Source organism: Neoarius graeffei, chromosome 7, assembly GCF_027579695.1.
Source record: "Neoarius graeffei isolate fNeoGra1 chromosome 7, fNeoGra1.pri, whole genome shotgun sequence".
NCBI lineage: Eukaryota > Metazoa > Chordata > Actinopteri > Siluriformes > Ariidae > Neoarius > Neoarius graeffei.
Genome location: NC_083575.1, coordinates 61,183,985 through 61,328,163, shown reverse-complemented (window position 1 = coordinate 61,328,163; position 144,179 = coordinate 61,183,985). Strand labels below are relative to the sequence as shown.

General features: G+C 40.9%; 7 protein-coding genes across 16 annotated transcripts in view; 4 read left to right on the top strand and 3 right to left on the bottom strand.

The window, feature by feature from the left end:
• Nucleotides 1–2,257, top strand: part of LOC132889556 (zinc finger protein 585A-like) — a 23,237-nt gene extending 20,980 nt beyond the window's left edge. Inside the window, exon 2 of one of the 2 annotated variants that reach the window (XM_060926192.1) lies at nucleotides 1–2,257. This exon is cut by the window's left edge and continues 1,801 nt beyond it. In XM_060926192.1, coding sequence (XP_060782175.1) covers nucleotides 1–705 — 705 coding nt within the window. In that variant the 3' untranslated portion in view covers nucleotides 706–2,257. The other variant, XM_060926193.1, reaches the window with a different exon arrangement.
• Nucleotides 2,258–11,444: 9,187 nt separating this feature from the next.
• Nucleotides 11,445–17,935, top strand: LOC132889555 (zinc finger protein ZFP2-like). Of its 2 annotated transcripts, XR_009655072.1 has the most exons (3): nucleotides 11,445–11,700; nucleotides 11,853–14,472; nucleotides 14,632–17,935. XR_009655072.1 is itself a non-coding variant. In XM_060926191.1 (2 exons), the coding sequence occupies exon 2, from the start codon at nucleotides 12,001–12,003 to the stop codon at nucleotides 14,383–14,385; it is 2,385 nt and encodes a 794-aa protein (XP_060782174.1). In that variant the 5' UTR covers nucleotides 11,445–11,700; nucleotides 11,853–12,000; the 3' UTR covers nucleotides 14,386–17,935. The 2 variants fall into 2 exon arrangements, 1 of the variants encoding a protein (XP_060782174.1); XM_060926191.1 differs by having other exon boundaries at nucleotides 11,853–17,935.
• Nucleotides 17,936–40,595: 22,660 nt separating this feature from the next.
• On the bottom strand, nucleotides 40,596–51,345 carry LOC132888889 (uncharacterized). The gene is made up of 3 exons (XM_060924984.1): nucleotides 51,069–51,345; nucleotides 48,042–50,916; nucleotides 40,596–43,407 (listed from the first exon to the last, which is right to left on the bottom strand). The coding sequence occupies exons 2-3, from the start codon at nucleotides 50,649–50,651 to the stop codon at nucleotides 40,684–40,686; spliced, it is 5,334 nt and encodes a 1,777-aa protein (XP_060780967.1). The 5' UTR covers nucleotides 50,652–50,916; nucleotides 51,069–51,345; the 3' UTR covers nucleotides 40,596–40,683.
• Nucleotides 51,346–53,183: 1,838 nt separating this feature from the next.
• LOC132889560 (histone-lysine N-methyltransferase PRDM9-like) lies at nucleotides 53,184–57,355 on the top strand. Its single transcript, XM_060926196.1, has 2 exons — nucleotides 53,184–53,491; nucleotides 53,633–57,355. The coding sequence occupies exon 2, from the start codon at nucleotides 53,883–53,885 to the stop codon at nucleotides 55,902–55,904; it is 2,022 nt and encodes a 673-aa protein (XP_060782179.1). The 5' UTR covers nucleotides 53,184–53,491; nucleotides 53,633–53,882; the 3' UTR covers nucleotides 55,905–57,355.
• Nucleotides 57,356–68,702: 11,347 nt separating this feature from the next.
• LOC132889558 (oocyte zinc finger protein XlCOF6-like) lies at nucleotides 68,703–72,665 on the top strand. The gene is made up of 2 exons (XM_060926194.1): nucleotides 68,703–69,025; nucleotides 69,175–72,665. Exon 2 carries the CDS (start codon nucleotides 69,323–69,325, stop codon nucleotides 71,618–71,620), a length of 2,298 nt encoding a protein of 765 aa, XP_060782177.1. The 5' UTR covers nucleotides 68,703–69,025; nucleotides 69,175–69,322; the 3' UTR covers nucleotides 71,621–72,665.
• Nucleotides 72,666–73,659: 994 nt separating this feature from the next.
• Nucleotides 73,660–108,582, bottom strand: LOC132889554 (glycogen phosphorylase, liver form-like). The gene is made up of 20 exons (XM_060926190.1): nucleotides 108,340–108,582; nucleotides 105,619–105,720; nucleotides 105,412–105,490; nucleotides 102,916–103,019; nucleotides 98,978–99,109; nucleotides 98,737–98,848; nucleotides 98,573–98,655; nucleotides 98,264–98,401; nucleotides 97,681–97,773; nucleotides 96,050–96,196; nucleotides 95,796–95,959; nucleotides 95,552–95,666; nucleotides 83,863–83,964; nucleotides 83,553–83,700; nucleotides 83,287–83,345; nucleotides 75,437–75,578; nucleotides 74,787–74,994; nucleotides 74,562–74,696; nucleotides 74,377–74,443; nucleotides 73,660–74,264 (listed from the first exon to the last, which is right to left on the bottom strand). Exons 1-20 carry the CDS (start codon nucleotides 108,580–108,582, stop codon nucleotides 74,076–74,078), a joined length of 2,562 nt encoding a protein of 853 aa, XP_060782173.1. The 3' UTR covers nucleotides 73,660–74,075.
• Nucleotides 108,583–111,537: 2,955 nt separating this feature from the next.
• Nucleotides 111,538–137,206, bottom strand: trim9 (tripartite motif containing 9). 8 transcript variants are annotated; one of them, XM_060924796.1, is made up of 11 exons: nucleotides 136,367–137,206; nucleotides 122,020–122,115; nucleotides 121,665–121,787; nucleotides 119,111–119,221; nucleotides 118,087–118,240; nucleotides 117,776–117,921; nucleotides 117,201–117,339; nucleotides 113,572–113,610; nucleotides 112,992–113,295; nucleotides 111,814–111,976; nucleotides 111,538–111,624 (listed from the first exon to the last, which is right to left on the bottom strand). In XM_060924796.1, exons 1-11 carry the CDS (start codon nucleotides 137,204–137,206, stop codon nucleotides 111,547–111,549), a joined length of 2,193 nt encoding a protein of 730 aa, XP_060780779.1. In that variant the 3' UTR covers nucleotides 111,538–111,546. The 8 variants fall into 8 exon arrangements, with proteins under 8 accessions (XP_060780779.1, XP_060780778.1, XP_060780781.1 ...); XM_060924795.1 differs by lacking the exon at nucleotides 113,572–113,610; XM_060924798.1 differs by lacking the exon at nucleotides 113,572–113,610 and having other exon boundaries at nucleotides 113,046–113,295.
• Between the last annotated feature and the right edge of the window lie 6,973 nt (nucleotides 137,207–144,179).

The window sequence follows — 144,179 nt, the reverse complement described above, 5'->3', positions numbered from 1 at the left end:
TCACAGTGTGGGAGGAGTTTTACTGAAAAGGGTTATCTCCGAATGCATCAGCGCATTCACACAGGAGAGAAGCCGTATCACTGTTCACAATGTGGAGAGAGTTTTACTCATCGAAGTACCTTCAAACTACACCAATGCATTCATACAGGAATGAAGCCGTATCACTGCTCACAGTGTGGAAAGAGTTTTTCTCAACAGAGTTCCCTCCGAACACACCAGCTCGTTCACACAGGAGAGAAACCGTATCACTGTTCACAATGTGGAAAGAGTTTTACTCGTAAGACTCAAGTCAAACTACACTATCGCATTCACACAGGAGAGAAGCTGTATCACTGCTCACAGTGTGGGAGGAGTTTTACCGAAAAGCGTAATCTCCAAACACACGAACGCGTTCACACAGGAGAGAAGCCGTATCAGTGCTCCCATTGTGGAAAGAGTTTTTATCAACAGCGCTACCTCCAAATGCACCAGCGGGTTCACACAGGAGAGAAACCGTATCTCTGCTTGGACTGTGGGAGGAAGTTTACTTACCATCACAGTTTCAAACGACACCAGCGCACTCACACAGGAGAGAAGCGGTATCACTGCTCACAGTGTGGGAAGAGTTTTACTGACGAGTCTAATCTCAAAACACACCAGTGCACTCACGCAGAAAAGAAACTGTATCAGTGCCAACACTGGAGAAGATTTGACTCATCCAAGTGATATCAAACTACATGAATGTGTTCACCAGTGGCGGCTTGCCAATGCGGGGCACTGGGGCACCACCCATTCTCCAAATATCTAGAGAAGGTCTACTTCACCACGTTTTAATTATAAATTCATTGTATAATGCAAAGTAATTGTGAAATATAAATTTACTCATACAATGGACCTGGTAGTCTGTCAGCATTCATTATAAATTGATTCCAAACTATATTTGCTTAACTTCTGTGTGAATACATATGTTTCCAGGTTACGGGCGCTGCACAAATGAGTGTCTATGAAAGGCCTTTTGCAAGCTGGTGACCTGAGACTGGATTCAGGTCTCTGTGCTCCAGAAACTTTTTTTTTTAATAAAATCATTTTATTGAAAATGTACAACACCAATATGGCAGCAACATCATGTTATCCTAGTAGATACTGGGAATAACAGAGAAATTTATCAAAGGGAACAATTTGATAAAAATAAACAACTTGCAGACCTGCCAACCTTTACGCATTTTGCATAGCAGATACGCATTTAGACATCAAACTACGCTGCTACAATTTAATACTTCAAAATACGCAAAAAGCCATTGATAGCTTTGAGTTCAAAGATTTTTAATATTCCGGTTCAACTGTCTGTGCATTCGCGCACTAGGCAACTCGTCTATGGGTGTAACCACATTGACCAGCAACCTGTAGAGAAAAGAAGACTTCGATCAATCACAGCGCTAGTTTTAAACTCTTCAAATAGGCTTAGGCTATGAGGCTAAGCGGAGAGCCGAGGACCCGTCAAAACGAAAGTAACGAAATAGATTTTCATCCCTCTCGGTCGATCTTCATACTGTGACTGGTTTTACAAGGGAGGACGGTGCTAAACACCGTTTCGAAGGTAAATTGGCAGGGCAAGGGTATTGTGAATAAAGTAAGGACAACTGTCCTAACGTCATAATTTAAAGCACAGTGTTCTGCCTTATCTGAAGGAAATATTTGTTCCAGCTTGTTTTGATATTTGACCCAGGCTTCTCAATCCAAAAAATATTGCATAGCCTAAAGTGAAAATATAGTAGCCTACTGACATTTCCATCCAGTCAACCGATAGATGTGTTTAAAATCTTCTGAACTAGGCTACTAATGCATGTGAGATTCAATGAGCAGCGCACGAAGTGTTTTCATGTAAGTGCGTGTGGTGGATGATGTGTTTGTGTATGTGCGTGCCTTGCAGTTAATAATACACATGACGTCAGATGAGGATACTGACAGAAAGAGAGAGGGAAGAAAATCTAAAAAGAAGCGAGTCTATGTCCCTCAGAAGTTCCTAACGAAGTATCAATGGCCATGCCTCCACCCCTCTAAACTGCCTAATCATGTGTTTTGCACAGTGTGCAATTATGATTTTGACATTAGCTATCAAGGAAATGCAGGTAATAACATTGCTAACATAGAAATGCTTGCATTTATATACATGGGCAATTATTTTTTCCAAATTAGGCCAGGTCAGTGAATATGAATATTATAAAGGCTATGCTATTGGATAGGCCAGAGTAGCCTATAATTTATTTTCAGTAAAATTTTCTGTAAGTGTGGTTATCAGTTTGCATTTACTAAATATTAATCTTGAAAAATATATATTTATATAGGTACTCTGAAATATTCACTTTCGATGTTTAGTGTAGCCTAGTTCAAAGTGGAGAGAGGAGCAACAGAATCTCTTTTACGGTCAAAACTAAATTTATGAAAAAAGGATTTAGTGTGTGTGTATTTTGCAGACTGCCGGCGTCTGTTTTAAAAGACATAGGCTATAGCCCTTTGGTTTTTCTGTTATCTATACAATATAATGCTAAATATCAAAAGGGACATAGCATGCTATTTGGGATTCTTAGTTGTTTATAATTCCCAATGTATTTAAGACACAATATGCCAAAAGCAGTACATTTATCCCTTATCTTTAAGTTTAAGGTCTGTCTCCTCTCATCTCATTATCTGTAGCCGCTTTATCCTGTTCTACAGGGTCGCAGGCAAGCTGGAGCCTATCCCAGCTGACTACGGGCGAAAGGCGGGGTACGCCCTGGACAAGTCACCAGGTCATCACAGGGCTGACACATAGACACAGACAACCATTCACACTCACATTCACACCTACGGTCAATTTAGAGTCACCAGTTAGCCTAACCTGCATGTCTTTGGACTGTGGGGGGAAACTGGAGCACCCAGAGGAAACCCACGCGGACACGGGGAGAACATGCAAACTCCACGCAGAAAGGCCCTCGCCGGCCACGGGGCTCGAACCCAGGACCTTCTTGCTGTGAGGCGACAGCGCTAACCACTACACCACCGTACCGCCCTCATTGGAAATATATTCATGCCTTTTCATTAAAAGAGTTCTTGTTTTCTTCATAGTCTACTTGTATGTTGAATAACTAGATATGGTGGTGAGTGGGAACTCTGTGCTTAGTAATACATTGTTCACATGCTCACTCATTACAATCAATACTGATCAGCAAATGTGCCTGACCTCACGCCGTACTGCGCTGCACCGCCGGGATAAGTTGCTACTCAAAATTTTTTTCCAAGGTTGGCAGTTATGAACTTGTAATACAAAATTGAAAATGTTATGCAGGAAATGCTGTCATTAAAGATGTCCATGGACAGAAAGGAAAACAAGTAAACAAGAAAACTAATCATTAAAAAAAAAACCTGCAAGGGGAAACATTGTATCTAATTCAGTGTGAAAATGTTTTAAAATATCATACAATCTTGCTTTTGCTCCTTTTACAAATTTTAAGGATCTTAAGTATAATTTAAATTTGGTCAAGAAAGAAACAAATTGCGGGGGTGAGTTTTAGAATTCTATTCTTGTGTATTAAAAAACCTTAGCCAGACGTAGAGTTTACATTACTAGAGAGTTCATCATTTTTGTTTTGCAAGATCATACCAAATGTTTATTTTGTCTCCTGAAATAGAATCTGGACTTAATGAGACTTTTTGTTTTATCCATTTGTAAATGTCAAACCAAAATGTTTTGTATTACACCACATGAGAGAAATATCTGGTCTGTAGTTTCAATATCATTTTCACAACATGAACATAAATGATCAATGTTAAAACGTAGTCCAAGTCATTCTTTAGAAGGATAAATACCATTTCATAATTTTGAAAGAATTTCAAGTGTGTCCAGTTGCCTTTTTTAGCACCTACAGTTTACAATGACCTGGATGACAGACATAATTTTAAAGCGTTTCCTTCATTCTGGGGGAAATTGCGAATGTTAGATACATAGTTCTTAATCTGTCGATTGAATTTTTATCAAACGTATGTAGGATACAATTTTTGTCCTGTCTTCCAGTGAATGGTTTCTCAGTTAGACAGTTTCTAATAAAATAATCATTACATTTCTTGTCCAGGATTAAAATCCCCTGAATTGATAGTGGGGCCAGTTGTAGCTGGTGGATGTACCGTTATATTTTTCATTAGGAACACAAATTCTTGGGGTATCTCTTGAGAAAATTCTGGAAGTTGGTCAAATCATCAGCAGGAGATCTGATGCCCCCTACTCTTCCTGAATTTCTAAAAATAAATCAAAGTGAAATCAAGGGTAAACAAAATATAGTAGATGCGTTTAATAAGCATTTAATCACTGCAGGAATATGCACTCAGTCTGGTCTCCCAGTAAATATTAGGGATAGTGCGGTTACCGCCTCAAGTTGTTCTGTTTCAACTTTTCCACTATTTCCACCTCCCAAGTTCACAAGGCCTTGCTAAACCTGGACTGCAAAAAGTCTGCTGGCCCAGACCAGACTTCCAAGAGCTGGGAATTGACCCACTGCATAGACTAAGATTAAAAATGGAGGCAACGGGCTCAGCAATCAAATCTCCCGTTATCTTAAAGAAATAAGGTTCATTTCTAGCATCTACTAGAAATGAGGCCTTATTTCTTTAAGATAACGGGAGATTTGATTGCTGAGCCCGTTGCCTCCATTTTTAATCTTAGTCTATGCAGTGGGTCAATTCCCAGCTCTTGGAAGTCAACGTTTGTCCTCCCATTATTAAATGGAGGTGATCTCTCTATTTTGGGTAACTATCACCCCATTTCTAGCTTGTCTGTTACAGCTAAACTGTTTGAATCCTTTGTAAATGAACAACACTTTTTATCTGAAAATAATATTTTAAGTCATACACAATCAGGCTTTAGACAAGACCACAGCAATGTAACTGCTATAAATTCAGTTACAAATGCTATTATTACTGCGTTGGATAACAAAAAACTATGCATTGTGCTTTTCATTGATCTGTCTAAAGCATTTGAGACTGTAGCTCATGGTCTTCTTTTGCAAAGACTGCAAAGCATACAGTAGGTTTCAGTGTCACTGTTTTGAACTGGTTTTCCAAATATTTGACGGTGAACTCAGTGTGTATCTATAATTAATTGTAATTCTGCCTCTCTAATCGTGAAAACTGGTGTTCCTCAACGATCAATCTTGGGACCTATTTTATTTTTGATTTATATAAATCTTGATATGGGTTTAGATCCAGCAAAAGTACACCTTTTATGCAGATAACATAATTACCTGCGCCAAGGAGGTTATGTTTTCGGTAGCGGTGGATTGTTTGTTGGTTTGTCTTTTACCAACATTACAGAAAAAGTTATGAACGGATTGCTCTGAAATTTTTTCCAGAGGTGTGACTGGGCACAAGTAACAATCCATTAAATTTTGGCGGTGATCCGGATCACCTTCTGGATCCCGGAATTTTTTAAAGGATTCTTGGTGGAGGTCTGTGCTCTCCGAGTGCTTTTCTAGTTCTTTATACTACTGCATCATCACTACAAGAGGCAATGGATTCTTTACAGTCTGCTTTTAATCAATTACAGATGTCTCTAGTCAAGTTAAAACTGGTATTAAATGCCCAAAAGACCAAATTCATGGTATTTATACATTCACACTCATCCTTTGATTATACAGTTTTGAAACTAGATGGCGCTCATCTAGATAGGGTAACCTCTTATAAATACTTTGGCATCTGGCTTAACCAGAGGTTACCCTTTGGAGTCCATATAGATAGCCTTTAAAAAAAAACTTTGACAGAAGCTAGGCTTTTATTTTAATTTAAAGAAATGTTTTCCTTTTACTGCTCGAACAAGATTAGTTCAGCATACCTTCCTATAGATTATGGTGATGAAATATACATGCATGCATCTTTATCCTATTTGAAGAAACTTGATGTTTTTCATTCTGCTTTGAGGTTTGTAACTGGTACCACCGCAAGAATACATCGATGTAAAGTATATGAAATGGTTTAATGGACATCATTATATCTGAGAAGGAAATTTCATAGCCTAGTTTTTTCTTGCAAAAGCTTTAATGGGCAAGTTACCTCAGTACATATGCAGTCTACTGACACTTTGTGCTAATACATACAGTACTTGCTCATCAGTCAAACTTATCCTTCAGTCTCCAATCACACGGACAGAACTGGGGAAATCTGCCTTTTGTTCATATGCGCCACATGACTGGAATGAGCTGCAAAACATTCTGAATTTGGATTCCTTGTCTTCTCTGAATGTGTTTAAAAATCTCCTAAACTCAGTTCTCATAGAATAGTGTCATTGTTTCAAATAAGTGTCCTTTTTTATATTTTCCATGGTTCATTTTAGTCATTGATTCCCTTATGTCTCTGTGTCTGTTTTGAGATTTAGTATGTGTCTGTGGTAATGTTACCGGTGTCTGTATATGCAACTTTTTATCTTATTTGCTGCTATCTTGGCTCAGACTCTCTGGAAGAAGAGCTCTTGTATCTCAATGGGACCTTCCTGTTAAAATAAAGGATGGATGGATTAAAAATCACTATGTAATTTAACAGTCTGAATTTGAAGGGTTGAAACTGTTTTGTGCAGAATTGTTCATAGTATAATAAATTACCATTTGCATCCATTAAGTGAGCTAGAAACCATATATTCTTCTCAAACCAATCTACATAAAATAAAGATTTATTCTGGGACAATAAATACCTATTATTCCATAGAGTGGTCGTGTGGTGTGAAAAGTTATGTATGTACATTTTCCAATATCACAAAATTTGTTTATGGAACTCTGACAATGATACAGGAAGTTTATTAATGTCAAAGTCTGAGATAAGAAGAAATTTCAATCCTCCAATTTTATTAAATAAGTGATTTGGAATACGATACCAAAAGGAATTGCCATGTTTGATCCAAAATTTTTGCCAATTTAATTTCAAGGTTCCAATAAGGCAATCAAAATCAATAACTTTTAGGCCTCCATCTTTTATTTCTATAACTATATTACTTTTTTTCATATAATGTGGTTTGCTTCTCCAGATGAAATTCACATTCATTTGATTGATAGAATTTATTAATTGGTTTGGAATAGAATTAGAGTAAGCTGGGTAAATACAGCCTAATATTGATAAATCTCTTTGGAGCCAAGAATTTAACTTTGCTTTAAATTTTTTTAGTTTGCTTTTAATGTTCAGTGATGGACTTGGTTAATGGTCCTTTTTGAGGTGTATTCCCATTTGATTTCTGATTTAATAGGGATATTACATACACCTTTCATTGGCATTTCATGTATAGTAAACAATTCACGTTTTTTTGAAATTTAAATTTTAATCCAAAAGCTTTAGATTATTAAAAAATTCAATAGTTATTGGAATTTGATGTCTATCTTTTAAAAATGTTGTCGTCTACTAATTGTCTAATAATAATATCTCGACCTAATACGTTTAAATTTTTTTGTCATTACAATTTTGAATGTAGATTGCTAGCATTTCAGTCACTAAGATAAACAAATATGGTGAGATGGGACATCCTTGAGAGATTCCCACATTAATCTTGAAGCTGGGAGTGGAGCCATGAGGTAATAAATACAACTATTAATATTTTGATAAAGTCCACTCACCAAATTTTGAAAATTGACTCCAAAACCAAAATGTTCAAGTGCCAACAAGATGAATGGATGCTCCACCGGTCAAAAGCTTTATAGAAATCTAAAAAAAAAGAAGAAATCCATCACTAACAAGGTTTCTGTATTCAGGAATGTCCATCACCAGCCTTATTATTATAAATTGATCTTCCTTAAAAAACAAAACACACAGATTATGTTTCTGCGATAAGATTTGAAATCCCTATTTGAAGACGAGTAGTAAAAATGTAGGATAGCAGTTTGTAATCCGAGTTTCTAAGACTGATAGGACTTCTGTTTTCTATAAATCTGATGTTGTTGTTAGGCTTTGGAATTAAGATGATAAGCCCATGTCTCATTGTGGGTGAGAGCATAAAGGTCTTTAAAAAAAAATCCCCAAAACTTGATATAGCAGTTCTCTTATATCTTCCCAGGAATGTCTGTTGTATGACTGCCTGTATTGCAAATCACATAGATCCCCACACTCGTATCCACTTTTGACAACCTTTGAGATAAAATCTCATCTCATTATCTGTATCCGCTTTATCGTTCTACAGGGTCGCAGGCAAGCTGGAGCCTATCCCAGCTGACTATGGGTGAGAGGCAGGGTACACCCTGGACAAGTCGCCAGGTCATTACAGGGCTGACACATAGACACAGACAACCATTCACACTCACATTCACACCTACAGTCAATTTAGAAGAAGAAGAAACCTTTTTATTCGTCACATGCACACTTCAAGCACAGTGAAATTCATCCTCTGCATTTAACCCACCTGAAGCAGTGAACACACGCACACACACCCAGAGCAGTGGGCAGCCCAGAGCGCCCGGGGAGCAGTTAACCTAACCTGCATGTCTTTGGACTGTGGGGGAAACCGGAGCACAGATTTGAGATAAAATGTTTCTTTAAATAGGAAGAGGGCAATTTTATTTTGTAACCAATGATCTTGAAATTTTATTACATTTGTGATCCAAAAAAATTTGTGATTGCTTATAAACAGCACAGCAGATGTAGGTATCACAGACGGGTGATTCCTTTCTCCATCCAATCTTTATAAAATAATGTTTCCCTCTTCTGTAGGATATACCTGTTAATTCAAATTGTAGCTTTGTGTAGAGTGAAATGATGCTTAAATACCTTTTTCCAATACAGCTCAGATGGAACAATGGCTAAATCTGCAACAGCACTGGACATTCTAGGCAAGGGACCACATGGAAGACCCAAAAAGAGATGGACTGACTCAATAAAGGAGGACCTAAAGTCCATAAAAGCAAAACCAGAGGATGTCTTTGACAGGAGTAAGTGGAGACAGCTGAGCCGAGCTGCGGACCCTGCACCCATGTAGGACTAACGCAAGGAAAAAGAAGGAGTAGAAGAAGAAGAAGACCTTTTTCCAATACAGTAATACCTGCATTATGATAATTGGACAACTGAAAGGGTAATTTTTAGGTGTCAAAATCGCACCTTAAAAGAAAATGAATGCTCCTACTGTTTAAAAAAAAGATAAGATGGTAACCTAAAACATAAACATTGTTCATGCTTCATAGAGGGCGGCACGGTGGTGACAAGACATTGTTTTAGAAATTGTACAGATGATACGTAGACTATTAAACTCTGATACAAATGTCAGTTTTTTATGGGTCCCAGCTCATTTAGGAGTACGAGGTAATGAACTAGCTGATAAGAATGCTAAGAAGGCATGCGAATCTCCTGAGATCACTATGGATATTCATTATAGTAAATCTGAAATTAAAACGATAAGTCAAAGTCTAAGGAAAAATGGCAAAGTGACTGGAATAATGTTAACACTGGTAGGAAATATTACAGTATTAAAGGTTGGTGGGCGGTGCAAGACCAACTGCTAGATCCACTCATGAGGAAGATATTATCTCTAGGATGAGGTTTGGGCACACTGGTTTGAACAGTACTCTATTTCTTTTAAAAAAGCATGCTGATGGAAAGTGTAGTGTATGTGATGCTGTTTGGACCGTAGAGTATGTTATAGAATACTGTACGATGTTTGACCAGGAGAGGCAGCAACTTATCCAAGAGCTAGAGGCAGAAAGTGTGCCTTTAAGAATGAATACAATTCTTCAGAAAAATTCAAGCGAAGTTTGCTTTAGGTTTTTGTTTCACTTCTTGGAAGAATCTGATCTGATTAGAAGAATTTAGGGTTTATTTATTTATTTTTATTTATTTATTTTTTTAGTATTACTTAGATCAGGGATTCCCAAACTTTTCCATGCCAAGGCCCCCCAAACAGCATTAGCTTCTGGCTAGGGACCCCCTTTGCAAACCCACAGACAATGCTACAAAATATGTAAAGAAACATCAACTTTTACAATGTTTTCTCTTACTTTTATTCAATAGTCAATAATTGTTACATTTGTTTAGCATAAGAATATTATTAACTAACATGTTTTCAACACAAATATTTTCGTACTGAACAATAAACTGTATAACCTCCTGTAGTACCTGATTCAACTCGTTATCCATCCTTTTTGCGACCAGTGCCTCGCGATGGAGCATGCAGTGTGTGTCCACTACATGCAGGGCCTTCTGCTTAATGAGAGCGGTCACTCCACTGATCTTCCTGGTCATTGCTGCGGCTCCGTCCGAACACACCCCCACACAACCGGTCCAGTCCAATCCATTAGACTTGATGTAATTGTCCAAAACTTGAAAAATGTCTTTCCCAGTAGTTCTTCTTTCAAGTGCTTTACAAAATAGCATTTCCTCCACAAATCTTTCCTGTGAAATAAATCTGATGTACACAAGTAGTTGGGCCTCACTGGATAAACCTGTGCTCTTATCCAGCTGAAGTGTGAAGTATTCGCTGGCTCTCACCTGCTCCAACAGCTGAGCAGATACGTCTTAAGCCATGTCACCAATCCGTCGGCTCACGGTGTTATCCGAGAGTGGGACAGCATCAATTTTTTTGGCAGCATCCTCACCAAGCAATTCTCGGACAATGTCTTTGGTGGCTGGTAAAATCAAATCCTCTCCAATTGAGTGAGGTTTTTTAGCACGAGCAATGTGGTACGAGACTAAAAACGATGCCTTCAGGGACAGTACGGTAGCTTGCTGGGTGAATGTAGCAGATTGCCTGACCAAATGCTCTTCTTTGCATCTGAAGAAATCTACTGTTTTTTCGGCATCTGTCGGATGTTTTTGTACCAAGTGACGCTGAAGTTTCGAAGGTTTTAAGCACTCGTTTTACAGGGTCTCCAGACAGAGGACGCATTTCGGGCAATCATGGCCATTTTTCTGTATGGCTGTAAAGCCATACTTCATGTATGCTGCCTCATATTTTCGGATTTTAGTTGGCCAGGACTTCTTAGTATTTTTCGCAGCACTGTCCTCCACAGCAGGGCTGTTGGTTTGTTCCTTCGGTCTCTTCTTCAAAAACCTGTCCATTTTGTGCTAGCAATACGCTAGTTGAGGAGCAAAGCAGCTTGATAAATGGCGCAAACCGCATCGTCACAGGCAATCGGAGAGATGATAATACATAATGATAATATGAGAGATGATAATACATAATATCGAAATGTTGTAAACAACGTTTCGATATTATGTATTATTATTAATAATTATATCTTATAATAATGATTAAAAAACTAATTACAATATATTTAATAATAATAATTTTAAAAAAGTATATATATTTTCGCAATTTTTTTGTTATCGTCCCTCCAACTTTCTGAGGCCCCCTAGCGCCCCCTGGCGGCACCCACTTTGAAAACCACTGACTTAGATATCCAGACTCACACTCCATTTCGGTAGGTGGCGGTAATGCTTCCAAAAGTTGTTTGCCAACCACCATTAAAAAGGAAGAAGAAGAATTGTTTTTATTATTCAACTTGAAAGCATGTTGGAGTAGTGAAGGCTTGCTGTAGTTTATTAAGCGCTATAACCGTTCTCAGGACCAAAGTGCGATTTTTCAGCTTTCCAGCAAAACACTGAAGCTCTGGTCACTGAGTTAATTAACAAAGAGGCGTCGCATGGCATGAGGAGCAGCTGCAAGACGAGTAAACATCACCTTCAGCATCATTTCCTGACACGTGTTCGTATGTTCACAGCGTTTTCACACAGGTAAGCTATAATTAAACACGTTTCTCTGTTCTATGGTTACCTGTAGCTGCTCAGACATGCCATAGGGTTGTTTTATTGTTGCTACACAACTAACTGGCTGCATAACTCCATAACTAATCAAAGAAATTCTGTCTGTTTTTATTATTTTTCAGGCAAACCAGCCTAAGAAATTTTAATATCCTCACTGGTGAAGTTTTTTATTTTTTTTTTAAAGCTCAGAACTGATTTCAATATCCTTATTTTTGAGGTGGCTTACCTCCATTTAAAGTCCCAGCATCAGCATTGTTTAAATTTCTTTAAATGAGCTCTGCAGCAGATAGTTCATGCTCTTGGACACATGCTCCTGATCCTGCTGTCTCACAGCATTGTGAGGATGAGCGCATAGATACTGATGTGGGAAACTCGAGCTCCATGGAGCATGTCTCCTTTGTGGATGAGCAGAATGCAGGATTCAAGATGAGGCCTCTAAAAGAAGAGCCTGAAGATGAAGATTATCTCTGTGGAGGAACATCGAGCTCTGTTGGACACTCCATCCAGAACACTGAATTTCTGAAGAATCCTATAAAGGTGGAAGATTTGGAAAATAAACTTGAAGAGGAAGATTCTCACTGTGAAGGAACATCGAGCTCTGTTGGACACATGGTCCAGAATGCCAACTTTCTGAAGAATCCTATAAAAGAGGAAGACTTGGAAGATGAAGAATACTTGTACTGTGAGTATTGCAAAGTCTTCTTTGTAAACAAATGTGAAGTTCATGGTCCGGCTCTCTTCATCCCTGATACTCCTGTTCCCCTGGGCGTCGCTGACAGAGCCAGACAAACACTCCCACCTGGACTAGAGATACGGGAGTCCAGTATTCCTCACGCGGGTCTGGGAGTGTTTAATGAAGGGGAGACTGTTCCAGTTGGTGCACATTTTGGACCCTACCAGGGAGATCTGGTAGATGGAGAGGAAGCTAAGAACAGTGGGTATTCCTGGGTGATATTTAAGAACAGACTGCATGAGGAATACATAGATGCTAAGAGAGAGGTGCATGCTAACTGGATGAGATATGTGAATTGTGCTCGTATTGATAAGGAGCAGAACTTGGTAGCTTTTCAGTATCGAGGGGGGATTCTATATCGTTGCTGTCGACCCATTAATCCAGGACAGGAGCTGTTGGTGTGGTATGATGAGGAGTATGCCAAAGACCTTAGTGTTGTCTTTGACTACCTCTGGAACAAAAAGCGTTCTCCAAATGAAATCAATGACAGCCTGTTGCATGTCTCTTCGTGCTCCTTGTGCCCACTTTCCTATATGTCAGAGAAGTCCATCCACAGACACATGAGAAGATGCCACCCTGAACAGCATGTGAAACCGACTGAACCAATTATGCATGATCGGACACCCACAGTAAGCTTCAGTGTTGAACAAGTATCCTCTGGTACTCTCCTCACAAGCAGCTCTCAACAACAAATGCAGAAGGAACTGCACAACTGCTTAGATTGTGGAAAGAGTTTTCTTCAGAGTGGTCTACGACAAGACCAGTGTGTTCACAAAAGACAGAAGTCGTATCACTGCTCACAGTGTGGGAAGAGTTTTCATCTTGAAACCGCTTTCAAACGACACCAGCGCATTCACACAGGAAAGAAACCGTATCAGTGTTCGCAGTGTGGAAAGAGTTTTACTTATCGAAGTACCTTCAAACTACACCAACGCGTTCACACAGGAGAGAAGCCGTATCACTGCTCACAGTGTGGAAAGGGTTTTGCTCGTAAGAGTCAAGTAAAACTACACTATCGCATTCACACAGGAGAGAAGCCATATCACTGCTCACAGTGTGGGAGGAGTTTTTCTCAACAGAGTTCTCTCCGAACACACCAGCTCGTTCACACAGGAGAGAAACCGTATCACTGTTCACAATGTGGAAAGAGTTTTACTCGTAAGACTCACTTCAGACAACACTATCGCATTCACACAGGAGAGAAGCCGTATCACTGCTCACAGTGTGGGAGGAGTTTTACTGAAAAGGGTTATCTCCAAATGCATCAGCGCATTCACACAGGAGAGAAGCCGTATCACTGTTCACAATGTGGAAAGAGTTTTACTCATCGAAGTACCTTCAAACTACACCAACGCGTTCACACAGGAGAGAAGCCGTATCACTGCTCACAGTGTGGAAAGAGTTTTTCTCAACAGAGTTCCCTCCGAACACACCAGCTCGTTCACACAGGAGAGAAACCGTATCACTGTTCACAATGTGAAAAGAGTTTTACTCGTAAGACTCAAGTCAAACTACACTATCGCATTCACACAGGAGAGAAGCTGTATCACTGCTCACAGTGTGGGAGGAGTTTTACCGAAAAGCGTAATCTCCGAACACACGAACGCATTCACACAGGAGAGAAGCCGTATCAGTGCTCCCATTGTGGAAAGAGTTTTTATCAACAGCGTTACCTCCAAATGCACCAGCGGGTTCACACAGGAGAGAAACCGTATCTCTGCTTGGACTGTGGGAGGAAGTTTACTTACCATCACAGTTTCAAACGACACCAGCGCACCCACACAGGAGAGAAGCGGTATCACTGCTCACAGTGTGGGAAGAGTTTTACTGACGAGTCTAATCTCAAAACACACCAGTGCACTCACACAGAAAAGAAACTGTATCAGTGCCAACACTGGAGAAGATTTGACTCATCCAAGTGATGTCAAACTACATGAATGTGTTCACCAGTGGTGGCTCGCCAAAGCGGGGCACTGGGGCACCACCCATTCTCCAAATATCTAGAGAAGGTCTACTTCACCACGTTTTAGTTATAAATTCATTGTTTAATGCAAAGTAATTGTGAAATATAAACTTACTCATACAATGGACCTGGTAGTCTGTCAGCATTCATTATAAATTGACTCCAAACTATATTTGCTTAACTTCTATGTGAAATATGTTTCCAGGTTACGGGCACCGCACAAATGAGTGTCTGTGAAAGGCCTTTTGCAAGCTGGTGACCTGAGACTGGATTCAGCTCTCTTCGCTCCAGAAACTTTTTTTTTTTTAAATAAAATCATTTTATTGAAAATGTACAAAACCAATATGGCAGCAACATCATGTTATCCTAGTAGATATCGGGAATAACAGAAATTTATCAAAGGGAACAGTTTCAGAAAAATAAACAACTTGTAATACAAAATTCAAAATGTTATGTAGGAAATGCTGTCATTAAAGACGTCCATGGACAGAAAGGAAAACAAGTAAACAAGCAAGAAAACTAATCATTAAAAATAATCTGCAATGGGAAACATTTTATCTAATTCAGTGGGAAAATGTTTTAAAATATCATACAATCTTGCTTTTGCTCCTTTTACAAGTTTTAAGGATCTTAAGTATCATTTAAATTTGCTCAAGAACCAAATTGCGAGGATGAGTTTTAGAATTCTATTCTTGTGTATAAAAAAAACCTTAGCCAGATGTAGAGTTTACATTACTAGAGAGTTCATCATTTTTGTTTTGCAAGATCATACCAAATGTTATTTTGTCTCCTGAAATAGAATCTGGACTTAATGAGACTTTTTGTTTTATCCATTTGTAAATGTCAAACCAAAATGTTTTGTATTACACCACATGAGAGAAATATCTGGTCTGTAGTATCAATATCATTTTCACAACATGAACATAAATGATCAATGTTAAAAAGTAGTCCAAGTCATTCTTTAGAAGGATAAATGCCATTTCATAATTTTGAAAGAATTTCAAGCGTGTCCAGTTGCCTTTTTTAGCACCTACCGTTTACAATGACCCGGATGACAGACATCATTTTAAAGCGTTTCCTTCATTTTGGGGGAAATTGCGAATGTTAGATACATAGTTCTTAATCTGTCGATTGAATTTTTATCAAACGTATGTAGGATACCATTTTTGTTCTGTCTTCCGGTGAATGGTTTCTCAGTTAGACAGTTTCTAATAAAATAATCATTACATTTCTTGTCCAGGATTAAAATCCCCTGAATTGATAATGGGGCCAGTTGTAGCTGGTGGATGTACTGTTATATTTTTCATTAGGAACACAAATTCTTGGGGTATCTCTTGAGAAAATTCTGGAAGTTGGTCAACTTATCAGCAGGAGATCTGATGCCCCTACTCTTCCTGAATTTCTAAAAATAAATCAAAGTGAAATCAAGGGTAAACAAAATATAGTAGATGCCTTTTACTAAGCATTTAATCACCACAGGAATATGCACTCAGTCTGTTCTCCCAGTAAATATTAGGGATAGTGCGGTTACTGCCTCAGGTTGTTCTGTTTCAACTTTTCCACTATTTCCACCTCCCAAGTTCAAAAGGCCTTGCTAAACCTGGACTGCAAAAAGTTTGCTGGCCTAGACCAGATTGAGCCTTATTTCTTTAAGATAACGGGAGATTTGATTGCTGAGCCCGTTGCCTCCATTTTTAATCTTAGTCTATGCAGTGGGTCAATTCCCAGCTCTTGGAAGTCAACATTTGTCCTCCCATTATTAAATGGAGGTGATCTCTCTATTTTAGGTAACTATCACCCCATTTCTAGCTTGTCTGTTACAGCTAAACTGTTTGAATCCTTTGTAAATGAACAACACTTTCTATCTGAAAATAATATTTTAAGTCATACACAATCAGGCTTTAGACAAGACCACAGTAATGTAACTGCTATAAATTCAATTACAAATGCTATTATTACTGCGTTGGATAACAAATTATGCATTGTGCTTTTCATTGATCTGTCTAAAGCATTTGATACTGTAGCTCATGGTCTTCTTTTGCAAAGACTGCAAAGCATACAGTAGGTTTCAGTGACACTGTTTTGAACTGGTTTTCCAAATATTTGACTGGTGAACTCAGTATGTATCTATAGATAATTGTAATTCTGCCTCTCTAATCATGAAAACTGGTGTTCCTCAACGATCAATCTTGGGACCCATTTTATTTTCTATTTATATAAATCTTGATATGGGTTTAGATCCAGCAAAAGTACACCTTTTATGCAGATAACATAATTACCTCCGCCAAGGAGGTTATGTTTTCGGTAGCGTTGGTTTGTTTGTTGGTTTGCCTGTTAGCAACATTACAGAAAAAGTTATGAACGGATTGCTCTGAAATTTTTTCCAGAGGTGTGACTGGGCACAAGTAACAATCCATTAAATTTTGGCGGTGATCCGGATCACCTTCTGGATCCCGGAATTTTTTAAAGGATTCTTGGCAGAGGTCTGTGCTCTCCGAGTGCTTTTCTAGTTCTTTATACTACTGCATCATCACTACAAGAGGCAATGGATTCTTTACAGTCTGCTTTTAATCTATTACAGAATTCTCTAGTCAAGTTAAAACTGGTATTAAATGCCCAAAAGACCAAATTCATGGTATTTATACATTCACACTCATCCTTTGACTATACAGTTTTGAAACTAGATGGCGCTCATCTAGATAGGGTAACCTCCTACAAATACTTTGACATCTGGCTTAACCAGAGGTTACCCTTTGGAGTCCATATAGATAGCCTTTAAAAAAAAACTTCGACAGAAGCTAGGCTTTTATTTTAATTTAAAGAAATGTTTTCCTTTTACTGCTCGAACAAGATTAGTTCAGCATACCTTCCTATCAGTATTAGATTATGGTGATGTAATATACATGCATGCATCTTTATCCTATTTGAAGAAACTTGATGTTTATCATTCTGCTTTGAGGTTTGTAACTGGTACGACCGGAAGAATACATCGATGTAAAGTATATGAAATGGTTTAATGGGCATTGAGAAGGAAAATTCATAGCCTAGTTTTTTCTTGCAAAAGCTTTAATGGGCAAGTTACCTCAGTACATATGCAGTCTACTGACACTTTGTGCTAATACATACAGTACTTGCTCATCAGTCAAACTTATCCTTCAGTCTCCAATCACACGGACAGAACTGGGGAAATCTGCCTTTTGTTCATATGCGCCACATGACTGGAATGAGCTGCAAAACATTCTGAATTTGGATTCCTTGTCTTCTCTGAATGTGTTTAAAAATCTCCTAAACTCAGTTCTCATAGAATAGTGTCATTGTTTCAAATAAGTGTCCTTTTTTATATTTTCCATGGTTCATTTTAGTCATTGATTCCCTTATGTCTCTGTGTCTGTTTTGAGATTTAGTATGTGTCTGTGGTAATGTTACCGGTGTCTGTATATGAAACTTTTTATCATATTTGCTGCTATCTTGGCTCAGACTCTTTGGAAGAAGAGCTCTTGTATCTCAATGGGACCTTCCTGTTAAAATAAAGGATGGATGGATTAAAAATCACTATGTAATTTCTCATCTCATCTCATTATCTCTAGCCGCTTTATCCTTCTACAGGGTCGCAGGCAAGCTGGAGCCTATCCCAGCTGACTACGGGCGAAAGGCGGGGTACACCCTGGACAAGTCGCCAGGTCATCACAGGGCTGACACATAGACACAGACAACCATTCACACTCACATTCACACCTACGGTCAATTTAGAGTCACCAGTTAGCCTAACCTGCATGTCTTTGGACTGTGGGGGAAACCGGAGCACCCGGAGGAAACCCACGCGGACACGGGGAGAACATGCAAACTCCACACAGAAAGGCCCTCGCCGGCCCCGGGGCTCGAACCCAGGACCTTCTTGCTGTGAGGCGACAGCGCTAACCACTACACCACCGTGCCGCCCACTGTAATTTAACAGTCTGAATTTGAAGGGTTGAAACTGTTTTGTGCAGAATTGTTCATCGTATAATAAATTACCATTTGCATCCATTAAGTGAGCTAGAAACCATATATTCTTCTCAAACCAATCTACATAAAATAAAGATTTATTCTGGGACAATAAATACCTATTATTCCATAGAGTGGTTGTGTGGTGTGAAAAGTTATGTATGTACATTTTCCGATATCACAAAATTTGTTTATGGAACTCTGATAATGATACAGGAAGTTTATTAATGGCAATGTCTGAGATAAGAGGAAATTTCAATCCTCCAATTTTATTAAATAAGTGATTTGGAATACAATACCAAAAGGAATTGCCATGTTTGATCCAAAATTTTTGCCAATTTAATTTCAAGGTTCCAATAAGGCGATCAAAATCAATAACTTTTAGGCCTCCATCTTTCATTTCTATAACCATATTACTTTTTTCATATAATGTGGTTTGCTTCTCCAGATGAAATTCACATTCATTTGATTGATAGAATTTATTAATTTGTTTGGAATAGAATTAGAGTAAGCTGGGTAAATACAGCCCAATATTGATAAATCTCTTTGGAGCCAAGATTTTAACTTTGCTTTAAATTTTTTTAGTTTGCTTCTGATGTTCAGTGATTGACTTGGTTAATGGTCTTTTTTGAGGTGTATTACCATTTGATTTCTGATTTAATAGGGATATTACATACACCTCTCATTGGCGTTGCATGTATAGTAAACAATTCACATTTTTTTAAATTTAATTTTAATCCAGAAGCTTTAGATTATTAAAAAAAATTCAATAGTGCCCTGTGATGACCTGGCGACTTGTCCAGGGTGTACCCCGCCTTTCGCCCGTAGTCAGCTGGGATAGGCTCCAGCTTGCCAGCGACCCTGTAGAAGGATAAAGCGGCTAGAGATGATGAGATGAGATGAGATGAGAATTCAATAGTTATTGGAAATTGATGTCTGTCTTTTAAAAATGTTGTCATCTGCTAATTGTCTAATAATAATAATGGCGGCACGGTGGTGTAGTGGTTAGCGCTGTCGCCTCACAGCAAGAAGGTCCTGGGTTCGAGCCCCGGGGCCGGCGAGGGCCTTTCTGTGTGGAGTTTGCATGTTCTCCCCGTGTCCACGTGGGTTTCCTCCGGGTGCTCCGGTTTCCCCCACAGTCCAAAGACATGCAGGTTAGGTTAACTGGTGACTCTAAATTGACCGTAGGTGTGAGTGTGAATGGTTGTCTGTGTCTATGTGTCAGCCCTGTGATGACCTGGCGACTTGTCCAGGGTGTACCCCGCCTTTCGCCCGTAGTCAGCTGGGATAGGCTCCAGCTTGCCTGCGACCCTGTAGAAGGATAAAGCGGCTAGAGATAATGAATGAATGAATGAATTTTGAATGTACTGTAGATTGCTAGCATTTCAATCACGCAGATAAACAAATATGGTGAGATGGGACATCCTTGAGAGATTCCTACATTAATCTTGAAGCTGGGAGTGGAGCCATGAGGTAGTAAATACAACTATTAATATTTTGATAAAGTCCACTCACCAAATTTTGAAAATTGACTCCAAAACCAAAATGTTCAAGTGCCAACAAGATGAATGGATGCTCCACCGAGTCAAAAGCTTTATAGAAGTCTAAAAAAAAGAAGAAATGCATCATTAACAAGGTTTCTGTATTCAGGAATGTCCATCACCAGCCTTATATTATTGTGACTTGATATTCCTTAAAAAAACACAACACAGATAGTGTTTCTGCAATAAGATTTGAAATCCCTATTTGAAGACGAGTGGTGAAAATGTAGGCTAGCAGTTTGTAATCCAAGTTTCTAAGACTGATAGGACTTCTGTTTTCTATAAATCTGTTGTTGTTAGGCTTTGGAATTAAGATGATAAGCCCATGTCTCATTGTGGGTGGGAGCATAAAGGTCTTTAAAAAAAAAAATCCCCAAAACTTGATATAGCAGTTCTCTTATATCTTCCCAGAAATGTCTGTTGTGTGACTGCCTGTATTGCAAATCACATAGATCCCCACACTTGTATCCACTTTTGACAACCTTTGAGATAAAATCTCATCTCATTATCTCTAGCCGCTTTATCCTGTTCTACAGGGTCGCAGGCAAGCTGGAGCCTATCCCAGCTGACTACAGGCAAAAGGCGGGGTCAGGGGCGCAGATAGGATTTTTGAACTGGGGGGGACTGAGCTGTCAGCAAATGATTCCCTTTTGTGTGTAATGTGTGTGTGTGTGTGTGTGTGTGTGTGTGTGTGTATATATATATATATATATATATATATATATATATATATACATACACAGTGGTGCTTGAAAGTTTGTGAACCCTTTAGAATTTTCTATATTTCTGCATAAATATGACCTAAAACATCATCAGATTGTCACACAAGTCCTAAAAGTAGGTAAAGAGAACCCAGTTAAACAAATAAGACAAAAATATTATACTTGGTCATTTATTTATTGAGGAAAATGATCCAATATTACATATCTGTGAGTGGCAAAAGTATGTGAACCTCTAGGATTAATAGTTAATTTGAAGGTGAAAATAGAGTCAGGAGTTTTCAATCAATGGGATGACAATCAGGTGTGAGTGGGCACCCTGTTTTATTTAAAGAACAGGGATCTATCAAAGTCTGATCTTCACAACACGTTTGTGGAAGTGTATAATAGTACGAACAAAGGAGATTTCTGAGGACCTCAGAAACAGCATTGTTGATGCTCATCAGGCTGGAAAAGGTTACAAAACCATCTCTAAAGAGTTTGGACTCCACCCATCCACAGTCAGACAGATTGTGTACAAATGCAGGAAATTTAAGACCATTGTTACCCTCCCCAGGAGTGGTCAACCAACAAAGATCACTCCTAGAGCAAGGCGTGTAATAGTCGGTGAGGTCACAAAGGACCCCAGGGTAACTTCTAAGCAACTGAAGGCCTCTCTCACATTGGTTAATATTAATGTTCATGAGTCCACCATCAGGAGAACACTGAACAACAATGGTGTGCATGGCAGGGTTGCAAGGAGAAAGCCACTGCTCTCCAAAAAGAACATTGCTGCTCATCTGCAGTTTGCTAAATATCACGTGGACAAGCCAGACAGCTATTGGAAAAATGTTTTGTGAAGGATGAGACGAAAATAGAACATTTTGGTTGAAATGAGAAGCCTCATGTTTGGAGAAAGGAAAACACTGCATTCCAGCATAAGAACCATATCCCATCTGTGAAACATGGTGGTGGTAGTTTCATGGTTTGGGCCTGTTTTGTTGCATCTGGGCCAGGACGACTTGCCATCATTGATGGAACAATGAATTCTGAATTATACCAGTGAATTCTAAAGGAAAATGTCAGGACATCTGTCCATGAACTGAATCTCAAGAGAAGGTGGGTCATGCAGCAAGACAACGACCTTAAGCACACAAGTCATTCTACCAAAGAATGGTTAAACAAGAATACAGTTAATGTTTTGGAATGGCCAGGTCAAAGTCCTGACCTTAATCCAATCGAAATGTTGTGGAAGGACCTGAAGCGAGCAGTTCATGTGAGGAAACCCACCAACATCCCAGATTTGAAGCTGTTCTGTATTGAGGAATGGGCTAAAATTCCTCCAAGCCAGTGTGCAGGACTGATCAACAGTTACCGGAAACGTTTAGTTGCAGTTATTGCTGCACAAGGGGGTCACACCAGATACTGAAAGCAAAGGTTCACATACTTTTGCCACTCACAGATATGTAATATTGGATCATTTTCCTCAATAAATAAATGACCAAGTATAATATTTTTGTCTCATTTGTTTAACTGGGTTCTCTTTATCTACTTTTAGGACTTGTGTGAAAATCTGATCATGTTTTAGGTCATTTTTATGCAGAAATATAGAAAATTCTAAAGGGTTCACAAACTTTCAAGCACCACTGTGTATATATATATATATATATATATATATATATATATATATATATATATATATATATATATATATATTATCATTCAAAAGTTTGGGGGCACTTTGAAATGTCCTTATTTTTGAAAGAAAAGCACTGTTCTTATCAATGAAGATCACTTTAAACTAATCAGAAATCCACTCTATACATTGCTAATGTGGTAAATGACTATTCTAGCTGCAAATGTCTGGTTTTTGGTGCAATATCTCCATAGGTGTTTCGAGGCCCATTTCCAGCAACTCTCACTCCAGTGTTCTAATGGTACAATGTGTTTGCTCATTGCCTCAGAAGGCTAATGGATGATTAGAAAACCCTTGTACAATCATGTTAGCACAGCTGAAAACAGTTGAGCTCTTTAGAGAAGCTATAAAACTGACCTTCCTTTGAGCAGATTGAGTTTCTGGAGCTTCACATTTGTGGGGTCGATTAAATGCTCAAAATGGCCAGAAAAATGTCTTAACTATATTTTCTATTCATTTTACAACTTATGGTGGTAAATAAAAGTGTGACTTTTCATGGAAAACACAAAATTGTGTGGGTGACCCCAAACTTTTGAACGGTAGTGTGTATACATGTTATTTCACCTCCCTCACTGCCATTACCAGGAACTACCTGCAGGCCAGGACAATGATAACATTTTAACATAGCCTATGGAAATCCAAAGTTTACACATTATTATCACGCACAGAAATTGCAAAACTAGTTTTAAAACCGCTAAGTTCCAACTGTTAAACATAGCGAGAGGCTGGGCTACGTGTGTGTGTGTAAAGTGTAAACCAGTGCATCCTGACTTTCTAACTATGCCTGTGTGTTGCGTGAGCGGCAGTCAGTCAACAACTCTTTGCAAAGTTTCCTTATGAAACAATATGCTCGCTGAAATTATGGCAGGGAACGCCAGATTAAACATTAAAACTGCCTTCTGAGCACTGTATCTACAGGCTGCCACCGAGAGAAGGAGGCTACCAGAAAGGCATCTCTACTCCGTACGATTTTACTTTCACTACGACATTACTTTGAACAGACTATCAAAAAATTGCAAGGTGATATGATAAAGTAAGGCACAGTTTACTTACAGTCGTTGTTTTTTTAAAAAACGATGCAATCTTTTTCTGCCTTTTGGCACCCTTCATCATGCCGTGTTGGGGTCCTGAACTAGGAGGAGCTATCCCCGATATACCTGTCAAACTTGTTGTGGGTAACCATAGCAACTAAGCTCGAGCTCGCAACCTGTGCAGTCTGTGCAGTTGCAACTATGTATGTATTTCAAGGACCACAATGGAAATAAGTATTTTTACTTTTTGTGTTATCCTCCAATATTTATACTTATGTTCACATGTTATGTATATGTTTCTATTGCGAAATCAATCAATCAATCAATCAAAAAAAAAATGTACTGCTGTGCACCTCAATAAACCGAATGGTAATTCGTCTTTTGATTTTTCCGTGAGGTTTGCCTTATGCAAAGAAAGACAGCATAGACGTTTTTTCCTCCCTATAAGTGGGGGGGACCGAACAAGGTGAATTTAAATCTGGGTGGGACGAATCCCCCCCGTCCCCCCCTCTATCTGCGCCCGTGGGTGGGGTACACCCTGGACAAGTCGCCAGGTCATCATAGGGCTGACACATAGACACAGACAACCATTCACACTCTCATTCACACCTACGGTCAATTTAGAGTCACCAGTTAACCTAACCTGCATGTCTTTGGACTGTGGGGGAAACCGGAGCACCCGGAGGAAACCCACGCAGACACCGGGAGAACATGCAAACTCCGCACAGAAAGGCCCTCGCCGGCCACGAGGCTCGAACCCGGACCTTCTTGCTGTGAGGCGACAGTGCTAACCACTACACCACCGTGCCACCCCCTTTGAGATAAAATGTTTCTTTAAATAGGAAGAGGACAATTTTATTTTGTAACCAATGATCTTGAAATTTTATTACATTTGTGATCCAAAAAAATTTGTGATTGCTTATAAACAGCAGAGCAGATGTAGGTATCACAGAAGGGTGATTCCTTTCTCCATCCAATCTTTATAAAATAATGTTTCCCTCTTCTGTAGGATATACCTGTTATTCCAAATTGTAGCATTGTGTAGAGTGAAATGATGCTTTTATACCTTTTTCCAATACAGCTCAGATGGAACAATGGCTAAATCTGCAACAGCACTGGACATTCCAAGCAAGGGACCACATGGAAGACCCAAAAAGAGATGGACTGACTCAATAAAGGAGGACCTAAAGTCCATAAAAGTAAAACCAGAGGATGTCTTTGATAGGAGTAAGTGGAGACAGTTGAACCGAGCTGCGGACCCTGCACCCATGTAGGACTAACGCAAGGAAAAAGAAGAAGTAGAAGAAGAAGACCTTTTTCCAATACACTAATACCTGCATTATTGTAACCAGGTGGTAATAGATAAATTTATAAATATGTATGTGTATGGTTACAGTGTGATGAATGCCAAATTCAAAGTGTATCAATGTCCAGAGAGAATTGTGGGAGGGTATCCTGTAGGTGGCAGTATTTGACCATTTTATTTGATGAGGTTGAAATGTACATGGAGTTTGGAATGAAGTTTGAGCGGTTTTGCTTGCCGTACTTAGTTTTTGACCAGAATGCGCTGTACTGAAATGTGTTTCAACGAAATTGCACTATAAGTATGTTTTTCTTATTTTATAAGTTGCTTGTTACACAAGTCCTCATCAGAACTGAAGATGTGTAACATGATGTTTGGGATATGAGATAAACAAGTTATTAGAGACTGTATAAACTGCGATGTTTCAAGATTGTTCGTGATGTGTGAAGATTCCTCCAGCAACGTGGGCTGTACCTGTTAGGATAATGAAACCTGTAAGTAAAGAAAATATCAGTTGTTAATTTGTAAATGCTAGCAAAATGGGTTGTGGTTGTTTATGATCTTTTCTGTTCTTTTATTTTGTTTTGTTAGGCAAGCCTACTGCCGTATTGTTTGTATATAAGTTTGAACTTTTTAGCTACAGTCTACAGCCGTGAGTGAAGAATGGATGCGGCCCAAGACGTGTTGTAGTCTAGTTATTTTGCACCTATGCTTGAAAATAAAACTTACTGAAAACCCCAGAACTGTGTCCTGTGTGGTACTAATTCCACAGGCTACACAATTTGGTACCAGGAGTGGGGTTATCAGTTTTCCATTAGGTGCATAGCGTAGCTAAACCAGTTGAACAATACGGCAGTGGTGACGATTGTGCAGGAGAGACATGGCGACGGTGCTGCAGAGGCATTGAATGCGCTGGTGTGTGGAACACGACGCGAGTCCAAGAGAGAGGTCGACCACTTCACTTTGGAAACCTAAGAGACTGCTACACTTCCAAGAACACAAGGGAAGAAGGCTTCCACATTAGGACAGCCCGTCCTGGGTTAAGACTGTTGATAAGTTGAAGTAATTTTTTCTCTTTTTTTTGCTGAATGACTAAAACTTAATTGCGTGTTAATCTTTCTATTGTTGAACACCTAAAATGTCTGTGTCACAGAGTAGTGGTTCTGATACAGAGCAGAATGCAGCTGGCGGGGATAGTGGTGGGACAGAGGACACTTTGAATAGACTACAGGATCAAGTTTCAGAGCTCAGTAGGTTGCAAGCTGAAGCAATGGCCAATAGGGCACCACGATCCTATGTGTACCTACCAAGAGAACGCCAGATTCAGAATTTCAGTGGTGATTACAGTAAAGATGGGAGAAATGTGGAGGAGTTCGTAGAGGAAGTTGAGAGGGCCTTAAGAACCCGAGAGCAAACACTAGAGGAAAGATTTGACTTTGTCATATCCCTTTTAAGAGGTCCTGCACTCGAAGAGGTGCGAATGTGTGTAGGGAATGAGGCTAGGCACACACATGATGTGTTTAAGTGTCTTTGTGAAGCTTTTGGTGAGAAACGTAGTGCCACTCAACTTTTACAGTCCTTCTATCACCGCAAACAAGCAGAGGGTGAAAAACTAAGTGATTACTCACACGCTCTGTCCCATTTACTGACTGCGGCAGTCAAACAGTCCCCAGGGCTCGTTCCCAATGAGAAAATCTTGTTACGGGACCAGTTCGTTGAAGGTTTACAAGATGCATTGCTCAAGCGAGAACTTAGAAAATTAGTGAGAGAGAAACCTACCTGGGGCATTAAAGACGTTCGTAAGGAAGCAGAGTTGTGGGCAGTGGAAGAAAGTACAACTACCACAAAAATAGTGAAGTCAAGAGTGTCTGAGGTGACGAGCCACACCCAGTGTTCCGCTGTTAGCATTGGGAAGAACAAATCCACCACACTTGATGAGGTATTAGAAGTAGTCTTTAGGCAAGAACAGCGGCTGGTGGAACAGGACACGGCTATAGCTGAACTCACTAAAGCAGTTAAGGAGTTGACCATGTCTAAAACGACACAAACATATAGGACACCTGGTCGTAGGCCTAGGATGCAGCCACGTTTTACTGATGATGGACAGCCCATCTGTTTCAAGTGCAATGGAGTAGGGCATCTAGCAAAAACATGCACCCAGAGGTTTGCTGGGCAGCCCCAAGTTCCGCACCAGGAAAACTGACTCCCTCGGTTGCTGAGAGCCATGCAATGCGAGGGGAGGTTATTGGCTCATCTGACAGGACAAGTCGAGAAAGATTACTTCATCGGGCGGTGGGGAAATGTCCTGTAGTTGAAATAAGGATAAAGGGGGTTAACACCTCATGTCTACTGGATACTGGCAGCCAGGTTAGTACTATATCCGAGAGTTTCTTCCGGGACAGTTTGTCAGGACACAACCAACACATGCTTTCAACATCTGGGTGGTTAAAGCTAACGGCTGCAAACGGGCTTGACATCCCCTATCTAGGGTACCTTGAATTAGATGTTGAAACTATGGGCATGGTGTTACCAGATTGTGGATTTTTGATCGTTAAAGATTCGCCCAACTCCTCCACGGTACCTGGATTAATTGGAATGAACATTATCAGCAGGTGCAGGCAGATCGTTCATGCAGAGTTTGACACCACACTCAATGGCCATCTAGACTCTGACTGGAGAGAAGCTTTTCAGAAAGTACAGTCAGTGGATGTTGTGCATCAGTCTTCCTTTGCTTGTGTTTCTGGAAAGGATCTTGCTCATGTCCCAGCATTATCAGTTGCTACCATAATGGCCAGAGGAAGAAAAAACGGGGGTGAAGGGAAAGCCCTCTTGCTGGAGCCTGTTAGTACCCCCTTACCAGGAGGACTCTTAGTAGTGCCAACTCTTGTCCCTATGGGGAAGCAGGAATTTCCAGTGCAAGTAATAAACACATCACCAGAGGACATTTGGCTCCGTCCTAGAACTAGGGTAGGTCTACTGACACCTGCAGATGTAGTAAATGCAGACAAGTCCTGTGAAGTCAGATTTCACCGCATCTCAGCAGATCTTGAGCAAGTTAGCATTGACAGCAATGTTCAGCCTACCAGTAAGGTGCCCATTGTAGATCGGCTTAACATTGGGGGTACACCAGAACAGAAAGCCAGGCTGAGCAGTCTTCTAGAGAAATACTCCGCTGTCTTTGCATCCGATGAGGATGACCTAGGTTATACTGATAAAGTCCAACATGAGATCCACTTGACTGACTCGGTTCCTGTGGCACAACCCTATCGTAGGATTCCGCCAACCCAGTACAAAGAGGTTAGGGAGCACATAGCCCAACTGTTAAAGAAGGGAGTAATCCAGGAAAGCACAAGTGCATATGCATCACCCATTGTGGTAGTTCGCAAGTCTGATGGTAGCTTAAGGTTATGTGTTGATTACAGGAAACTAAACGCAAAGACTAGGCGAGATGCATTTCCACTACCACGGATAGATGAGAGCTTTGATGCTTTAAGGGGGGCGAAATTCTTCTCGACCATCGATTTGGCAAGTGGGTACCATCAAGTGGCCATGAGTGAAAGGGACAGACCCAAGACCGCATTCACTACACCTTTCGGGCTTTTTGAATACCTTAGAATGCCATTTGGGGTTTGTAACGGGCCTGCCACCTTTCAACGCCTAATGCAAGCTACCATGAGTGATCTCATCTTTCAGGTCATGCTAGTGTATCTGGACGACATTTTATTGTTTTCAGGGAACTTTGAGGATCATATCAGCAGGTTGGAGACTGTTTTGTCCCGCTTAACAGAAACGGGGTTGAAAGTGAAGCTTGAGAAATGTAACTTCCTGCAAGAGAAAGTTCAGTTCCTAGGACATCAGGTGTCGGCTAATGGCGTAGGCCCTGACCCTAATAAAGTAGCTGCTGTGACAGAGTGGCCAATCCCCACATCAGTAAAGCAATTGAGGTCTTTCCTAGGATTCTGTAGTTATTACAGGAAGTTTATACAAGGATTTTCTAAACTGGCTGGACCCCTACACGATCTTGTAAATAGCTGCTTATATGAGGGAAAGCCTAAACGGTCACTTAAGTTTAACTCACTCTGGACTACGGAGTGCCAGAGTGCATTTGAAAGCCTTAAAGAAAAACTGACCATTGCTCCCATTCTAGGCTTTGCCGATTTCACACTCCCTTTCATCGTCGAGACAGATGCCAGCCAGCAGGGGTTGGGTGCTGTTTTGTACCAGCAACAAGAGGGCCACAAGCGTGTAATAGCCTATGCAAGTAGGAGACTGCGTAGTGCAGAAAAGAATGACCGTAACTACAGTAGCCTGAAGTTAGAATTACTGGCATTAAAGTGGGCGGTAACTGAAAAATTCAGAAGTTACTTATTGGGATCCAAATTTGTAGTTCTGACTGACAATAACCCATTGTGTTATCTGAAATCTGCGAAATTAGGTGCAGTCGAACAGAGGTGGGTTGGGCAGTTATCTGTATTTGATTTCGAAGTGAAGTATCGCCCTGGTTCTAGTAATGCTGCTGCTGATGCTTTGTCTAGGCAGGAGTTTGCAGGGGAGCCTGAGCCGAATGGTGATTCTGAGTTTGATGACTGTCTTGCTGTCTGTAACCTAATGAATAGGGGGACTGCATTGAGCCCTGACCTGGTGAAGGCTGGTGTACATTGTTGCAGGGTTCGACAAATCCGTGCACTTGAGTCTGGGATGGTGGAAGGTAATGACCCACAAGGCAATACACCTACACTACCAGGGTACACCAAGCACCAACTAGTGGAGTTTCAGAGCAATGACGCAATATTGAAGGAGTTTAAGCAGTTCTGGGATAGGCAAAAGAAACCCAGCTACAGAGAAAGGTTGAGCTTAACAAGCCCTGTTAAGCGTCTCCTTAAGCAGTGGAATCTGATTAAGGTTAAAGATGGGTTGTTGTATCGGGTAGTACATGACCCCAGACATGGTGAGTGTTGGCAACTACTCCTACCTGTATGCCTCAGAGAACAGGTCCTAGGCAGTGTTCATGACAGTATGGGTCATCAAGGGATTGAACGTACGGTTAGCCTTCTGAAACAGAGGTGTTTTTGGATTGGAATGTATGAAGATGTAGACAGCTGGGTGAAAAAGTGTGAACGCTGTATACTTACCAAGATGCCTCAGCCAAAAATTCGGGCGCCCGTTAAAGCCTTTTTGGCATCTAGACCTCTTGAAGTAATAGCAGTGGACTTTACACTGTTAGAAAAAGCATCTGATGGCTGTGAGAATGTCTTAGTTGTCACGGATGTTTTCACCAAATTTACACAGGCCTATCCTACTAGGGACCAGAAAGCTGACACTACTGCTAAGATTTTATTGAAGGAATGGTTCATGAAATATGGAGTGCCTGAGAGGTTACACTCAGATCAAGGCAGAAATTTTGAGAGCGAAGTCATTGCTGAATTGTGCAAGCTCTATGGTGTGAAAAAGACCCGTACCACCCCATATAGACCTCAGGGTAATGCACAATGTGAGAGGTACAATAGAACATTGCATGACCTTTTACGTACTCTGCCCCCTGAGAAAAAAAGACGATGGACTGAACATCTCCCTGAATTGATTTATGCATATAATGTGACCCCTCATTCCACTACGGGGTACTCACCACATTTTCTACTGTTTGGTGTACAACCCAGATTACCTGTGGATGCCTTACTGGGTCAGGACACGGCCTCGGAAGACAGGAAAGTAGACTGGTTGTCTGTGCATCAGGAGAGACTAAGACAGGCCCATGAAAGAGCGAGAGAGTATTCAGAGCAGAAAGCCAATGAAAGAATATCCTTGCTGAATGAGAGAGTCTTTTGCCCCAAGGTGATTTTAGGTCAAACTGTCTACCTCCGTCATCATCCTTTAGGGAGGAACAAAATCCAGGATGCCTGGAGTCCTGTTGTGTATAAGGTAGTGGGTATTCAGGGTACTACGCATACTGTCGAGCCTGTAGAGGGAGGTCCCACAAAAAGGGTACATAGAACAGAGTTGAGACCATGTGATTTGCCCGTGTCCAGACAAAACACAGAGGAAGTGCTTGATTCTAATGGGGATATGCCTGTGATTATGGAGGAATGTATGTCTGATGACTGTCATGAACCTGATTTTGTGGTGCTTGAAGAAGTAGCTAGCCCACTTACCTCTGATGAGTACAGTGCATCAGTAGAGATTGAAAGCAATGAAAATGCTGTAGCCTCTGGATTAGAACAAGATCACGACTCTTCACCAATCACTGGTGAGGTGGAGGGTGAACCCTCTGAAGCGGGGGTAGAAGTGCCAAATGCCTCGGATCTGAGATCTAACTTACCTCCTCTTAAGCGGAGTTCAAGAACCACAGCTGGGATACATAGCAATCCTTTTCATCTTCCCAGGTCAGCTTGTAATGCAGTAACAGTGAGCAAAAAGATGGTTTCACAGGCTGTGTGAACTGTAAGTGAAGTTTGTCAGAAATATGACTGGGGGTAATGAGTTCTTAATAGACCAATTAAGTCATCGAGGACGCTGACATATGCAGGGGAGAATGTAACCAGGTGGTAATAGATAAATTTATAAATATGTATGTGTATGGTTACAGTGTGATGAATGCCAAATTCAAAGTGTATCAATGTCCAGAGAGAATTGTGGGAGGGTATCCTGTAGGTGGCAGTATTTGACCATTTTATTTGATGAGGTTGAAATGTACATGGAGTTTGGAATGAAGTTTGAGCGGTTTTGCTTGCCGTACTTAGTTTTTGACCAGAATGCGCTGTACTGAAATGTGTTTCAACGAAATTGCACTATAAGTATGTTTTTCTTATTTTATAAGTTGCTTGTTACACAAGTCCTCATCAGAACTGAAGATGTGTAACATGATGTTTGGGATATGAGATAAACAAGTTATTAGAGACTGTATAAACTGCGATGTTTCAAGATTGTTCGTGATGTGTGAAGATTCCTCCAGCAACGTGGGCTGTACCTGTTAGGATAATGAAACCTGTAAGTAAAGAAAATATCAGTTGTTAATTTGTAAATGCTAGCAAAATGGGTTGTGGTTGTTTATGATCTTTTCTGTTCTTTTATTTTGTTTTGTTAGGCAAGCCTACTGCCGTATTGTTTGTATATAAGTTTGAACTTTTTAGCTACAGTCTACAGCCGTGAGTGAAGAATGGATGCGGCCCAAGACGTGTTGTAGTCTAGTTATTTTGCACCTATGCTTGAAAATAAAACTTACTGAAAACCCCAGAACTGTGTCCTGTGTGGTACTAATTCCACAGGCTACATTATGATAATTGGACAACTGAAAGGGTAATTTTTAGGTGCCAAAATCGCACCTTAAAAGAAAATGAATGCTCCTACTGTTTAAAAAAAGATAAGATGGTAACCTAAAACAAACATTGTTCATGTTTCATAGAAGTCTGCAGCCATCTTCACTTGTTAACTGAATAATTCCATTCATGACTTCAAAATTGGTGACTGTACATTCATACCTCCCTTCCGGGTGTGCAGGGGGCGCTCGTGAGATAGTCCAGAATGAATGGCAGCCTATGGAGCTGGAGCCCCAAAAAGTAGCGTTCATGGGGTTTAAAAAAAAAAAAATCTGCCAATTACATCTATTGTCACGATCCTTTATATCGATAACATAATGAAAATTGGCAGAATTTTTTTTAAACCCCATGAACGCTACTTTTTTGGGCTCCAGCTCCATAGGCTCCCATTCATTCTGGACTATCTCACGAGCGCCCCCTGCACACCCGGAAGGGAGGTATGAATGTACAGTCACCAATTTTGAAGTCATGAATGGAGTTATTCAGTTAACAAGTGAAGATGGCTGCAGACTTCTATGAAACATGAACAATGTTTGTTTTAGGTTACCATCTTATCTTTTTTTAAACAGTAGGAGCATTCATTTTCTTTTAAGGTGCGATTTTGGCACCTAAAAATTACCCCTTCAGTTGTCCAATTATCATAATGCAGGCAATATTGTATTGGAAAATGTTGTGTGCATAATTTCACGCCACACAATGCTACAATTTGGAATGACAGGTATATCCTACAGAAGAGGATAACATTTTTATAAAGATTGGATGGAGAAAAGAAGTGAGAAAGAGAAAATAACTTTTTGGAGACTGCAGAGGGCTGGGGTAAAGTTATTTTCTCTGTTGAAGCCCCCTTCAGCCTGTTTGGGACTGGACATCTGGAAAAATGACTGTCTAGAGAAGAAAAGGTGAGTGTCATGCTAACAGTAAAGCATCCTGAGACTATTCATGTATGGGGTTGCTTCTCATCCAAGGGAGTGGGTTCACTCACAATTTTGCCTAAGAACACTGCCATGAATAAAGAATGGTGTCAAAACATCCTCCAAAAGCAACTTCTCCCAACGATCCAGGAGCAATTTGGTGATGAACAATGCTTTTTCCAGCATGATGGAGCACCATGTCACAAGGCAAAAGTGATAACTAAGTGGCTTGGGGAACAAAACATTGAAATTTTGGGTCCATGGCCAGGAAACTCCTCAGATCTTAATCCCATCGAGAACCTGTGGTCAATCCTCAAAAAGCAGGTGGACAAAAAAAAATTGTGATAAACTCCAAGCACTGATTGTGCAAGAATGAGTTGCCATCAGTCAGGATCTGACCCAGAAGCTGATATCCATCATGCCAGGACAAATTGCAGGAGTCTTGAAAAAGAAGGGTCAACACTGTAAATATTGACCCTTTGGATAAACTTGATGTATTTGTCAATAAAAGCCTTTGAAACTTATGAAATGCTTATAATTGAACTTCAGTATACCATAGAAACATCTGACAAAAAGATCTAAAAAACACTGAAGCAGCAAATTTTGTGAAAACCAAAATTTGTCAGTCTCAAAAATTAATAAAAATCTATCAACCAAATGAATGTGAATTTCATTTGGAAAAACAAGCCATATTATATGAAAAAAAGGAATATGGTTAAAGAAATAAAAGATGGAGGCCTAAAATTAATGGATTTTGATTGCCTCCTTCTGCTCCTCCTACTCAAGCGAGTAGGATGCTTCTTTGCTTTGCTCCTGCTTTCTTAATCTTTATTTCTATACTTTACTTTCTCATTGAATTTCCACTATTTTTTTCTTTTTTTTCTCATTTTATTTTTCATCTTTATAAGCTTTTAATTTAATTTTAATTTAGTTTCCAATATATATATATATATATATATATATATATATATATATATATATATATTTTTTTTTTAAAAATGCCAGGGAGCAAAAAATCCTGCAGAAAATGCATGGAATTAGAACAGAGGATTTCTATTCTGGAATCAAAGATTAATGCTCTGCCAAAGACGGACGAATTAAAAGCGATATCTCAGGAAAGGAGTACAGAAACAGTGGCTGAGAATGCAGAGACTGCACTCCGACAGACTGAGGACATTGCAGATCAAGTGGAAGAATCCATAACTCAAGCTTTGCAAAATGTGAGTACTGAAAACTGGCAAATGATGGGTGCTAAGCCCAAAAACAAAAACAGAAGAGTAATTACTTCAACACCAGCTCGTTCTACAAATTACAATAGGATCTACAATCCTATGGAAAATCCACAGCCCATAAGGCTTCAGAACAAATTTGAATGCCTCAGGGATGTGGAAGAGGATTTGTCAAGCGGACAAACACATAGTAAAAAGAGATCTCACCAAGATCGAAGAGCTGTGAGAAGAGGCAAAAAGCAGCTCATAACACCACCTGATCCCACAACCCTTGTTCTTGGTGATTCCACTGTAAGACAATTAAAAGGTTATGAGATGATTATTTGTTGTCTTCCAAATGCATCCATCTCTGACACCAAAGACAGCATTTTGAAACTCATGTCCGAGCATAAAACTATTAAACGTATTGTTGTGCATGTGGGAGCAAATTATGTTTTCAGAGAACAGCTGTTTGTCCAAGATGATTTCAGAAAACTATTTTCTGAGCTCTATAAGACTGGAATTCAATCTTTTATCAGTGGCCCACTCCCAGCGAGAGGAAGTTTTGCTTTTTCTCGACTCTTCAGTCTTAACACCTGGCTTGGAAAAACTTGTTCTTCATTTGGTATGAACTTCATAGACAATTTTAATCTTTTTTGGAATCGTAGAGAATTTTACAAGCCAAATAGCACTGAACTCAGCTGGATTGGAGCCAAAGTCTTAACAGACCACTACAAACTTGCAATCTTTTCTCAGCCAGCACCGAGGAAAACAGTTGATAAGATGTCGCAGACTGACATAGTTACAAAGCCTAAACAATCATCTTTGCAAGTCGTCATCAAGGACACACAAACATCTGACTTGCAGGCCTCCCAACATTCAAGGACAGACGACTCCACTTCTCCTCAGATGGATTTCCCAAATAGCATGAAAAAATTGCTCCCAATGGCTACACTCTCTTTTTCCAGCCCAAATCTGTCGCGACAAGCAGTGTACCCAGTTCATCAAAATTGTGTTCGTCCAGGACTTTCAGCTGGCTACAAATCTTTTTCACCATCCAAAAGATACATGTCATCTCCAATCCTTTCACCCTCAAACCAAATGGAACATTTAGAAAGTCTTGTTTGATGTACTCTGGGTCCCTGCAAATGGGTGTAGTGTTGAAAACAAGCTAGGACCCGATGTTGACATTATTCCTGTGTTGATAAGAAACAGAAAACATAGAGCACATTTAACCCTGGGGGTGAACCAATCTAATCTCCTTCCTGTTTTAAAACAATATCAGAATGCACAACCAGATATTACTTCTAGAATTTCTGTAAAGCTAGCTCTTCTGAACATTAGATCACTTTTAAACAAGTCATTTTTAATTAATGATCTTATTTGCAAACACAATCTTGATTTTTTGCTTCTAACTGAAACCTGGCTGGATCAAGCAAATAGTGCTACCACCCTTATTGAAGCAGCTCCCCCAAATTTTAATTTTTTGAATGTTACCCGACAAGGGAAAGGTGGAGGGATCGCAAATATATTCAAAGTCTCTTTTCAATGTAAACAATCCTCACTTGGTGATTTTATGTCCTTTGAACACTTATGTGCACTTGTTACATGCTCTCCTAACATATTATTATTAACTATTTATAGGCCTCCGAGACATTCAGCCAAAGTCTTTCTTGAAGAGTTTGGTGAACTGTTATCAGTCATTTGCTTAGAGTTTGATTGTCTTATTACAGTATATCTGGGGATTTTAACTTGCATGTATATAATACTGATAACATTTATGCCAAAGAACTACTTGCAATTATTGATAACTTTAACCTAGTACAACATGTACAGGGGCCGACCCACTCTCGTGGTCATACTCTTGACCTCGTCATCACAAAGGGTCTTACTGTGTCTAATACTGTTGTTGACCTGGCCTTATCTGATCATTTCTGTGTTTTCTCTGAAGTTTCTATTGGCCCTTTTCCACTACCCTTTTTCAGCTCGCTTCAGCCCGACACGGCTCGCGTTTCGACTATCTAAAAACAGCACGACTCAGCTCGCTTCAGCCCTGCTTAGCCCCCAAAACTCGCACCGTTTTGGAGTGGGGCTGAAGCGAGCCAAACCAAGCTGAGTGAGGCTAGGGGCGTGAGGAGACACTCCCCTGTGCACTGATTGGTGAGGAGGAGTGTCCTCACATGCCCCGTGAGCACGCTGGGATCTGTAAACACCGTAAACCCGGAAGAAGGAGAATTACGAATTATGAAGCCTTATGCGCCTCGCCTCATCTATACGCTCTTGCCAGTATCTGTTGGCGTTGTCGGTGACAACAAGCCACAGCACCAAGACCAGCAACACTAACGACTCCATGTTTATTGTTTACTCTCCGGGTTGTGAGACTACCGCTTAAAAGCTCACTGATGTCACTGTTTGCGCCGCCTAATGACATCATCTGACGTCCACCCACTTTCGCTAACTCCACCCAATGTGTCCACCCACTTCCAGCCAGCACGTTTCAGCGCGGTTGTAGTCGAAATGCAACTCCAACAGCCCCGCTCGGCTCGACTCAGCCCGACTCAGCACGGCACGGCTCAGCCGCGTTGGTAGTGGAAAAGCGGCATATGTCTCCTCACATTCAGAATAGCTCAACGACTATAGGTAGGAGAGTCATAAAAGACAACACGTGCTCTTTTTGAGCAAGCTCTCTCTCAGAACTCAACCAAAATGTCAGACTCTGTAGATGATTTACTGGAATTTTTTAATTTAAATATGACCCAAATTATGGATGATATTGCTCCATTCAAAATAAAAAGAGTCAATGATAAGCAGAAAGCACCATGGAAGCAGTACCCGGCTGTTAAACTGCTAAAGAGAGAATGTAGAAAGACTGAAAGAAAATGGTGCAAATCTAAACTTCACATCCATTATCAAATCCATAAAGAGATGCTTTGTAATTATAATTATGAAATTCGTAAAGCAAGACAGTCTTTCTTCTCCAACATCATCAGCAGGAATATGAACAATGCCCGTGTGCTATTTTCAACAGTAGAGAAGCTAACTAATCCCCCACCACAATTAGCACCTGAACTTCTCTCAGTTAATAAATGCAATGAGTTTGCATCCTTTTTCAAAGGTAAAATTGATAAAATACGGCAGAATATTTCTCATAATATATCTCGGTTGCAAAAAATTGAAAAACTGCAATCACCAATGACACAGATAGATAACTTCAACACAATGTCAGAATTTTGTTTAATTGATTATGAGACTCTTGAAAAAACTGTACAAAATCTCAGTTCCTCAACATCTGAACTGGACATTCTGCCCACCAACTTTTTTAAGTCTGTTCTTCATCTTATAATTACAGACGTGCTTCAAATTATAAATACATCCTTGGAGACTGGCGTTGTTCCTTTGTCCCTAAAAAAAGCTGTTGTAAAGCCCCTTCTTAAAAAAAATAATCTGGATCCTTCAGTGTTAAATAACTACACGCCAATATCAAATCTACCATTCATCGGGAAAATCCTGGAAAAAATTGTCTTCAATCAATTAACTGCCTTCTTGATATTAAACAGCCGTTTTGATAATTTTCAGTCAGGATTTCGTGCCAACAGCGCTGATTAAAGTTATAAATGACATACGTCTTAATACTGATGCAGGCAAAACATCGGTCCTGGTATTACTGGACCTCAGTGCAGCTTTTGATACTGTTGATCACAACATACTGCTATATCGACTTGAACACTGGGTTGGATTGACTGGTAAAGTTATCAATTGGTTAAAATCATACTTAAAAGATAGAAGCTTCTTTGTTACCCTGGGAAATTGTTCCTCAACGTCAATGTCCTTGACCTGTGGTGTCCCCCAGGGGTCGATTCTTGGACCATTACTTTTCAACCTTTATATGCTCCCACTTGGGCAAATTATCAATAAAAATTCAATTTTGTATCACTGCTATGCAGATGATACCCAAATTTATTTTGCTCCATCACCTAATGATTATGCCCCCCTTGAATGTCTCTACCAGTGTATCGATCAAATCAATAGCTGGATGTCACAAAATTTTCTTCAGCTGAACACAGATAAAACAGAAGTAATTCTATTTGGAAAAAAAGATGAAAGACTCAGGATTACCACTATTCTTGACACAAAAGGGATTAAAACTAAAGAAATGGTTAAAAATCTTGGTGTTTTCATTGACAGCGAGCTAAACTTTGACAGTCACATGAAAGCAATCACTAAAACGGCATTTTATCACCTAAAAAACATTTCCAAACTAAGAAGACTTATGTCAAAAAATGATCTGGAAAAACTAATACATGTCTTCATCTCTAGTAGGGTTGATTACTACAATGGCCTTTTCACAGGCTTGCCAAAAAAGACCATCAAATGACTTCAGCTGGTTCAAAATGCAGCGGCGAGGGTTCTCACACGAACAAAAAGAACAGAGCACATTACTCCAATTCTAAGGTCCCTTCACTGGCTTCCAGTAAGCTACAGAATTGACTTTAAAGTATTGCTGCTGGTATACAAATCTCTAAATGGTACAGTACAGGCCCCAATTACCTCTCTGATACGTTGCAGCGGCCTAACCCAATCAGATCTACCAGATCAAAACAGAAAAATTTACTATTAAAACCAGTTGTTAAAGCAAAGTGTGGTGAAGCAGCTTTTAGCTACTATGCAGTACAGCTATGGAACCAACTGCCAGAGGACATTAAAAATGCTCCTGCTGTTGGCAGCTTCAAATCTAGACTAAAGACCAAGCTGTTTTCAGATGCTTTCTGTTAAATAATTATATTGTCTTCTTTACATTCTTTATAATTACTTCTCTGCATGTTTTAAATTTACTTTAACTTTATCCTATTTTATTCTTTATTCAAATCTGCTGGGTTTTTCTTGTTTTTTTCTTTTCTTTCTCATCCTATTTGAACTACTACTTCATTTTATTATTTTATTTTTATTATTGTTTAATTCTTATTTTATTTTATTTTCTTTTAATTCTTTTAATTAATTGTTTTAGAATAAAAATAAAATTATTTTATGTAATTTTATTTCTCTATTGTTTACTGTTTTTGTTTTTACTTCTGTAAAGCACATTGAACTGCCATTGTGTATGAAATGTGCTATATAAATAAACTTGCCTTGCCTTAATGAAACCTTGAAAATAAATTGCCTAAAATCTTGGATCAAAGATGGCAACTCCTTTTGGTATTGTATTCCAAACTTTTTTAATAAAATTTGAGGACTGAAATTTCTTCTCTCAGACTTGGATATTAATAAACTTCCTGTATCATTATCAGAGTTCTATAAACAAATTTTGTTATATTGGAAAATGTGCATACATAACTTTTCACACCATACGACCACTCCATGGAACAATAGGTATATACTGTACCAAAATAAATGTTTATTTTATGAAGATTGGTTTGAGAAGAAAATATGGTCTCTTGCTCACTTAATGGATGCAAATGGTAATTTATTAGACTATGAACAATTCTGTATGAAACAGTTTGAACCCTTCAAATTCAGACTTTGTTAAATTATGTAAAGTGACACCCCAAGAATTTGTATTGCTAATGAAAAAATAACAGTACATCAACCTATACAGCCACAACTGGCCCCACTATCAATTCAGGGGATTTTAATCCTGAACATGAAATAAAATGTAATTATTTTATTAGAAACTATCTAACTGAGAAACTATTCACTGGAAGACAGAACAAAAATTATATCCTACACAAGTTTGATAAAAATTCAATCGATAGACTAAGAACTATGCATCTAACATTCCCGACACCCCCAAAACAAAGGAAACCCACTTTAAAATTATGAATGACATTTATCCTTCTAAAGAATTACTTTGACTATGTTTTTAACACTGATGATAATTTACACTCATCTCATCCCATCTCATTATCTCTAGCCGCTTTATCCTTCTACAGGGTCGCAGGCAAGCTGGAGCCTATCCCAGCTGACTACGGGCAAAAGGCGGGGTACACCCTGGACAAGTCGCCAGGTCATCACAGGGCTGACAGACACAGACAACCATTCACACCTACAGTCAATTTAGAGTCACCAGTTAACCTAACCTGCATGTCTTTGGACTGTGGGGGAAACCGGAGCAACCGGAGGAAACCCACGCGGACACGGGGAGAACATGCAAACTCCGCACAGAAAGGCCCTCGCCAGCCACGGGGCTCGAACCCGGACCTTCTTGCTGTGAGGCGACAGCGCTAACCACTACACCACCGTGCCGCCCTGCTGCCATAATGGTTTTGTAAATTTGTATTTTTTTTAAATACATTTTGTTTTTTTTAAAAGTTACTGTATCTGGGGCACAGAGAGCCGAATCCAGTCTCAGGTCACCTGCTTACAAAAGGCCTTTCACAGACACTCATTTGGGCAGCGCCCTTAAATTGGAAACATATGTATTCACACAGAAGTTAAGCAAATATAGTCTGGAATCAATTTATAATGAATGCTGACAGACTACCAGGTGCACTGTATGAGTAAACAATTTATATTTCACAATTACTTTGCATTATACAATGAATTTATATTTAACATGTTGAAGTAGACTTTCTTTTTTAGATATCTGGAGAGGGGGTGGTGCCCCAGCGCTCCGCATTGGCAAGCCGCCACTGGTGAACGCATTCATGTAGTTTGACATCACTTGGATGAGTCAAATCTTCTCCACAGTGTTCACACTGATACAGTTTCTTTACTATGTGAGGGCACTGGTGTGTTTCGAGATTAGACTTGTCAGTAAAACTATTCCCACACTGTGAGCAGCAATACCACTTGACTCCTGTGTGAATGTGCATGTGTGCTTGGACAGTCCTCTTTGCAGCAAAACTCTTCCCGCACTGTGAACAGCGATACGGCTTCTCTGATGTGTGAGTGCGTTCGTGTATTTTGACATGACTCTGATGAGTAAAACCCTTTCCACATTGTGAACACTGATACGGTCTCTCTCCTGTGTGAATGCGCTGGTGTATTTGGAGATCACGCTTTTCGGTAAAACTCTTCTGACACTCCGAGCACTGATACCGCTTCTCTCCTGTGTGAGTGCGCTGGTGTCGTTTTAGACCGTTATAGTGAGTAAAACTCCTCCCACAGTCTGAGCAGAGATACGGTTTCTCTCCTGTGTGAACCCGCTGGTGCATTTGGAGGTAACGCTGTTGATAAAAACTTTTTCCACATTGGGAACACGGATACGGCTTCTCTCCTGTGTGAATGCGTTCGTGTGTTTGGAGATTACGCTTTTCAGTAAAACTCCTCCCACACTGTGAGCAGTGATATGGCTTCTCTCCTGTGTGAATGCGATAGTGTAGTTTGACTTGAGTCTTACGTTTAAAACTTTTTCCACATTGTGAACAGTGATACGGTTTCTCTTGTGTGTGAATGAGCTGGTGCGTTTGAAGGGAACTTTGCTGAGAAAAACTCTTTCCACACTGTGAGCACTGATATGGCTTCTCTCCTGTGTGAACACGTTGGTGTAGTTTGAAGGGGCTCCGACGAGTAAAACTTTTTCCACACTGTGAACACTGATACGGCTTCTCGCCTGTGTGAATGCGCTGGTGTGTTCGGAGATTACCCTTTTCAGTAAAACTCCTCCCACACTGTGAGCAGTGATACGGCTTCTCTCCTGTATGAATGCGTTCATGTGTTCGGAGAGTACCCTTTTCAGTAAAACTCCTCCCACACTGTGAGCAGTGATACAGCTTCTCTCCTGTGTGAATGCGATAATGTAGTTTGACTTGAGTCTTACGAGTAAAACTCTTTCCACACTGTGAGCAGTGATACAGCTTCTCTCCTGTGTGAACACGCTGGTGTGTTTGGAGGTTACTCTGTTGAGAAAAACTCTTTCCACATTGGGAACAGTGATACGGCTTCTCTCTTGTGTGAACGCGTTGGTGTAGTTTGAAGGTACTTCGAGAAGTAAAACTCTTTCCGCATTGTGAACAGCAATACGGTTTCTCTCCTGTGTGAATGCGCTGGTGTCGTTTGAAAGCGGTTTCAAGATAAAAACTCTTCCCACACTGTGAGCAGCGATACGACTTCTGTCTTTTGTGAACACACTGGTGTTGTTGTAGACCACTCTGAAGAAGAAAACTCATTCCACAATCTAAGCAGTTGTGCAGTTCCTTCTGCATTTGTTGTTGAGAGCTGCTAGTGAGGAGAGTACCAGAGGATACTTGTTCAACGCTGAAGCTTACTGTGGGGGTCAGATCGTGCGTAGTCGGTTCAGTCGGTTTCACATGCTGGTCAGGGTGGCATCTTCTCATGTGTCTGTGGAGGGACTTCTCTGACGTATAGGAAAGTGGGCACAAGGAACACGAAGAGATATGCAACAGTCTGTCATTGATTTCATTTGGAGAACACTTTTTGTTCCAGAGGTAGTCAAAGACAACACTAAGGTCTTTGGCATACTCCTCATCATACCACACCAACAGCTCCTGTCCTGGATTAATGGGTCGACAGCAACGGTACAGAATCCCCCCTCGATACTGAAAAGCCACCAAGTTCTGCTCCTCATCAATACGAGCACAATTCACATATCTCATCCAGTTAGCATGCACCTCTCTCTTAGCATCTATGTATTCCTCATGCAGTCTGTTCTTAAATATCACCCAGGAATACCCACTGTTCTTAGCTTCCTCTCCGTCTACCAGATCTCCCTGGTAGGGTCCAAAATGTGCACCAACTGGAACAGTCTCCCCTTCATTAAACACTCCCAGACCCGCATGAGCAATACTGGACTCCCGTATCTCTAGTCCAGGTGGGTGTGTTTGTCTGGCTCTGTCAGCGACGCCCAGGGGAACAGGAGTATCAGGGATGAAGAGAGCCGGACCATGAACTTCACACTTGTTTATGAAGAAGATTTTGCAATCCTCACAGTACAGGTAGTCTTCATCTTCCAAGTCTTCCTCTTTTATAGGATTCTTCAGAAAGTCGGCATTCTGGACCGTGTGTCCAACAGAGCTCGATGTTCCTTCACAGTGAGAATCTTCCTCTTCAAGTTTATTTTCCAAATCTTCCACCTTTATAGGATTCTTCAGAAATTCAGTGCTCTGGATTAAGTGTCCAACAGAGCCCGATGTTCCTCCACAGAGATAATCTTCGTTTTCAGGCTCTTCTTTTAGACACTTCATCTTGAATCCTGCATTCTGCTCATCCACAAAGGAGACATGCTCCATGGAGCTTGAGTTTCCCACATCAGTATCTATGCGCTCATCCTCACAATGCTGTGAGACAGCAGGATCAGGAGCATGTGTCCAAGAGCATGAACTATCTGCTGCAGAGTTCATTTAAAGAGCTTTGAACAACACTGATGCTGGGACTTTACACGGAGTTAAGCCATGTCAAAAATAAGGATATTGAAATCAGTACTGAGCTGCCTCATTTTTTTTTTTTTAAACTTCACCAGTGAGGAGGCTGGTTTGCCTGAAAAATAATAAAAACAGACAGAATTTCTTTGATTAGTTATGGAGTTATGCAGCCAGTTAGTTGTGTAGCAACAATAAAACAACCCTATGGCATGTCTGAGCAGCTACAGGTAACCATAGAACAGAGAAACGTGTTTAATTATAGCTTACCTGTGTGAAAACGCCGTGAACATACGAACACGTGTCAGGAAATGATGCTGAAGGTGATGTTTACTCGTCTTGCAGCTGCTCCTCATGCCATGCGACGCCTCTTTGTTAATTAACTCAGTGACCAGAGCTTCAGTGTTTTGCTGGAAAGCTGAAAAATCGCACTTTGGTCCTGAGAACGGTTATAGCGCTTAATAAACTACAGCAAGCCTTCACTACTCCAACATGCTTTCAAGTTGAATAATATAAACACATCTATCTCCACTACTATTACTACTTGGTCTCGTCCGTGTCCTAAAATCGCACAATGCCTTGCGGTGAACGGAGAGGCTGGAAACTTTTATTTTGAATCTTATTATATATGGAAAATATTTTATTCATAAGTGTAAATTGACTGAAACTGAACTGAATGGACAGGGACTGAAAAACAAAAAAGCTGTAAAGACTTTGAATATACCAAGGCTTTTGAACAGTCATTGTACCGAAATCTGCTACAATTCACCTAGAGGGCGCTCGCGTCCTCAATCAATGGAGCTAAACGGCTAAAGTAATTATTTACACCTGCTTCTGCACAAAAAAGTCCGTATTCTATTTTAGTTTTTGCAAGCATTGTATCTATTATATATCAGAACTGAAATAAAACAAATACCAATGTAATTTGTTTTTACTGGGAAGGCAATTTTGCCCATAAAACGCTAGCGGTCTGCTAATGTATGTCATAATGGTCGCATTTTTATGACGTATGAAACGCGCTTCCTGGGTATTTTACTAGAATTAAAAAAAAAACGAGAAAAAAATTCGAAAAATGGAACTACATCTATTGTCGCGATCCTTTATATCGATAACATAATGAAAATTGGCAGATTTTTTTTTTTTTTTAACCCCATGAACGCTACTTTTTTGGGCTCCAGCTCCATAGGCTCCCATTCATTCTGGACTATCTCACGAGCGCCCCCTGCACACCCGGAAGGGAGGTATGAATGGACAGTCACCAATTTTGAAGTCATGAATGGAGTTATTCAGTTAACAAGTGAAGATTAACTGAATTAAAGCAGACTTCTATGAAACATGAACATTGTTTATGTTTTAGGTTACCATCTTATCTCTTTTTAAACAGTCGGAGCATTCATTTTCTTTTAAGGTGCGATTTTGGCACCTAAAAATTACCCTTTCAGTTGTCCAATTATCATAATGCAGGTATTACTGTATTGGAAAATGTTATGTGTGCATAATTTCACGCCACACAATGCTACAATTTGGAATGACAGGTATATCCTACAGAAGAGGATAACATTATTTTTATAAAGATTGGATGGAGAAAAGAAGTGAGAAAGAGAAAATAACTTTTTGGAGACTGCAGAGGGCTGGGGTAAAGTTATTTTCTCTGTTGAAGCCCCCTTCAGCCTGTTTGGGACTGGACATCTGGAAAAATGACTGTCTGGAGAAGAAAAGGTGAGTGTCATGCCAACAGTAAAGCATCCTGAGACTATTCATGTATGGGGTTGCTTCTCATCCAAGGGAGTGGGTTCACTCACAATTTTGCCTAAGAACACTGCCATGAATAAAGAATGGTGTCAAAACATCCTCCAAAAGCAACTTCTCCCAACAATCCAGGAGCAATTTGGTGATGAACAATGCTTTTTCCAGCATGATGGAGCACCATGTCACAAGGCAAAAGTGATAACTAAGTGGCTTGGGGAACAAAACATTGAAATTTTGGGGTCCATGGCCAGGAAACTCCTCAGATCTTAATCCCATCGAGAACCTGTGGTCAATCCTCAAAAAGCAGGTGGACAAAAAAAAATTGTGATAAACTCCAAGCACTGATTGTGCAAGAATGAGTTGCCATCAGTCAGGATCTGACCCAGAAGCTGATATCCATCATGCCAGGACCAAATTGCAGGAGTCTTGAAAAAGAAGGGTCAACACTGTAAATATTAACCCTTTGGATAAACTTGATGTATTTGTCAATAAAAGCCTTTGAAACTTATGAAATGCTTATAATTGAACTTCAGTATACCATAGAAACATCTGACAAAAAGATCTAAAAAACACTGAAGCAGCAAACTTTGTGAAAACCAAAATTTGTCAGTCTCAAAAATTTTGGCCACAACTGCATTCCCAAAGGAGATGAGAACTACAAACAAACGTGTTAAAATCAAATAATCGCTGAACTGAATACAGCGATTAGTCACCTCTCTTTTAACAAAGCCCTTGGTTTGGACAGTCTCACAGGAGACTTCTATAGACATTTCTGGGAAGATATATAAGAGAACTGCTATATCAAGTTTTTTTTTTTTTTTTTTGGGGGGGGGGGGGGGGGGGGGGGTATTTTTATTTTAAGACCTGTATCTAACCAGAAATCAAATACCTAAACTATACCTAAACATAAACTAAGTCAGTCATTGAATGTCGAAAGCAAACTAAAAGAACGTAAAGAAAAGTTAAATTCTTGACTCCAGAGACATTTATCAATACTAGGCCAAATCTATGTAACAAAAATGGAAAGTTAGTCGAGATGTATTTACCCAACTTACTCCAATTCTATTCCAAACAAATTAATAAAAATCTATCAACCAAATGAATGTGAATTTCATTTGGAAAAACAAGCCATATTATATGAAAAAAAAGGATTATGGTTAAAGAAATAAAAGATGGAGGCCTAAAAGTTATAGATTTTGATTGCCTTAATGAAACCTTGAAAATAAATTGCCTAAAATCTTGGATCAAAGATGGCAACTCCTTTTGGTATTGTATTCCAAACTCTTTTAATAAAATTGGAGGACTGAAATTTCTTCTCTCAGACTTGGATATTAATAAACTTCCTGTATCATTATCAGAGTTCCATAAACAAATTTTGTTATATTGGAAAATGTGCATACATAACTTTTCACACCATACGACCACTCTATGGAACAATAGGTATATACTGTACCAAAATAAATGTTTATTTTATGAAGATTGGTTTGAGAAGAAAATATGGTCTCTTGCTCACTTAATGGATGCAAATGGTAATTTATTAGACTATGAACAATTCTGTATGAAACACAGTTTGAACCCTTCAAATTCAAACTTTGTTAAATTATGTAAAGTGACACCCCAAGAATTTGTGTTGCTAATGAAAAAATAACGGTACATCAACCTATACAGCCACAACTGGCCCCACTATCAGTTCAGGGGATTTTAATCCTGAACATGAAATAAAATGTAATTATTTTATTAGAAACTATCTAACTGAGAAACTATTCACTGGAAGACAGAACAAAAATTATATCCTACGTAAGTTTGATAAAAATTCAATCGATAGACTAAGAACTATGCATCTAACATTCCCGACACTCCCCAAAACAAAGGAAACCCACTTTAAAATTATGAATGACATTCATCCTTCTAAAGAATTACTTTGACTATGTTTTTAACACTGATGATAATTTACACTCATTTTGTGAAAATGATATTTAAACTACAGACCAGATATTTCTCTCATGTGGTGTAATACAAACATTTTGGTTTGACATTCACAAATGGATAAAACAAAAAGTCTCGTTATTTCCAGGTTCTATTTCAGGAGACAAAATAACATTTGGTATGATCTTGGAAAACAAAAATGATGAACTCTAGTAAACTCTGTGTCTGGCTAAGCTTTTTATACACAAGAGTAGAATCCTAAAATCATCCCTGAAATTTGTTTGTTTCTTGACCAAATTTATACTTAAGATCCTTAAAACGTGTAAAAGGAGCAAAAGCAGAAAGATTGTATGATATTTTAAAACATTTTCCCACTGAATTAGATAAATGAGATAAAATGTTTCTCCTTGTAGGTTTCTTTTTTTTAATTTATGATTAATTTTCTTGCTTGTTTACTTGTTTTCCTTTCTATCCATGGACATCTTTAACGACAGCATTTCCTACATAATATTTTCAAGTTTGTATCGTAAGTTGTTTATACTAGATTTTTATCAGATTGTTCCCTTTGATAATTTCTCTGTTCTTCCTGATATCTAATAGGATAATATGATGTTGCTGCCATAATGGTTTTGTAAATTTGTATTTTTTTTTTAAATAAATTTTTTTTTTAAGCTAGTGTATCTGGGGCACAGAGAGCCGAATCCAGTCTCAGGTCATCTGCTTGCAAAAGGCCTTTCACAGACACTCATTTGGGCAGCGCCCTTAACTTGGAAACATATGTATTCACACAGAAGTTAAGCAAATACAGTTTGGAATCAATTTATAATGAATGCTGACAGATTACCAGGTGCATTGTATGAGTAAACAATTTATATTTCACAATTACTTTGCATTATACAATGAATTTATATTTAACATATTGAAGTAGACTTTCTTTTCTAGATATCTGGAGAGGGGGTGGTGCCCCAGCGCTCCGCATTGGCAAGCCGCCACTGGTGAACGCATTCATGTAGTTTGACATCACTTGGATGAGTCAAATCTTCTCCACAGTGTTCACACTGATACAGTTTCTTTACTGTGTGAGGGCACTGGTGTGTTTCAAGATTAGACTTGTCAGTAAAACTCTTCCCACACTGTGAGCAGCAATACCACTTGACTCCTGTGTGAATGTGCATGTGTGCTTGGAGAGTCCTCTTTGCAGCAAAACTCTTCCCACACTGTGAACAGCGATACGGCTTCTCTGATGCGTGAGTGCGTTCGTGTACTTTGACATGACTCTGATGAGTAAAACCCTTTCCACATTGTGAACACTGATACGGTCTCTCTCCTGTGTGAATGCGCTGGTGTATTTGGAGATCATGCTTTTCGGTAAAATTCTTCTGACACTCCGAGCACTGATACCGCTTCTCTCCTGTGTGAGTGCGCTGGTGTCGTTTTAGACTGTTATAGTGAGTAAAACTCCTCCCACAGTCTGAGCAGAGATACGGTTTCTCTCCTGTGTGAACCCGCTGGTGCATTTGGAGGTAACGCTGTTGATAAAAACTCTTTCCACAATGGGAGCACCGATACGGCTTCTCTCCTGTGTGAATGCGTTCGTGTGTTTGGAGATTACGCTTTTCAGTAAAACTCCTCCCACACTGTGAGCAGTGATACGGCTTCTCTCCTGTGTGAATGCGATAGTGTAGTTTGACTTGAGTCTTACGGGTAAAACTTTTTCCACATTGTGAACAGTGATATGGTTTCTCTTGTGTGTGAATGAGCTGGTGCGTTTGAAGGGAACTTTGCTGAGAAAAACTCTTTCCACACTGTGAGCACTGATATGGCTTCTCTCCTGTGTGAACACGTTGGTGTAGTTTGAAGGGGCTCCGACGAGTAAAACTTTTTCCACACTGTGAACACTGATACGGCTTCTCTCCTGTGTGAATGCGCTGGTGTGTTCGGAGATTACCCTTTTCAGTAAAATTCTTCCCACACTGTGAGCAGTGATACGGCTTCTCTCCTGTATGAATGCGTTCGTGTGTTCGGAGATTACCCTTTTCAGTAAAACTCCTCCCACACTGTGAGCAGTGATACAGCTTCTCTCCTGTGTGAATGCGATAATGTAGTTTGACTTGAGTCTTACGAGTAAAACTCTTTCCACACTGCGAACAGTGATACAGCTTCTCTCCTGTGTGAACACGCTGGTGTGTTTGGAGGGAACTCTGTTGAGAAAAACTCCTTCCACACTGTGAGCAGTGATACGGCTTCTCTCTTGTGTGAACGCGTTGGTGTAGTTTGAAGGTACTTTGATAAGTAAAACTCTTTCCGCATTGTGAACAGCAATATGGCTTCTCTCCTGTGTGAATGCGCTGGTGTCGTTTGAAAGCGGTTTCAAGATAAAAACTCTTCCCACACTGTGAGCAGAGATACAACTTCTGTCTTTTGTGAACACACTGGTGTTGTCGTAGACCACTCTGAAGAAGAAAACTCTTTCCACAATCTAAGCAGTTGTGCAGTTCCTTCTGCATTTGTTGTTGAGAGCTGGTAGTGAGGAGAGTACCAGAGGATACTTGTTCAACGCTGAAGCTTACTGTGGGGGTCAGATCGTGCGTAGTCGGTTCAGTCGGTTTCACATGCTGGTCAGGGTGGCATCTTCTCATGTGTCTGTGGAGGGACTTCTCTGACGTATAGAAAAGTGGGCACAAGGAGCACGAAGAGACATGCAACAGGCTGTCATTGATTTCATTTGGAGAACACTTTTTGTTCCAGAGGTAGTCAAAGACAACACTAAGGTCTTTGGCATACTCCTCATCATACCACACCAACAGCTCCTGTCCTGGATTAATGGGTCGACAGCAACGGTACAGAATCCCCCCTCGATACTGAAAAGCCACCAAGTTCTGCTCCTCATCAATACGAGCACAATTCACATATCTCATCCAGTTAGCATGCACCTCTCTCTTAGCATCTATGTATTCCTCATGCAGTCTGTTCTTAAATATCACCCAGGAATACCCACTGTTCTTAGCTTCCTCTCCGTCTACCAGATCTCCCTGGTAGGGTCCAAAATGTGCACCAACTGGAACAGTCTCCCCTTCATTAAACACTCCCAGACCCGCATGAGGAATACTGGACTCCCGTATCTCTAGTCCGGGTGGGAGTGTTTGTCTGGCTCTGTCAGCGATGCCCAGGGGAACAGGAGTATCAGGGATGAAGACAGCCGGACCATGAACTTCACATTTGTTTATGAAGAAGACTTTGCAATCCTCACAGTACAGGTAGTCTTCATCTTCCAAGTCTTCCTCTTTTATAGAATTCTTCAGAAAGTCGGTATTCTGAACCGTGTGTCCAACAGAGCTCGATGTTCCTTCACAGTGAGAATCTTCCACTTCAAGTTTATTTTCCAAATCTTCCACCTTTATAGGATTCTTCAGAAATTCCATGTTCTGGATGGAGTGTCCAACAGAGCCCGATGTTCCTCCACAGAGATAATCTTCATCTTCAGGCTCTTCTTTTAGAGGCCTCATCTTGAATCCTGCATTCTGCTCATCCACAAAGGAGACATGCTCCATGGAGCTCGAGTTCCCCACATCAGTATCTATGCGCTCATCCTCACAATGCTGTGAGACAGCAGGATCAGGAGCATGTGTCCAAGAGCATGAACTATCTGCTGCAGAGCTCGGTTTCAGAGTTTTAAACAACGCTGATGCTGGGACTTTACAGGGAGTTAAGCCATGTTAAAAATAAGGATATGGAAATCAGTACAGACTGAGCTTTTTTTTTTTTTTTTAAACTTCACCAGTGAGGATGATATTAACATTTCTTAGGCTGGTTTGCCTGAAAAATAATAATAACAGACAGAATTTCTTTGATTAGTTATGGAGTTATGCAGCCAGTTAGTTGTGTAGCAACAATAAAACAACCCTATGGCATGTCTGAGCAGCTACAGGTAACCATAGAACAGAGAAACGTGTTTAATTATAGCTTACCTGTGTGAAAACGCCGTGAACATACGAACACGTGTCAGGAAATGATGCTGAAGGTGATGTTTACTCGTCTTGCAGCTGCTCCTCATGCCATGCGACGCCTCTTTGTTAATTAACTCAGTGACCAGAGCTTCAGTGTTTTGCTGGAAAGCTGAAAAATCGCACTTTGGTCCTGAGAACGGTTATAGCGCTTAATAAACTACAGCAAGCCTTCACTACTCCAACATGCTTTCAAGTTGAATAATATAAACACATCCACCTCCTCCTACCAAAATCCCACAATGCCTTGCAGTGAGCCCGTCGACAAGGAGGCTGGAAACTTTTATTTTGAATCTTATAATTATATATGGAAAATATTTTATTCATAAATGTAAATGGAGAAAAAAAAACCTTTCCACGGATACAATCCAAAAAAGAAATAGAACACTGCTTTGATACACTACAGGGACTGCAAAACAAAAAAGGTGAAAAGATAGATAGATACTTTATTAATCCCAGAGGGCAATTCAAGTTATCCAGTAACATTTCCGCATTGCACAAGATCAATACAAAACTAAATAGCATTATACGTATAAAAAAAAACTAAAATACAAAAAAATACCAAAATAAATAAAACATTACCAATAAGAGCAAGTAATAAAATATACAGCTCTCAGTGTGGGAGGTAGTGAGGTAGTGCAGCTGTCAGTGTGGGAGGTAGTGCAGTTGGCAGTAACCAGTCACAGTGCAAATAAGCGGGTAATGAGCAGTGCAAATACTTTGTGGACAGTTGCATACATGTGCAGTGTGTTTAGTGGTACAGTATATGGTAGATAAAAAGCATAGTATATTACATGATATGCATATTTAAAGTATATATCAGTTAAAGTATAAAGTACTGTTAAAAGACTTTGAATATACCGAAGGTTTTGAATACTATTCAATATTATATCAATATAAGTCTTTATATGTAATTTGTTTTCTGTACCCATTTCTTATTTTTATCATTTATGTATTTGTATCTAATTTTAAAAGTTATTTCAAAAAAGTCTACAGGGAGTTTGTCCACTTGTCATTGTCCCGAAATCTGTTGCAATTCCCCTAGAGGGCGCTCGCGTCCTCAATAAAAGGGAGTCAATGGAGCTAAACGGCTAAATTATTTACACCTGCTTCTACACAAAAAGTCCGAATTGTATCTTAGTTTTTGCAAACATCGTATCGATAATGTATCAGAACTGAGATAAAAAAAAAACTAATGTAATCTGATCTTCTTACTAGAAAGGCAATTTTGCCCATAAAACGCTAGTGGTCTGCTAATGTATATCATAATGGTCGCATTTTGATGCCGTATGAAACGCGCTTCCTGGGTATTTTACTGAAATTTAAAAAAAAACGAGAAAAAAAATCGAAAAATGGAACTACATCTATTGATGCAATCCCTTATATCGATAACATAATGAAAGTTCCATTTTTCGATTTTTTCCTTGTTTTTTTTTTTAAATTCCAGTAAAATACCCAGGAAGCGCGTTTCATACGTCATAAAAATGCGACCATTATGACTGCTAGCGTTTTATGGGCAAAATTGCCTTCCCAGTAAAAACAAATTACATTAGTATTTGTTTCATTTCAGTTCTATTATATAATCGGTACGATGCTTGCAAAAACTAAAATAGAATACGGACTTTTTTGTGGAGAGGCAGGTGTAAATAATTATTTTAGCCGTTTTTCTCCTTTGACTCCCATTGATTGTGGACGCGAGCGCCCTGTAGGTGAATTGTAGCAGATTTCGGTACAATGACAAGTGGACAAGCTCCCCGTAGATTTTTTTGAAATAACTTTTAAAAATTAGATACAAATACACACATGATAAAAATAAGAAAGTTGTACAGAAAAAATCATATATAAATACATATATTTAGATAATATTGAATAGTGTTCAAAAGCCTTGGTATATTCAAAGTCTTTACAGCTTTTTTGTTTTTCAGTCCCTGTAGTGTATCAAAGCACTATTCTATTTCTTTTTTAAATTGTATCATTGGAAAGTATTTTTTTCGCCATTTACATTTATGAATAAAATAGTTTCCATATATAATTATAAGATTCAAAATAAAAGTTTCCAGCCTCTCCGTTCACCGCAAGGCATTGTGGGATTTTAGGACACGGAAGAGACCGAGTAGTAATAGTAGTGGAGATAGATGTGTTTATATTATTCAACTTGAAAGCATGTTGGAGTTGTGAAGGCTTGCTGTAGTTTATTAAGCGCTATAACCGTTCTCAGGACCAAAGTGCGATTTTTCAGCTTTCCAGCAAAACACTGAAGCTCTGGTCACTGAGTTAATTAACAAAGAGGCGTCGCATGGCATGAGGAGCAGCTGCAAGACGAGTAAACATCACCTTCAGCATCATTTCCTGACACGTGTTCGTATGTTCACGGCGTTTTCACACAGGTAAGCTATAATTAAACACGTTTCTCTGTTCTATGGTTACCTGTAGCTGCTCAGACATGCCATAGGGTTGTTTTATTGTTGCTACACAACTAACTGGCTGCATAACTAATCAAAGAAATTCTGTCTGTTATTATTTTTCAGGCAAACCAGCCTAGGAAATGTTAATATCATCCTCACTGGTGAAGTTTTTTTTTTAAAGCTCAGTACTGATTTCCACGTCCTTATTTTTGAGGTGGCTTAACTCCGTTTAACGTCCCAGAATCAGTTTAAAACTCTTAAACCGAACTCCGCAGCAGATAGTTCATGCTCTTGGACACATGCTCCTGATCCTGCTGTCTCACAGCATTGTGAGGATGAGCACATAGTTACTGATGTGGGAAACTCGAGCTCTATGGAGCATGTCTCCTTTGTGGATGAGCAGAATGCAGGATTCAAGATGAGGCCTCTAAAAGAAGAGCCTGAAGATGAAGATTATCTCTGTGGAGGAACATCGAGCTCTGTTGGACACTCTATCCAGAACACTGAATTTCTGAAGAATCCTATAAAGGTGGAAGACTCGGAAACTAAACTTGAAGAGGAAGATTCTCACTGTGAAGGAACATCGAGCTCTGTTGGACACATAGTCCAGAATGCCGATTTTCAGAAGAATTCTATAAAAGAGGAAGACTTGGAAGATGAAGACTACTTGTACTGTGAGTATTGCAAAGTCTTCTTCATAAACAAATGTGAAGTTCATGGTCCGGCTCTCTTCATCCCTGATACTCCTGTTCCCCTGGGTGTCGCTGACAGAGCCAGACAAACACTCCCATCCGGACTAGAGATACGGGAGTCCAGTATTGCTCATGCAGGTGTGGGAGTGTTTAATGAAGGGGGGACTGTTCCAGTTGGTGCACATTTTGGACCCTACCAGGGAGATCTGGTAGATGGAGAGGAAGCTAAGAACAGTGGGTATTCCTGGGTGATATTTAAGAACAGACTGCATGAGGAATACATAGATGCTAAGAGAGAGGTGCATGCTAACTGGATGAGATATGTGAATTGTGCTCGTATTGATGAGGAGCAGAACTTGGTGGCTTTTCAGTATCGAGGGGGGATTCTGTACCGTTGCTGTCGACCCATTAATCCAGGACAGGAGCTGTTGGTGTGGTATGATGAGGAGTATGCCAAAGATCTTAGTGTTGTCTTTGATTACCTCTGGAACAAAAAGTGTTCCCCAAATGAAATAAATGACAGCCTGTTGCATGTCTCTTCGTGCTCCTTGTGCCCACTTTCCTATACATCAGAGAAGACTCTCCACAGACACATGAGAAGATGCCACCCTGAACAGCAGCTGAAACCGACTGAACCGACTACGCACGATCTGACACCCACAGTAAGCTTCAGTGTTGAACAAGTATCCTCTGGTACTCTCCTCACTAGCAGCTCTCAACAACAAGTGCAGAAGGAACCGCACAACTGCTTAGATTGTGGAAAGAGTTTTCTTCTTCAGAGTGGTCTACGACAACACCAGCGTATTCACAAAAGACACAAGTCGTATCACTGCTCACAGTGTGGGAAGAGTTTTAATCTTGAATCTGCTTTCAAGCGACACCAGCTTATTCACACAGGAGAGAAGCCGTATTGCTGTTCACAATGTGGAAAGAGTTTTACTCATCGGCGTACCCTCAAACTACACCAGCGTGTTCACACAGGAGAGAAACCGTATCACTGTTCACAATGCGGAAAGAGTTTTACCCGTAAGACTCAAGTCAAACTACACTATCACATTCACACAGGAGAGAAGCCGTATCGCTGCTCACAGTGTGGAAGGAGTTTTACTGAAAAGGGTAATCTCCGAACACACCAACGTATTCACACAGGAGAGAAGCCGTATCAGTGCTCCCAATGTGGAAAGAGTTTTTATCAACAGCGTTACCTCCAAACACACCAGCGGGTTCACACAGGAGAGAAACCGTATCTCTGCTCAGAATGTGGGAAGAATTTTGCTCGCTATAACAGTCTCAAACGACACCAGTGCACTCACACACAGAAGCGGTATCAATGCTTGGAGTGTGAGGAAAGTTTTACCAAAAAGCGTAATCTCCAAATACACCAGCGCATTCACACAGGAGAGAGACTGTATCAGTGTTCACAATGTGGAAAGGGTTTTACTCATCAGAAGCATGTCAAAGAACATGAACGCGCTCACACAGCAGAGAAGCTGTATCGCTGTTCACAGTGTGGGAAGAGTTTTGCTGACGAGTCTAATCTTGAAACACACCAGTGCACTCCCGCAAAAAAGAAACTGTATCAGTGCCAACACTGTGGCGAAGATTTGACTCACCCAAGTGATGTCAAACTACATGAACGTGTTCACCAGTGGCGGCTTGCCAATGCGGGGCGCTGGGGCACCACCCCCTCTCCAGATATCTAGAGAAGTCGAGTTGAGCACATTAAATATAAATTCATTGTATAATACAAAGTAATTGTGAAATATAGCTTACTCATACAGTGCACCTGGTAGTCTGTCAGCATTGATTATACTGTAAATTGGTTTTAAGTTAAATTTGCTTAACTTCTATGTGAATACATGTGTTTCCAGGTTAACGGCACTGCACAAATGAGTGTCTGTGAAAGGCCTTTTGTAAGCAGGTGACCTGAGGCTGTGCTCTAATTGCCTGCCTTCAGATTTTACACGGGATTCAGCTCCCTCTGCCCTAGATACACTGACTTTTTTTTTTTTGTTTGTTTTTGTTTAAAATAACACTTTCAATAAAGTACAAAATATGGCAGCAGCAGCATGTTATCATTCTGTTAAATATAGGGAAGAACAGAGAAATTATCAAAGGGAACAATCTGATAAAAATCTAGTATAAACAAATTATAATACAAAATTGGAAATATTACGTAGGAAATGCTGTCGTTAAAGGAAAACAAGTAAGAAATCTCATCATAAAACGTAAAAAAAATACAAGAGGAAAATTTCTCATCTAATTCAGTAAGGAAGTGTCTTAAAATATCCTACAATCTTTCTGCTTAAGGATAAAGCGGCTAGAGATAATGAGATGAGATGAGATGAGATCTTTCTGCTTATGCTACTTTTACAGATTTTAAGGACCTTAAGTATAATTTATATTCTTTCAAGAAAGAAACAAGTTTCAGGGATGATTTTAGGATTCTATTCTTGTGTATAAAAAAAACTTAGCCAGACACAGTTTACATTACTAGAGAGTTCATCATTTTTCTTTTGCAAGATCATACCAAATGTTATTTTGTCTCCGGAAATGGAATCTGGAAATAACGAGACTTTTTGTTTTATCCATTTGTGAATGTCAAGCCAAAATGTTTGTATTACACCACATGAGAAAAATATCTGGTCTGTAGTTTCAATATCATTTTCACAAAATGAGTGTAAATTATCATCAGTGTTAAAATGTAGTCAAAGTAATTGTTTTAGAAGTATAAATGTCATTCATAATTTTAGTGTGTTTCTTTCATTTTGGGGGGTGTTGGGAATGTTAGATGCATAGTTCTTAGTCTATCGATTGAATTTTTATCAAACGTATGTAGGATATAATTTTTGTTCTGTCTTCCAGTGAATAGTTGCTCAGTTAGATAGATAGTTTCTAATAAAATAGGCGTTACATTTCTTGTCCAGGATTAAAATCCCCTGAATTGATAGTGGGGCCAGTTGTGGCTGTGTAGATTGATGTACCATTATATTTTCCATTAGGAAACATACATTCTTGGGTTACCACTTTAACAAAGTCTAATTTTGAAGGGTTCAAACTGTGTTTCATGCAGAATTGTTCATAGTCTAATAAATTACCATTTGCGTTCATTAAGTGAGCTAGACACCATATATTCTTCTCAAACCAATCTTCATAAAAGAAACATTTATTCTGGTACAATATACAGTTTCTTGCAAAAGTATTCATCCCCCTTTGTGTTTGTCCTGTTTTTGTCGTGTTACAAGCTGGAATTAAAACAGATTTTTGGGGGATTAGCACCATTTGATTTACACAACATGCCTACAACTTTAAACGTGCAAATTGTTTTGTGACACAAACAGTAATTAAGGTAAACCCCCCGGAAATCTGGAGTGTGCATAGGTATTCAGCCCCCAAAGTCAATACTTTGTAGAGCCACCTTTTACTGCAATTACAGCAGCAAGTCTCTTAGGGTATGTCTCTATTAGCTTAGCACATCTAGCCACTGGGGTTTTGCCCATTCCTCAAGGCAACACTGCTCCAACTCCTTCAATTTAGATGGGTTGTGTTTGTGTACAGCAATCTTCAAGTTATGCCACAGATTCTCAATTTGATTGAGGTCTGGGCTTTGATTAGGCGACTCCAAGACATTTAAATGTTTCCCTTTAACAAAACTCCAGTGTAGCTTTAGCAGTATGTTTAGGGTCATTGTCCTGCTGGAAAGTGAACCTTTGTCCCAGTCTCAAACCTCTGGCTGGCTCAACCAGGTTTTCCTCCAGAATTGCTCCGTATTTAGTGTCATCCATCTTTGCTTCAGTCCTGACCAGCTTTCCCGTCCCTGCAGATGAAAAACATCCCCACAGCATGATGCTGCCACCATCATGCTTCACTGTAGGAACAGTGTTCTCAGGGTGTTGGGTTTGCGCCACACATAGCGTTTCCCATGATGGCCAAAAAGATCAATTTTAGTCTCCTTTGACCAGAGAATCTTCTTCCATGTGTTTGGGGAGTCTGCCACATGCTGTTGGGCAAACTCCAAATGTGTTTTCTTAAGCAATGGCTTTTTTTTTCCCTGGCCACTCTTCCATAAAGCCCTGCTCTGTGGAGTGTACGGCTTAAAGTGGTCCTATGGACTGATACTGCCATCTCTGCTGTGAATCTTTGCAGCTCCTTGAGTGTTAGCTTTGGTGTCTTTGTTGCATCTCTGATTAATGCCCTCCTTGCCCAGTCTGAGAGTTTTGGTGGGCGGCCTTCTCTTGTCAGGTTTGTAGTGATGACATTCTTTCCATTTTGCTATAATGGATTTAATGGTGCTCCCTGGGATATTCAAAGTTTGGGATATTTTTTTATAACCCAACCCTGATCCATACTTCTTCACAACTTTGTCTCTGACCTGTTTGGAGGCTCCTTGGTTCTCATGTTGCTTGCCTAGTAGTGTAGCAGAGAGGGCGGGTCCTTCCAGAACAGGTTGATTTACACAGACATCATGTGATGCTTTGATTGCACACAGGTGGATTTTAATCAACTAATAATGTGACTTACAAAGTGAATTGGTTGGACCAGCTCTTATTTAAGGGTTTCATACGAAAGGGGGTGAATACACTCCAGATTTCTGTTTTTTTTTTTTATCTTATTGTTTGTGTCACAATACAACAACAATTTGCACGTTTAAAGTTGTAGGCATGTTGTTTAAATCAAATGGTGCTAACCCTCCAAAAATCCATTTTAATTCCAGCTTGTAATGCAACAAAACAGGACAAACACAAAAGGGGATGAATACTTCTGCAAGACACTGTATACCTATTATTCTATAGAACGGTCATGTGGGGTGTAAAGTTATGTATGTACATTTTCCAATATAACAATTTGTTTATGAAACCCTGATAATGATACAGGAAATTTATTAATGTCGAAGTCTGAGATAAGAAGAAATTTCAATCGTCCAATTTTATTAAATAAGTGATTTGGAATTCAATACCAAAAGGAGTTGCCATGTTTGATCCAAGATTTTTGCCAATTTATTTTCAAGATTCCAATAAGGCAATCAAAATCATAACTTTTAGGCCTCCATCTTTTATTTCTTTATTACTTTTTTCATATGACGTGGTTTGTTTCTCCAAATGAAATTCATAGTAATTTGGTTGATAGATTTTATTAATTTGTTTGGAATAGAATTAGAGTAAGTTGGGTAAATAAATCTTGACAAACTTTCCATTTTTGTTATATAAATTCAGCCTAGTATTGATAAATCTTTAAGAGAGAAGCGACTAATTGCTGTATCCAATTCAACCATTATTTAATTTTCACGTTTGTTTGTAGTTATCATCAACTTAGAGAATATACTCTGCTATATCCCTTAAAAATTCATGACGGTCCCCTTTAGTAAATTCAGTACTGTACAGCTGGCTATAAAATTTAAACATTTCTGAGACTTTTTCATCTGTGATTTCTATATTATCAACCATCAAGGACCTGATATTCTTTTTCTGTCTTTTTTCAAGATTACAGAAATATGCTGAGTTTTCCCCCCTTCTCTATCCATTTAGCTCTAGATCTAATAAACGCTTCTTGCACTTTGTTTAGTTTAGGTTGAAGGTTTAGAATTTTCTGTCTCTTATTCAGCATGGTTAAGTTTTTATTGCAGCATACATTTCACTGTTTGATAATGTCTAGTTCTTTTATCGCCAGATTGTTTTTCTTTTCTTTTTTTAACCGGAGGAAAGAGTAAATTGGCATATCTTATATTTTAGGAATTTTCATTTCTTGACCGGTGTTGTCAATTCTACAGAGTTTTTAATTTCTACAATCAGTGGTTTAATCTTTTGGCAGAATTCATTGTTTTTAAGCAGACTGGAGTTAAATTTCCAATATCTATTTGTAAATATTCTTCTGCCTTGAAGTTTAATACATAAATAGATAATACTGTGATTGGTTAATGGGGCAGCAGAAATCTCATCTCATTATCTCTAGCCGCTTTATCCTTCTACAGGGTCGCAGGCAAGCTGGAGCCTATCCCAGCTGACTACGGGCGAAAGGCGGGGTACACCCTGGACAAGTCGCCAGGTCATCACAGGGCTGACACATAGACACAGACAACCATTCACACTCACATTCACACCTACGGTCAATTTAGAGTCACCAGTTAACCTAACCTGCATGTCTTTGGACTGTGGGGGAAACCGGAGCACCCGGAGGAAACCCACGCGGACACGGGGAGAACATGCAAACTCCACACAGAAAGGCCCTCGCCGGCCCCGGGGCTCGAACCCAGGACCTTCTTGCTGTGAGGCGACAGCGCTAACCACTACACCACCGTGCCGCCCGGCAGCAGAAATATCAGAGTTAATTTCATAACACAATCAGTGGTCTGCAATGAACCAATGGTCAATTCTAGACTTCAGGTGGTAATTTGAACTGAACCATGAGTATTTGTTTATTCCTGGATTTAAGTGTCTCCAAGCATCAATCAAACTTTGTTCATTACAAAAGTTAGTAAATGTAGTATTAGGGTGACTTGTAGAGTATCTGGGAGCATATTTATCATAAAAATCATCCAGGACTATTTATTTACAGGCTCACCTCCGATTATAACATTATTGGTTGAGTGTGACAATTTGAGATTATTTAAATATAAGCTAATTTGCTCAAATAAATTTTAGATTTTCTCTTGTCATTGTAACCATATATGTTGATAAAGATGAATTTCAATTCGTCAGTGGTCATGATAAGAATCAGCCAATGACCATGTTCATTTGCCATATGGGATACAATCTAACCTTGGAAATATTTTAGGAGGATGGCGACCCCTGCTGATCTTGAAGTGCCATGACTGAAATAAGCCTCATCTCCCCATTGCTTCGACCAAAATATATCTTCAACCTTAGAATGAGTTTCTTGCACCAAAAAAGGAAAAATAAATAAATAATAAAAAAATTTGCATTCTTCCCTTTACAGAATAAAAAAAAAGCTTTTTCTTTTGGTCATGTCTCTTAGATCCCTTGCATGAACAGAAATAAGAGAGATTATATTTTTCAACTGGAACATGTAACAAACAACAAAAAGAGTACCAGAATTACCTGAACAGTGCTATAAAAAGAATACATTTTCTAATAGCGTATTTATAGTAGCAAAACTCTGAGCTTGCTTTTTTTCTTATTCAAAACTCACTTGTTATGAAACGGCCTACGCCCTTCTGTACCCAGAATCTCCAGGGCGTGCACTGGTCCAACTGGGAGAAGAACGCTTCAGCAGACAATGCTAGGAGCTGGAAGAGCTGTTGGACCAACATGCAGATGTGTTCACAGCAGAACCATGCTGGACCCACCTGATCCATCATGACAGGGGAAGTGATCCTCCAGTGCCCTATTGCATTCCAGAGGCCCACTGTCATGCAATTCAAGAACAGGTGGCATGAATGCTGCAGAATGGGATTATCAAGGAGTCCACCAGCCCCATCGTGGCAGTACCCAAGCCTGATGGAAGTCTGAGACTTTGCACTGACTTCAGGAAACTCAACATGGTTGAACACTTCAACAGCTATCCCCTGTCCAGAGTGGATGATTTGATTGACCGACTCGGAGGGTTCATTTCCACCCTGGACCTCACAAAAGGCTACTGGCAAATGGCTCTGATGCCCCAAGCCTGCCTGAAGATTACCTTTACCACCGCATCAGGCCCCTGGCAGTACAGGGTCCTCCCCTTCAGCCTCCATGGGGTGCCAGTGACTTTCCAGAGGCTCATGGACATCGTGCTGTGTCCCCACCAGGAGTTTGCTGCCGAGTATGTGGATGTCCTTATCATCCACTCATCCACCTGGGCCAGCCACCTGCTACACACAAAATCTATCTGAGGGGAGCTGAGAAAGGCTGGACTCACTGCCAACCCCTGGAAGTGCCATCTGGGGTGGACCAAAGTGCTGTACCTGGGCTACCGCATTGGCCAGGAACTGCTGAAACCCCAGGAGGAGAAAATCGAGGTTGTGCAGAAGTACCCTTGGCCCTCCACCAAGCAGCAGGTATGTGCTTTCTTGAGGCTGGCTGGGTACTTCTGCAGATTTGTGCCTAACAACTTCTCTGTACCCTCTCCCATCTCAGACTTCACCAAAAAGGGTGAGCCGGACAAAGTGCACTGGACCAACTAAGCGGAGCAGGCATTCTAGGCCCTGAAGAAGGCCCTCACCACTGTGCCCGTCATCTGAAACCCAGACTTTGACTTTCCCTTCATCATCCAAACGGATGCCTTGGAGATGGGCCTGGGTGCCATACTTTTGCAGGTCATAGAGGATGAACTTTCTTTCCTGTCCTTTGCTGTACATCAACTGCAAACTGCTGCCAGTGGAGAAGAATTAGGTGGCTGTGGAAAGAGAAGCCCTCACTAGCAAGGGGGCAGTAAGTGAGCTGAGGTATTATCTAATGGGTTGTTGTTTCCCCATAGTCACCGACCATGGCCCGCTCCGGTGGATGGCGGCTTCCAAAGGTACCAATGCTCGTGTCACTCACTGGTTCTTGTCATTGCAGGATTCCTCTTTTTAGGCCCAACATAGAGCTGGGACCCAGTAAGGGAACGCTGACTGCCTTTCCAGGAGCTACAGCTTCTGGGCCGAGCCTTGCAGGACGGTAGGCTCGGCGTTGGGGGGGGTGTATGACGGCGGCTGGAAAAAAAACCACCACCAAAGCAGCGCATTGCTCCTCACTCTACCACCTATGGTGCTGAACGGATGGTCGTGATTCAGCACCACTATTTTGGACAGCCTAGAGGAGCGTGGCTACGGGGCGGGGCCAGCTGATCACACATGGCTGGAGCAGCATGATCAGTGCTGTAATCAGCCCTCCTTGAGTATCCAGGGTAGTTTAAAAATTTGCTACTCCACACAGTGGTTAGTGAAGTTTGCTTAATGTTGCACATCTCGCTCTCTCTACCTATACCCAGGACACCTTGCTGACGCCGAGGAGTAATGCAGAAAGAGTTTTACTCGTAAGACTCAAGTCAAACTACACTATCACATTCACACAGGAGAGAAGCTGTATCACTGCTCACAATGTGGGGGGAGTTTCACAGAAAAATGTAATCTCTGAACACATGAGCTCATTCACACAGGAGAGAAGTCATATCACTGCTCCAAATGTGGAAAGAGTTTTTATCAATGGAGTTCCCTCCAAATACACCAGCGGGTTCACACAGGAGAGAAACCGTATCTCTGCTCCCAACATGGGAGGAGTTTTACTGAAAAGTATAATCTCCAAACACACCAGCAGAATCCTAGCGTTTTATGGGCAAAATTGCCTTCTCGGTAATAGTCTGGCTGTTAAGCAATGAAAAATCCAACAACAACAACAAAAAAAAAACATGGAATTCTTCACTTTGTGATAAAGCATGAAATTTGGCACACTAGCTAAAGTTGAGATATATAATGAAAGCACTATATTTGTCTTTTAAGAGACAAGTGGTGATATGGTTTTGAAATGTACAAATGAAAAACACATTAACTTCAAAAGAAAAACATTATCGATTAAAATTTGACATTTTATTTATATATATATATATATACAACCCCGATTCCAAAAAAGTTGGGACAAAGTACAAATTGTAAATAAAAACGGAATGCAATGATGTGGAAGTTTCAAAATTCTATATTTTATTCAGAACAGAACATAGATGACACATCAAATGTTTAAACTGAGAAAATGTATCATTTAAAGAGAAAAATTAGGTGATTTTAAATTTCATGACAACACCACATCTCAAAAAAGTTGGGACAAGGCCATGTTTCCCACTGTGAGACATCCCCTTTTCTCTTTACAACAGTCTGTAAACGTCTGGGGACTGAGGAGACAAGTTGCTCAAGTTTAGGGATAGGAATGTTAACCCATTCTGTCTAATGTAGGATTCTAGTTGCTCAACTGTCTTAGGTCTTTTTTGTCGTATCTTCCGTTTTATGATGCGCCAAATGTTTTCTATGGGTGAAAGATCTGGACTGCAGGCTGGCCAGTTCAGTACCCGGACCCTTCTTCTACGCAGCCATGATGCTGTAATTGATGCAGTATGTGGTTTGGCATTGTCATGTTGGAAAATGCAAGGTCTTCCCTGAAAGAGACGTCGTCTGGATGGGAGCATATGTTGCTCTAGAACCTGGATATACCTTTCAGCATTGATGGTGTCTTTCCAGATGTGTAAGCTGCCCATGCCACACGCACTAATGCAACCCCATACCATCAGAGATGCAGACTTCTGAACTGAGCACCGATAACAACTCGGGTCGTCCTTCTCCTCTTTAGTCCGAATGACACGGCGTCCCTGATTTCCATAAAGAACTTCAAATTTTGATTCGTCTGACCACAGAACAGTTTTCCACTTTGCCACAGTCCATTTTAAATGAGCCTTGGCCCAGAGAAGATGTCTGCGCTTCTGGATCATGTTTAGATACGGCTTCTTCTTTGAACTATAGAGTTTTAGCTGGCAACGGCGGATGGCACGGTGAATGGTGTTCACAGATAATGTTCTCTGGAAATATTCCTGAGCCCATTTTGTGATTTCCAATACAGAAGCATGCCTGTATGTGATGCAGTGCCGTCTAAGGGCCCGAAGATCACGGGCACCCGGTATGGTTTTCCGGCCTTGACCCTTACGCACAGAGATTCTTCCAGATTCTCTGAATCTTTTGATGATATTATGCACTGTAGATGATGATATGTTCAAACTCTTTGCAATTTTACACTGTCGAACTCCTTTCTGATATTGCTCCACTATTTGTCGGCGCAGAATTAGGGGGATTGGTGATCCTCTTCCCATCTTTACTTCTGAGAGCCGCTGTCACTCCAAGATGCTCTTTTTATACCCAGTCATGTTAATGACCTATTGCCAATTGACCTAATGAGTTGCACTTTGGTCCTCCAGCTGTTCCTTTTTTGTACCTTTAACTTTTCCAGCCTCTTATTGCCCCTGTCCCAACTTTTTTGAGATGTGTTGCTGTCATGAAATTTCAAATGAGCCAATATTTGGCATGAAATTTCAAAATGTCTCACTTTCGGCATTTGATATGTTGTCTATGTTCTATTGTGAATACAATATCAGTTTTTGAGATTTGTAAATTATTGCATTCCATTTTTATTTACAATTTGTACTTTGTCCCAACTTTTTTGGAATCGGGGTTGTGTATGTGTGTGTGTGTATATATATATATATATATATATATATATATATATATATATATACAGTGCCCTCCACAATTATTGGCACTCCTCGTTAAGATACGTTCTTAGTCTTCTAATAAATTCATTTAAAAAAAAATAATATAGGACAACAATGCAAAAAAAAGAGAAAAATCCAACCTTTAATTCAAGCGCATTTATTCAGTGGGAAAAAAATCCCACATTAAGAAATAATTCTTTTACATGAAATGTATGGGCGGCACGGTGGTGTAGTGGTTAGCGCTGTCGCCTCACAGCAAGAAGGTCCGGGTTCGAGCCCCGTGGCCGGCGAGGGCCTTTCCGTGCCTAGTTTGCATGTTCTCCCCGTGTCCGCGTGGGTTTCCTCCGGGTGCTCCGGTTTCCCCCACAATCCAAAGACATGCAGGTTAGGTTAACTGGTGACTCTAAATTGACTGTAGGTGTGAGTGTGAATGGTTGTCTGTGTCTATGTGTCAGCCCTGTGATGACCTGGCGACTTGTCCAGGGTGTACCCCGCCTTTCACCCATAGTCAGCTGGGATAGGCTCCAGCTTGCCTGCGACCTTGTAGAACAGGATAAAGCGGCTAGAGATAATGAGATGAGAAATCATGTATGCCACAATTATTGGCACCCTTGATGTTAATACTTTGTACAACCCCCTTTTGCAAATAAACTTGACTTTTGCCAACAAGACAGCACTTAATCTTCTCCTATAACATTTCACAAGATGGGAGAATACAGAGAGAAGGATCTTCAACCATTCCTCTTTGCACAATCTCTCTAAATTGTCCAGAGTCCTGGGTCCTCTCCTATGCACTCTCCTCTTCAGCTCACCCCACAGGTTTTCAATTGGGTTGAGGTCTGGGGACTGAGATGGCCATGGGAGGAGCTTGATTTTGTGTTTTGTGAACCATTTTTGTGTAGATTTGGCCACATGTTTAGGGTCATTATCTTGTTGAAAGACCCAGTGACGACCCATCTTCAGCTTTCGGGCAGAGGCCACCAGATTTTGATTTAAAATGTCCTGGTATTTCAAAGAGTTCATGATGCCATGCACCCTAACAAGGTTCCCGAGGCCTTTAGAAGAGAAACAGGCCCACAGCATCACCGATCCTCCCCCATACTTCACAGTGGGCATGAGGTGCTTTTCTGCATACTCATCTTTTGTGTTACGCCAGACCCACTTAAAGTGTTTGTTGCCAAAAATCTCTATCTTTGTCTCATCTGACCAAAGCACACGGTCCCAGTTGAAGTCCCAGTACCGCTTAGTGAACTCCAGATGTTTACATTTATGCTTGTGAGAAGGCTTTTTCTGTGCATGCCTCCCAAACAGCTTGTTGGCATGCAGATAGCGCCTGATGGTTGTTATGGAGACTTTGTGACCCCCAGATGCTACTCTTTGATGCAGTTCTCTAACAGTGAGCTTTGGAGAACTTTTTACTTCTCTTACCATCCTCCTCACTGTGTGTGGTGGCGAGATAAACTTGCATCCTCATCCAAGCTTGTTTGCCACTGTTCCAGTTGTTTTAAACTTCTTGATGATTCCTCTGACTGTCGATATGGGCAGGTGTAGGCAAGTAGCTATTTTCTTGTAGCCATTGCCTGACTTAGGAAGGTCAACACACATCTGCTTTACTTGAATGGTGTGTTCTCTTGTCTTTCCTATGTTGAAGAGTGGATAAGAGAATAGGCCTCTGTTTCACATCATATTTATACCCCAGGGAAACAGGATGTGATGAATTACTAATTAAAGGTTCCTAGATACTTTGATCAACTTTATAAACTACAATAGAAATGCTTCAGTTACATTTATTTTCTAGGAATTGTTATGGGTGCCAATAATTGTGGAACAGGTGATTTTATGAAAAATAATTATTTCTTAGTCAGGGATTTTTTTTTTTAAATTCACTTGAGTTAAAGGTTACATTTTTCTACAATTTTCAGTGTGAGATTATGTTTCTGCAATAAAAAATTAATTTATTTTAAGGTTTTTAACACATCTTAACCGGGGGGCCGGGCATTTCAAATTTGGCTTCTGAACCCTGGAATACGCATGTGCAAAATCGACCCAACATGAAAACGAGGCTAAACTAATTTTCTTTTGTTTCAAGGTATGTTTTCAATATTTTGATATCACATCATAAATCCATATTAACAACTAAAACTTTGAACTGCCAAAATGCTCTTTTGGCAGCCTTTTTATTTACTTAATACTGTATCTCTAGGTCGGCGGCACGGTGGTGTAGTGGTTAGCGCTGTCGCCTCACAGCAAGAAGGTCCTGGGTTCGAGCCCCGGGGCCGGCGAGGGCCTTTCTGTGTGGAGTTTGCATGTTCTCCCCGTGTCCGCGTGGGTTTCCTCTGGGTGCTCCGGTTTCCCCCACAGTCCAAAGACATGCAGGTTAGGTTAACTGGTGACTCTAAATTGACCGTAGGTGTGAGTGTGAATGGTTGTCTGTGTCTATGTGTCAGCCCTGTGATGACCTGGCGACTTGTCCAGGGTGTACCCCGCCTTTCGCCCGTAGTCAGCTGGGATAGGCTCCAGCTTGCCTGCGACCCTGTAGAAGGATAAAGCGGCTACAGATAATGAGATGAATGTATCCCTAGGTCATGTGGCTAATCACGTGATATCTTTGAGAACAAGAAATTCTCTATTTGTGAGGTAGACAAATATCAATGTCTCATTTATTGTAAGCAATCTTATAAAAAAAAAACCCTTGAAAACAAAAATTCATTTAGCCTCGTTTTCCTGTTGGTTCGAGTTTGCACATGCGTATTTCAGGGTTTAGAAGCCGAATTTGAAATGCACCCATATCTAGAATTATTATATATCAGCTTGAACTAGTGCGCCAAATTTCATGCTTCTATCACAAAGTGAACAATTTCTCACCTTAACAGCCCGACTATAAGAAGAAATGGCATGTTGTTGTTTTTTTTGTCTAGAAGCAGGTGTAAATAATTATTTTTGCCGTTTAGCTCAATTGACTCCCATTCATTGGGGACGCGAGCGCCCTCTAGGTGAACTGCAGCCGATTTTGGTCCAATGACATTTTGATTCCAATGACATAAGGAAGTGGACAGGCTCTCCTTATACTGTTTTCAGCTTTATTTATTTGATACAAATACAAACAACAAGAAAACTGATAAAAATAAGAAGGGGGTACAGCATAAAAATACAGAAAAAACATATGTACATACATTTAGATTATATTAAAGAACATTCAAGAGCCTTGGTATATTCAAGGTCTTTACAGCTTTTTTTTAATTGTATCCTTGGAAGTTTTTTTTCGCCATTTACATTTATGAATAAAATATTTTCCATATATAATTATAAGATTCAAAATAAAAGTTTCCAGCCTCTCCGTTCACCGCAAGGCATTGTGGGATTTTAGGACACGGAAGAGACCGAGTAGTAATAGTAGTGGAGATAGATGTGTTTATATTATTCAACTTGAAAGCATGTTGGAGTAGTGAAGGCTTGCTGTAGTTTATTAAGCGCTATAACCGTTCTCAGGACCAAAGTGCGATTTTTCAGCTTTCCAGCAAAACACTGAAGCTCTGGTCACTGAGTTAATTAACAAAGAGGCGTCGCATGGCATGAGGAGCAGCTGCAAGACGAGTAAACATCACCTTCAGCATCATTTCCTGACACGTGTTCGTATGTTCACGGCGTTTTCACACAGGTAAGCTATAATTAAACACGTTTCTCTGTTCTATGGTTACCTGTAGCTGCTCAGACATGCCATAGGGTTGTTTTATTGTTGCTATACAACTAACTGGCTGCATAACTCCATAACTAATCAAAGAAATTCTGTCTGTTATTATTTTTCAGGCAAACCAGCCTAAGAAATGTTAATATCATCCTCACTGGTGAAGTTAAAAAAAAAAAGGCAGCTCAGTACTGATTTCCATATCCTTATTTTTGACATGGCTTAACTCCGTGTAAAGTCCCAGCATCAGTGTTGTTCAAAGCTCTTTAAATGAACTCTGCAGCAGATAGTTCATGCTCTTGGACACATGCTCCTGATCCTGCTGTCTCACAGCATTGTGAGGATGAGCGCATAGATACTGATGTGGGGAACTCAAGCTCCATGGAGCATGTCTCCTTTGTGGATGAGCAGAATGCAGGATTCAAGATGAGGCCTCTAAAAGAAGAGCCTGAAGACGAAGATTATCTCTGTGGAGGAACATCGAGCTCTGTTGGACACTCCATCCAGAACACTGAATTTCTGAAGAATCCTATAAAAGTGGAAGATTTGGAAAATGAAGAGGAAGATTCTCACTGTGAAGGAACATCGAGCTCTGTTGGACACACAGTCCAGAATGCTGACTTTCTGAAGAATCCTATAAAAGAGGAAGACTTGGAAGATGAAGACTACTTGTACTGTGAAGATTGCAAAGTCTTCTTCATAAACAAATGTGAAGTTCATGGTCCGGCTGTCTTCATCCCTGATACTCCTGTTCCCCTGGGCATCACTGACAGAGCCAGACAAACACTCCCACCTGGACTAGACATACGGGAGTCCAGTATTCCTCATGCGGGTCTGGGAGTGTTTAATGAAGGGGAGACTGTTCCAGTTGGTGCACATTTTGGACCCTACCAGGGAGATCTGGTAGATGGAGAGGAAGCTAAGAACAGTGGGTATTCCTGGGTGATATTTAAGAACAGACTGCATGAGGAATACATAGATGCTAAGAGAGAGGTGCATGCTAACTGGATGAGATATGTGAATTGTGCTCGTATTGATGAGGAGCAGAACTTGGTGGCTTTTCAGTATCGAGGGGGGATTCTGTACCGTTGCTGTCGACCCATTAATCCAGGACAGGAGCTGTTGGTGTGGTATGATGAGGAATATGCCAAAGATCTTAGTGTTGTCTTTGACTACCTCTGGAACAAAAAGTGTTCTCCAAATGAAATCAATGACAGCCTGTTGCATGTCTCTTCGTGCTCCTTGTGCCCACTTTCCTATACGTCAGAGAAGACTCTCCACAGACACATGAGAAGATGCCACCCTGAACAGCATGTGAAACCAACTGAACCGATTACGCACAATCTGACACCCACAGTAAGCTTCAGTGTTGAACAAGTATCCTCTGGTACTCTCCTCACTAGCAGCTCTCAACAACAAATGCAGAAAGAACTGCACAACTGCTTAGATTGTGGAAAGAGTTTTCTTCTTCAAAGTGGTCTACGACAACACCAGCGTGTTCACAAAAGACAGAAGTCGTATCACTGTTCACAGTGTGGGAAGAGTTTTAATCTTGAAACTGCTTTCAAACGACACCAGCGCATTCACGCAGGAGAGAAGCCGTATCACTGTTCACAATGCGGAAAGAGTTTTACTCATCGGAGTACCTTCAGGCTACACCAACGCATTCACACAGGAGAGAAGCCGTATCACTGCTCACAGTGTGGAAAGGGTTTTGCTCGTAAGAGTCAAGTCAAACTACACTATCGTATTCACACAGGAGAGAAGATGTATCGCTGCTCACAGTGTGGAAGGAGTTTTACTGAGAAGCGTAATCTACGAACGCACCAACGTATTCACACAGGAGAGAAGCCGTATCAGTGTTCCCAATGTGGAAAATGTTTTACTCATCGGAGTACCTTCAAACTACATCAACGCATTCACACAGGAGAGAAGCCGTATCACTGCTCCCAATGTGGAAAGAGTTTTTCTCAACAGAGTTCCCTCCAAATACACCAGCGGGTTCACACAGGAGAGAAACCGTATCTCTGCTCAGAATGTGGGAAGAATTTTACTCACCATAACAGTCTGAAAAGACACCAGCGCACTCACACAGGAGAGAAGCGGTATCAGTGCTTGGAGTGTGAGAAGAGTTTTACTGAAAAGCGTAATCTCCAAATACACCAGCGCATTCACACAGGAGAGAGACCGTATCAGTGTTCACAATGTGGAAAGGGTTTTACTCATCAGAGTCATGTCAAAGTACATGAACGCACTCACACATCAGAGAAGCCGTATCGCTGTTCACAGTGCGGGAAGAGTTTTGCTGAAAAGAGGACTCTCCAAGCACACATGCACATTCACACAGGAGTCGAGTGGTATTGCTGCTCACAGTGTGGGAAGAGTTTTACTGACAAGTCTAATCTCGAAACACACCAGTGCCCTCACACAGAAAAGAAACTGTATCAGTGCCAACACTGTGGAGAAGATTTGACTCATCCAAGTGATGTCAAACTACATGAACGTGTTCACCAGTGGCGGCTTGCCAATGCGGAGCGCTGGGGCACCACCCCCTCTCCAGATATCTAGAGAAGAAAGTCTACTTCAACATGTTAAATATAAATTCATTGTATAATGCAAAGTAATTGTGAAATATAAATTGTTTACTCATACAATGCACCTGGTAGTCTGTCAGCATTCATTATAAATTGATTCCAAATTAAATTTGCTTAACTTCTGTGTGAATACATATGTTTCCAGGCTAAGAGCGCTGCCCAAATGAGTGTCTGTGAAAGGCCTTTTGCAAGCAGGTGACCTGAGACTGTGCTCCAATTGCTTGCTTTCATATTTTACATGGGATTCAGCGTTCTCTGCCCCAGATACTCTAACTTTTGTTATTGGCTTCCATTTTGTATTGTATTTTTTTCTCTTCTCCTGTGATTGGACAATTCTCAGCGCTGTGTTTAAAGTTCAGACCTGAGAGCGAGAACACGATCACACATTTTGGATATAATATTAATAGAAACTTACTTTTCCCACAAAAATTAGTTTGGATTTGGTGCATGTTGTCATACCTGGGGAATATCACTGAATTTGGATGAATCCCCCCCCCTTCAGGTTAGAGCATTAATATCGCTGAAGTCATTTATCTGATTTGGACTATTTCAGACACCTGTATCGCACCTTGTATATGTGAAGCTGTGTATAAAATAGCAGTCCTCTACCTTTTAAAAATTGTGGTTTCTACAGGTCTTCAAATTTGCTACCAGAGGTTGCACAGTCTGCCCCCCCCCCAGCATTCTGTTACACTTCAGCTACGCTCTTGAAAGTGCACATTCATAGAGACATAGCACCAGATATTTACCTGAAAAAAAAATTAGAAGGACCTAGCTCAAGTAGTTTTCTCGATCTTGCAGTTTTAAAGTGGCCCCTCAATAAACCATTAGGAATTACACCATTAGGAAGTATATCCTCCCCTTTCCATTTTTAGGCAAATCTGACGGGGGTTCTTAAATTTGATGAATTGTGATGGAATGACCCGTATGTTATCTCGGTAGTAAAAACTTACATGGGGACTTAGATGTTGGATGCTGTACATAATCTAAGGTTAATAATAAACACGTTTTAAGAACAAGTCAAATAGTTCATTTTCATTTAGCATTTCTGGAAGGAGTCGCCAGTTTCAGTGCTTTGTAACAGTGCTCAGTATTTTTCTGCCAAATGAGATTCTTCAGAACAGAGGAGATATGTATTGATGCATCATGGTAAAAATTGGCAAGTTGCTGTGGTGTAATAAGAATAAAACCCTAAAGGAGCTTGCTGATTATTTTCCTATCACAGTGCACACGGTCATGTTTATTCCTTACTTTTGTAATCTGTATTAAAGGTGTCTAGTTGTTACCAGACCATATATTAATTAAATTAATTAATTCCCATGCTTCAAATATTGTATATCAAAGCTACTAAAATGTGGTGCATGTAGCAGTAGATTTTACATGCAAGTATACAAAATGCTTCACCGTAATTATTATATAATACCTATTTTAAGATTTATGTACATGCTGTTTTACATGGAAATGGATTTCTAAAATTCTGAGATCCTATGAAGTAACTAGGAATAGACTACAGTAGACATTTAACCAGTGGTTCCAGTATGGACTGAATATGAGTTTGTACCATATATAAAAGTTTGTGAAACAGAGGCGACTAGTCAAAAGTTTGGATAACTACTGATTTGTTGTTGTTTTTTTTTTTTACTGTATTTTGACTATTTTCTACATTGTGGAAAAATAATGCAGCCAGCAAAACTATGAAATAACATATGGAATGTATATATAATTATGTGGTAAACAAAAAAATGTTAAAAAACCCCCAAAATGTTTCATATTTTAGATTCTTCAAAATAGTCAGTATTTACCTTGATGATGCTTTGCACGCTATTAGCATTATCTTGACCAGCTTCATGAGGTAGTCACCTGGAATACTTTTCAATTAACAGATGTGCCTTGACAAAAGTTAATTAGTGCAATTTCTTGCCTTTTTAATGCTTTTGAGAGCAAATAGTAAATAATAAAAATACAGTGAATGTCATGAACCGCTCAACTAAATAAAGAAAAGTGACAGTCCATTTACTTTTACATGGTGTTTTTTAATTAATAAGAATAAGGCAAAACAATTGGATTAGAAAGTGTGCCCAGACTTTTGACTGGTACTGTATGTGACCTATTTTTTTTTTTTTAAGCTCTGTATATCTGTATTAGATTTACTAGTATTATATCATAAATGTCATGGTTAACCTATTAAAATTAACACTTAATTAGCTGATTTTCTCATGTTTTCAGTGTTTGATACTAAAGACTTCACCCAAGTGTCTTTGGGGTGTGAAATGCATTTTTCGCTGTATTTTAACCCTATTGTCAATATAGAGAGTTAATTCTAAAAATATCAACCATTAAGAGATGTATAAAGTGAGCGTATACTGTATATTTTAACAGTAAATCACTATATGAAGACTAACACTGTAAGAATGTCATAAAGTGTGTGTTTAGAGCTTGCGGAGAGCCCGCACTGTTTCTTCGATTGCTTCTCGTGGTTCGTTGGGAGGTGGGATCTTCAGGTCAGTTGGCTCCACCCCCCAGATCTGAGTGGCATATTCTGTGATTGTGCGGTCACTGGAGAATTTTCCAGAAGCGGCAATGTTCTTTATTACCATCTGTGTCCACTTTTTCTGATCCTGATACACACAAATGAAGTTATAGATGGAGACATACGCATTATATTTATGATGTTTAAAGGAATAGGAAACTGTGAATCTTGAATGGTGCATATGTATTGGTGTGTGTTACCTGATACAGAGCACTGACTCTCTCCTGACATCTAACATAGGACTCATAGTCAGCAAAGACCTTAAAGCTGAAAGACATTGACATTTACAATAGCATAATGAAGAAATTAATACTCTACCAGTGTGTGGTTTTTGTGTGTTATGAATCTGTTGTGTATATTTGTGTGCATTAATGTTATGATGTACCGATCATGGTTGAAGAGCATATTGATGATGTCACTGAACAGTTCAGGTTGTTTGGGTGCGAAGTAGCCACTTTTAATCTGGTTAATGACTTGCTTTAGCTCTGGGATGCTCTTGTAGTACTGCATTGCATCATACCTACACAAAGAACACACATACTGTATATAAACTAATTGTATCTCATCACATGGCTATTGACTTTCCAAGTTAATCGTCTTCTCTCAATACCCCTTCTGGTCCATGGCTGCCACTTCCTTCACACTCATGCCAAAGATGAAGAGGTTTTCTTGGCCAGCTTCCTCTGCCATCTCTACATTGGCCCCGTCCATGGTGCCAATAGTCAGAGCACCGTTCAGCATGAACTTCATGTTCCCTGTGCCTGATGCCTCTGTGCCTGCAGTGGAGATCTGCTCAGAGAGGTCTGTTGCAGGGATCACTGTACAAACACATGCACAGAACATGAATATATCACATGGGTGGAAAAAATATAACTGAGTGAAAGTATGTCTATTGTGTCAAAATCTTGCTTAAAAAAGGTGAAGTAGCTAGGTGAAATAATTTTTGGGCAAACTGGATTCCTATATTAAATATTGAAAATTAAAAGCTGAAAAAAGGCACCCTTTTCTTAACTTTGTTTAACACTTGTGTAAAAAAATAATTCCACAAAATGTTTATGAAAAATCACAGAGTATGGTTAAAGGCCAGGCTAAGTTAATATCCATAGTTAGCATACTTACATTATTACATATTGTTTATGATGATTAAATGAGAAAAATATAATACAATGCAAATGTTTTTAAATACCACCCATCCCTGTGTACTGGGCAGGAGGCGGTTTTAAATGCACATTTAGATTTTATTATCATGTGCATATTTACCTTTCTCTGCAAGAGACACTCTGTAGTTTTCCAGATAAATGACTTTCAGCTTATTGCCAATAACAGGGTCATTATTGACCACATCTGCAACAGTAGTGATGAGCTTAATGATCATCTTAGCCATGTGATATCCAGGTGCAGCCTATGGACACACAAACACATATGGATGGGCTGGTTTGTGCATTTTAAAAACAGTTGATGTCTTGGAATTTTCACATGCAACAGTCACTAGAATTTACACAGAATGGTGTGTAACACAAAAACATTTATTGAATGGCAGTTCCACAGGCAGAAATGCCTTGCTGATGAGAGAAGTCAGGGGATAATGGCCTGACTGCTGTGAGCTGACAGGTAGACTACATTAAGGTGGGGTTTACATTAGACCGTATCAGCGGATCATCAGATTAACGTTTTTAAAACGATTAGCGTGCACACAGCAATGCCAATACACGATTAGCTGTACACAGCAACGCCAATACACGGATACGCTCGGCTCCGCAGGCATCCTGCGCTCCAAATCACTCTGCCCTGAACAGCGAGTGCCCTCTGGAGGGTGCGCACTCCGGCCCTGCGCAGCTCACAGAGCGCGCGAGTGAAGCGCACGAGCAGTGATTCGGGACTGAGCCGCTGTGTGTGTGATCCCAGTGCATATTGGGCATGCGCATCACTTACCACTTGCAAGTGGAAGGATGGCAAGCCTAAAGACAATCATAACTACACAATGGGCAGTATTTGCATCAGTATTTGCAGTATTTTCATACTTTTATACTCTTTAATGAAAGGTGATACAAGGCGGAAGTCCGCGCTGTTTTTCAGCAGTCGCGTCACATGACCAACGCCAGCGAATCAGGAAGGTGGATGTCACAGTGACGTTGTCCAATGACGACGCCAGCTAGAGCTCAGCACAGCATATCCGCGTATCCACGTATTCTCAATGTTTACACAGCACCGGACCAGACATGATCTGGATTGAATACGTGGACCCTGGTGGATTCCCGTTTCCTGGCGTTTCCAGGCGTTTTAATGTAAACGGACAGTGCATCCGCGAAGAAAACGAGACAGATAAGGTCTAATGTAAACTTGGCCTAAAACAAATAACCACCCTTTGCCATAGAGATGGTAAGATTCACCAATTCACATTGGTGCACCGATTTTAAAGGTGTTATTAGATCTGTCTGCTGGCAGTAGTTACAGCAGACAATGCTTAAGGCTTAATCCTGAGCATCCTTAAATTGCTTAACTGTTAAATGTTAAGAGGAAAAATAAATAAAACTATTTGTAATGTACTGAACTGCATAGCATCATATTCTTTTGCATCACATCGTACCACATTGAATCGCATTGTGTTGAAACACACCGCATCGCATAAGGGGTGAATCATGTTGTATCGCATTAGTAGATGCTTCATGCCTATCTTGAACATATCAGATCATTGACAATGCATCAAGATGTGCATCACATCGGCCTCAGTGATAGGGATGCACACTTTGCAACCACAGAGAGCAGAAAAGCATGTCAGAACATGCTGAACATTGAAGGCGGATGTGCTACAACATCAGAAGACCACATCTGAGGCACTGACTCATTGAAACTGGACAACTGAAGACTAGATACATACAGTATGTACAACATATGTATATACCCTGCCTGGTCAAAACAAATGTAGCATACTAGAAGATTTCATTGGACCACCTTTAGCTTTGACTGTGGTGCACATTTGCTGTGGCATTGTTTCAACATCCTTATGCAATATCACAACATTTGGGCTATTTCTGTCCAGATTTGCATTAATTGTTTGCTGAGCTCCTGCACTGACAACAGTGAAGTCAAACCATTCCATAGAAACCTATTTTTTTGAGGAGCATATTAACTAGCTCCAGTAAGATCAGAATGGGACTATTCTAAATAAATGTAATGTACGAGTATGAAATGTCTGATTCTATGTCTAGAATCAAAGACCTGGAAACAGGGGCACTCGTACTTTTTGCAGCCAAGGTCCTCTTTAACTGCAAATTAATTCTACAGACCCCTCAGAACATGATCTATCTATTCAAATATTAGACTTATTATTTACATCCATCCATTATCCATAATGACTTATCCTGTGCAGGGTCACAGGCAAGCTAGAGCCTATCCCAGCTGACTATGAGCGAGAGGCAGGGTACACCCTGGACAAGTCACCAGATCATTGCAGTGCTGACACACAGAGACAAACAACCATTCACGTTCACACCTATGGTCAATTTACAGCCACCAATTAACCTAACCTGCATGTCTTTGGACTGTGGGGGAAACCGGAGCACCCGGAGGAAACCCACACAGACACGGGGAGAACATGCAAACTCCACACAGAAAGGCCCCTGTCAGCCACTGGGCTTGAACCCAGAAGCTTCTTGCTGTGAGGTGACAGTGCTAACCACTATACTACCATGCCACCCCTTATTATTTACAGTATGATAAATCATGTACAATAATATTTTGCTATTAACTGGAGCTATAGCGCATTTTATAACTTTCAACTCACATTATATATGAGGTCCTAGTTGATTATTTATAGGCCTACTTGTGTGTGTGTGTGTGTGTGTGTGTGTGTGTGAGTAAACATGCTGTAGACACACAAACTACAAACATAGACATTCAAGACTACAATCCCGAAGATTCACAGTGCCCTCTTTCTCCCAAGTATTAATCACAGCTGACACTCATCTCCTCAATTAGCTCTTCCCCACTTAAGCCACTCTCACACTCCGCTCCAACGTGAAGTATCATTCTGTTTTCACCCAGTTCATACCAATCCTTGCTATTCTCTATCTGCCTCTCTATTTCCTGACCTTTGCTAGTCTTCTCATTTACGCTCTGTCTCATCTTCACTACGTTGTTTGCCGATCGCCCGACCCTCATTTGTTTCCTGACCTCACTTCTTGTCTATCCTTTTCGCTTTGTTGACAGTCTGCTTCCCCGCTCTCCTCTGCATTTACATCCATAAGTGCCTGCACATTGACAGGATACTTCGCCTCATTATTGGATGTAGCGGAAGAGGCGAAGCAGACTGTTTTGAATGCTCAGGGACGCTTGCTGGGAGAACATCAACAGATACTAGCACATCTTAACACCCGTCTAATGCAGCTGACCACTGTGATCTTGCAGGCCCTCCTACTGCGCCCTGAGTCTCTTCCTAGTCCCGCGCTACAACTTCCTGCACCCGAGAAATTTGCTGGAGATGCCCTCGCTTGTAAGGGTTTCTTGCTTCAATGCTCCATGTATTTTGCCACCATGCCAAATCTCTCCAATAAACATAAAATTGCTAAATTCCTTTCTTTCCTCTTGGGAAAAGCGCTATGCTGGGCAAGTGCAGTATGGAGCAAAGACCACAAACAAACCACGTCATATGAGCAATTTCTCTCTATGTTTAAGACAGTTTTTAACCATGAACTGGAGGGTATTGCAATCGGTGAAAGTCTGCTTACCATTTCACAAGGTTCCCGAAGTGTGGCGGAATATGCTGTTGATTTTAGAACATTAGCAGCAGCCAGTGGATGGCACGAGCCCACTTTGAAAGCCGTCTTCCACCAGGGTCTACATCCCACTATTCTCAGGGAACTAGGTTGCCAGGACGAACAAGTCACACTGGACTCACTTATCGATTTGGTCATCTGACTTGATCATTTATTGGCACACTGCCCCTCCATTCAGGAAGGCATTAAGCCTATCACGGCTTCTGAGGACAGCTCACCCATGGAGGTTTCACGCACCAGGCTGTCACGCTCCGAGCGCAAAAGACAGAAAAGGGAAGGTTTGTGCTTCTACCGTGGGAGTGCCGAGCATCAGCTCAGCACCTGTCCCATTCATCCATCCCGTACAGCTCCAGCAGAAGGTTCTACATGCTCTGTGAGTCCGGTGAGAAAATTTAAGTCCAAGTCTTTTAAAGTCCCAGTATTACTGAAGTTGACCGACTCCACACACCTCCTGTGTGCTTTTATTGATTTGGGGTGGAAGGGAACTTTATCAGCCATTCCATCATGCAGAAACTCAACCTGCCCATGGTCCCCTTGCAGAGCACACTCAGCATCAGGACCATTGACAGAGGACCAATAGGAGACGGCCTCATCACTTCGCGGACCACACCACTTCACATCCAAGTGGGCATTCTACATTCGAAACAGATCTCACTCTATGTCACTAATACAGTAAGTCACGACCTTATTCTTGGTTACCCATGGCTACAGCTTCACAACTCCTTGATTTCATGGCAGAGCAAGGAAATTCTTCAGTGGTCTCCAACTTGTTTCAATAACTGCATATCTCGTCTCCAAGTCAATCTTTCATCCACCACAGTAGAGAGTCCTCAACCTAACTCCTTAGACAGCATCCCGGAGTGCTACATGGATTTGCAGGAGGTCTTTAGCAAGGGAAAGGCATGTGGGCTACCACCACATTGGCCCTATGACTGCGCTATTGACCTTCTGCCAGGCATGTCACCTCCACGGGGACACATTTACCCCCTGTCCCAGAAGTAACACGGTGCCATGGAGGAGTACATTCAAGAGGCCCTTAAGCAAGGATACATCCACCTGTCCAAGTCTCCCGCTTCTGCAGGGTCCTTTTTCATGGAGAAATGAGGCGGCGGACTCCGACCATACATTGATTACAGAGGGCTGAACCAGGTATCAGTAAAATACCCTTATCTCCTTCCTCTAGTTCCTGCAGCACTAGAACAGCTTCGATTGGCTAAGATCTTTTCCAAGTTGGATCTAAGAAGTATATACAACTTGATCAGGATTAAAAAGGACAATGAATGGAAGACTGCCTTTAGCACAACTGTCGGCCATACTGGGTGAATACCGGGTGATGCCGTATGGTCTTTTTTCGGCACCTAGCATGTTCCAATACCTAATTAACGATGTGCTACGGGACATGCTAGGTAGATTTGCCATCACATACATTGATGACATCCTGATCTACTCCACAGATGAAGAAAGTCACAAGAAGAACGTCAGAGCCATCCTGAAATGCCTACTTGAAAATCACCTCTACATCAAAGCCGAGAAATGCGAGTTTCATCAGGTTTGAATCTCCTTCCTAGGATACATTATAAGTGCCGAAGGAGTTAGCATGGACTCCTCCAAGGTCTCTGTGGTTACTTCATGGCCCACACCTACTAAAATAAAGGAACTTCAGCATTTTTTGGGGTTTGCGAACTTCTATCGTCAATTCATCAGGGGATTCAGCACTATAGCTAACCCCTTAATGACCTTACTGAAGAAAGGCCCAAAGTGCATCCAGTGGAAGCCCAAGGCCAAGGAAGCATTTCAGCGTCTCAAACAAGCCTTCACATCTGCTCCGATCCTCTAGCATCCAGACCCCACCAAACCTTTTACAGTAGAAGTGGATTCATCTGACACTGGAGTAGGGGAAATTCTATTCCAGCGGTTTGGGGAGAAACAGAAACTACATCCTATAGCGTTCTCAAAAAACTTTCTATGGAGAGGAACTACGACATCAGCAACAGGGAGCTGCTTGCCATTAAGCTAGCTCTCGAAAAGTGGCGACATTGGCTTGAAGGGTCCACTCACCCTTTTGTTATTCTCATGGACCACAAGAATCTGGAATACCTCAAGAAAGCCAAGAGGCTAAACCCTCATCAGGCCAGGTGGGCACTATTCTTCACGAGGTTCAATTTCACCATTTCATTCCACCCCGGTTTTAAGAACACCAAAGCTGATGCTCTATCATGCAGTTTTGGTTCCATGCACCAAGATTCTGTAAACCACCCCATTCTTCCAACTCAATGCTTCGTGCAGTCCATCACATAAGACCTGGACCGAGAGACCCACCTGGTCTACTTTAAGTGCCCAAGCAATTTCGAGGTCAATTAATCACATGGGCCCATGCGTCACCCGCCACAGGGCATCCTGGCAGTCACCGCACCTATCTTATGCTAAAGAATAAGTATTGGTGGGAAAACATGCTGACTGAAATTAACCAGTTCATAGCCTCTTGTTCTACACATGCTCAGGCTAAAGTTCCTAGAACCCCTCCCACGGGCAAATTGTGCCCCTTCCCTGTTCCTCAGAGACCCTGGTTCCATATAGCCATTGACTTCATCATGGACCTCCCTCCCTCTGAGGAGAACACCATCATTATGGTAACTGGTGATGCTTCTCAAAGGCTCTCAAACTCATCCCCTTACTGGGCATCCCAACAACATCTCAGACTGCAGAACTCCTCTTCCAGTATGCATTCAGGTATTATGGTATCCCAGAGGATATAGTCAGCGACAGAGACTCGCAATTCATTTCTCGCTTCTGGACCTGCTTTATGGAGAGGTGAGGGGTTGCAGTGAGTCTTACATTAGGCTACCACCCTCAGTCCAATGGTCAGGTTGAGAGAACCAACCAGGAGATCGGCTGCTTCCTGAGAATCTTCTGCATGCTCAACCAGGGGGACTGGGCACGCTTTCTCCCATGAGCCGAGTATGCACAGAACTCCCTCAGACACTCCATGACACAGTTAACACCGTTTCAGTGCATACTTGGCTACCAACCACCCTTGTTCCCTTGGGACGATGCACCAAGCCAGGTACAGGCAGTAGATGATTGGTTTACATGCAGCCAAGCAATATGGGAGAAGATTCACCAACATCTCAAAACAATCAATGCTAAGTATAAAGAATATGTGGACAGACACAGAGGACAAAATCCAGACTTCTCCCTGGGCGACAGAGTATGGGTGGCTACTAAAAACCTGAGAGAGCCCAACACCTGCAGAAAGCTTCAGCCAAGATACATTGGGCCATTCAAGATATTGCAATGCATTAACAAGGTTTCCTACCACTTAGAACTCCCCCCTCACAGCATATTATCTCCAACGTTTCACGTCTCCAACCTCAAACCAGCTATCCTGGGCCCCCTGGCCGAAAACACTCCAGGTACACCCTGAACACCTTCTAGAGGGGGAACCCATCTACCAGGTAAATAAGATCCTCAAGTCCAGATACAGAAGAGGACAAATCGAGTACCTGGTAGATTGGGAAGGTTATGGACCTGAGGAACAAATCTGGGTTTAGGCCAAGGACATCCTAGACCCTCTCCTCAGACAAGAATTCCATGCCCAACATCCACACAAACCAGCACCACAAGGTAGGGGGTGCCCTCGAAAAACCTGGGGGGGAGCTCTGTCAGTAAACCTGCTGTAGACACACACAAACTACAAATATGGACATTCAAGACTACAATCCCCAAGATTCACAGCACCCTCTTTCTCCCGATTATTAATCACAGCGGACACCCATCTCCTCAATTAGCTCTTCCCCTACTTAAGCCGCTCTCACACTCCACTCCAATGCGAAGTATCATTCTGTTTTCACCCAGTTCATACCAAGCTTTGCTATTCTCTGCCTCCCTATTTCCTGACCTTTGCTAGTCTTCTCATTTATGCTTTTTGTCTCATCTTCACTACATTGTTTGCTGATTGCCTGACTCTTGCTTGTTTCCTGACCTCACTTCTTGTCTATCGTTTTGGCTTTGTCGGCAGTCTGCTTCCCTGCTCTCCTGTGCATTTACAGCCGTAAGTGCCTGCACACTGACAGAGTGGGTGTGTGTGTTTTTTAAAGTTATTAAGGTTTGGATTAAAACTGCTCAGTTCAAATAACCAGTCAAATACAGTAATAACAGATCAATACATTTAATAAAATAAAAATTTAATAACAATCAGGTATATCAGTGAAACCAAGAGGAAACTGTCTTGTTTTGTTGAACTGTTTTTCATGTGAATGAAGGATTTCTCCTTTCCCATGCTTCAACTTCAATGGATAATATATTTTTACTAAGTATTAAATTGTGTATGGTCACCTTGCCACCAATAATCACAGTGCGTGGTACAAATGGTGCTGCTGGTCTGGTCTTAATGCCTAGAAAAAGAGAGAGAACATCATACAGCCCATTTGAGCATCATGTATGTGCCTGATATTAGCATTTGAATGCTGTGTATACACTTTTACAGTTCATGATTACATAAAGAGTTTAGGAGTCAAGAGGACACAGACAGACATTTGTGTACAACAACGTGCACATATTGGAGGCAGCTGATGAGTGTATTGATGCATGTGTGTACATACGATTGTACATAGTGATGATGTGAAGGCAGTTGAGGAGCTGCCGTTTGTACTCATGAATTCTCTTCACCTGAACATCAAACATAGAGGCAGGGTTTATCTTCACCTGATACTTTCTCTCCAAGTACTGTGCAAACTTCCGCTTGTTGTCCTGAACACACACACACACACACACACATACATACATGATGATCAGTAACCACACTGTAAGCACCAGTGCAGTTTCATCTCTCCTGCTTCTTTTGCAGTTTGTATATACACAACTGAAAGGTACAGTATATGATGGGCATGAATAGTCAGTGTGTGACCAAACCTGTTTGACTTTAGCTACATCTCTGATAAATACATTATCATCCACCAGATCATTCAGCTTCTGTAACTGCATCAAGTCTTTTACATAGTCTTCCCCGATCACCTACACACAAACACGCCAGAAGATTAGGGGGAAAAAATGTTTCACTGCATTCACAGATCAGGTACACATTAGTGTCAGGAATACAGGTGACAGACAGATGTAAAAGCAACAGAGAGTTTAATGAGACAAAGCTGGCAGACAAATCCAAAACAATAGTCAAAGGCAGAGTCAACAAACAGGCAATGCACAAACAGAATATCACAAACAGAGACAAAGAGCAAAAACCAAAGTACAAACTAAATCAATAAACAAATATCAGTACACATGAACAAGGCTTGGTAAAGTCAGGCAAGGGAACACTGAGCATTGACTTCACAAAGGCTGAGTGCTGTGAGAATGCTTATGGAGCACTTGCATGTGACGTCACAGCCGATCCAGATTGTGACAGACGCCATCTTGTCGGTCAAACGCCATATTTCCGCCTTCTACTTCTACGTCTGGTTCTACTTCTGCTTCTACTTCTACCTTTTCTTCTGGAAAAACCTACTATATACAATTCTACTACAACGGCTGCGGCTACAAGCTCTCCCTACCTGTGCACGTTTTTTATGTTTTTTGTGTGTATTTTTGCATGTTGTTCGTCTGTACCGGACTTCAATATCCACTACAACTGTATGGACTTACTGGACATTGGTTTCCAGCAGAAAATGACGGTTTGTAGCGATTTCCATCGCATGCACAACATTCCGGACGAGAAAAAAAAAAACATTCCGGACGAGATAGCGAGACCAGCGGGGTCTCCGTGGATTGTTATTGGAAGCAAAGCGAAGGAGGTGGCGCCGGGAGCGGAAGCAAAAGCGAGGCTGCAGAGCCGGCCTGTTGACTAAGCTCAGAAAACAGCCACTCAAATCTCCACTGCTAAGCCTCTACCTCTCCAACGCCAGATCCATGGTAAACAAGACGGACGATTTGGAATTACAGCTGGAATTACCTTATTCTATTCTATAATCGGCTGGTCAGTGCTATACTCAATACTTAAGTGACTTACTCATCCAGTGAGGATCATTTTCTTGTTTACAAGATGCCACATCTGAGTCGCTGACAAATCCTGAATTTCTGTAAAGATAACTGTCCAGAGATTTATAAGCACGCAGTGCTTCACCACTGAGCAGCGAGGGAAAGTTAATGAGGTAATTATACACGTCCGGGTATTCCACCTCTGGCAGTTCCATATCCACTGACACGGTCGTGAAAACTCCGTCCGGAAAGCCATAAGGGTCACTAATCTGTAGATCGTTTATTTTAGACATATATCTAGTTATCTGTACATTAGAAAAATGAGCCGTGTAGTCCATCGGTTGAAATTGATCCATTCTGTACACGAGTGCAGCAGTATTCAGCTGTGCTGTTGACCGACAAGATGGCAGCTGTGTACTTTCCGGTCACGTGACTGCAAGATCTCTATACAGTGGTGCTTGAAAGTTTGTGAACCCTTTAGAATTTTCTATATTTCTGCATAAATATGACCTAAAACATCATCAGATTTTCACACAAGTCCGAAAAGTAGATAAAGAGAACCCAGTTAAACAAATGAGACAAAAATACTATACTTGGTCATTTATTTATTGAGGAAAATGATCCAATGTTACATATCTGTGAGTTGCAAAAGTATGTGAAACTTTGCTTTCAGTATCTGGTGTGACCCCCTTGTGCAGCAATAACTGCAACTAAACATTTCCAGTAACTGTTGATCAGTCCTGCACACAGGCTTGGAGGAATTTTAGCCCATTCCTCCATACAGAAGTGTCAACTCTGGGATGTTGATGGGTTTCCTCACATGAACTTCTCACTTCAGGTCCTTCCACAACATTTTGATTGGATTAAGCTCAGGACTTTGACTTGGCCATTCCAAAACATTAACTTTATTCTTCTTTAACCATTCTTTGGTAGTTTGACTTGTGTGCTTAAGGTCGTTGTCTTGCTGCATGACCTACCTTTCTCTTGAGATTCAGTTCATGGACAGATGTCCTGGCATTTTCCTTTAGAATTCACTGGTATAATTCAGAATTCATTGTTCCATCAATGATGGCAAGCCATCCTGGCCCAGATGCAGCAAAACAGGCCCAAACCATGATACTACCACCACCGTGTTTCACAGATGGGACAAGGTACTTATGCTGGAATGCAGGGTTTTCCTTTCTCCAAACATAACACTTCTCATTTAAACCAAAAAGTTCTATTTTGACCTCATCCATCCACAAAACATTTTTCCAGTAGCCTTCTGACTTGTCCATGTGATCTTTAGCAAACTCCAGATGAGCATCAATGTTCTTTTTGGAGAGCAGTGGCTTTCTCCTTGCAACCCTGCCATGCACATCATTGTTGTTCAGTGTTCTCCTGATGGTGGACTCATGAACATTAACATTAGCCAATGTGAGAGAGGCCTTCAGTTGCTTAGAAGTTACCTTGGGGTCCTTGTGACCTCGCCGACTATTACACGCCTTGCTCTTGGAGTGATCTTTGTTGGTTGACCACTCCTGGGGAGGGTAACAATGGTCTTGAATTTCCCCCATTTGTACACAATCTGACTGTGGATTGGTGGAGTCCAAACTCTTTAGAGATGGTTTTGTAACCTTTTCCAGCCTGATGAGCATCAACACAGCTTTTTCTGAGGTCCTCAGAAATCTCCTTTGTTCATACCATGATACACTTCCACAAGCATGTGTTGTGAAGATCAGACTTTGATAGATCCCTGTTCTTTAAATAAAACAGGGTGCCCACTCCCACCTGATTGTCATCCCATTGATTGAAAACACCTGTCTCTAATTTCACCTTCAAATTAACTGCTAATCCTAGAGGTTCACATACTTTTGCCACTCACAGATATATAATTTTGGATCATTTTCCTCAATAAATAAATGACCAAGTACAATATTTTTGTCTCATTTGTTTATCTACTTTTAGGACTTGTGTGAAAATCTGATGTCATTTTAGGTCATATTTATGCAGAAATATAGAAAATTCTAAAGGGTTCACAAACTTTCAAGCACCACTGTATGTATGCTGTGGTGACTGAGTCCAGGTGTGTGCAATAATCAGTACTCAGGAGACTGACAGTGGTGAAGTACACAATGGTTGTTGTAGTCCATGGTGGCTATTTTAACAGTTATTCCACGAAATCGAATCATACGTGAGCTGATAGCCGATGAGTTGGCTATAAGCCATGTACGACGAGATTGAGTGGAATAACTGTTTTATTATATTCACATTCACTGGATTTTTAGAAATAGAGCATTTTTATTCTCATTTTTTGCAAATTAAATAAATAAAAACTTTATACAAAATGTACGACCAAATAATTTCCGCTTAGAATGTAAACAAACCGGCAAAATGGCCCAATTTGTGAAAAATACTCATCTCATCTCATGCCGCTTTATCCTGTTCTACAGGGTCGCAGGCAAGCTGGAGCCTATCCCAGCTGACTATGGGCGAAAGGCGGGGTACACCCTGGACAAGTCTCCAGGTCATCACAGGGCTGACACACAGACACAGACAACCATTCAAACTCACACCTACGGTCAATTTAGAGTCACCAGTTAACCTAACCTGCATGTCTTTGGGGGCAACTGGAGCACCCAGAGGAAACCCACGCGGACACGGGGAGAACATGCAAACTCCACACAGAAAGGCCCTCGCCAGCCACAGGGCTCGAACCCGGACCTTCTTGCTGTGAGGCAACAGGGCTAACCACTACACCACCGTGCTGCCGTGAAAAGTACTAAAATAATAATTAAAAAAAATTCTTACCATCAAATACTTTTATTCCATATTTTGTTACTTTTTTGTATTTTTTGGGGTTTTGTTTTTGAGTACAGTTTTTATTTCGTCCTCGGTTGGTTCAGCAACACGCTCTGTGATTTTGTTTTTCTCTACTCACAGTACATGAGCTGATAGCCTAGTAGTAGAGTAGCCAATCAGAGCGTGCGATTGCTCATATCCAGTGAATGTGGATAGAATAAATTTGAAGGTCGCTGCAAATTCTGGGAAGTGGAGGTTTGAGTGCCATCAGGTGCAGACATGACAATTAATCAACTCTAGTAATATCACATGTTTGTGTCAGAATTTGGAGGAGTTTCACTCATCGTTTACTCATAAACTTTTGAATAAATTAGACTTACAATGTCTGTTTTAAAGACAGCATTTTGTTGACAAATTCTAAATTTGACAACGTTCTTAAGGTTGTTTTTTTCATCTTTTCTAATTTGGTAGTTGTTCTTGCCTTCTTTTTTTGTTACTAAAATTCTTTATTTGGTTCCTTTTCACCTATCACACTCTCACATCTCAGCGAGATCACAATGAGGCCAGGCCTTACACCAGTCAAAATGTTTCACCAATTAAATGTTGCCATGTTAAGACTGACAAATGTAAAACCAGCGATTTAGCAGAGGCATGACTTCTTGAAAATTTATTTCCCACCAGCATATTATAAATAATAGCTATTTTATTTTACATTGTGGTGTGGCAGCGGGGGCGTGGTCAAGCGCCGGTCTGTGACAGGTGGGTGGAGTCAGGGAAGGTAAGTGGCAGAATCACTTCACCTGAGAGCAATTAACGTGTTTGTGTGTCTTCCCAGTGACTGCGCCCTATATGAGGAGGGAGAGTGAGAGCGGAGGGGTCTCTGCCCTGAACCAGACGCCGGTTGTGTGTGTCTGTCTGGCTGTTTGAATGAATTATTGTTTAGCTGAAAAGTCTAGCAATAAAACGCTATTTTGGAATCTGGTCTCTGTCCTGCCGTCCTCTGTGCTCCACCCACACATAGGGAGTCCTACAGTGGTGCCGAAACCCGGGAAAGTGGAGCACCAACCCAGCAGCCCCATGGAATCCTCCCCGTTCACCGACCTGGTCCACGCCCTCGCCACGGCTCAGCAAAGCCAGCACCAGGCGCTCGTCACACTCCGAAAGGAACAAGAACAGCGCTTCGAAGCCCTGGTGCTGGCCCAGCAAGAAGATCGCAAGGCGTTCCGGCATCTCCTCGCGTCGGCGGGGCCCACCAGCGCTCCGGCCGCGGGCCCGTCTCCCCTCACTGTCACCAAGATGGGCCCGCAGGACAACCCCGAGGCGTTCCTCACGTTGTTCGAACAGGTCGCCGATGCCTCGGGGTGGCCGATGGAGCAGCGCGCGGCGCGCCTCCTCCCCCTGCTCACGGGAGAGGCACAGCTGGCCGCGCTACAGCTCCCCGCCGACCGCCGGCTGGCCTACGCGGACCTCCGCAGGGCCGTCCTCCAGAGCGTGGGGCGCACACAGGAACAACAGCGCCAGCGCTTCCGCGCGCTGCGATTGGAGGAAGTCGGCCGGCCGTTTGCGTTCGGCCAGCAGCTCCGGGACGCCTGCTGGCGGTGGCTGAGGGCCAGCGATCGCGACGCCGAGGGAATCGTCGACCAGGTGGTACTGGAACAGTTCATCGCCCGCTTACCAGCAGGAACCGCGGAGTGGGTCCAGTGCCACCGCCCGGCGTCGCTGGATCAGGCAGTCGAGCTGGCGGAGGATCATCTGGCGGCTGTCCCGGCGGCAGGACAGCAGATGACATCATCTCTTCTCTCCTCTCTCTCTCTCTCTCTCTCTCTCTCCCCCTCCTCCTGTGTCCCGTCCTCGCCCCATTCCCCCACCGCGGAGGCGGGGAACGGCACCACCCCAGCCGGCCCGCCGCACCCGCGGTGCCCTCCCGTTTCTCCCTTCTGTGTCTGTCTCTCCCCCACCTCAGGTGAGTGAGCCCCAGATCACCGGTGCAGAGGGAAAGCCCGGGCCGGTTTGCTGGCGCTGCGGGGAACCGGGCCACCTTCAACAGCAGTGCACAGCAATGGAAGTGGGCGCGGTGGTTCGGATCCCCGACGCGCCAGAGGCCGCCCTCGATCGGGCCGGAGCGTATCGCATACCGGTGAGTATCCAAGGGGCTACATATCAGGCGTTGGTGGATTCTGGTTGTAATCAGACCTCGATTCGCCAAAGCCTGGTTCAAAACGAGGCATTGGGGGGAGCACAAGGGGTGAAGGTTTTGTGTGTGCACGGGGATGTTCACAGCTACCCTTTGGTGTTGGTCCACATTATTTTCAGAGGGGAAAAATTTATAGTGAAGGCGGCGGTTAATCCTCGCCTTACCCACTCTTTAATTTTGGGGACGGATTGGCCGGGATTTCGAGGGTTAATGACGCGCCTAGTAGAGAGTGGGTCCTGCCATTTGACAGGGGGAGGTCCCGGTGTCGCTTTGGCGGGAGCAGCTGTCACAGAGCCGTCTACGTCATCTCCGCGTCAGAGCGAGGAGCCGCCGGCTCCTCCTCTCTCTATTGGGGAATCCCTCGTGGATTTCCCATTAGAGCAGTCGCGAGACGAGACTCTGCGGCATGCGTTTGACCAAGTGAGAGTAATCGATGGTCAAACGCTCCCGCCGAACGCCACCCCGTCCTTCCCCTACTTCGCGATTTTGAAGGATAGATTATACCGAGTGACGCAGGACACTCAAACTAAAGAGCAAGTCACGCAGCTTTTGATTCCAAAGAGCCGCCGGGAATTGGTATTCCAGGCGGCTCACTTTAATCCCATGGCTGGACACTTGGGGCAGGATAAAACACTAGCCCGAATAATGGCCCGATTCTATTGGCCGGGGATTCGCGGCGATGTCCGTAGGTGGTGTACGGCATGCCGCGAATGCCAGTTAGTAAACCCAGCGGCCATTCCAAAAGCGCCTTTGCGCCCTCTACCGTTAATCGAGACCCCGTTTGAGAGAATTGGGATGGATCTCGTCGGGCCATTAGATCGGTCAGCACGAGGGTACCGCTTTATATTAGTTCTGGTGGACTATGCAACGCGATACCCGGAAGCAGTGCCTCTGCGCAATATCTCAGCACGTAGTATTGCAGAGGCGCTCTTCCGCGTCATCTCCTGAGTTGGAATCCCGAAAGAGATTCTGACTGACCAAGGCACTACGTTTATGTCACGAACACTGCGCGAACTGTATGGGTTATTGGGGATTAAGCCGATCCGCACCAGCGTATATCACCCACAAACGGACGGTTTAATGGAACGGTTCAACCGCACCCTCAAAAATATTATTAAAAAATTCGTAAGTGAGGACGCACGTAATTGGGATAAGTGGCTCGAACCCTTGCTGTTCTCAGTGCGAGAGGTCCCCCAAGCCTCCACGGGGTTCTCCCCGTTCGAATTATTATATGGGCGTAAGCCGCGCGGCATCCTGGACGTGCTGCGGGAAAATTGGGAGGAGGGACCTTCACAAAGTAAGAATGAAATTCAGTACGTTATGGACCTGCGCGCAAAGCTCCACACGCTCACCCACCTAACTCAGGAGAATTTGCGGCAGGCCCAGGAACGGCAAGCCCGCCTGTACAACAAGGGTACGCGCCTTAGAGAGTTCACACCGGGAGATAAAGTACTCGTACTGCTGCCCAGGTTGAGCTCCAAATTGATCGCCAAGTGGCAAGGGCCCTTTGAGGTCACACGGCGAGTCGGGGACGTCGACTATGAGGTGAGGCGAACAGACAGGGGTGGGGTGCTACAGATCTACCACCTCAATCTGCTGAAACTCTGGAACGAGGAGGTCCCCATGGCGTTGGTGTCGGTAGTTCCGGAGAAGGCGGAGCTGGGGCCGGAGGTTCAAAAAGGGACATTGGCATCACGTACCTCTCCAGTCCCCTGTGGAGACCACCTCTCCCCGACCCAACTCACGGAGGTCGCCCAGTTGCAGGCCGAGTTTTCGGACGTGTTCTCGCCCCTGCCCGGTCGCACTAACCTCATAGAACACCACATAGAGACGCCCCCGGGGGTGGTAGTGCGTAGCCGCCCTTACAGGCTACCCGAACACAAAAAAAAAGTGGTTCGGGAAGAACTTCAGGCCATGCTCGAAATGGGCATCGTCGAGGAGTCCCACAGTGACTGGAGCAGCCCGGTGGTCTTGGTTCCCAAGGCCGACGGCTCGGTCCGGTTCTGTGTGGACTATAGAAAAGTCAATGCGATGTCTAAATTCGACGCGTACCCAATGCCTCGTATTGATGAGCTACTCGATCGACTAGGCACGGCTCGCTTTTACTCGACACTGGATTTGACGAAGGGATATTGGCAGATCCCCTTGACTCCATTATCCCGGGAGAAAACGGCCTTTTCCACACCGTTTGGCTTACACCAGTTCGTCACACTTCCGTTTGGGCTGTTTGGGGCGCCCGCTACGTTTCAGCGGCTGATGGACAGGGTCCTCCGGCCCCACGCCACCTATGCGGCCGCGTATTTGGACGATATTATCATTTATAGTAATGACTGGCAGCGGCACCTGCAACACCTGAGGGCCGTCCTTAGGTCGCTGAGGCGGGCGGGACTCACTGCCAACCCAAAGAAGTGTGCGATTGGGCGGGTGGAAGTACGGTATCTGGGCTTCCACTTGGGCAACGGGCAGGTGCGTCCCCAAATTAATAAGACAGCAGCGATTGCGGCCTGCCCGAGGCCCAAGACCAAAAAGGGGGTGAGACAGTTCCTGGGGCTGGCTGGCTACTATCGTAGGTTTATACCTAATTATTCGGACGTCACCAGCCCGCTGACTGACCTCACTAAAAAGGGAGCGCCAGATCCGGTCCAGTGGACGGAGCAGTGTCAGCGGGCTTTCTCTGAGGTAAAGGCTGCACTGTGTGGGGGGCCACTTTTACACTCCCCTGACTTCTCTCTCCCTTTTATGTTACAGACGGATGCGTCGGACAGAGGGCTGGGGGCCGTTTTGTCCCAGCAGGTGGAGGGGGAGGACCGCCCGGTCCTTTACATCAGTCGGAAGCTGTCAGTGCGTGAGGGGCGCTACAGCACGATTGAGAAGGAGTGCCTGGCGATCAAGTGGGCGGTCCTCGCCCTCCGTTACTACCTGCTGGGGCGCCCTTTCACCCTCTGTTCGGACCACGCGCCCCTCCAGTGGCTCCACCGCATGAAGGATGCCAACGCGCGGATCACCCGTTGGTATCTGGCACTCCAACCCTTCAACTTCAAGGTGGTCCACAGGCCGGGGGCGCAGATGGTCGTGGCGGACTTCCTCTCCCATCAAGGGGGGGGGGGGGGGGGGGGGGGGGAGTCGGCTGCAGGCCGGACAGGCGCCCGGCCTGAGTCGGGCGGTGGGGGTATGTGGCAGCGGGGGCGTGGTCAAGCGCCGGTCTGTGACAGGAGGGTGGAGTCAGGGAAGGTAAGTGGCAGAATCACTTCACCTGAGAGCAATTAACGTGTTTGTGTGTCTTCCCAGTGACCGCGCCCTATATGAGGAGGGAGAGTGAGAGCGGAGGGGTCTCTGCCCTGAACCAGACGCCGGTTGTGTGTGTCTGTCTGGCTGTTTGAATGAATTATTGTTTAGCTGAAAAGTCTAGCAATAAAACGCTATTTTGGAATCTGGTCTCTGTCCTGCCGTCCTCTGTGCTCCACCCACACATAGGGAGTCCTACATGTGGCTTCTTCAGAAATTTTATTGCTTTAGACTTACTAGCCATATTGCCAAACTAGCAAGCAAAGAGTGTGATGTATATTGCTCATATTAATTTAGAAGACGTGTCCCTTCTCTTTGATGTAAATACCTAAATGATTTGTCTTTATTCATTTACAGGAAATAGTTTTTATCACCATGAATGCTAGTCTGGGTACATTAATTTTGATTTTATGTCTTTTCCGATATATACTTCCTTACTCCCAACTTAACTAGTTATTTTGAGGACTCATTTACTTTTTCCTTTAACTGTTTTTTTTAAATGAGAAGTTTTCACCACCTGCCTGAGGAAATTGCCAGAAAATGTAAGCCTGATTTTGAAGAATGTAGCTCATGCAATTCATGGCTAGATTGCAAATCATATTTGTTCTTAGGTACCTGAAATTACATGATTATTATAAGTATAAACCTATATAGATATAGAAATATAAACACTTAAAGTTTTTGGATACTCTACCTACAGTGGTATGCAAAAGTTTGGGCACCCCTGGTCAAAATTGCTGTTACTGTGAACAGTTAAGCAAGTTGAAGATGAAATGATCTCCAAAAGGCATAAAGTTAAAGATGACTCATTCCCTTTATATTTTAAGCAAAAACAATTTTTTTATTTTCTTCTTTTTTTCAAAATAAAAAAGGGAAAGGCCCCGAAGCAAAAGTTTGGGCACCCTACATGGTTAGTACCTAGTAACACCCCCTTTGGCAAGTATCACAGCTTGTAAACACTTTTTGTAGCCAGCTAATAATCTTTCAGTTCTTACCTGGGGGATTTTCACACATTCGTCCTTGCAAAAGGTTTCCAGTTCTACAAGTTTCTTGGGCTGTCTTGCATGCACTGCTCTTCTGAGATCTATCCACAGATCTTCAATGATGTTTAGGTCAGGGGACTGTGAGGGCCAGGGCAAAACCTTCAGCTTGTGCCTCTTGAGGTATTCCATTGTAGATTTTGAGGTGTGTTTTGGATCATCGCCTTATTGTAGGACCCATCCTCTTTTTAACTAAAACTTTTTTACAGATGGTGTAATGTTTGCTTCCGGAATTTGCTGGTATTTATTCGAATCCATGCTTCCCTCAACCAATGAAATGTGCCCTGTGCCACTGGCTGCAACACAACCCCAAAGCATGATCGATCCACACCCATGCTTCAGAGTTGGAGAGGTGTTCTTTTCCTGGAATTTGGCACCCTTTTTCTCCAAACATACCTTTGCACATTGTGGCCAAAAAGTTCTATTTTGATTTCATCAGTCCACAGGACTTGTTTCCAAATTGCATCAGGCTTATTTCCTCGTAGATGTTCATTTGCAAACTTCAGACACTGAATTTTGTGGCTAGGACGCAGGAAAGGTTTTCTTCTGATGATTCTCCCATGAAGGTCATATTTGTTCAGGTGTCGCTGCATAGTAGAACAGTGCACCACCACTCCAGAGTCTGCTAAATCTTTCTGAAGGTCTTTTGCAGTCAAACAGGGGTTTTTATTTGCCTTTCTAGCAATCCAACGAGCAGTTCTTTCAGAAAGTTTTCTTCATCTTCCAGACCTCACCTTGAGCTCCACTGTTTCTGTTAACTGCCATTTCTTAATCACATTACAATCTGAAGAAACAGCTACCTGAAAACACTTTGCTACGGTACATTCTTGTAGCCTTCTCCTGTTTTGTGAGCATCAATTATTTTATTATTCAGAATGCGAGGGAGTTGCATAGAGGAGCCCATGGCTGTTGATTTTAGGGACAAGTTTGAGGAGTCAGAGAATTTATACAGCTTTGAAATCTGCATCATCTGACCTTTCCTAAGGAAGAATTTGAACAAGCCACAGCTCAATAAGCTACTTAAGGTCTGGAACCTTGGTAAAAGTTACCTGAGAACTCAAATGTATTGGGGTGCCCAAACCTTTGCATGGTGTTCCTTTTCTTTTTTCACTCTCCAATTGTACAAAACAAAAATAACAAGCAAATCTTGCAGAAAACGCTGAAAAGAAATGTGTCGTCTTTACCTTTGTGCCTTTTGGTGATCAGTTCATCTTCTGTTCACTTAACTATTCACAGTAACAGACATTTTCAGTAAGGGTGCCCAAACTTTTGCATGCCACTGTATATTAGAGTGTGTGTGTGTGTGTGTGTGTGTGTGTGTACACGTTACCTCTGCGATTAGGTCAGCCAGTCCTGGGTTGCACAGCAGAAGCCAGCGCCGTGGAGTGATTCCATTTGTTTTGTTCTGGAACTTTTCTTCTTCCAATTCACTGAAATCTCGGAATCTGACAGACAGAAAAAAAAAATTTTGTTTTATGTTTGTTTATATGAATCTCACATCTTTTTGATGTCATTGAATTATTAGATTGTGGGTGTGTGATGATCTATGCTTGATCCAAATGTGTGTCACTCACACTTTATTTTTGATAATGTTAGAATGAATCTCAGCAACTCCATTAACAGTATGGGATCCAACAATGCACAGGTGAGCCATGTTCACTTTCTTCCCACCCTCCTCCTCAATCAGAGACATCCTGCACAAACGATCCATGTCCCCAGGAAACAGGGATGCTATGTGCTACAAAAACACACAGATACATGACTGCTTTTATTTTGTATTTAAAATCTGATTGCAAGAAAATGAAGATTTGTGCATGTCCGCACTCACGTCCAGGTGTATTTGGTTGATCTGGTAGATGATTTGTAGGTGGCGTGGTAGGAGTTTCTCCAACAGATGAACAGGCCAGCGCTCCAGAGCCTCAGGGAGCACAGTGTGATTGGTATATGCAAAGGTGCGCCTCGTAAGATCCCATGCCTGCACACAGAAATGAAGACCAAAGAGCTACCTCTTTATTAAGCAAATTTAGTAAATGGAAAAAAATCCTTTGGCTAGTGTGTTTTTCATGTTTTATTAGCTTCTCTCTTATAGGAATTTACAACTATGATTCCAACAAAATTTGGGACACTGTGTAAAATGTAAATAAAAACAGAATGCAGATCTATATCCAGTTGAATACAATATGAAGACAAGATATTTAATGTTAAAACTGATAAACTTTTTTTTTGTAAATATACACTCATTCAGAATTTGATGCCTGCAACATGTTTGGGAACTGAGGACACTAATGGCTGTTAAGTTTTGAACGTGAAATTCTTTCCCATTCTTGTTTGACATATGACTTCAATTGCTCAATAGTCAGGAATCTCCATTGTCGTATTTTGCACTTCATAATGCGCCACATATTTTCAATGGGAGGCCAGTTTAGAACCTGCACTCTTTTACTATGAAGCCACACTGTTGTAACACATGCTGAATGTGTCTTGGCATTGTTTTGCTGGGATGTGCCTGAAAAAGACGTCCTCTAGATAGCAACATGTCGCTCCAAAACATGTATGTGCCTTTCAGCATTAATGGTGCCTTCACAGACGTGAAAGTTACCAATGCCATGGGCACTAACACATACCCATACCATCACAGGTGCTGGCTTTTGAATTTTGCGCTGGTAACAATTTGGATGGTGCTTTTCCTCTTTAGCCCAGAGGATGCAACGTCCATGATTATGAAGAACAATTTGAAATTGAAATGTGCAGAGATTTTTTTCTGGATTCTCTGAATCTTTTCATGATATTATGGATTGTTGATGGTGAAATCCATAAATTCATTGCAATTGAATGGTGAAAAATGTTGTTCTTAAACTTTTGGACTATTTGTCCATGAAATTTTTATGCCTCCGCCACCGTAAGGTGCAGAAGGCATTATTCATAAAGTGCTGAACCTTGTCCCATCCTTGCTGGTGAACAACTGAGCCTTTCCAATTACCAATTAACTTGTTTACCTGTAGGATGTTCCAAACAGATGTTTTTGAGCATTCCACAACTTTCCCAACCTTTTGTTGAAATGTGTTGCAGGCATCAAATTCAGAATAAGCGTATATTTACAAAAAAAAAAATCATAAAGTTTATCAGTTTGAACACGGAATATGTTGTCTTTGTATTGTATTCAATTGAATATAGGTTGAAAAGGATTTGCAAATCATTGCATTCTGTTTTTATTTAAATTTTACACAGGATCCCAACTTTTTTGGAATCATGGTTGCAGCTTGATAGCATTCTTTGATCCTGACTATGTTCTTAGTAATCTTCAATCTTTTAAAATTTTTTAGATCCTTCACATGTCTTAACATGGGAATATTTTTTGATTTGGAATTTGCTCTTTTGAGACTACAAAGAACTTCTGCAACTTCTGTAAGTAAACTATGAAATGAAGACATCTACAGTATGTGGGTGTGTTTCTCTCACCGTGTCCCAGTCCAACTTCTCAATATCCACAAAGATCCTCATTAGCTCAGGGATGGCCATGGCAGGGTGTGTGTCATTCAGTTGGATAGCCACCTGAGTCACGGATACACATACAATATTTTAACAGCATTGTTTTCAAAAACCATATTAAGTTACAATAGTTCAGATGGTACGTGGGTAGAAATGTGTGATAATGGGAAAGCTTTCACAGCACAGGTGCTAGAACATCACAAGTGAGAGGCCAGTTTAGATGATGGATACTAAGTTGGAGAGGACTGTGTTTGATAAAAACATGCAAATGTTACCATTTATTATATAGCATTTACACTGAAAGGCAGTGGAGTAGAAAACACAACTTATTCTTAATTCCCTTATTAATAATGCATAAATTATAGACAACTTTTCCCTGATCTGGTTGTTTTGTGAGCTTGAAAGTTGTTTTACTTCTATTACCATAATGAATCAAATTCACATGAATATAATTTTCCAAACATGAAGCAAGCTCTAATCTAGATTGTACATAAGTGTGTAGGCTAAAAAAAAAACATGGCTTTCTCTGCTCATGAATCAGTGTTATACAAACCTTCTCAGGAAAGCTATCGTAAGACAGGTGGACAGAGCTACTCTTTCTCGAGGTCTTAAAGCGTCTAATCACATCCTGTAGAGTCGCCGCCACCGCAAAGTACTCCTGCTTCAGTCGCAGCTCTTTACCTTCAAAAAACTACAGGATAATATGGACCACAATCAGTTTCTATTCTAATAATTCTCCATTCTAAGGAATAACGATATACTATGTTAGGATTTTGCACTTAAGTTTGTCTCAGAAGAACTAGTCCTAAGAGTAATATCACACTGTAAGTGTATCTAAAAGGAGTAGATAAGCAGAACACACATTGTCATTGGGGTAGAGCACTCTGGAAATGTTCTCAGCCAGGTTCCGGTCCAAAACAGCCTGGATGTAATCCCCAACATTGACTGAGGGTTGAATAAATACACATGAAATCTGACTGTGTAATTGGACAGAGCACATATGTCTATGTATAATTGATCACCCACAGTCTCGAAGATTGAAGTCATTGGGAGCTCGTGCAGACCACAGTCGCATTGTGTTTACAGTGTTGTTCATGTAGCCAGGGATGGGCGTGTCATAGGGCATGGCCAGTACCACCTGAAAGAAGACAACACTTTCATATATCCAGTTATGTAACTATACAACTAGTTTATATAACTTAAGGTAGCTCTATCCACTGACAGATCATATATTTTTGGTGCCATTATGTCATTTGTAAGAGGAGACCTGTGTATCAACCCATTTAGGTCCTTCTTCAGTCTCCTCTACTCGTCCATAAAAATGCACTGGCAGCATGTACTCAGGACGGGCCTTCTCCCATGGGTTTCCATACCGTAGCCAATCATCAGCTTCTTCCACCTAATGCACAAGACATTCAATCAATGCCTTATGCACCAGGAATATAAAATTATGAATAACAATATACTGCAATGGCTGTTAAAACACTCAAGGAAAATCTGTATGGATTCATAATGCCTTCCACAATATCTCCGTATATGTGTAATCGGGTCTCTGTTGTTTAAAGTCCAGGCATATGTTTGCAGTTCTAACACAAGTTCAGTACACGTGCTGTGTAACTGAAAAAGCATACACTAAACCTGGGATTTCTATTGGCTCACTGCTATCAGCAGCGTGAACCCTGTGCACTGACACAAATAGAGGAAGAGATAATAAGAGAGCGCAAGAGAGAGAAAAAGTGTCCATGGAAGATGGGAGTCTGACCTGCATCATCATCACAGACCCATGCATTAAACATCCATCCATCCATTATCTGTAGCCACTTATCCTGTACAGGGTCACAGGCAAGCTGGAGCCTATCCCAGCTGGCTATGGGCAAGAGGTGGGGTACAGCCTGGACAAGTCTCCAGGTCATTGCAGGGCTTGCATTAAACAGTTAAAGTTAAAAACTGTTTCTAATAAGCTGGCTTGGTGGTTTGTCATTAGACATGAGTAGTGGGTTAACCATATGTATATGTGGATGTTAACTGAGCAAAGCAGAAGCAGTGATCGAGCTGGAAATGTTCCAGGTTAGTTATTTTGAGAAGTTTGTGTCATGTCAGCTCTCGTTCTCATGCAAGATTTCAATTCCCAGAATGCACGGCAATCTTCCAACATGGCCGCTGCACACTGATCCGAATTTCCAGAATACTAAACACCAGTTTCTCATTACGGCTTCATATCCACATAGCATATAATAAAGGCTTTGCACCATCATGTGACCTCATCGCAATGGTAACTACACCGCCTTGACAGGGGGCACGCTTGTAGTGCTTCATTCAGCAGAGTTAGTTGTTATTGGTCAGTATGGGAAGGTTTTGCTGTGTTGTGCAAATCATTCTGAACGAAACAAAGACATCAGATTTTTTAATTTACCGAAAGTAATTCATCATCGGGGGGAAAAACAGAGACATTTCTAAACATATAAGGGAAAATGGGGGGAAAACATTCAGTGGGACTCGATGTTTAATGGAGAGGTCAGAAACCCAATGGTATGCTCACTTCATTTCTATGAAGGTAAGAATAAAAAAAAAAATTAACATTAAAAAGTGCATTGGCATTCGGGGATCCTTCGGAGCACGTTATGCATGCACTTGGGACCCAGTCATTATGGGAAACACCTGATGCTGATTTGAGCACAATCAGCATGCACTATAAGGACACAGAGCCATTGGAAGTATTATCATTATCACTGTCACGTTTGTTTCTAGCCATGTTTACAGCTCTGTTTTCGGTTTTGTGTGTGTGTGTGTGTGTGTATGTGTTTTGTAAATATCAGACCTGCTAATAAACACTCTTCCTGCACTTAGATCCATCTACCACCGCATACCTGACAGAATACTTCACAAAGTCTCTGTGAAAACAGTGTCGTTATATGCTTGTGCTGATTGCGCTCAGATCAGTATCAGGTGTTTCTCACAATGCGCTCCAAAGGATCCCCAAATGTAAATGCACTTATTATTATTATTATTATTATTTTAGAATTCTTACCTTCATGGAAATGAAGTGAGCAGACCATAGGGTTTTTGACCTCTCAGTTCGACATTGAGTCCCACTGAATGTTTTTTCCCCCATTTTCCCTTCTACATTTAAAAATTTCTCTAGTTTTTCCTCCTTGATTATGAATTACTTTTGGTAAATTAAAAAAAATCTGATGTCTTTGTTTCGTTCAGAATGATTTGCACATCCAAAAATGCAACAAAAACTTCCCATACTGACCAATAACCACTAACTTGGCTGAATGAAGCACTACAAGTGTGCCCCCTGTCATGGCGACATAGTTACCATTGCTATGGGGTCATGTGATGGTGTAAAGTCTCTATAAGGACTCGCTTCACATTCACTCAGTGTGAAGTATCACTCAGTACTTAGTGTCTGTTTGTTGCAAGCTGTTTGTTTATAATGCTGCCCTGGTTTTTGACCCTGTTTTGGTATTTTGGATTTTGCTGTTTATCTCAGCCTTGGATAACCTGTTCGTGTCTTGCATGACCCTTGCCTGTTTTTGACCCTGCCTTTGCTTAATGGATTGGAATATTGTTCAATGATTAGGAGCCTAAATTCACGTCACGATTCTGGGCCAAGTTTATGAATAAATTTGGGATGTCAATAAGTCTGACTTCAGATTATCACCCTCAGTCTAATGGCCAGGTGGAAAGAGCCAGTCAGGAGAGCAGATGTTTCCGAAGAGTATAATGCTGAGAAAATCAGAAAGACTGGGCTCAGTTCCTACTGTGGGCCGAATATGCACAGAATTCAATCAGACTCTCTGGCGCCCAATGCATGCCATTCCAGTGCTTACTGGGCTATCAACCTCCCCTCTTGCCATGGGACAACTCCCCCACCAACATACCAGCAATCAATGAATGGTACAGACACAGTGAACAGGTGTGTGAGAGTGTCCACCAGTGCTTAGAACTGGTGGCACAAAGATATAAACACTTTGTGGACTGTCATAGAGGACAGACCCCCCCAATATAACCCAGTAGACAGGGTATGGCTATCCACCAAGGACATCAAAGAACACCAAACCTGCAAGAAACTCAGTGCTAAGTACATCAGCCCCTTCAAAATTCTACAAAGAATAAATAATGTCACCTACAAGCTTGAGCTGCCACAGCACAGCTGCCTCTCACCCTCATTTCATGTATCATGCCTAAAACCTGCTGTCTCTGGACCCCTAGCCACTTACATCCCCTCCAATTCACCTCCCGCACCTCTCACCCTGGATGGTCAACCCACCTACATAGCTCACAGTATCCTTGAATCACATCGCAAGGGAAGCAACCTGGAATACTTGGTAGAGTGGGAAGGTTACGGCCCTGAGGAGCGCAGTTGGGTCCAATTGAAGGACATCTTAGACCCCTTCTATGCCAAAACTTTCACGCAAGCCACCCTGACAAACCAGCTCCTCAACTGCAAGGTCGCACAAAGAAAAGAATCACTCTCGGAGTGAGCTCCTCAGGAGGGGGTTCTGTCATGTCAGCTCCCATTCTCACACAAGACTCCAATTCCCAGAATGCACAGCAATCTTCCAACATGGCTGGTGCACACTGAACTGAATCTCCAGAATACTAAACACCTGTTTCTCATTACAGCCTCATATCCACACAGCATATAAGGACTCGCTTCACATTCACTCAATGTGAAGTATTGCTCAGTACTTAGTGTCTGTTTGTACAAAGCCATTTGTTTACATTGCTGACCTGGTTTTTGACCCTGTTTTGGTATTTTAGGTTTTGCCCTTTGTCTCAGCCTTGGATAACCTGTTTGTACCTGGCATGACCTTTGCCTGTTTTTGACTCCCTCTTTGTTTTATGGATTGGATATTGTTCATCAGACAGCCTGTCTTCATTAAACTCTCTCTTGCAATTGCATCCTACTGTTGCCTGCTTCATTGACATTGTTACTGACTACCATGCCACAGACACAATCTAAGCTCACGTGCACTCTTACTTTGGATCTGCTGTGTTTCTAAGTGACAAACTATTGTTATAATATTATTATGTTAATATGCAAACTGAAATCACCTACAAACCTACATCCCCATTACACCTGGAATTTTAGAAAACTAAAATGGTCTTATGGTTTATGATTCCAAAAATACATTTTCTGTTCATATAGAGTCATTATGTGATATGATGTAATCAGCTCCCAGTCTGGTTATTTACCTGCCAGCCATCTTTGATTTTCTGGTTGAAGATCCCATACTCATAACGGATCCCATAACCATATGCAGCTAAGCCCAGAGTTGCCATAGAGTCCAGAAAACATGCTATAAACATAAACACAATAAGCACATGTACATGTTCATAGAGAACTTCAGATAACTGATTTTGATCAGTTGTGAACTTGTTTTGCCTGTCAGCACTAAATTATGAGAATCAGATGTACAACCCCGATTCCAAAAAAGTTGGGACAAAGTACAAATTGTAAATAAAAACGGAATGCAATAATTTACAAATCTCAAAAACTGATATTGTATTCACAGTAGAACATAGACAACATATCAAATGTCGAAAGTGAGACATTTTGAAATTTCATGCTAAATATTGGCTCATTTGAAATTTCATGACAGCAACACATCTCAAAAAAGTTGGGACAGGGGCAATAAGGCAGCTGGGCCATAGAAGGTTCACGCTGCACGCTGCATGCTGCACGCTACACGTTCACGTGAAGAACCGGACCCTGGGCCATTAAACTTCATGCTTGGATGTTCACGTGTTGCGTCTGTTCTACTTTGACCGAGTAACCAACAATATGGACTCTTCGGATGACGACGATTGCCTCATTCTGCTTTTACTGAGACAGAGGAAGAGAAAAAGGAACAGAATTTGGAGCCGTGAACACTTCCTTCTGAGAGAAACCCATGGTGAATTTCACCGAACATTCTATAATCTGCTTGACAATCCCGATGAAGAACTATTTTTCAATTATACCATTCAATTATATTTTTTCTGAAGTTTTCCCCTGAAAGCATAGAGTTATCTCCCTAGACCCGTTCTGATTGGCTGGCGCGGCGGTGACCGCATGCATTGACTGGAATTTCCATCTTCACGCCTAGAAAAAAGTGTGCATGTTCATTTCACGCTTCACGCGTGAAGTGTGCAGCGTGCAGCGTGCAACGTGAACGCCGTTCTATGGCCCAGAGCAAGTCATGCTACGTTTGTCCACTTTTCTTTACACGCATGTAGCGTGTAGTGTGCAGCATGCAGCGTGAACCTTCTATGGCCCAGCTGCCTAAGAGGCTGGAAAAGTTAAAGGTACAAAAAAGGAACAGCTGGAGCACCAAATTGCAACTCATTAGGTCAACTGGCAATAGGTCATTAACATGACTGGGTATAAAAAGAGCATCTTGGAGTGGCAGCGGCTCTCAGAAGTAAAGATGGGAAAAGGTTCACCAATCCCCCTAATTCTGCGCCGACAAATAGTGAAGCAATATCAGAAAGGAGTTCGACAGTGTAAAATTGCAAAGAGTTTGAACATATCATCATCTACAGTGCATAATATCATCAAAAGATTCAGAGAATCTGGAAGAATCTCTCTGCGTAAGGGTCAAGGCCGGAAAACCATACTGGGTGCCCGTGATCTTCGGGCCCTTAGACGGCACTGCATCACATACAGGCATGCTTCTGTGTTGGAAATCACAAAATGGGCTCAGGAATAATTCCAGAGAACATTATCTGTGAACACAATTCACCGTGCCATCCGCCGTTGCCAGCTAAAACGCTATAGTTCAAAGAAGAAGCCGTATCTAAACATGATCCAGAAGCCCAGACGTCTTCTCTGGGCCAAGGCTCATTTAAAATGGACTGTGGCAAAGTGGAAAACTGTTCTGTGGTCAGACGAATCAAAATTTGAAGTTCTTTATGGAAATCAGGGACGCCGTGTCATTTGGACTAAAGAGGAGAAGGACGACCCAAGTTGTTATCAGCGCTCAGTTCAGAAGCCTGCATCTCTGATGCCTGCGACCCTGTAGAAGGATAAAGCGGCTAGAGATAATGAGATGAGATGAGATTTCACAGAGAAATATCTCATCTCATCTCATCACTCCATCCATCCATTACCTGTAGCTGCTTTATCCTGTTCTACAGGGTCGCAGGCAAGCTGGAGCCTATCCCAGCTGACTACGGGCGAAAGGCGGGGTACACCCTGGACAAGTCACCAGGTCATCACAGGGCTGACACATAGACACAGACAACCATTCACACTCACGGTCAAGTTAGAGTCACCAGTTAACCTAACCTGCATGTCTTTGGGGGAAACCGGAGCACCTGGAGGAAACCCACACGGACAACATGCAAACTCCGCACAGAAAGGCCCTCACCAGCCACGGGGCTCAAACCCGGACCTTCTTGCTGTGAGGCGACAGCGCTAAACACTACACCACCATGCCGCCCACAGAGAAATATTTTCTACATAAATAAGATGTTAGTGCCTGTGTGTTGTGTTTGTATTGCATGTTTCTAGGGTTGTTTATTTCCCATTCTGGCCTGGAGTGGCCTGTTCTGCTCACATTCTGCTCACAATAACAAAAAATACATTTGCAGTAGCAGACAGCACTAAAGCCTTGTGGGGGCTAAGAGGAACAAGAGCAGCAGGAGACACAGAAGAGCAGGGGAAGAAAGAATGGCACATTGAGGCAGAGAGCTCAGAAACTGTAAGACCTGCCAGCCGGCCTAGTCCTCCATTCCCTAATCCTGCATCCTCCTCCATAGCCTCCAAATCCTCCATGTCCAAACCCAACTAAAATGAGACAGAGGAAAGTAAACAGCTTAGCTATTTTCTGGCTCATAGAAATCAGATATACTGAGTGTATTCAATTCAGTAAACAAGTAGTCAGTGCTCTTTCTCTTTTTGTCACACATTCTTACCTGATAGATGGCCTCATCACAGGCATTCTGCAGTCCTAAATTGATCATGGTGTTCTGTAGAGCTCTGCCCATGTAGAACTCCAGGGAGAGGTAATACACACGCTGTAACACATGTTTCAAAATAAATGAACAGCCAATCAGTAGCACAGGAAAGGCGTAACACACTGAGTGTGATTATTCTTGGTAATATCTGTATCTGATACAAAAGCTGTAACAGAACTGCATTTAATTATTTATGTAAATAAGTTAATCTTCCTTAAATGATTTCTCAAGTGAAAATTGCAGTTTTCTAATTTAGCCAGCTTGACCTGTGACAAATTCAAGATCTCAGTAACCTGAATCAGATATGTTAAAATACAAAAATGCATGATATACAAAAAAAGAAAAAACAATCAGACTGTCCATCCCTTTGCAGAAATACACTGTTTACAAAAGGGATCCTTTCCATGTTGTCAGATACTCATCCATATTGTTGTAATCAGCAAAATATTCAGGCATTGCTTTGGCAATAGACTTCTCCTTTTGTAAACATCAGAAAATAATAATTGACTACAGGAGGTAATGGGGTGCTGTCAGACACTTAACATTATAAGTGGATAATATACCCTTTAGAATTACATTTTATAGCCATTTTGTGGTTGCCAATTATAGCATTCTAACTCAATACTGGACAGAATTCAATCGTAAATATTTGGACCCAAAGAGATGGGAAAATAAGTTTTTCTTGTAAGTACTTGTTTTTCAGTGTCTCACTGTCAAGCCTTTGTTGTGTGTACCACATCATCATTAATAGTCTGTATGTTTCTTGCCTCATATTCATCTCAACGGTTCTTGTTTTCACTGATTTTTTTGGCTTTATCTTTTCCATTAAATTACTAGGACTTGTAGTCTATCTGCCTCCTCTACCAATTCCTATACATGCACACATGTTTACTGTATATGTACATAGTTCTCTCACAAAGTCATACATGTCAACCTTTGGTCAATCAAACCTGCATAACCAACCTCCAAAATCCGTATTTCCCTTATAAAATCCGTATAAGATGCAAATTAAAATAATTTACCTAAAATTTGAATGATAATTAACAATGATATATCCAAGTTACTTTTTATTCAATATTAATAACAATAAACCTTCAGAATGAATACAAAGCTCCAATGTTTGACAAAAACACAAAGTGTCACTCTAATGTTCTGAATTGTACTCCATGACAGCTTTTTTAGCAGTCTGCACCAATACCTCACTAGGCTGCATGTCACAGCAAGTGTCTGTGTTGATCTTGCCGGAGTGCCCATTCAGAATCTTTTCAGTCGCTAGTGAAAATCGCTCAGGTGGAAATACGCTTTTCAAACAAAATGTTACTTCACGGTTAGCGGGATTCTCTCAATGCGGTGTGCGCATGATCAGAAGTGGAACGAAGTCTCGCTACCACAAGATAACGCGCGATTTCATAAGACTCTTTACTGGCTGTCTGTGCTTTGTGTGGTGTACAGTACGTTTGTAAATGTTATGCGCTCTTTTATCATCGTGGGAATTGATTATAGCTCTAAATAAATATTGAAGTTTTTTTTAAAGAATCCATATAACTTTATTTGTACGCCCATATACTACGTTTATTGAATCAAATCCGTATAAAATACGGACATTCCGTATACATGTGCAAAGTTCAGTGTTTATTGTCATATGCACAGTAAGGACATGTTCCATAAATACAGAAATGCACAAATACATTAGAATATACCCTTTTCATGGCTTCCTTAGTTTGAAACATAGTATTACAGCTAGTTTCCCCTACAAACTACAAATATTCATGTTAGACTCAAGCTTGAAAACAATGCAAAAGAATATAACACAAGACTTGCTTTATTCTAGTATTCTAGTACGTTGAAGTCCACAGCAACGTGAAACATGATCAACTTTGTTTCACTTTTATTAACCATTTATAAAGATGGTTCAGGAGTACATATGACTCAGGAGTCTTGCACTTCTGTACTACTGGAATTATAACCCACACATTAAATATTTAGAATTTTGGCATGGATGTGATATCACACTCCTATTCATATACATATTTAATGAACTCTATAGAAATCAAATGGTTATAAAAGCAGGAGGGACTCAAAGAGACAAAAAAAATTACTCCTTTATGACATTCCTGAAAAGAATCTTTTCTGGCACCCTTTTAAAAAACATTATTATCTCATCTCATCTCATTATCTCTAGCCGCTTTATCCTGTTCTACAGGGTCGCAGGCAAGCTGGAGCCTATCCCAGCTGACTATGGGCGAAAGGCGGGGTACACCCTGGACAAGTCGCCAGGTCATCACAGGGCTAAACATTATTATTATTATTATTATTATTATTATTATTATTATTATTATTATTATTATTATAGGCGTTTACCATTTACAGGAGAGGTCATTGCTTTCAGACAAAGCCAAGGACACCACATTACCTGCGGAAATGTTTGTCCCTGACAGGTTAATAAAATGAACCCACCACCCATTTTTATTTTTAAAAAATTTTAGTTCTTTTGGGTTTCTTTGGTTCAAATGTCTACTCATGCTTCTTGGTATAATCCCCATCCTTCCTGCCTTTATAGAACTTCAATCATAGGTAGACAGACCCATATAGAGGAGCTGTAGTAAGATAATCAGGAGAGTTTTATCCTCATTTAGAATTTTAGACTAAAGACCCTACCCAGATGTCCTGTGACCTCACCTTCGGATCCTTCTCATAGTAGAACTGCTGTGTCCGGATCCAGCGACCCACCAGGTGATCCCTCACCGTGTGTGCCAGGGCATAATAATAATCAAGTGGTGTGGCCACATTCCTGTCCTTTACCAGAGTGAAATGCAAGTGGCGATTGAAACTTTTTTTCAGCTCGGCAACATTTTCCACCCCGACGATCCCGCGGATGCTGATCTGCTTGCGTTTCTCCTGGTCAGTGAGTGGAGTGGCCATGCTGAGACTCTGTAGGTCTGGAACAGACTGTAAGACGTGTAGGGCACTTTGATCTGAACTTTAGTCCAGGTTAAACAGACAGAGGTGGTTCAGGCCATGAGCTCGCTCATTGGTCATTTATATGAGGGACAGCATTAAAGAACAGACATCTGTTCACTTGACTCAACCCATTTATTGAATACAGTGTACAGTTACAGAATGCACCAAGCGCCATATAATAATAATAAAGTTATTGTTCACATTTGGGATTACTTTATGATAAAGAAAATAAAGATCCCCTGTACAGTCACAGACCCACATTTTTGGCTCCTTATACAGCAAATCTAGTGTTGATTGAAGGCCTACAGCATTTGCTGTAGATTGTATGCCTTCAAGATTGAAGGAAAACACTCCTAAAATGTTAATTTGTCTCTCTTCTCACCTCAAATGAACACTAAGATTTTTTCCCCATAGGTGTTCATGCAGTTCTGTAGGCGTTCAAGCTTTTTTTTTTTTTCTGTGTACACAATTCTTTTCATACAACACAACAAATCCACACTTTATCAGTCCAAGGAGTATCCTTGTATCAGTCAGTTGATAAACAGGCTCAGGAAATTATTTTGAAAGTAGGCTACACATGTCTGGTGATGCAAATAAAGGCAGCTATTTCACTGCACCACAGCATAGCAACCCGGACCCCCACATCTAATGATGTGGAGCCACGCAAACATCCACTCTATAGAGTCTAGCACTTCTAGAACATAAATAACATATTGCCAGTTTATGAATTACTATTTTTTTATTTAAAGCTGTGCTTTTTTAAATATTGCAGGTAATAACACAAATATATCCTTCTATCTATATATAGTACTGTATTTTTCAGACATATAAACAGAAGCAGCACCAGTTTTTCAATAAAGATTAGCGATTTGCCTGTACAGCTCTGAGGCAGTAACAAACAGAGGAGACAAAGAGAGAGAGAGAGAGAGAGAGAGAGAGAAAATGTGTATGTGTACTGCTGCTGATTATGTGTGTTGACCAGAAGGGGGACTGTTGTAGAGTGTGTTCATGCTATGCCTTTGAGTGAGAGACAGCCCAGTGTCTCTTCATTCCTGTTAAATCACTACAGTATATCAACACTCTCATCATTAAACTCCATGAGAATGATTCAGTACAGTATCAAGTGATAATATAGGATTATAGTAAAATCAAAATATTCATTTTTTGATCACTGTCAAATTGGCATTCGCATTTATTGGTAAATAGGGTGCAGTATGTGTAGTGTGAGTTTGTAATGTGAGGACAAAATGTCCTAAAATTTATCAGCTTTCTACAAAAAAGAAAGCGCAGTAAAGGCCACACAGACATTTCAGTCAGTGTGTGAATTTTCCATTTAATCCATTATACTGAACCAACTGCACATAGTCCAATTATAATGATAAACTGCATTGTATAACCTCTACAGATTCATAATTTATCTCTGCACATTATTCACTTTTGCACAGATCAATAATATATAATCAGTAATAATAGTAATAATAATAAGTATAAAATCTGCCTGGACTCTGTAATTTATAGACTTATAGAACCACATGTCCTAATGTATTAGCACCAAATATAATAATAATAATAATAATAATAATAATAATAATAATAATAATAATAATAATAATAAAAACCAACCAAGTTGCCCAATGTTGTTCCCTTGAAAAAGGCCCTTCACCCTCTCTGCCCCAGGGGCACTGTATCAGCCCTGCAATGGACTGGCGACCTGCCCAGGGTGTAACTTGCCTTTCGCCCAAAGTTAGCTGGGATTGGCTTCAGCTTCCCCCGTGGCCCTGATCGATAAGCAGTGTAGATAATAGATGGATGGATGGATAAGGAATTATTTTTTGTTGTCATTAGTTATAACAATATTTGTGCTTTTATGTCTAAAATAACATTTTCTAAACCTGGACAATTTGTACAGATTTGAATTGAGGGTGATGATGTTGATCATAATGAATTTAGTAGAAATGCTAGTAACTGTAACCTTGACCAGCAGGGGGAAGTTGCAACTTTTCATATAAATACATGAATTCATTCATCTTCCGTAACTGTGGGTCACAGTATATCTCCAAGTTACGAGGCAGAAATACACCCTGGATAGGATGCCAGGGCACAATGTACACATACACTCTTAAAACGAATGTGTTGGAAATCAACACATCTTTTGTGCAAGTTTAATTTCAACAAGAGTTGTGTTATATTTCAGAAATGTTTAACACCAAAATTGCACAAATAACAAATAATGTGTTAAAATGAACAAAAGTTCTGTTGTCCCAATCTGGACATAGAGATGTGTTAAAAAACAACGCAAGTTGTGTTATTTTCAACACGTGTTTTAAGAGTGTACCTTGGGTAAATTAGAGCAGCCATGCTCTCTACCAGCATGTTTTGGGGAGGTGCAGGAAACCCCACAGCATGCAGTATCCCACACTGACAGTAACTCAAGCTCAGGTTCAAACCAGGGACACTAGAGCTACAGTTTGGCAATGCTACTCACTGTGCCCATCCTTATGAATTTCCTCTTCTATTTGATGACATGACCAATGATTTAATGGATTAGATTACAGGAGGAGAAATGAGAGGCAGGCCTGAACTTTGTAGCATAATGGCAGTGTTGTGGGAAGGAAAAAAAAAATTTAAATAAATGAATGTTTTCAACATATAGTCTAATATTCTCAAAACTACACCTAAAACCTCTGACTTTTTGGGATTAAAAACAGAAATGTACAGTAGTGTTCTATTCTCCTGCTGCCTCTGCTTTTCAGAAAGTAAAGTAATTTAATTTGACTAGCTGTAAAAAGCAGCTAAGCTTATTAAAAAGCACTGAACACCTAAACCAATCCAGAATTTCACATAAACAGCAGAGAACTGAATATCAGTAAATCTTATCCATCTCTGTGTGTGTGCGTGCGTGTGTGTGTGTTGTTATGTTGGTCTTCAGCAGACGGATCCTGAAGGGTCTGTCTCACCAAGTGTGTAGAAATCTGGAATGGGCAGTCCAGTGTGAAGAGTCACCTGTACACACACACACACACACACACACACACACACACACACACACACACACACACAAAATTTGCCATTGACAAGAGGTGATATGGAAGCAATGGAAGCAATAATTGTCATCAGTTTAATCATTACCCAGTACACTGTGTTTCTGCTGTGTGTGTGTGCTGGCTAGATATTATGGTTGTTCTGTGTTACCTGAACATTGCGGTTGAGGCTGATAGCAGGGTAGTAAAGACCTTCCAATGAGTCGAAAGCCACAGGACCTTGTTGCTCATCATTGATAAGAAACAACAGAATCCCCCGGGTGAAATCCAACAAAACACCAACTGTCGCTCCCTTACCAATCCCTCCATCCGTTCTGAGAAAAAAAGAGAGATTCTGAACTCAGAGTCTGATCACACACACAAAGAAACACACATGCACACTAACACTCATGAGTATATATGCAATAGTGCAGATCAGAATAAATTTCACATAAATATCACAATTATCATAAATCACACAATCATCACAATTATCATAAGGAATTATCACAATTATCATAAGGATGTAGGAAAGACTTATAAATGCAAGTTATTGATGGCATACTTTATTGCCAATTACATATACATTTTCTAATTAAATAAAAATCAATCGTAACTAATTAAACATTAAGATTGTATCACACATAAGTCGTAAACAATTTCAAAAAGGCACTTATTAAATCAACTTTTCTGTGACTATATCTCTTTGATGCACAGCTTGTTTCAAACCATATCTAGATGTTTTAATTACATAATATTGCATACCATATGAATTTGGACTTTTTCTAAATATCACCATGAGTGAAACCATGAAGAATAAAACAAAAAATGTTCACAATCAAGTCTAAAATATTTACTGTTGATGAACAAAAATTCTACAAAATATAATTTTTGAACAAAATCGCAATATTCTTGACGTACAAAATTTATACACATTAGGGCTGCTGCATAATGCAACTGATTTCAGAGGTATAAAAATGTTTAAAATAAACCTTTTAAAAAACCTAAGACACACAAAATTATTATTATTATTATTATTATTATTATTATTTTAATAGAAAGTTTGTAAAAATGACCAGAGGCATGCTGCATCAAGAATAGCTTAGTCTCAAGAGCAACAGAATTCAGGTAAATGATTTATGCTAAACTACAGTAATAGTCTTGAGTGACTTGGTAATTTACCCATAAGTGAGGAGACTGTGCATGAAAAGGATCACCTAAAGGGCTAATTAATACTTAAATGCATGCTGATGCTAAATCTTTGAAGTAACTAAAAACTCACAAGGAATTTCACAGCCCTAATATACCCCAATATACATATACTCTAAGATATACCTCTCCTTTCCGTACCTGTTGGTATGGGAGTTGTTGTGCATGAACCAGGAGCGGTTGTTGTCCACATACATGGCCCAGGCTTTATCATCCTTTCCCAACATTACATCTTTTAGCACGTCACCCCGGGCAATCCCAAATGCAGGGTCCGGATGGTTGTCATAGCGATCTACAGTCATTTCCCAGTAGTGCACACCACGGGAGAAAGGTGTGTTGCCCATGACGACACGATCATCGTAACTATTACAGGTGACTGTGAGGTTGTCATTAGACAGTATGATGTCTGGATGGGCTGACGCAGGGTCAAAGGTAAACCAGGCAACTGTAAGAAGGAGTCATACACACACACACACACACACATGTTGGTCACTGAGGGCTTAATTTTAATATACATTTACATTAGTTGAGCAGTTATGGATTTGAATGGTTACTGTTAATGATCAGGACACTCCAGTGCGACGTCACTTACATACACACAAACAGAAGACACATATAGGAGCAACTAAAAACATAGGAGCAGAAGGGTACGGGTGAATATGTTTATAATAATGACAAGGAAAAGGAGGAGGCAGATTGTGGTTAAGAGAGCCATCCATACCTGTAGCTAGAGCGTTAATATCACATGAGGCAAGTCCAGCTGAGATGAGAGAGAGAAAAGGAAAGAGAGAAGGAGGGAGGAGAAAGTGAGTGAAAGGGAGGGGGTGGGAGTGAAAAAGAAAGAAAGAAAGAAAGAAAGAAAGAAAGAAAGAAAGAAAGAAAGGAAAAATAAAGAGTGATAGAAAGGAGGGTTGATGAGAGAGAGGTAGGTAAAGCAGCTGATCAAGGAAGCTGGATCTGTTCAGTGATACATCACCTCATGCCTAAAACTGTCATAAAGCCTTTAAAATAATTGCATAGCATATTAGTTGAACTACATGTTTTTTTTATATCTGTGTACTCAATGACAATTATCCACCCATCCATCCATCCATCCATCCATAATCGCTTATCCTGTGCAGGGTCACGGGCAAGCTGGAGCCTATCCCAGCTGACTATGGGCGAGAGGCGGGGTACACCCTGGACAAGTCGCCAGGTCATCACAGGGCTGACACATAGAAACAAACAACCATTCACACCTACGATCAATTTAGAGCCACCAATTAGCCTAACCTGCATGTCTTTGGATTGTGGGGAAAACCAGAACACCTGGAAGAAACCCACACAGACACAGGGAGAACATGCAAACTTCACACAGAAAGGCCCCCATCGGCCACTGGGCTCGAACCCAGAACCTTCTTGCTGTGAGGCGACAGCGCTAACCACTACACCACCGTGCCACCCAATGATAATTATATGATTGAATATTCTTCTTATGCAGGATTTATGCTTGGTCTGGCAGAGAATTTGGAGAAGTCACTTTCCAAACCAAATGTCAGAACAAACACAGACCAGACAACAGTATACTGTATACTGAGGTAATTAATATAAGGGGGCAAAAATTGGCATGAGTTTTAACCCTGCATTTCTGACAAGATTTGAAAACAGGGTGTCCAAGATGCAGTCTCAAGTCGTAGCCCTGCTAGATTTTGAAATCAAATAGCTTAAAGCTGAAGTGTTCCGAATGAAATCAATTTTAGGGACAATGGGACAATTTTATTTTAGAACTGTATTTGGAAACTTAATTTAGACATGAGTTTTACATGAAAATGCACCTGCAATTAAGCAGGAAAAGGTTAAATATGAATGGAAACCATAATCATAAGAAGAGTTATGTGGCAAATGACCAGTATGAGACTCAGTGGAGTTCCTGGGAAATTTTAAATCACCACTGTGCTCAGAGAACTCAGTACAATTAAGGAAGACATGTGATAAATACACTTCAGTGGTTGAAACATAAATTCCACCAAATTCTTTCATTACTTAAATGTCACATCCACGTCAATGTGTGCAAGTACTGCTTGAACGTTGCAAGTTGCAGGTTGCCTGAACATTAATTGTGATTGCATTCTGATGTCCTAGGTTTTGAAGGTGAAAGAGGTTATAAATTGTTTGCTTGACAGCTTCTTTTTTATTACCTCCACCAAGGAGGTTACGTTTTCAGTGCGACTTGTTTGTCTGTTTGTCAAGTCAAGTCAATTTGTATAGCGCTTTTAACAATAAACACTGTCGCAAAGCAGCTTTACAAAATTTGAATGACTTAAAATATGAGCTAATTTTATCCCTAATCTATCCCCAATGAGCACGCCTGTGGCGACGGTGTTTGTCTACTGTAATCAGGATTGTGAAAAACCGACTGACCCAATTTCCAAATGAAACTTGTTGGAAGGGTGTAACATTGGCCAAGGAAGAGCCCATAAAATTTTGGTCGTGGGACAGATCCACAAATTTACAGTATTTTCACTTTTGCTGACATTCCGAAATACAGGTAGTCGTCAACTTACGACTGCGTTTGGTTACGACTGACCGGTCGTAAACCGATCTGGTCGTAAGTCGGCCTATGTTAAATGAACGTAAGTATATTGTGATGTGTAATGATATTGTAATCATCTTAAAGTCTTATTTTATCAACATTTTCTTATTTCATTACCTTGGCTCATTATTTGGTTTAAGTCAAACACTGCATACTACACTGCATACAGTACAATTCGTTTAATATGTGCAAAACAAAAAATACGAAATACAGGTGTGAAAAATAGAAAACATTTTAGTTTGAAACATACCAAAATACAAATGTAAAACATACGTAGCAAAATACAAAATTTAGTGACCGCTGGCATCACTGGTACTTGGCTGTGAGTCGTCTACGTCATCATCAGCTGTTGCAACGCTCGGGTTGGCGGGAGGATTTGCTCGTTTCATAAACCAGGAGCTGGGGCGGAAACTGTATGACGGAGTGTGCGAGGGAGCGCGAGAGAGACTACGCATGTGCCTGGAGCTGGGGCGGAAACTGTATGACGGAGTGCGCGAGGGAGCGCGAGAGAGACTGCGCATGTGCCTGGAGCTGGGGCGGAAACTGTATGACGGAGTGCGCGAGGGAGCGCGAGAGAGACTGCGCATGTGCCTGGAGCTGGGGCGGAAACTGTATGACGGAGTGCGCGAGGGAGCGCGAGAGAGACTGCGCATGTGACTGGAGCTGGGGCGGAAACTGTATGACGGAGTGCGCGAGGGAGCGCGAGAGAGACTGCGCATGTGCCTGGAGCTGGGACGGAAACTGTTGTACGCGGTGAGAGGCGCTGCTGGGAGCTGGGGCGGAAACTGTCGTACGCTCAGCTAGCTCAGCTGGGAAACACTTACCAGTCATAACCAGGCGGTCGTAAAGCCGATCGGTCGTAAGTCGTATAGGTCGTAAGTCGACGACTACCTGTACAGCATTTAGCCTTGGCAGAAATCTGAATTCAACAATGCCATACATCTTAAAATCCAACAGATGGCAGTAAAGTTCAGTACGGACAAAACATAACCAATGTAGAAATATGATTACTCCATATCATAATCCACATTCACTGGTACCAGTAACCTCTGGGATACACATGTAGGCACATAACAGTTTTGGAAATATATCCAGACATATAAAGTGTTTGTGGTTGCAGATTTGCATACCATAGAAGAGTCAGTTATTGCCCATGGCGTAGGTTTGTGCTCTCTGAGTGCCCTTTTAGTTATAAGTGTAATTAGCAGATGTCATTTGTTTAAACAAACAACAACAATGCTTTCATTTTATTAACAAAGAAATGGTTTATTACACCAACTCTTTTGTTTGATGGACAGCCTGCAAAATGTATAGTGAATATTCATTCTGGGTGGTTCTCTGAATCACTCCTGATGAGATATAATCCAGATTTTAAAGGATTACTTTTCCCAGAAGGGCTCATATGAATAGACATGAACATTAGCTATTAGGGACCGCAAGCTCATCTGCATCATTCTAAATGACCCTAAATGACTGCATTATTCTAAATCATTAATTTTAGTGTTTTAGAAAAAAGAAATCTTACATAAATAAAGGCTTTATAACAGCAGTTCTTAAAAGTGTACCTTATATCATATAGTTAACACAATGTAACAGAAGTACTAAGAACAAAAAAAAACACTGTTTAAGCCTCTTGAGTCCAACTTTATTTAAATACATGTACAATTCTTTAGCTACTACTTACTGAACATCACCCAGCTTCCGTACTTATCAAGAGCCAAGCATATCTAATGGAAGAGTGTCTGTGTGTGTGCCGAAGTACAGGTGACATCACTTACTCTCAGAGGTCTGCATGACGAGTGTTTTGCTGTACTGCCCCACTCCACTGGAGTTAAAGGCTTTAACACGAGATTTATATGTGCTGTTGAAGTGAAGTCCGTCCACTGTGCAGATTGTCTCTGGGCCAACATACACTTCCTGAGGAGTAAGATCACATTATGTACTGAAGGATAAGCCCAACCACATGCATAATATTTCCTGTGGGGCTCAGCTTATGGGCATAATTAAGACTCTTTTCAAGACATAGTGATCATGTGTAATGGTGGAAAGGACAACACTCAAGAGTTCCTCAGTCATCCTTTTGTAAAAATAGAGCAGAAATCAGAACACAAGGACCTGGCTGCCTAAAAAAGAACTTGGCCTGTTTAGAAAGGGAGAAAGGGAGCACGTGTGTATAAGTGTGTGTGGCAGCCTAATAAAAGTGTATAAATAGAATACTGCAGTGAGTAACATGTATATCACGCAGAAAGCCTAAAATAATAAAAAAGACATGATGTGTATGTGTGGATGTTCAGGTGTATATGTGCTTTTCTGCGTGTGTGTGTGTGTTGGGGGGGCTCAGTATAACACTCACTCTAAACTGCCCTCCGTTGCCATCATCCAGCTCCAGTATATAGCCATCCACAGTGATGGTGGAGAGAGGAGGCTGTTTCCATGACAGAGTAGCACTGTTGGTCTGACTACAACACTCCTCCAGCTGCAGGATTGGTGCTGCAGGTACTGCGCGCGCACACACACACACACACACACACACACACACACACACACACACACACACACACACACACACCAGTACACTTAACGTGCATCCCCACACTCAAATATATGATTAGTAAGATAAGATATAAACACACACACAGATACAATACTTCATGGAAATTATACCCTTCATCTGTACGAAGTCAAGCTGGTGGATGGTTTGTAGTAATGGGCTGCTGTCCAACGTCAGGTCAAAATCGCTGGTCATACGTGGCGTGAGTGTGCCCTTACCCCACTGACTCTCAGTCATATGCACCCTACGAATCAGTGCATCAGAGATCTACACACACACACACACACAACACAAAAATGCAATTGAGTGCATATGCATGGTCAGGCAATGTCCATCTAATCGATTAATTGTGAGCATGGTTCAATACCTATAAAGCCATTGTGTGTTGCTGATGGCACTGCTCTATAAGGATGCTTTAATTATCAACTTCATACTGTCAGTTGTTAGGTTTTTTTTGTCTTCAATGTTACGAAAAGGATTTTGATACAAGTTACAGTATTTGTATGCATCTTTAACATAAAAAATGAGTTGTTTGGCCAACATGTGTTTATACAGAGAAATGTTTATAGCATTAAAAAAAGCCTCATAGTGAATCCTTCTTATTAGCAATTGTAAAAGCACAAAAAATGTGCACGTACTTCTTCCAAGTCATCAAGTCAGAGAATCTTTTTGATACACTATACATGAGCTAACAGATACCCACAACTAGCTAGTGCAGATACTGTCCCAACTACTGTGTCCCCTGATAACTCACTCAAGAAAAAATACAACAAAAAACAACTAGCAGCCTAAGAGGAATTAACAGTGTGCAGATAATGATATGAACAGACCACCCAAAAACTGAAGCTCCACCACAGTCTGAATACAGATAACTATTTCTTGTGTATTTAGTGAGGTGTCTTGCAAACTTCAGTTCCAGTTCTCTAATATATAATAATAATAATAAAAGGATAAGAATAAAGAAGCAGTTTTGGGACCAAAAGGTCACCTGTTCAATTCCCTGGACTAGCAGAACGATGTGTGGGTGGGTGGGTGGATTGAACAGAGCTTTCCCCTCCCTCTACATCCCTGGCTGAAGTGCATTCTGAATGCAGAACAATGTGTGTAATTTTTATAATGTGTGTAAGGATAGATGACCTGCAGGAAGCCACTGGGATCATTTTCTTTGATGACCTCAAGACAATATTCCATCAATCCCGTCGTCTGACGCAACTTCACAGTACAGTGAGAGATCTGATCACGTACCACCTGATAGATAGATAGATAGATAGATAGATAGATAGATAGATAGATAGATAGATAGATAGATAGATAGATAGATAGATAGATAGATAGATAGATAGATAGATAGATAGAAAGAACGGGGGAAAGAATGACAGATGGATGGAGGGAAAGAGAAACATGATCACCACTCAAAAGGGATATTGCATACACTTGGTAATTACGCTCTCTTTCTATCTCTTTCTCTCTCTAGATTTATCTAAATCACTCTGATAAATCTGTTTCTTTCCCCTGCTGTCAGTGGTGCTGAGGTTGAGTTGCTAAGCAACAGAGGAAAGGCTATTTGCATCCTCTGCAAGCAAGCAACATGCGTGTTTTCCTTTTGTATGAGTGTTTGTGTGTGTGTGTGTGTGTGTGTGTGTGTTTGTGAGTGTGTGTGTTAATGGATGAAAACTCTTCAGTTTGAAAGAAACATGAGGATACCCTAAGGATAATAATGAATAGCTTGCATCTTGATAGAAATCGTGACTTCCATCTGGCATCACACTAGCTGTGTGTGTGTGGGGGTGTATGTATGTGTGTGTGTGTAGCTCCTTCCTCTGACTTGAACCACTACACAATCCTAGAGACCCAACATTTTGGTCACCATAGCAACAGATCCATGGCTCCACGGAGACTAGAGGCAATAGAAAGACTGCTCCTTCATAGTTTGGAAAATCTCAGGCATTTTATTGCCTCTACGGTAATCTCCACACAAAACACAACCTCATAAACTTGAGAAATCACAAGGTCAGGTGTAATAACCTGTCTGTGCCTGACGGTTTCAGGTGTAATTAGGTCACGTTATGCATGAAAAAAAAATGTGTGTGTTATATAAGAAACTGGCGTAAGAGTCTTATGGTGCAGTTTATGCACCAAGCTCATGTAAAGTGCACTTCTCTCCTTCAGACCGATGCATTTGAAGGAGAAACGCACAAGAAGTGGTTAATCAGTACAAAAAAAGAAGAAGAGTGAGGCTGAGATTTTGTGTGGTGTACTAAACTTTGGAAAATTAGTGCCAGCCAGGTTTCTGCTTGATTTTGTCTGCCTCTTAAAGCAGGAGTAAATTAGTGACACGGGCTGCTCAGAGTTGTGTGGGTGGTGTTGCCAGGTGCTTAGTTTTACAACAGAACTGGAACCCTGTTGAACTGTTGGGAAAGGTTGATTTTTGTAATTACTAAAAATGTCAAATAATTCAAGACCAATTTTTGTATCTCAGTGAAATCACTATTGTCCTTTGGGCTGCTTTGGTCACACACATCTGTCAACCTCACTCAAAACACGCTGCCTACTTCACCTTTTTCTCAATTGCCTTGTTTACATGCAGTTATTACAGTTTAGTTGCGCACTTTTTATATGAAGCTGCTCATTCTGTGCACAACATTTTCTTTTAAATAGGGTTAAAACGGTTTATTTATTTGATTTAATTTGGGTTTGATGGCAGACTTAATGTCATTTCAGCTGCATTAATACCCTGACATTCTGACATGTAAGATTTTACTGTATGCTTGATCTTTTTCATCATTTTACAGCAGCATTTAAACTGCAATTTTTGCCTCACTTAATACACACAGCACAGTTTGCATGATGAGTCACAATCATAGCACATTGAAAATTACTGTTAGACGCATCGGGTGCACATTTTGCAGCTACATCAAGTCACGTACATCTGGCCCACAATGTTCCACGCACCAAGAACAGAAGGCACAGCAAAATTCAACACATCACACACAAAAGAAACATCTCACAGGAATAAGATGCTTGTAGCATAACAATTTCAGCACATTGTAACACAGCATCTCACTATAATACATTTTAGTATAAATATGGAGGTGATTATAGGAAATCGCGTACACTGATCGGTCGAGAGATTCGGACTATTTCTCGATAATCATCTCGAGCGACTCGACAAAATGCCGGCCAATTGCTTCGTCACTGTAAGCGAGGAAGAGTTACAAAGTATGAAAGAAAATGCTGTTCCTAAAAGCACTAAAGATGCTACGAAGTTTGGTCTAAAACTATTCAAAGGTAAGGTGGAATTGTGATTTATTTTATCTATTTTAAAACAAATTATTTTATGTGAGTCACATAGATAAGTGACATAACCCTGCTCACAATACATCTGCATGCCGTTTTTGAAGATAATATGATTTATTATTTTTTTAAATAATCATCTGTGTATTTATACTAAAACAATTGTCCACCTCAGGCTCAGTGAATATCGGTGAATAATAACCACGACTTTGTCTCGATTATTATTCACCGATATTCATTTTGCCTTCTGTGAATAATTGTTAAATAACACTAACATTTGAACTACTTCTGCTGGTTGTCTTCTAAAACATTAATCGGTGATCACTATAAACATGAATTTCCAATAAGAAGATGCACTTTAGCTATAAAGTTTGTATATATGGATTAGTGCATTTACCATGAGTTTGTGCTCATGCTCTTTGGTCACTCTGGCCAGTAACTGAGCTTTCCGGCGGTTCAGAGCATCAATCAGTGCATCACACTGGGCCACCAAACATGCTTCAAATTCAACTCCATTCTCCTGTGAATCACACACACACACACACACACACACACACACACACACACACACACACACACACACACACACACACACACACCATTGTGACACCAGAACCACAGTCTAAAGAAAGGAATACAGGTCAAAGGCAGGTATGAAAACACTTTTCCTCACTTTTAACTAAGTACATGTTTCATTTCATTTCCCTCGCCACTCTTTTCCTCTCTCACATCAAACTGTTTGTGGTGATTACCTGTATGTGCTGCACCATGTTTCTGAGCTGAACAAGAAACTCTTTGGCCTCAGTGGCTCGATCAGACAGGATGTTCAGTGCCTGAGAGAGCTGACCCTAGAGAGAGACAGATAGATATTGGAATTATGTTGGATAAATCTGTTCATGTGTAATGGTGCGAATACTAGAATCTGTGGCTGCACAGTTAAACGTGCTTTAATAAGGGACTTCTTCACATATCAAACACAAATCATTAAACATAACCTGCAATACTGCTGAGTTTAGCTCGACTTTTTTTTTTTTATTTAATCTTGTACTGTAAATCACAAGTGCTTAATTTAATATTTTTCAACTCCCTGGTTGCACACAGTGCTAGTTACAAGATTTACAGCTGAATTAATTTGACTAGGAAATAGAATAATCACATAGACTGTAAACAAAACCTATTTTCTGTTGGAAAAAAATATATATATAAACTCACAATGCAATAAAACTATTTTATTCCTGGATGAATAATTCTAACAATAATCATAATTTCAATTTTAAAAACACAACACTGTTTTGATAATGCCAGGAAATGGCATCACTTGTGTGATCTGCCACACAGTTACTGTAATAGACAAAGAGAAATTAAATGAAGTAGAAATATAAAGGAAAAGATTTTGTGTGTGTGTGTGTGTGTGTGTGTGTGTGTGTTTGTATAACAGTAGATGGGTGAGTGAACAGGAAACAGAGCACATGAGACTCGAGTGACCCTGTGTTTCCTGAGTGTGGGAAGCTACAGGAGTGATGTGAAATACAAACATCCCATCAGTGCTATAGTGATATATGTCATCCAATGAGACAGTCCCTATTCTCTCTCTCTCTCTCTTTCACAGACACACATCCAGTGACCACATGCACCAAACACTAGAAAGCTTGGGAAGAATTTCCTACTGAACAGCATTCCCCCAGTGTCATTACCCTGTTCAACTGATTTTAATTAAACAGAAAAACACAGATCAACTTCAAGGTATTGATGATAATAATTTGCAGGAAAGTACGGCACAATAGGCAAGGCTGACTTCTACATTATACTATGTCTATCATGAAATTTAGGAATGCAATTCCAAATGAATATATTTAGTATGGGTTAATTTTGGTTAGGTCAACAACCCAAAGTAAAAAAAATAAATGAAACTAAAATATCCCAAAGTAAATATGAAATGGTATGATTCCATGCTCATATAAACTTTTTTTTTTTCAAAACAGATCCTAACTTTTATTTTTAACTAGTCTATCCCTGTTAAGGTCACAAAATGAGTATCCAGAACCAGGCTTCAGCGGCCAACAGTGGCAGTTTGATGGTCCTTGGATTTAAACTCATAACCTTCTGATCAGTAGAGCAGAACATTATCCACTGAACCTCGACTACATTTCTGCCATACACGTCACAATACACAGCATAAGAATAGGCCTGGGTAATATGACACTATAATATAAATATCATGAAAATGACATGTTTCTGAGATATTGCTGGTATCACAGTATCTTTTCAAACTTTTTAATAACAGTTACTGATTAAAGGCAGCTGATTTAAATATTTAAATCTGTAAAATATGTTTTCTGTAGACAGTAATAAAAGTATTGATTAAGTTTTTCCAGTTATTTTTAAATGCAATACTTATGTTTTGCTGACAGTTTTTAGGAGACTAACACATATTATATATTGTAAAAATCTCTTTATGTATCATGATGATGGCCCACCTCTACTCCAAACAATTCCCTAGGTTCCCTGTATATCCATTCCCACTTCCCCATTCCCTCAATACTAAAGCACTATACGTTACCGGTCTACGAATTGTATATCTTTTTAACTTTGGTGTGCACTACTCTAATAACAGGCTTTTTTTTTTTTAGTTAACTTAATTTTACTAAACTTATCTTACTTGTATTGCTATTCTATTAGGCACTGGTGTAACATTTATTTATTACTCTATTGTTTCTCATTCTTATGTTGCATATTTTGAACAACCTCTGGCACAAGAATGTCCTTCAGGATGAACAAAGTTCTCTTCTCTTATCTTATCTTATCTTATCTTATCTTATCTTAATGTCACATTCCAGATTGACTAACCAAAAGAAGTGGATTTGTATTCAAATATGAAAATGCATAAATAGAATGAAGACAAGAGGAAATTCATACATAATTATGTAAAACAGATCAAACTGAGTGAGTTCTCTGAGAGACAAGAAAGGACAGGACTTGTACAAAGAAAAATAAGAGAAAAAGAGAGAACAACAACATAACATGAACCATGACCTTAATTTAGAGTTCTTTTATAGCGACCAAAACGGAGCTTAGATGCTATTTGAGCAGTTTAAACTAAACTCTCTTCACCACATTGCTGTTTTCTCTTTCAGAGAGCCAGGCCAAACATTGAGAAGTCTCACATTGAGAACAGCCTGCCAACAGTGCAGCGTTATGGCCTACCCACTTTACTCTTTTGTGGATAAACAATTTCTTCAGCTTCAACTAGGTACTAAAATATTTTATGTCCATGTAATCAAATCAAATCACTATCAAATTACATGCTTCCCACGACAACCTTATGACCTCTTATACTGTGTATGTATGTGTGGGTGTCTTGCTACATCAGCACTCTGCAAGCAATAAGAGGAGATGATTGTACCCCTCAGGTACAGTTAGTTGTTGCTGATAGCAATAAAACTGTCACCACTATAAGAGTCATTCTCTCATCATCTCTCATTGTTTCATTATGTGGGTGAGAGAGGGTGTGCAATTTGTAAAAGTGAGTGAAGGGGTGAACATACTGTGCATAAACACCTCCCTGCAGGGCAATCAGGCTTAATTAAGCCTGTTCCTTTTATTTTGCTGCCGAGAGTAACGTAGCGAGTGGGAAGATGACAGAAACTGTCAGAAATGATAAATTTGTGCATGTTGCCTCAGCCTCTAAACACTCAACCAATCGTACGGCATCTCTACTCTGCTATATCCAATCACTTCTCCTAACAACATGAGGAACAATCCCACAGTGAAGTGAGATTTTTTTTAAACCCATATTCTCCAAATGTGGCAATTTGCCAATTTCCACCCACTAGCTAGCCTTCCTCTATCACACAACAGCTCATTTCAAATGTTCAAGGATTTTACTTAATAGTCATTATTCAAAGGACCAACTGCCAGGCACAATGTCTTTGCTCTGTTATTATTCAGTTTACTGATAAATGAAGGTCACCTTAGAGTACTTAATTCTATTCCACGGCTAGTAAAAAAAACTGTAGCTAAAACAAATAAAACAGCCAAAGGTAATACTGTGTCAAAGCTCTTTAGTATATGATACTGCTATGAAACACATAAATTAGATTTTTGGTAGGACAGAACTCATACATTAATTAGCCACATGCATCACACACACATCACTCCATCCATCCATTACCTGTAGCCGCTTATCCTGTCCTACAGGGTCGCAGGCAAGCTGGAGCCTATCCCAGCTGACTATGGGCGAGAGGTGGGGTACACCCTGGACAAGTCACCAGGTCATCACAGGGCTGACATAGAGACAAACAACCATTCACACCTACGGTCAATTTAGAGCCACCAATTAGCCTAACCTGCATGTCTTTGGACTGTGGGGGAAACCGGAGCACCCAGAGGAAACCTACGCAGACACAGGGAGAACATGCAAACTCCACACAGAAAGGCCCTCGCTGGCCACCAGGCTCGAACCCAGGACCTTCTTGCTGTGAGGCGACAGTGCTAACCACTACACCACCGACACACATCACTCATTTTTGCTTAATTTTGTACATTAATGTTTCTGCACACATGTGAATATCCATTCCCACTAAACTTCACACATTTCAAATGCTGTTAAAAGCTTTAACTGTGGATAAATATTGGACCACCTTTGGCTCACAATATAGTTTCCAGTGCCATAACTGGACTTTATGTTTCTAAACTAGATTTCACTGCTATCTAGTGCGACATTCACTGTCACAACATAAACTGATTTTAAACTTTGAAGGATTGTTTCAATGAAAACAAATTGGGATAGTAACAATACAAAGCCAACAAATATGAACACCATGATAAAATTTTGACACCCCCCACCCGCCAGACTTCGTACTTCAATGTGGAAGTCTTTGCTGGTCTGGCAGTACAAAAGCAGCATATTGCAGGCCTGCGGCCATAGCAAAGCTTCAATCTGTTTAGAACTAGAGAGCCAAATGTGTATTTTTTGAAAGTGCATAAATTACAAATAATGTGTGATAAATAAGAGAGATTTCAATAATGAGGAAATTATTATTATTATTATTATTACTGGGCGGCACGGTGGTGTAGTGGTTAGCACTGTCGCCTCACAGCAAGAAGGTCCTGGGTTCGAGCCCCGGGGCCGGCGAGGGCCTTTCTGTGTGGAGTTTGCATGTTCTCCCCGTGTCCGCGTGGGTTTCCTCCGGGTGCTCCGGTTTCCCCCACAGTCCAAAGACATGCAGGTTAGGTTAACTGGTGACTCTAAATTGACCGTAGGTGTGAATGTGAGTATGAATGGTTGTCTGTGTCTATGTGTCAGCCCTGTGATGACCTGGCGACTTGTCCAGGGTGTACCCCGCCTTTCGCCCGTAGTCAGCTGGGATAGGCTCCAGCTTGCCTGCGACCCTGTAGAAGGATAAAGCGGCTAGAGATAATGAGATGAGATGAGATTATTATTACTGTTACTTTACTGTTAAAATTGTTATCACGTTGTCTGTTATCACCCAAATGAGGATGGGTTCCCTTTTGAGTCTGGTTGGTTCCTCTTGAGGCTTCTTCCTCATGTCATCTGAGGGAGTTTTTCCTTGCCACTGTTACCACAGGCTTGCTCATTGGGGATAGATTAGGAATAAAATTAGCTCATGTTTAAAATCATTAAAATTCTGTAAAGCTGCTTTGCAACAATGTCTATTGTTAAAAGCACTATAAAAATAAACTTGACTTGACTATTATTATTATTATTTTAGCCATTATCTTGAAGACTACTTGATATAATCTACAATTCTGTCTTTCCATAGTGCTTTAACATTGCATCCTCATCCCTAAATGTTTCAGCTACTACTGGTTTTCTAATGCACTACTGCAGTTTCCATTTTTAACACCATGAGAATACCAGTAGACGACAGAGATGAACTTGAACTGTCACTCATGAACTTTCGCCCCAAATAGTGCACATGCTTCTCAATCTGAACGGAAATAATGAGCTCATGTATACACATATACATTTACAACTGTGTGACCGAATACTGCAACATATATCCATATCAGTAACACTGAGCAATCATGGAGTCATTGGTGACTTAGGAGCAGGAGCTGTGCATCTGTATGGGAGGTTTCTGTTTCAGCCCAATTTACTTCCTCTCGAAATGGCTGTTAAAGAGAGGTGTGAAGCAGAGGATAATGGTACTCATAAAGCTTAATATGTGTGTTACGTGTGTGTGTCCTATACTCTGCGCTGAGAAGGTTGTTCCTGGCTCTGCAGTCATTCTGCAGATGTCCCAGTAGAGCACCGTCACAGAACAATGAAAGTGATGAGATGGAGTTAAAACAGCAAAATGACTGAAAGAGATAGAGCAGCTCCCTTGCCATTCCCTCCTGGTATTGAACATGCTATTTTCTTCCCTTTGTCTTCCCCCATCTCTTCTTTTTGTGTCGCTCTGTCCAGCACCTGGGGCTACTTAAACCTGACCTGATTATTCCAAAGCAGTCCTCAAATAACATTGAACATGTTCTCTGACATACAGAATACAACAGGAAGGGGTGATGCAGAGAAAAGCCATAGAAAAGAGAAGGATGAGGCAAAGATACAGAGGATGCTGTGTTGGTATCTGGCTTTCTGTGCACAGTCCTCTCCAGAAACTATATGTTTCAAAAGAGTAACACACAGATGAGTAGGTGGTGTGTATATTCATGTCTGTATTAGTGTGTATATGTGAAAGCATGGGAGGATTTTGTATTAAATTCATAGTATTGAAATCCCGGTATGATAAAATGCAAAAATGCAAGCAAAAATATAATGTATGGTATTGGTCACATTTTATAATTGCCATCTCAATCATTTAAAAAATATTTACATTAAGCAAATACACAACGTGTCATGGTGGTGTGTTGCTTTGCACTATAAGATCCTGATTTACTAAATGATTTACTAAATGTTGCATGTACAACCCCGATTCCAAAAAAGTTGGGACAAAGTACAAATTGTAAATAAAAATGGAATGCAATAATTTACAAATCTCAAAAACTGATATTGTATTCACAATAGAACATAGACAACATATCAAATGTCGAAAGTGAGACATTTTGAAATTTCATGCCAAATATTGGCTCATTTGAAATTTCATGACAGCAACACATCTCAAAAAAGTTGGGACAGGGGCAATAAGAGGCTGGAAAAGTTAAAGGTACAAAAAAAGGAACAGCTGGAGGACCAAATTGCAACTCATTAGGTCAATTGGCAATAGGTCATTAACATGACTGGGTATAAAAAGAACATCTTGGAGTGGCAACGGCTCTCAGAAGTAAAGATGGGAAGAGGATCACCAATCCCCCTAATTCTGCGCCGGCAAATAGTGGAGCAATATTAGAAAGAAGTGCGACAGTGTAAAATTGCAAAGACTTTGAACACATCATCATCTACAGTGCATAATATCATCAAAAGATTCAGAGAATCTGGAAGAATCTCTGTGCGTAAGGGTCAAGGCCAGAAAACCATACTGGGTGCCCGTGATCTTCGGGCCCTTAGACGGCACTGCATCACATACAGGCATGCTTCTGTATTGGAAATCACAAAATGGGCTCAGGAATATTTCCAGAGAACATTATCTGTGAATACACTTCACTGTGCCATCTGCCATTGCCAGCTAAAACTCTATAGTTCAAAGAAGAAGCCATATCTAAACATGATCCAGAAGCGCAGACGTCTTCTCTGGGCCAAGGCTCATTTAAAATGGACTGTGGCAAAGTGGAAAACTGTTCTGTGGTCAGACGAATCAAAATTTGAAGTTCTTTATGGAAATCAGGGACGCCGTGTCATTCGGACTAAAGAGGAGAAGGACGACCCAAGTTGTTATCAGCGCTCAGTTCAGAAGCCTGCAACTCTGATGGTATGGGGTTGCATTAGTGCGTGTGGCATGGGCAGCTTACACATCTGGAAAGACACCATCAATGCTGAAAGGTATATCCAGGTTCTAGAGCAACATATGCTCCCATCCAGACGACGTCTCTTTCAGGGAAGACCTTGCATTTTCCAACATGACAATGCCAAACCACATACTGCATCAATTACAGCATCATGGCTGCGTAGAAGAAGGGTCCGGGTACTGAACTGGCCAGCCTGCAGTCCAGATCTTTCACCCATAGAAAACATTTGGTGCATCATAAAACGGAAGATACGACAAAAAAGACCTAAGACAGTTGAGCAACTAGAATCCTACATTAGACAAGAATGGGTTAACATTCCTATCCCTAAACTTGAGCAACTTGTCTCCTCAGTCCCCAGACATTTAGAGACTGTTGTAAAGAGAAAAGGGGATGTTTCACAGTGGTAAACATGGCCTTGTCCCAACTTTTTTGAGATGTGTTATTGTCATGAAATTTAAAATCACCTAATTTTTCTCTTTAAATGATACATTTTCTCAGTTTAAACATTTGATATGTCATCTATGTTCTATTCTGAATAAAATATGGAATTTTGAAACTTCCACGTCATTGCATTCCGTTTTTATTTACAATTTGTACTTTGTCCCAACTTTTTTGGAATCGGGGTTGTATAAAAACCTGTGCAAATTCTAACACCCACAAGAAACATGAAAGATGGCTTATAAACAGGTTTTAAGAAAGATTGTGTCTTCTAGATAAAGGAAAGTACAAGTGTTTTGTGTATTTGTTTCAATGACTAAACTTACAGGGCTGTGTCAACACAAACCATTTAATTTCGCACTGGAAGTGTTATCCAAGCCTTACAGTCACTTCAGGAATGAAGATTGAACATGCAATTTAAAATGACTGAAGGGAAGATATTAATAAATTTGCATAATTCTATTACTGCCATTTGAAGATAAAACTATTATTTTATTAGTTTCTAAAATGTAATACTTAATATTACTACAGTGAAGCTGGTTTCATATTAGATATTTGATACACATTCACACCTCTAATACAAGCAGCATTCAAAGAAAGTGAAAAGGTCTTCTCTACATTGGCCTTTATGAAAAGAACACAGTCATGTCTACACGTTTTATTTCTGCATTCATACTGATCACACACTGCGACCTTTATCACTGAACACGATCAGTGCTAATGCCTCTTAATATTACTCTGAACAGTCACTAATGTAAACTTTAATTAAAGTTTAGACCAACAGAAGACAAGCATGTTGCTTTGGAGAGAAGCTAGTTGTTTTCATTCAGTGAAAGTACTGTCCAGACCTCTGTAGTGTCTCAAGAACAGATGCATGTAAAGCTGAGAAGATGAATGGAAAGGCACAGTCTTCGCTAAAGTAATTAACCAAACCAAATAAATTTTTAGAATTAAATTGAAGCTTCACAGAACTAATAAAACATAAAGAAGAGAGAGTAATGAATATCAGAGCTATAAGTGGTGCCAGATAAAAGAGTCAGATTGTAGCATTCTTGTGTGCTTTGTGTGTCTGTATCACTTAAGTGATGGAAAAAAGTTGTCCATTGTGTACTGGATCACATTTTCAACTCAGTCCTACTGGAGTAAAAATTATACATACAGGCAATCAGGATCTCTACTCCAGTACAGAACATGCTAGAGTAACTGCTATATTATAGAATAGAATAGAATAGAATAGAATAGAATAGAATAGAATACCTTTATTGTCACTGCACAAATGTACAATGAAATTTAGTTCATCATAGGAGAGCAATAAAGCTTGAATACAGCCTACATAATTTATACCCTTGCTAATAGTGAAAGCTCTACAGGCTTCCACTCTGTGGCTATCACTTCCTGGCATCAGCAACTACTAGAATAAATTAGACTGTGCTCAAAATTGCTTTGTCGTTTAAAGTCACTGTTCCCTGCCTCCATTTTAAAAGTGTCCTCTGAGATTTTCCAGAAATGGATTCTTTTCTGAACTATTGCAATATACACACTTCTTATACAGACCTTGGTTAAAGTATTTTATAAAGTATGAAGTAAATCCTTTTACTCATACAATAACCAATCCACAGTAGCTCAATTTGATCTATTGACCAGTGTAATTTCAAGTCATTCACAAAATCAAAACATCTCAAAATCATAGACCTCTACCGTCATCCAATGCAAAACCTTCAGATTAGCTCCAGTTTACTGTGGCCATGGGAATCTGATACATCACCACGACAACAGGACCCACAGACAAAGGATCCCATTGTAGGTACAAGTGTACACAAAGAGACGCACACTCAGAAATGCACACCAAAGATACAGCCTAACAGCTGTGTAACCTGGCGTTTTCTTCAGAGATTTCATCTCACTTTGAAGACTTAGTTTTCCTTGGTCAAATAGATCACATACCATATATGGACACCACCCTGGACAACACACACACACGACAGTAAAGAACACTATGAGGAGAACCCTGGTATTTCATTCGAACGTACTGGATATGTTACAGCCAAATACACACAGTTGTGGTGCACACATGCCTGCTTGGGAAAGTAACCTTGCAGTGCTTCTAAATCTGTTCTCTTCTTTACCTCCTACACATTGTCATAATCTTGGCTACAGGCAGAGAATATTCCCCCTTCTCACACACACCACGTAGACACTTAACCCACGCACATTCTGTCTTCTGAATGGAAAGGGTTTTTTTGCTGCTCCGTCTCTCTCAGTTGAGAAGCACAATAAAATAGTTTTCAGAGAGTTGAAATTTTAGATTACGTTTTTTCAAGAGACTGACTCAAGACTGAGGAAAGAGAAGCAGGAACAGAGAATTTTTGTCCATGTAATTGTGACTCTTCTTGCCAAACCCTTCAATTCATCACCTCATTGCCCATCTTATTTTCTTGTTGCTACTACAACCTAAGGCTCATCTATCTGAAACTTTAGGTTTACAATCATGACCAAACGTGCTTTTACAGAACACACTGTATAATCAAACTGCTATGTATTATTCAATAACTTTTGAATATACGGAAGATGTTTAGTTAAGTGTGAAGTCTGGGCACAACAAACTAATAGTCCTTGGAGAGTAAAGGATTAAAACATTGCAGATTATCCAAAATGTGTATGTCTGGTCTTCAGGAACCAAAATGAGCACAAGACCTTTCACTCCATTGGCTCCCTGTAGGTGCATGCATTATGTTCAATAGATACTTGGCTAAAGAATAACCCTGGGAACTTCATCCACCTGTGTAGAGTCACTCATCAGTGTTTACAGTCCATTCCAGTCTCCAAGGTTTGTGTGTGAACTGCAGCTGGTGATACCACCACCATGCTGTACAAAAAGAAATAGTCAACTAACCATAATGTCTAAAAGCCAAAATATGGAATGGTTTTGTGATAGTGGAATTTACAGTCCACCTTTTGTATTGCTGATGACATTCATAAAATTCCTCTTTTCCAAGATCAGCCCAAACAAATGAGTGATGTGCTCCAATGTGAAGTGAAGTTGTAGTTAAGTATCATCTAAATAACAGCACATACCCAAAGGCTTTTATTTATCTCTTGCAACAATAATGTGCCAAAACAAACATTTTAAATTAATTACTGAACAACACATCATACTTTTTAATAAATAGTTAAGTTTAAAGTAATAATAGTTAAGTTTAATGTTATAACAGCTATAAACAGTTGCTCATCGCTCAGTCTTTCCTTTTTCTCGTTTGACATTAATAAAACAAAATAAAAATGCAGCTTGTCATAGTATATGAAATCACAAAGCCCACCATCCTAAAGACTCTGATGGAAAATATATATGATGGAAAATTACAGCTTTACCTCTAACTACTAAAACATAGGTACTGGAGAGTCCTTCCAAAATATACATATAAAAAATCTCTTCACTAAAAATATCACCATATCAACAATTACAAGTTTTAAATCTGTTTATGTGGAGCTTCAATGCATAGGTTGTTATTATAGGAATGATAAGATGGGTGGGTTTCCCAAAAGCCTCTTAACACTAAGAGCATCTTCACTAGGAGAGAGAGTGTTCATTGTGCTGCTCACTCTACCACTTAACGATGATCTTTGTGCTGCCATGCTTTTGGGAAACTCAGGCCATATTATTAAACATTGCAGTCAGCACTTCTGTCAGACCTACTGTGATAGAAACATTAACACCTTCTGACCAATAAGAATCATGCATTCATCACGGCTGTATATATATATATATATATATATATATATATATATATATATATATATATATATACAGCCGTGATGAATGCATGATTCTCATGTGTGTATGTGTGTGTGTGTGTGTATATATATATATATATATATATATATATATATATATATATATATATATATACACAGACACATACAGTCATGTCATGTTGCATTATACCCTGGAATTACCTTTTTAACAAAAAAACAAACATGAACTCCCACTATTCCATTATTGTTAGTAGTCGTATTATTAGGTAACATGACTCTCATTTTTAGTCCACCTGATCACTTTGTGACCAATGTTTGCAGTCCTCCAATGTGCTACCGCTTAGTTCAAGAACTATCATGCTGTTGTTACATGTCAGCAGGCAGATCTTTGGTGGATATATATTTCTGCATCATTTGTATTGGTGTCAAATACTTGAAGAACTAAATTCTTGGGTTTTTTTTCTGTCTCACTTGTAAGCCACTTTGGATCAAAGTGTCACACACACACATGGATAAATGTATAAGTAAATTTGTGAGAGTTAGCGATATGAGGTGTTCCTCTCTCTCTCTCTCTCTCTCTCGTTCACGCACAGTAAAAGAGCATTCATTTACTGCTGCCTGTAAAAACACACATGCCTTTAACATCACTATGGAGACAAAACCACACATCCACCTTAAATATTCCCATAGAGATGTTCAGTCCCCTTAAGGAACAGGTATAATACCCTAATAATAATTTACTTCTTCCACACCAGCTAAAGGACTCATAATTTTATTGGTAAAACAGGACACCCATCTGACATTGACCCTACTGAGTAGCCAAGCACTTTGCTTTCAACCTGAACACAACCTAGTCTGTGATTTGAGTGTACTAAATCAGTCACAAGATATTTATAGAGGAAAAGGGATGCATCCTTGTCCACAGCTTTCTCTTCAGCCTGAATCACAGCCTACTCCTTTTCGCTTGTGCTTTGAATTTTAACCAGAACAGAGCTGCCACTTCTGTTCATCACTGCCATGTTTCTATCACGATTTATTACGGTAAATGAGTCACCATGACTCCTTGACACTCTTAAAGACAAGCTCTCATAGCAGTCTTCATAAGAATTTTCATGTGTGTTTGAAAAATCCCACATATTAGATGACGTAAAGATGGGGTAAAACTGCTTTACAGTCGGATAAATCATGGCACATGCAGAGATGGGAAGCGTAGCCTATATTTTTGCTCTTTCATTCTCATAAAGCAGCACTTCAGTGTCATGCTGAAGAATCCTAGATAGCTGAAAGGTTTCAAAACCAAACATGGATTCTAAAATGGCGAGAGTATACTTATGGATACACTTGTGTATATTCATGAAGCTTTCCCTTCATTTTTGATGTGAATGATATCAAAGCTTTGAGTGCTGACCAATACCAGATAAGGATATGATTCTGGCATCTCCTTAGTGGCAAAACCAACACTCTGGAGGTTCTTTTGATAAGTTATGCGGACCATCGTGGACATGATGGCATTAGGCTTTAAAACAGTTTGTATCCTGTGTTTATGTACAGGGGGAAGGGGAGGTGTCCTGTTGTAAAAGACCATAACCTCATGGACTGAAAGTATGGATCTGATACTTATCCAGTTTTGTAAGGCAGGATATCATCCAAAAACAATAATATATATTTAACAGTTATTCCACGAAATCGAGTCGTACATGAGATGATAGCCGACGAGGCGTGGAGCCCCGAGTCGGCTATAAGCCATGTACAATGAGATTGAGTGGAATAACTGTTTTAGTCCATCCACATTCACTGGATTTTGAGAAACAGAGCATATTTATTTTTAACTTTAGCAAATTTGATAAATAAAATCTTTATACAAAATGTCCGACAAAATAATTTCCGCTTAGAATGGAAACAAACCAGCGAAATGACAGTAGCAATTTATGAAAAATGCTATCATAATAATTCTTGAAAAATAAAAAAAGATACGTTCTTACCATCAAATACTTTGTTACCATCCATATTTTGTTACTTTTTTGTATTTTGAGAGGTTTTGTTTTCAACCAGAGTTTTTATTTCGTCACATTCCGCCATTTTGTTTTTCTCTACTCACGGTATATAAGCTGATAGCCTAGTAGTAGAGTAGCCAATCAGAGCGTCCGATTGCTCATATCCAGTGAATATATATCCATCCATCCATTATCTGTAGCCACTTATCCTGTCCTACAGGGCCGCAGGCAAGCTGGAGCCTATCCCAGCTGACTATGGGCGAGAGGTGGGGTACACCCTGGACAAGTCATCGCAGGGCTGACACATAAAGACAAACAACCATTCACACTCACATTCACACCTACGGTCAATTTAGAGCCACTAATTAACCTAACCTGCATGTCTTTGGACTGTGGGGGAAACCAGAGCACCCGGAGGAAACCCACGCAGGCACGGGGAAAACATGCAAACCCCACACAGGAAGGTGAATATATCCATTATCTGTAGCCGCTTATCCTGTTCTACAGGGTCGCAGGCAAGCTGGAGCCTATTCCAGCTGACTATGGGCGAGAGGCGGGATACACCCTGGACAAGTCGCCAGGTTATCGCAGGGCTGACACAGAGACAAACAACCATTCACACCTACGGTCAATTTAGAGCCACCAATTAACCTAACCTGCATGTCTTTGGACTGTGGGGGAAACCGGAGCACCTGGAGGAAACCCCACGCACACATGGGGAGAACATGCAAACTCCACACAGAAAGGCCCTCGTCGGCCACTGGGCTCGAACCCAGGACCTTCTTGCTGTGAGACGACAGCGCTAACCACTACACCACTGTGCCACCCACCCACACATAATATATATATATATATATATATATATATATATATATATATATATATATATATATACACACATGTGTGTGTTTCAATATGAATTCAGTTATGTCTATTTGTACTGTAATTGTTCATTCACCATTGTAGGTAAATGCCATTTTAAGTAAATATCATCCCTCTCCCTCACCTTGTGCAGCTTCCACATGGCCCCCAGCGCTTTGACCTCATGCGCAGAATGCTTGCCTTCTTCGAGGCACTGGTAGCACACAGGTGTCTTGCACTGCACACAGTACATGCTGAGGTTCTCCAGTTCATGCTCGGTGCAGGTGGAGGTTTTGCGCGGGCTGGCGCGCCGGCTGATGCGCCCCTGTGCGGGAGGTACGAGGCGGTGTTTGGCGAGTGGACCCCGCGGCGGGTGGCAGCGCAGGCGGCACGGGTCACAGTAAAACACGTCGCACTGCTCGCACATAGCTGTGGCTTCCCTCGGGCTTTTCTCACATAGCTGGCAGCGCAGAGCTGCCGCCTTGCTCTGTTGGTACCGGTCCACAACAGCCTCGAGCACCCGGTTTTTGGGGAAGCCGCGCAGGCCACGCTCGTCCAGGGTCAGACTGCGGTGGCATTGCGGGCACGTCAGACAGGCGTTGCGCGGGATCGGCGGTGTGCCCATGGACTGCGGGAGCAGCTGGTGCTGAGGTTGCGGCGGAGGAACAGCAGCGGGAGGAAACACGCGCACTCCATTCGGCGACTTCTGGCAAGGGGTGGTGGGTGCGCTCGCGAAGCCGCCGTAAGAACCGTAGCCGCTGTCCGACTCACTGTACAGGCTCATCTTATCCAGGTCCAGGTAGTCATAATCGGACGGTGCTGAGCCGGAGGCGCGGCCGCCCTGCGGAGACTCAGCATCCGGCGTCTGCACCAAGATGTTCCGAGCGCAGGCCAGGCAAATATTGTGGGAACACGGCAAGATGATCGGCTCGCGATAAAAAGAGCCACACACCGGGCACTTGAGCTCCTCTTCCATTTCTTCCATCTTCAGACTTTGCCTTTTTAGCAGTGGGACGATAAAATAAAGTGTCTCCGTTCACCCAGAGGTACCGCAGATTCTGGGATCCTCTCTGGAATGCACGAGCAGAACCCGAGGATGGGGCAATTTATACAGGGGGCGGAGTCAGACAGAGGCAGCATCCATAGCCCATAGGATAAATGGGTACTTGGGAATAATTCTTGGGAACCCTTAAAAGTGCAATTTTAAAATCCTTTAAAACGCTACACTCTTAGAAAAGACAGTTAAATAAAGGGGTCTTTCATCCGTCATTCTGAGGAAACCCAGGTTTCATGTAGATACAGCAGCTCCTTCGCACCTCACCAAGCACAGCACCAGTCACTCCTCACAATAATGAACAATACTGTCCAGATCACTTCTACATCCAGAAAAAAACCCTCTGAATGTATAGTGGTGCTTGAAAGTTTGCGAAGCCTTCTGCATAAATATGGCCTAAAACATCATCAGATTTTCACACAAGTCCTAAAAGGAGATAAAGAGAACCCAGTTGAACAAATGAGACAAAAATATTATACTTGGTCATTTATCTCATCTCATTCTCATCTCATTATCTCTAGCCGCTTTATCCTTCTACAGGGTCGCAGGCAAGCTGGAGCCTATCCCAGCTGACTACGGGCGAAAGGCGGGGTACACCCTGGACAAGTCGCCAGGTCATCGCAGGGCTGACACATAGACACAGACAACCATTCACACTCACATTCACACCTACGGTCAATTTAGAGTCACCAGTTAACCTAACCTGCATGTCTTTGGACTGTGGGGGAAACCGGAGCACCTGGAGGAAACCCACGCGGACACGGGGAGAACATGCAAACTCCACACAGAAAGGCCCTCGCTGGCCGCTGGGCTCGAACCCAGGACCTTCTTGCTGTGAGGCGACAGCGCTAACCACTACACCACCGTGCCGCCCCACTTGGTCATTTATTTATTGAGGAAAATGATCCACTATTACATATCTGTGAGTGGCAAAAGTATATGAACCTTTGCTTTCAGTATCTGGTGTGACCCCCTTGTGCAGCAATAACTGCAAATAAACGTTTCCAGTAACTGTTGATCAGTCCTGCACACCGGCTTGGAGGAATTTTAGCCCATTCTTCCATACAGAACAGCTTCAACTCAGGGATGTTGGTGGGTTTTCTTACATGAACTGCTCGCTTCAGGTCCTTCCACAACATTTCGATTGGATTAAGGTCAGGACTTTGACTTGGCCATTCCAAAACATTAACTTTATTCTTCTTTAACCATTCTTTGGTAGAACAACTTGTGTGCTTAGGGTCGTTGTCTTGCTGCATGACCCACCTTCTCTTGAAATACAGTTCATGGACAGATGTCCTGACATTTTCCTTTAGAATTCACTGGTATAATTCAGAATTCATTGTTCCATCAATGATGGCAAGCCATCCTGGCCCAGATGCAGCAAAACAGGCCCAAACCATGATATTACCACCACCATGTTTCACAGATGGGATAACGTTCTTATGCTGGAATGCAGTGTTTTCCTTTCTCCAAACATAATGCTTCTCATTTAAACCAAAAAGTTCTATATTGGTCTCATCTGTCCACAAAACATTTTTCCAGTAGCCTTCTGGCTTGTCCATGTGATCTTTAGCAAACTGAAGATGAGCAGCAATGTTCTTTTTGGAGAGCAGTGGCTTTCTCCTTGCAACCCTGCCATGCACACCATTGTTGTTCAGTGTTCTCCAGATGGTGGACTCATGAACATTAACATTAGCCAATGTGAGAGAGGCCTTCAGTTGCTTAGAAGTTACCCTGGGGTCCTTTGTGACCTCGCCGACTATTACACGCCTTGCTCTTGGAGTGATCTTTGTTGGTCGACCACTCCTGGGGAGGGTAACAATGGTCTTGAATTTCCTCCATTTGTACACAATCTGTCTGACTGTGGATTGGTGGAGTCCAAACTCTTTATAGATGGTTTTGTAACCTTTTCCAGCTTGATGAGCATCAACAACACTTTTTCTGAGGTCCTCAGAAATCTCCTTTGTTCGTGCCATGATACTCTTCCACAAACATGTGTTGTGAAGATCAGACTTTGATAGATCCCTGTTCTTTAAATAAAACAGGGTGCCCACTCACACCTGATTGTCATCCCATTGATTGAAAACACCTGACTCTAATTTCACCTTCAAATTAACTGCTAATCCTAGAGGTTCACATTCTTTTGACACTCACAGATATGTAACATTGGATCATTTTCCTCAATAAATAAATGACCAAGTATGATATTTTTGTCTTATTTGTTTAACTGGGTTCTTTTTATCTCCTTTTAGGACTTGTGTGAAAACCTGATGATGTTTAAGGGTTCACAAACTTTCAAGCACCACTGTATACTGTGTGCACTGACTATCAGCATCAGTACTTTATAGCAAACTGCTAGCTACACATGGTTAAAATGGCTCTTGTGCAATATACCTACTTACTTGTGTAATACTATCTGTGTAATATTGGTAATAATACCTGTGCAATACTTGCACGTGCAATTCCACCTTTGTAATACACTTATGTTAACTGTATTTATTTTTTTCGCAGTCCAAATCCTGCGCTCTGATTGGCTAGCAAGCGGGTCCGTATCCTATGGTACGGACCCCAGTTCCGGACCCCAGTTATGGACAAGCCAAAGTATTGTGATATGATAATTTTGTTACACTGCCCAACTATCGCTTCACTTTGCAGCCTGGAATATATTCTTAATATAACTATATTTTTTCGCGGTCCAAATCCTGCGCTCTGATTGGCTGGCGAACGGGTCCGTATCCTACGATATGGACCCCGGTTACGGACCTCTGGCGACTCGCTCGTTCACAACAACAAACATAGTAACATTTTTTGTCAACATTTATCTTCTTTTATAAGATTTATTTATAAGACTATCAAAAATCTTATAAATTTTTGCCAGCATTTCTCAGGAGAATAGCATTAATTTTACATCATGGATAGCGATAACGACAGTCTTCACAGCGAAAGCAAGTTTTACTACCCTGAGGAAGACGAAATAAAATAAAACATTTTAGGAGAAAGCTAAAAATCTGTAATTTGCCAACACCGAGCAAAAACATAGCTGAATTCTGAATGACTCCTATTTGTATAAATAGGGGTCTACATAGGCAGCAAAATGTAGTTTTTTTCCTGCCATGGAAGTGCACTTGTATACCGAGGAGGAAGCAATTTGCATTACAGCCGTGAATGAGGATTCAAAATGCCAGCTCGGCTCGGTTTTCCCTTTTGGGCACTCTCGTTTTCTGTTAGAATTTGGTAAAGAAAAAAAATTATTTACCAGCTTAAGGTCGGTCCGTGGGCGGCACGGTGGTGTAGTGGTTAGCGCTGTCGCCTCACAGCAAGAAGGTCCTGGGTTCGAGCCCCGGGGCCGGCGAGGGCCTTTCTGTGTGGAGTTTGCATGTTCTCCCCGTGTCCGCGTGGGTTTCCTCCGGGTGCTCCGGTTTCCCCCACAGTCCAAAGACATGCAGGTTAGGTTAACTGGTGACTCGTAGGTGTGACCGTAGGTGTGAATGTGAGTGTGAATGGTTGTCTGTGTCTATGTGTCAGCCCTGTGATGACCTGGCGACTTGTCCAGGGTGTACCCCGCCTTTCGCCCGTAGTCAGCTGGGATAGGCTCCAGCTTGCCTGCGACCCTGTAGAAGGATAAAGCAGCTAGAGATAATGAGAATGAGATGAGATGAGGTCAGTCCGTATGGTGAAATACCGTGACCTTGGCCTTGAATACTGACCTCGGCCCAGAGGGCCTCGGTTAGTACTTTCAAGACCTCGGTCACGGTATTTCACGATACGGCCCTCCCAGCTGGTAAATAACATATATATCTGCAAACCTGTTAATTTATGCAAATTTATTAATTTTTTATCTCTAAATTTGTAGTTTATTTCTTTTATATCGATCCTTTTTTGTATACTTAGTACTTTTGCACTACTCCTTCACTGCTTTATCTTTTTCTCTTTATATATTTTGCTGCTGTAACAATGTAAATTTCCCCTTGTGGGATAATAAAAGGCTATCTTATCTTATCTTATCTTATCTTATCTTATCTTATCTTATCTTATCCCAAGAGGGTTTCCCTTTCAGAAGGGTTCCATGTAGAATCCCTTCAGAAACTAGTATCATTAATGGTCCAGAACCCTTGAGAAGCCCCCTCGTCCTAAGCTATATGGTAACTATAGTAACGTGTATCTGCTTACTATTTCAGTCTTCGTCTTTAAAAAAAGGGGAAAAAAACGGTTCTTTGGTTTCTGCTTGATTTCTGCCTCTGGGTTAACCCTTAAATGCACTGTGTAAATCCATATATAACAAAGTGTTTCTATGTGAGAAAAGTTTCCATGTAATAACTATGCAAGTGTAACAATCCAAAATTATTCAGGGCAGTGGTGGTTCAACAGCTAAGGCTCTGGGTTAATGATCAGAAGATTGTGGCATTCTTGAGCAAGGCCTTTAACTCTGTCGCTCTGGTGGTGCTGTATCATGACTTCCTAACAAGCTGGGGTATGCTCGGAAAAAAAATTTCACTATGCTATAATGTATATGTGACAAATAAAAACTTCTTGTTCTTCTTTTTCTTCTTCTTCTCCTCCTCCTCCTCCTCCTCCTCCTCCTCCTCAAGAAACCCTTAAAGAACCTTTTCCCTAAGCATAAAGTGTGCAGTAGGAACAAACATCTTTGTCATATCACACATCCATCATCATCAATGAGTAGCAATTTTATAGATGCCAACTGAATCTGTGACAAATTGCAACCACACTAACTGATAACTGAATATTTGGAATAGTCTTTGCAAGACAATAAAGTGAGATACTGTTAAGGACATTGTGCTGACAGTATATAATGTATGTGGTTAATGACTCCATGCACTTTTGAAGGGCATGCAACGTAATCAGTTACAGTCTGTAGGTTTGCTCATGACATTTCTCATTAAACAATTTCCATAAACAGATGGTAGGGTTAGGTACATGAATTAAATTATAATATTAAAACTGTATTTGCATCCACTATAACTGCTGCTGGCATTTTCTCACAGGTCTTGTCAGTTTCTGGTAACATGTCTGACAGAACTTGTAACTCTCAAAACTGTTATAGGCTATCTAAACAGTTATACTTTCTCTAAAGGACATATCTATATTAAACTATGAAAAACAGTCATTTGTGATAATACATTCATACAAATGTAAAATACTGAAAAAAATACCCTTTTAAGGTACAAATGCATGGCACTGGGCTGATCACTTTGTACCTATTACATGAGAAATTGACATGTGAACATATCTAAAGTACACTGTTCTAACTGTGCATACAAATTTACATTGTTATGCCCTTGGAGCAAAAATATGCCTGTACATGTACCATATCCACATTTTACTGAGGTTCTCCCAGGCCCCTTTTCTAAGAAAGAACTCATAGGAAGCAATACATTTCCCAAGCCATCATACTGGACAATAACTCACCTCTGTCTGACAAAGAGAACTCTGACCTCTCTACTGTATAGTCCTGTTTATAACCCTGGTCCTCCTGTAACTTTTGCACCATCAGAGCTTATTTGTTTACTGCCATTAGTCATTTTGCACCTTTAGAGTTTATTTATTAAATTTTTATCTGTGTATTGTATAATTGGCTTGTCCTTGGGGATTTTTTTGAAATTCTATTTTATGTTGTACAGTGTGTCTTTTTTTCACATGTCTGATAACTTGCTGCTGTAACATAACAATTTCCCAGCTTGGGATCAGTAAAGTAAAGTAAAGTAAATCAATCAATCAATCAATCAATCAATCAATCAATCAATCAATCAATCAATCAATCTCACAAATGCAACTTACTGTATAAAGTATTATAATTTGATTATAATATCAAATGTTTGTCAATAATCTACATTCATGAATTAAATATATGTACATTCAGTCACTTGTTATATAAACAGTGCAAGTGTCAGTGGGTCTGTATGTATAATGCACTACTTTCTTTGTTATTGGCAATTTAATGTGTCATGAACATTATAAATTTTGCATTATTATACAAAATAACGCATTTTTTGCAAATTTTGCAGAAATTGCATTCTGTTAGCAATTCATAATGCATTGTAGCCTCTGCTGTATTAATAATTATAACAATGTGTAAAATGACTCATAATTATGTTATAACATGTTAAAAATTTATTCATAGCGCATTTATAACATACATATCCATAGAAGAAGAGAGGATAAATTAACTATTGGAAGGAATTAGCTGATATGCACATAACTTAAGTGTTAGGCCTCTAAGGTTCAAGCTGAAATTTGAATTCAGATGAAAACAAACAATATCCAGCTACATTGTTCTCACTTGTTTGGATCCTTAGATGGTCATGTTGCATTGTTCTGAGATAGTTGCTCTTTTTTTTAAAAGCTGAAATGTTAACAAGCCCAAGCTTTCATATTCTTTGTACTTACAGGCACTCCTTTACATTGTCCTATTGTTTCTGCATTCAGCCATGTTTCCACAGTAACCTGGCTGAAAGCAGAGAACAAGAGCTGCAAAGAGGCGAATAACAGCACTCACTCATACAACACAGCAAACTGACATTTTAATGGTCCACCCACCAGAGGGTTCAGGAGGCCACAATACACAAAACCTGATACACACTCATGAATACTACAAAACCGTGAATCAGTGATTTCGAACTGTATGGAAGTCTATGTGTACTGCGTGTTGTAGAGACAATCCAATTGCCTGCACTCAGACTGAGAGAGAAATGATGTGGGAATGCAGGAATTAAGGGAGTGCAGCTGTTATTTTAGATTTAGAGAGGGGACAGAATGTCTTGACTAACTTATGCCACGGTTATAAGTAAGGCATTCACTAAAAAGGTACCGGTACAGGAGTGATTGATTGTGTGAATGATGTGTATATGATGTGTGTGTGTGTGTGTGTGTGTGTGTGTGTGTGTGT

Bases quoted from the DNA above. Each gene is read 5' to 3' on its own strand.
- LOC132889555 (XM_060926191.1), top strand. From the start codon at position 12,001: ATGAGCTCTGCAGCAGATAGTTCATGCTCTTGGACACATGCTCCTGAT.
- LOC132888889 (XM_060924984.1), bottom strand. From the start codon at position 50,651: ATGGAGCATGTCTCCTTTGTGGATGAGCAGAATGCAGGATTCAAGATG. The intron at 43,408-48,041 runs TAGAAAAGAAAG...AAAGCTCTTTAA, and splicing joins CCACCCCCTCTCCAGATATC to ATGAACTCTGCAGCAGATAG.
- LOC132889560 (XM_060926196.1), top strand. From the start codon at position 53,883: ATGGAGCATGTCTCCTTTGTGGATGAGCAGAATGCAGGATTCAAGATG.
- LOC132889558 (XM_060926194.1), top strand. From the start codon at position 69,323: ATGAACTCTGCAGCAGATAGTTCATGCTCTTGGACACATGCTCCTGAT.
- LOC132889554 (XM_060926190.1), bottom strand. From the start codon at position 108,582: ATGGCCACTCCACTCACTGACCAGGAGAAACGCAAGCAGATCAGCATC. The intron at 103,020-105,411 runs GTCTTACAGTTT...TTATGTTTATAG, and splicing joins AGGACTAGGCCGGCTGGCAG to CATGTTTTCTGGACTCTATG. The intron at 98,849-98,977 runs GTCTCCTCTTAC...GTCTTCTTTCAG, and splicing joins CTAAATGGGTTGATACACAG to GTGGTACTGGCCATGCCCTA.
- trim9 (XM_060924796.1), bottom strand. From the start codon at position 137,206: ATGGAAGAAATGGAAGAGGAGCTCAAGTGCCCGGTGTGTGGCTCTTTT. The intron at 121,788-122,019 runs GTAATCACCACA...TGTGATTCACAG, and splicing joins ACATGGTGCAGCACATACAG to GAGAATGGAGTTGAATTTGA. The intron at 111,625-111,813 runs GTAACACAGAAC...GTGTGTGTACAG, and splicing joins GCCTCAACCGCAATGTTCAG to GTGACTCTTCACACTGGACT.